The sequence below is a fragment of the Lucilia sericata genome, unplaced genomic scaffold (assembly GCF_015586225.1).
Source record: "Lucilia sericata isolate MDLA Ls3-8-SP2 unplaced genomic scaffold, ASM1558622v1 Contig001420F_arrow, whole genome shotgun sequence".
In the NCBI taxonomy this organism is placed as follows: Eukaryota; Metazoa; Arthropoda; class Insecta; order Diptera; family Calliphoridae; genus Lucilia; species Lucilia sericata.
The window spans coordinates 1-125,032 of record NW_023995353.1 but is presented as its reverse complement, the minus strand read 5'-3'; the positions used below and the strand labels follow the sequence as shown (position 1 = coordinate 125,032).

The window sequence follows — 125,032 nt, the reverse complement described above, 5'->3', positions numbered from 1 at the left end:
TCTATAGTCCAGACAATAGATCAATCTTTAGTTTAGACAATATATCAGCCTATAGTCCAGACTATAGATCAGTCTATAGCCCAGACTGTAAATTAATCATTAGTTCAGACTGTAGATCAATCTATAGTTCAGTCTGTAGTACAGAATATAAAGTATTCTGTAGTCAAGACTGAGGACCATTTTCTAGTCCAGTCTATAGTTCAGACTATGGATCACTTTATAGTCCAGTCGTCTGATTTAGTTTTTATAAAAGTATATTTAATGGAAAAAAGTTTTTTAAATTATTTAAAATTATTAAAACGTTTTCTTGGTAAATTCTTTTAACATAAATTTTGTGTTGTTGTTTTAAGCAGAAGTGAAATTTTTCGGGTTTTTTTTTCGTTTTTGTTGACCAAAAGAAATAACCATTAAGGCCAAATTTAAACCAAAATATCATATATGAAAATTATAAAAGAAATTTGTAAAAGTATTAAGAAATGTTGTGCATAAGTGTTTAAAAAAATACCAAAAAAAAGTTAACCAAAAATTTAAAGAAATATCTTTAAAAAAAAACAAGAATGGCGAATAATAATAATAATTATGATAACGAGGCCGATAATGATGGCTGCCGCCTGCGCGAATTACCACGACATAGACGCAGTATTTCTCAACTTATATACAATTTAGGTAAAAAATTATTTTAAGTTTTAAGTGAAATCATAAAGAATTTATTGAAAACAAGAATTTTTGTTATTTTATGCAATCCCGGGGTTCTGCTGGATATCTCGGGAAATTTTTGATATGGAGTTCTGATTTGAAACTAGATTTTCTTTGTTGTTTTTTGTTCCTACCTTGAAATACTTTTAAAGTTTTTTTGTTATAAAATTTTGCTCTCTTAACTTGTCTTTAAGTCAGCAGCAAGTTGTGATAAGAAAATGAGTGATAAATAAAGGGTGACAAAGAATATCAAGTTAACTTAGATAAGGTAAAATTCAGTTCAAGGACAAAGTACATAAAAAACAAAAAGAAAATAAAAAGAAAGAAATACATTTAACTGTTTGTTATGTTGTCGATTATGTTTTGACAGCTGCTGTCAGTTAACCAATAGTTGTAGGTAAATGACTATAATTGAGTCATTTTAATTAAATTCAGCTTAGCTGAATCAGTTTTTATAAAATAAATTTTAAAAAACTTAAGAATTTCGTTAAGATGCTTTAAAACAATTAACTCAAAAGTAATTCAGCTTAGCTGAATAGAATTTTTATGCTTGAATTATTAATAAATATTAATAATTTATTACAATCCAAGAGATATATTCAATAAAAATACAATTCAGCTCAGCTGAATAGAGTTTTTATGTTAGAATTATTAATAAAATTTACAAATTTGGTCAAATCTTAAATAAACATTTCAAATAAATGTTATTCAGCCTAGCTGAATTAAGCTACAATGCAATTTCGCTAATGCTTTATTAAAAAATTGCTTCAAAATACAATTCAGCTTAGCTGAATAGAGCTCTATTAATGGAATTATTAATAAATTTAAGGAATGTAGTAAACATTTTGGAAAAAAAATCGTAAAAACGTAATTCAGCTTAGCTGAATTGGGTTGTTAAAAGATAATTTGTAAATGTTTTAATCAATAATTATTTTTCAAATATAATTCGGCTAAGCTGTATAGAGTTTTTATGCTAGACTTATTAATAATTAGTAATGATATAAAGAAATTTTAGAGAAATATCTAAAATAAATACAATTCAGCTTAGCTGAATATAATTTTTATTAAAGAAATTTGCATAAATTTTAACAATTTAGATAATTTGATTTGCTGAAAATAAGACTAATGCTATTCAGCTTAGCTGAATAGAGTTTTTAAGCTAAAATTATTAATAAATAACACTAAATTAGGAAAATATTTAATAAAAAATATAATTCAGCTAAGCTGAATTGGCTCCTCCAATATAATAAACAGAAACCATTTTCAACGGTCCCTTCCTTAAAGAACCCAACCTTTAGTTGACCACTTTTAGGGTTATGGTTTAAATTATGTAAAAATTATATGTTCATAAACTCATGACCTTTTTACACAATTTAAACAAAAAGACTAATTTAGAAGGGGGTTTCAATTTTAAACAACAATTACATAAATACTTTATGGCCGGTGAGGTTTGGTGAGGCAATAGCAGTCAAATTAATAGACAAGACGACGGTTTAGTAAAATTTTACTCAGCTACACTTGAACTTGTAGATCATGAACGAATGTATTGTCTGACGAAATTGTTTAAACATTAACATGCTCAATTTTTAGTTTAACTTAAACAATTAAAATATTTTATTAATATTAAAGGTTGTTGTTTATTTTTTTGTTACAAAATACAGTCGCAAGTTGGCACCTCTCGACTGATAAGTCGAAACTATAGAATATTTGGTAAACGAAATTATAAAATATTCTGTGGTACAGATTACAGACTGTTTTGTAATGTAGATATAATACTATTATATAGTACAAACTATAGGCTATTCTATAGTGCAAACTATAGATCATTCTATAGTCCAGACTATAGACTATTCTATAGTCCAGACCAGAGACTATTCTATAGTCCAGACAATAGACTTTTCTATAGTCCAGACTATTCTATAGTCCAGACTACAGACTATTTTATAGTCCATACTATAGACTATTATATAGTTCAGACTATAGACATTCTATGGTCCAGACCATAGACTATTCTATAGTCCAGACTATAGACTATTCTATAGTTCAGACTATAGACTATTCTATAGTTCAGACTACAGACTATTCTATAGTTCCAGACTATAGACTATTCTATAGTCCAGACTATAGATTCTATAGTCCAGACTATAGACTATTCTATAGTCCAGACTATAGACTGTTCTATAGTCCAGACTATAGACTGTTCTATAGTCCAGACTATAGGCTACTCTATAGTCCAGACTATAGACTGTTCTATAGTCCAGACTATAGGCTACTCTATAGTCCAGACTATACACTATTCTATAGTCCAGACTATAGACTATTCTATAGCCCAGACTATAGGCTATTATATAGTCCAGACTATAGACTATTCTATAGCCAGACTATAGACTATTCTATAGACCAGACTATACACTATTCTATAGTCCAGACTATAGACTATTCTATAGTCCCAGACTATAGACTATTATATAGTCCAGACTATTGATAATTCTATAGTCCAGACTATAGTCCATACTATAGACTATTATATAGTTCAGACTATAGACTATTCTATGGTCCAGACCATAGACTATTCTATAGTCCAGACTATAGACTATTCTATAGTTCAGACTATAGACTATTCTATAGTTCAGACTAACAGACTATTCTATAGTTCAGACTATAGACTATTCTATAGTCCAGACTATAGACTATTCTATAGTCCAGACTATAGACTATTCTATAGTCCAGACTATAGACTATTGACTATTCTATAGTCCAGACTATAAACGATTCTATAGTCCAGACTATAAACGATTCTATAGTCCAGACTATAGACTGTTCTATAGTCCAGACTAGAGGCTATTCTATAGTCCAGACTGTACACTATTCTATAGTCCAGACGATAGACTATTCTATAGTCCACACTATAGAGTATTCTATAGTCCAGACTATAGAGTATTCTATAGTCCAGACTATAACTATTCTATAGTCCAGACTGTAGACTATTCTATAGTCCAGACTATAGACTGTTCTATAGTCCAGACTATAGACTATTCTATAGTCCAGACTATAGACTATTCTATAGTCCAGACTATAGACTATTCTATAGTCCAGACTATAGACTATTCTATAGTCCAGACTATAGACTATTCTATAGTCCAGACTATAGACTATTCTATAGTCCAGACTATAGACTATTCTATAGTCCAGACTATAGACTAATCTATAGTTCAGACCATAGACTAATCTATAGTCCAGACTATAGACTATTCTATAGTTCAGACTAGAGACTATTCTATAGTCCAGGCTATAGACTATTTTATACTCAAGACTATAGACTTTTCTATAGTCCAGACTATAGACTATTCTATAGTCCAGGATATAGACTATTTTATACTCAAGGCTATATATTATTCTATTGTCCAGACTATATATTAATCTATATTCTATACAGTAGACTTTCGAGACTGCAAGCTGTTTTGCAATCATATCTATAATTAGACTTATTTTTACGTTCGTGTATCGCTCGATAACATATTTCTAATCTAATTTATAGTTTATCATCAGAGTTATTAGTACTTGTACGAAGTATATTTGTATATTTGGGACACATGGCAGATGTTAATCAAAAAATAAATATAGTTATAACATATGTTGATAAATCTCTTGTTTTATTAAATATAAATTGAAAATTATTTATTACTTAACTACAAGCTACTACATGTTTTGTTGCATATCAGTCATATTAAAAGGGGTACAAGTGACAATGTTATGGGCCAACAACAGAATTCACATTGTCATTCGTCATCAGAATGTTTAACCACTAACGAGACCCTGATTATATTGTTAGATTATTAAATGATTAATTTGAAAATATTTTGGTTTGGTTTTAAGAGGCGAAAAAAATTACTATATAAAAGTTTGGAATATCGAATAGTTTATAATCGAAACAATAGAATAGGTCTATAATGTGGACCATAGAATAGTCTATAGTGTAGACTATAGATTAGTCTATACTCTGGACTATAGATTAGTCTATACTCTGGACTATAGAGTAATCTATAGTCTGGACTATAGAGTAGCCTATAGTCTGCACTATAGAGTAGCCTATAGTCTGGACTATAGAGTAGTCTATAGTCTGGACTATAGAGTAGCCTATAGTCTGGACTATAGAGTACCCTATAGTCTGGACTATAGAGTAGTCTATAGTCTGGACTATAGAGTAGTCTATAATCTGGACTATAGAGTAGTCTATAGTCTGGACTATAGAATAGTCTATAGTCTGGACTGTATATAGTCTATAGTCTGAACAATAGAATAGTCTATAGTCTGGACTGTATAATAGTCTATAGTCTGAACAATAGAATAGTCTATAGTCTGGACTATAGAATAGTCTATAGTCTGGACTATAGAATAGTCTATAGTCTGGACTATAGAATATTCTAAAATAGATGCTCTATAGTCTGGACTATAGAATGCTCTATATCTGGACTATAGAATAGTCTATATTCTGGACTATAGAATAGTCTATATTCCTGACTATAGAATAGTCTATAGTCTGGACTATAGAATAGTCTATAGTCTGGACTATAGAATAGTCTATAGTCTGGACTATAGAATAGTCTATAGTCTGGACTATAGAATAGTCTATAGTCTGGACTATAGAATAGTCTATAGTCTGGACTATAGAATAGTTTATAGTCTGGACTATAGAATAGTCTATATTCTGGACTATAGAATAGTCTATAGTCTGGACTATAGAATATTCAATAGTCTGGACTATATAATAGTCTATAGTGTGGACTATAGAATAGTCTATAGTCTGGACTGTAGAATAGTCTATAGTCTGGACTATAGAATAGTCTATAGTCTGGACTATAGAATAGTCTATAGTCTGGACTATAGAATAGTCTATAGTCTGGACTATAGAATAGTCTATAGTCTGGACTATAGAATAGTCTATAGTCTGGACTATAGAATAGTCTATAGTCTGGACTATAGACTATCTATAGTCCAGACTATAGAATAGTCTATAGTCTGGACTATAGAATAATCTATAGTCTGGACTATAGAATAGTCTATAGTCTGGACTATAGAATAGTCTATAGTCTGGACTATAGAATAGTCTATAGTCTGGACTATAGAATAGTCTATAGTCTGGACTATAGAATAGTCTATAGTCTGGACTATAGAATAGTCTATAGTCTGGACTATAGAATAGTCTATAGTCTGGACTATAGAATAGTCTATAGTCTGGACCATAGAATAGTCTATAGTCTGGACTATAGAATAGTCTATAGTCTGGACTATAGAATAGTCTATAGTCTGGACTATAGAATAGTCTATAGTCTGGACTATAGAATAGTCTATAGTCTGGACTATAGAATAGTCTATAGTCTGGACTATAGAATAGTCTATAGTGAGGACTATAGAATAGTCTTAGTCTGGACTATAGAATAGTCTATAGTCTGGACTATAGAATAGTCTATAGTCTGGACTATAGAATAGTCTATAGTGAGGACTATAGAATAGTCTTAGTCTGGACTATAGAATAGTCTATAGTCAGGACTATAGAATAGTCTATAGTCTGGACTATAGAATAATCTATAGTGTGAACTATAGAATAGTCTATAGTCTGGACTATAGAATAGTCTATAGTCTGGACTATAGAATAGTCTATAGTCTGGACTATAGAATAGTCTATAGACTGGGCTATAGAATAGTCTAGTCTATAGTGTGAACTATATAATAGCGTGGGCTATAGAATAGTCCTAGGGCTTAAGAATATTATACAGTCTATGGGTTGTTTATTCTTTGGTATTGAGTTTAGCTTGTTCCAATTAAAGATCTGATGAATTTTATCAAGAAATATAAGAATATCTATTGTGATTACAAACCTAAAGTAAGACGTTTATTAGGTATTTTTGTTCTACATTATATGTTTAATCATAGCAAAATAAAACCGCAAAAAAACTCTAAATTGTACTATAATGAAAAATAAAAGTACCGTGAGATTTTCTATCCAATATTTCTTTTCATCACCACAAATTATGACTCAATCGGAGCTAATATAATTCCGTCCTTATTGATATCAATATTTCATTACAAGTTTAACTTTCACTCAGTTAATACCACGGATTGGAATAATTTTAATATAAAAATGGAAAATTATTATAATATTGGGGCGGTAACACGTTTTTGGGCCCAGAGTCAAGTAGGTTTCAAGAATTTATTCATAATTTTAGTATTATAATTATAAATTGTATACAGATACAACTATACGAGGCCTTTGCAGAACGTGATATTATAAAATTTCGTGGCGCTTTAAAACATGGTGCAAATCCTTTAGCTAAATCACCCGAGCAGGACTTATGTGTCTTATTTCAGGCTTTGAAAAGCCCAGGTTGCTCAGCATTTGTAGAGGCCTGCATGCGCTGCTCGCATAAACCAACTAATGTGAGTAAAAGAGCGATTTAACTAGGAAATTGACTTAAAAAACATTTTATACTTGTTATTAGCTTACAGATTTCTATAAAAAGGGCCATAAATTATGCCTGCGATTTGGAAGATTCGGAAATTTTATTATCACTTTATAGCTCAAGCGATGTTAAGGCTAGACGTAAATATTTCAACTTATATGCCCTTAAAAGTTTGGCTAAAAAGCTTAACAATCAAAATGCCCCTGAAATACAAAAACGTATACGAACTGTTTTACTTTGGGGTATATCGGAAAATGTACCCGATCATAAAGAAATGACTGCTTTGCATTATGTGGTGGAAAATAATGATCTCAATGAGGATATAAAGCGAGAAATTGTTAAAATGTTTTTAGCACAAAGTAACATTGATATCGATACCTTTCGTGGGGGTGAATTAAGAAGAATATTAGAAAACAAATATTCTGATCTGATATTACCGAGAAGGATTAGTATATTTCAATCTTTAATGAATCGTTTAATAGCGGGTAATATGGATTTATTTAAACAACAGTATATAGATAATGTTAATAAGATTAACAATAATGAACAATTACAATTATTATTGGAATCCATAAAAGAAGAGGCACATAAAGCTTTTGATATAATACTAACCAAAGGCGTGAAATATAATGAAAAGGCCAATTTTTCCTCAACCCGCCTACCGGGCAAATCAGTAAAGTATAACACTTTGCCTCAGCTATTCAAAATGCCTGCCTTAAATTTTACACCTTTTCAATTTGCCTGTAATACTGGCAATGCCTATGCCTTGGAAAAACTTTTGCAAATACCCGATATAGAGATCGAGACCAATACCCTACAACAATTTATACAACTAATGATACATCGTGTTAAATCCTCGGTGGCGCTTTATCAAAACTATTGGGATTGTTTTCAACTATTATTGGATTCGCCAAAGATCGATATCAATTCCCTGGATCAACATAAACGTACCGCTCTTCATTATGCCATAGAATATCAAAAGGATGAATTGATAAAAGCTTTACTAAGAAAAGGAGCTTATATTAATGTGGGTAAGGGAGAACATGAGCTACCCCTTAATAGCCTAATGCCCTCTTTATTGGAAGAACATTTAGATGACTGCATAAGTTCCAATAATCTCAATATGGGTGAAAAAGAATATGAAATTAAAATAAGTTTTAAAAATTTCATAACTTCCCAGCAAAAAAGTGAAAAGAAATTGAAAGAAGTTTTAACGCCCCTCAAATGTATGGCCAAGTCCAAAGAACATTGTTACCTACTGCAACATCCAGTTATATCGAGTATTCTATATCTTAAATGGCAAAAAGTCTCTCAGATATTCTATATAAACTTCTTACTTAGTTTATTCTTTATCGTTTCCATTATAACCCATATAGTCTTGAACTTTCAAGGTTATAAGCAAGAAACAGCCTTAAGAATATCTTATATCTGTTGCTGGTTAGGTATTACTTATTTGATTCTCCGAGAATGTGTACAATTTATCGTAGCTCCCTGGAAGTATGTAAAGAAATCATTAACCAATTATTTGGAAATATTATTAATAATCTTCTCCATATTAATTTGTTACTATAATAATCGGGACCTGGAGGTGGCTTGTATTTTACTCTTGGCCTTTGAGTTGCTTTCATTGGTGGGTTCTCTGCCCATTGCCTCCATTTCTACTCACATGCTAATGCTAAAGGCTGTGTGTAGAAGTTTTGCCAAAAGTTTTATCTTTTACTCTATATTCTTATTCACCTTTACCCTGTGTTTCTATATAAAAAGTGAAGAGCAGGACCAGAACCATATAACAAAGAATGACAACAAAGAAGAGGAATTTAATAGATTCTCTAATCCATTTTTGGCCTTTTTCAAAACCATAGTTATGTTTATTGGCGAAATTGATGCCAGTAATTTGAATCTAAACTCCAGCTATAGTTGGCTACTATTTCTATCGTTCATTTTCTTTATGACCATCATATTATTCAATCTACTTAATGGTCTGGCGGTAAGTGATACCCAGGCCATTAGAAATCAAGCCGAATTGAATGGTGTTATTTGTCGCATCCAACTATTGTCCAGTTTTGAAAGTGTTGTCCTAAAACGTACCAAATATCTGGCCACCTTATTAAAACAACAACCATTTCGTTTTATATGTAAACTTTCTTCGCACTTTGTACCCGATTACGCAACCGATATTGAAGTTATCTTTTTGCCAAATGACAAAAATAAAATCTGTTATTCAGCTACGAAAACAGTAAAAAATCTTAATAAAATCCACGATAAAGACCATAATACAACTGTGATTCTAATGGAAAATAGTGAACAGCTTATTAAGGGTCCAAAGAAAAGCTGTCTGACAATTGATGAACATACCTCGGTGGAAGCGTTAAAAATTCTCAAGAAAAAATATGCTCAACATGAAAAATATCCATTACATATTATGAATGAGAAACTAAATATACTTTTACAAAAGTTTTCTTTACAAAATTAAGAAATTTTCTCATCTATTAATAAAGTTAGAAAATCTATATGCAAGTGGAATGTATTCAATCGATTTATTTTAGTTCAGTTCAAGTTCAGTTCTAGTTCAGTTCTAATTCTTGTTCATTTCTAGGACAGTTCTAGTTTAGTTCTAGTACAGTTCTAGTTCATTTCTAGTTCAGTCCTAGTTTAGTTCTAGTTCTGTTCTAGTTCAGCTCTAGTTCAGTTCTAGTTCAGTTCTAGTTCAGTTCTAGTTCAGTTCTAGTTCAGTTCTAGTTTAGTTCTAGTTCAGTTCTAGTTCAGTTCTAGTTCAGTTCTAGCTCAGTTCTAGTTCAGTTCTAGTTCAGTTCTAGTTCAGTTCTAGTTCAGTTCTAGTTCAGTTCTAGTTCAGTTCTAGTTCAGTTCTAGTTCAGTTCTAGGTCAGTTCTAGTTCAGTTCTAGTTCTAGTTCAGTTCTAGTTCAGTTCTAGTTCAGTTCTAGTTCAGTTCTAGTTCAGTTCTAGTTCAGTTCTAGTTCAGTTCTAGTTCTAGTTCAGTTCTAGTTCTAGTTCAGTTCTAGTTCTAGTTCAGTTCTAGTTCAGTTCTAGTTCTAGTTCAGTTAGTTCAGTTCTAGTTCAGTTCTAGTTCAGTTCTAGTTCAGTTCTAGTTCAGTTCTAGTTCAGTTCTAGTTCAGTTCTAGTTCAGTTCTAGTTCAGTTCTAGTTCAGTTCTAGTTCAGTTCTAGTTCAGTTCTAGTTCTAGTTCTAGTTCAGTTCTAGTTCAGTTCTAGTTCAGTTCTAGTTCAGTTCTAGTTCAGTTCTAGTTCAGTTCTAGTTCTAGTTCTAGTTCAGTTCTAGTTCAGTTCTAGTTCAGTTCTAGTTCAGTTCTAGTTCAGTTGTAGCTCAGTTGTAGTTCAGTTCTAGTTCAGTTGTAGTTCAGTTCTAGTTCAGTTCTAGTTCAGTTCCAGTTCAGTTCTAGTTCAGTTCTAGTTCAGTTCTAGTTCAGTTCTAGTTCAGTTCAGTTCTAGTTCAGTTCTAGTTCAGTTCTAGTTCAGTTCTAGTTCAGTTCTAGTTCAGTTCTAGTTCAGTTCTAGTTCAGTTTCTAGTTCAGTTCTAGTTCAGTTCTAGTTCAGTTCTAGTTCAGTTCTAGTTCAGTTCTAGTTCAGTTCTAGTACAGTTCTAGTGCAGTTCTAGTTCAGTTCTAGTTCGGTTCTAGTTCAGTTCTAGTTCAGTTCTAGTTCAGTTCTAGTTCAGTTCTAGTTCAGTTCTAGTTCAGTTCTAGTTCAGTTCTAGTTCTAGTTCAGTTCTAGTTCAGTTCTAGTTCAGTTCTAGTTCAGTTCTAGTTCAGTTCTAGTTCAGTTCTAGTTCAGTTCTAGTTCAGTTCTAGTTCAGTTCTAGTTCAGTTCTAGTTCAGTTCTAGTTCAGTTCTAGTTCAGTTCTAGTTCAGTTCTAGTTCAGTTCTAGTTCAGTTCTAGTTCAGTTCTAGTTCAGTTCTAGTTCAGTTCTAGTTCAGTTCAGTTCTAGTTCAGTTCTAGTTCAGTTCTAGTTCAGTTCTAGTTCAGTTCTAGTTCAGTTCTAGTTCAGTTCTAGTTCAGTTCTAGTTCAGTTCTAGTTCAGTTCTAGTTCAGTTCTAGTTCAGTTCTAGTCAGTTCTAGTTCAGTTCTAGTTCAGTTCTAGTTCAGTTCTAGTTCAGTTCTAGTCAGTTCTAGTTCAGTTCTAGTTCAATTCTAGTTCAGTTCCAGTTCAGTTCTAGTTCGATTTTAGTTCAGTTCGAATTCAGTTCTGGTCCTGAACTTGAACTGTACTACAACTAGAACGAAACAGTTAAGTCCTAGTTCAGTTATAGTTCATTTCTAGTACAGTTCCAGTTCAGGGCCATTTCTATTTTAATTTTAGTTCAGTTCTCGGTCAGTTCTAATTTAGTTCTATGATAGTTCTAGTTTAATTCTGTTACAGTTCTAGTGGAGCTCTTTAACTTGTTTTTTAGATATCATGTTTCAATAATATAACACAGAAAGTTATGACTCAAGTAATATTATTTTTATAGTAATACTTTATAGTCTATAGTTTAATATATATTGTAGTCTAGTTTATAGTCTAGTCTATAGAGTAGTCTTAAGTCCAGTCTATAGTTAGTCAATAGCCTAATCTTTTGAAACATTAACTATGGATTTAATTACTTTATTACGTTTTATTTATTTTAACAATATTATTTGCTTATAAATTTTTTAATTTTTAAATGACAACTTTTTTAAAATTAAATTAAGTTTCTCATCCCTAATGACTTTTTCATTCTTAGCAGATTTTCTCTTTAAAATGGCCAAAGCTCGTACAGACGTATGCTTATCCATGGTAGGGCATCTATTGGAGAGATAATGAAACCAGTTATGGAATGAAGAAGAAATAGTTTTATGACTGATAATTTTATTTTTATCATTGGGCCGAAAGATGACCTCAATATCGGTGGTGTAGTTAGGGACGAAATCAAAAGGATTATACATACAGCAAATGAATTCAGACCATTTGATGTAGACATTTTCAAGACCCGACAACAAGTTGCTGCGACAAATAACACCATTCAATTCGGCTTGATTACGAATGGCTTGGGTATCACTTACCGCCAGACCATTAAGAAGATTAAACAAAATAATGGTCATAAAGAAAATGAAGGATAGAAAAAGTAAACAATTAAAGCCCGAGTTGAGATTTAAATCTTCGGCATCAATCTCTCCAATAAACATGACAATCGTTTTGAAGAAGGCCAACAAAGGATCAGAAAATCTATTGACGGATTTTTTCTCCTTAGAGGCTTCATCACTTTTGATATAGAAACACAAAGTAAAAGTGAATAAGAAAATCGAGTAAAAGAGAAAACATTTGGCAAAACTTTTCGATACTGTTTTTAGCATTAGCATGTGAGTAGAAATGGAATCAATGGGCAGAGAACCCACTAAGGAAAGCAACTCAAAGGCTAAGAGTAAAATACAAGCCACCTCCAAGTCCCGATTTTTATAGTAACAAATTAATATGGAGAATATTATCAACAATATTTCCAAATAATTGGTAAACGACTTCAAATACTTACAGGGAGCTAATATAAATTGTAAACATTCCCTTAGAAGCAAATAAGTAATGCCCAAACAGCTACAGATGTAGGAAATATTTAAAGCAGTTCCATGCTTTGTCTCACTAAAGTTCAAGACTATATAAGCTATAATGGAGGCGATAAAGAACAAACTGAGTAGAAAGTTTATATAGAATATCTGAGAGACTTTTTGCCATTTAAGATGTAAAATACTAGATATAACTGGATGTTGCAGCAGATAGCAATGTTCTTTGGACTTGACCATACATTGGATGGGCGTTAAAACTTCTTTCAATTTCTTTTCACACCTTTGCTGGGAAGTTATAAAATTCTTAAAACTTATTTTTATTTCATAAGCTTTTTCGCCCAAATTAAGATTATTCGAGGTTATACAGTCATCCAAATGTTGTTCCAATAATGAGGGTTGTAGACTATTTAGAGGTAGCTCATGTTCACCCTTACCCACATTAATATAAGCTCCTTTTTTCAAAAGTATTTTTATCAATTCATCCTTTTGATATTCTATGGCATAATGAAGAGCGGTGCGTTTATGTTGATCTATAGAATTGATGTCGATCTTACCGGAATCCAATAACAATTGAAAACAATCCCAATAGTTCTGATAAAGTGAAACCGAAAATTTAACATGATATATCATTAAAGGTATAAATTGCTGTAAAGTATTGTCATCAATTCTTATATCAGGCATTTGTAAAAGTTTTTCCAAGGCATAAGTATTGCCCGATTTACAGGCCACCTGAAAGGCCGTAAAATTTGTCATAGGAATTTCGTAATGTTCAGACAATGAACTATTACCAGTATTGCTGTGAATATGAGCGTTTGAAAAATCTGCCTCTTTATTATAGTTGACGCCACTAGATAAGATTACCACAAAGGCTTTGTGGGCTTCTCGTATTATAGATTCCAATAATAATTCCCACTTTTCATTCTCGTTAATATTATTAAGATTATTCGTATACTGTTGTACAAATAAATCCAAATTTCCCGCTATTAAACGATTCTTTAAAGATTGAACTGTTGTTATCTTCATGGGCATTAACACATCAGGATATTTCCTTTCTAATATTCTTCTTAACTCACCCCCCCGAAAGGTATCAATATCGATGTTACTTTGAGACAAAAACATTTTAACGATTTTACGTCGTATGTCTTCATTTAGATTATTATTTATCACCACATAATGTAAAGGAGTCATTTCCTCCTGATCGGGTACATTTTGTGAAATGCCCCAATTCCAAGCCAAGCTGGTAAGGGCAAATAAAGTAAAATATTTACGTCTGATTTTAACATCACTTGAGCGATAAAGCGTTAATAAAAGTTCACAATCTTCCGAAGCGCATGCAAAATGTATAGCTTTTTTATAAAAATCGTTTAGCTAAAAAATATATTAAGCAAAAATCGTATCAAAAATCTTGTTTAAAACACTCCCCCCTCACTCACATTTGTTGGTTTATGCGAGCAACGCATGCAGGCCTCTACAAATAACGAACAACCAGACGTTTGCAAAGCCTTAAACAAGACACACACATCTTGCTCAGTAGGTATTGTTGCTAAAGGGTTAGCTCCTTGTTTTAAGGCGCTACGAAATTTGAAAATATCACGATTAATAAAGGCCTCATGTAGTTGAACCTGTTAGATGAAATCATTTGTTGTATTTTTATCGGTTTAAACACAATAAAATTTATAAATTTCTTGAACCCACCTGACTATGAGCCCAAAAACTTGTAACATCAGTAATATTGAAATAATTTTCCATATTATTTTCCGATAATTGATCACTGAGAAAGTGTTAAACTTGTACTATAATATTGAAATGTTTCTGCACAAACTTTTAATAAAAGTTTTTTTTTTTTTTTTTAATTTGCGGTCCGATTACTATAAAAATAATAATGCTTTATATTTAAAATTAATATATCTATATTACTTGAGTCATAACTTTCTGTTTTATTTTATTAAAACATGATAACTTTAAAACAAGTTAGAGAACTGCACTAGAACTGTAACTGAATTAAATCAGAACTAAACTGGAACTAGAATTGTCATAGAACTAAACTAGAACTGAACTAAAATTAAAATAGAATTGAACTGTAACTGAACTAGGACTGAACAATTCAGTCCTAGATCATAGACTAGAATATAGAATAGACTAGACTAGAGACTAGAAAATAGGATAGATTATAGACCAAACTATGCACTAAACTATAGAGTACACTAGACTATAAACTAGAATCTAGGCTAGACTATAGACTAAACTATAATCTATATTATAGACTAAACTATATACTAAACTATAGACTAGTTTATAGACTAGACTAGCCTACAGCCTATAGACTAAACTATAGACTAGTTTATAGACTAGACTATAGGCTAGACTATAGACTAGGTTATAAACTACACTATAGACTAGACTGTAGATTATATACTAGACTGGACTATAGACTGGACTATAGACTAGAATATAGACTAGACCATAAACTAGACTATAGACTAGTCTATAGACTAAACGATAGACTATACTATAGACTAAACGATAGACTAGACTATAGACCAGACTATAGACTAGACTTTAGACTAGACTAGACTATAAACTAGATTATAGACTGGTATATAGACTAAACGATAGACTAGACTATACCAGACTATAGACTAGACTTTCGACTAGACCATAGACTAGACTAAAGACTAGACTATAGACTAGACTATAGACTAGACTATAGACTAGACCATAGACTAGACTATAGACAGGACTATGGACTAGACTATAGACTAGACAATATACTAGACTATAGACTATACTATAGACTAGATTATAGACTAGACACTAGACTAGACTACACACTAAACGATAGACTAGACTATAGACTAGACTATAGACTAGACTATAGACTAGACTATAGACTAGACTATAGACTAGACTATAGACTAGACTATAGACTAGACTATAGACTAGACTATAGACTAGACTATAGACTAGACTATAGACTAGACTATAGACTAGACTATAGACTAGACTATAGACTAGACTATAGACTAGACTATAGACTAGACTATAGACTAGACTATAGACTAGACTATAGACTAGACTGTAGACTAGACTATAGACTAGACTATAGACTAGACTATAGACTAGACTATAGACTAGACTATAGACTAGACTATAGACTAGACTATAGACTAGACTATAGACTAGACTATAGACTAGACTATAGACTAGACTGTAGACTAGACGTAGACTAGACTATAGACTAGACTATAGACTAGACTATAGACTAGACTGTAGACTAGACTATAGACTAGATAGACTAGACTAGAGATAGACTGTAGACTAGACTATAGACTAGACTATAGACTAGACTATAGACTAGACTATAGACTAGACTATAGACTAGACTATAGACTAGACTATAGACTAGACTATAGACTAGACTATAGACTAGACTATAGACTAGACTAGACTAGACTATAGACTAGACTATAGACTAGACTATAGACTAGACTATAGACTAGACTATAGACACTATAGCTAGACTATAGACTAGACTATAGACTAGACTATAGACTAGACTATAGACTAGACTATAGACTAGACTATTAGACTAGACTATAGACTAGACTATAGACTAGACTATAGACTAGACTATAGACTAGACTATAGACTAGACTATAGACTAGACTATAGACTAGACTATAGACTAGACTATAGACTAGACTATATACTAGACTATAGACTAGACCTATAGATAGACTATAGACTAGACTATAGACTAGACTATAGACTAGACTATAGACTAGACTATAGACTAGACTATAGACTAGACTATAGACTAGACTATAGACCTAGACTATAGACTAGACTATAGACTAGACTATAGACTAGACTATAGACTAGACTATAGACTAGACTATAGACTAGACTAAGACTAGACTATAGACTAGACTATAGACTAGACTATAGACTAGGACTATGCGATGACTATAGACTAGACTATAGACTAGACTATAAGACTAGACTAACTATAACGAGACTATAGACTAGACTACTAGACTAGACTAGACTATACTAGACTATAGACTAGACATAGACTAGACTATAGACTAACTATAGACTGACTATAGACAGACTATAGACTAGACTAGACTATAGACTAGACTATAGACTAGACTATAGACTAGACTATAGACTAGACTATAGACTAGACTATAGACTAGACTATAGACTAGACTATAGACTAGACTAGACTAGACTATAGACTAGACTATAGACTAGACTATAGACTAGACTATAGACTAGACTATAGACTAGACTATAGACTAGGCTATAGACTAGGCTATAGACTAGACTATAGACTAGACTATAGACTAGACTATAGACTAGACTATAGACTAGACTAGACTAGACTAGACTAGACTATAGACTAGACTATAGACTAGACTATAGACTAGACTATAGACTAGGCTATAGACTAGGCTATAGACTAGACTATAGACTAGACTATAGACTAGACTATAGACTAGACTATAGACTAGACTATAGACTAGACTATAGACTAGACTATAGACTGGACTATAGACTAGACTATAGACTAGACTATAGACTGGACTATAGACTAGAATATAGGCTAGACTAGACTATAAACTGGACTATAGACTAGTCTATAGACTAAACGATAGACTAAACGATAAACTCGACTATAGACTAGACCATAGACTATACTATAGACTAGATTATATACTAGATTATAGCCTAGACTAGACACTAGATCAGACTATATACTAAACGATAGACTAGACTATAGACTAAACGATAGGATAGACTATAGACTAGACTTTAGACTAAACTATAGACTAGAATATAGACTAGACTAGTCTATAGAATATACTATAGACTATAGACTAGACTATAGACTATAGACTATAAAAAACACTAGACTATAGACTAAACTATAGACTATACTATAGACTAGACTATAGACCAAACTATAGACTAGACTATAGACCAAACTATAGACTAGACTATAGACCAAACTATAGACTAGACTATAGACTAGACTATAGACTAGACTATAGACTAGACTATAGACTAGACTATAGACTAGACTATAGACTAGACTATAGACTAGACTATAGACTAGACTATAGACTAGACTATAGACTAGACTATAGACTAGACTATAGACTAGACTATAGACTATACTATAGACTAGACTATAGACTAGATTATAGACTAGACTATAGACTAGACTATAGACTAGACTATAGACTAGACTATAGACTAGACTATAGACTAGACTATAGACTAGACTATAGACTAGACTATAGACTAGACTATAGACTAGACTATAGACTAGACTATAGACTATGGAATCTTTAAATTTTGCACGAGGCACTTTAACATCTATGTGAACATTTTGGAGGAAAAATTGGCGGACTAGCAATAGGGTCCGTGGTACCTCCCATATGAATTAAATAAAAAAATTCGTTTATCTGGAAACTATTAGAGGTAGAATCTTAAAATTAACATAAAAGTGAACATTTGGAAGTAAAATGTGCGGACATTCATTTGGGGTTCTTAAAACCTCTCATATGAATTAAATACAAAAAATTGTATATCTGAGAAACTATTAAATTTTGCGCTAACAACTCTGACATGTGAATATTTGCATCTAGAATCCTAAAATTTTGCACAAAGAATTTTCACATTCATGTGAACGTAGGAGATACCCCTATTGTGGACTATCAAAAGGGGCTATGGTACCTACCATATGGATTAAAATAAAAATACGTATAACTGGGAAACTAATAGAACTAGAATCTTCAAAAATCGTAAAGTGCGGTTTTTATTTATACTGTTTTTAGGGTAGCAGAGCACACTGGGTATAGCTAGTAGTTTTATAGCTGAATTCGCTTTTACGTTCGAAAATACATAAAATGAATTGTAGTTTATTTCAATTGATTAGATCGGAAATCGATCGATTTATGTTCGATCTTTGTAAAATTATATTTCATTACAATTTCAAAAACTCGCCATTTTCTTTCTATTCCAATAGATTATGATTTCAATGAACGTAATGAAGGCATAACAAATCAGGGATATCAGTACGATGAATTAAACTACAATTATATGTATGGACAATTTGATGCGACAACAGCAAGTGCTAATAATATGGCGGAGAATAATACACTGCAGCGTGCTGACGAGCGATCAATTGTCAAAACCCGAGAAACTTCTGAACACAATAGCACTGTGGATAGCATAAATAGTGTGGAGCAACATGATCATTCCGGTTGTTTGCCAGATTTCCAGTTTTCCATGATAGAAGCTGAATACGATGAAGGTTTGATAATACCCGATTCGTTAACCATACTATCGATAGGCGGTGATAAACCCGTATTAGTGGAACGTAAAGAAGGCACAGATGATGATGAATTCGATGAGGATGATGTGGAGTTGAGGCGTTTGACAGTGATACCTTTTACGCGTTTATATGGGCCCAGTATTAAATTTACCTCATTTCAACGCAAAGTCTTTATGCCGGGCATAGAGATACAAGTGCGTTTCATAGATACGGAAAGAAGTGTTACCACTCACTTGCTAAATCCGAATTTGTAAGTATAATTCTTTACACTAACTGGAAAACACCTAATATTTTTATTTATATTGCTTTTAGATACACCATTGAACTTACCCATGGTCCTTTTACCTGGACCATTAAAAGACGCTATAAACATTTCAGTTCCCTGCATCAACAGCTCAGCATTTTCCGCACTTCGCTCAATATACCCTTTCCCATACGCAGTCACAAGGAGAAACGTGCCACCATCAAAAATGCTGCTGCACTACAAATGGCCGATGAGAATCGTATTAAAGAATTGCAAAAATCTGCTAGCTTTAAAACTTCCTTATCAAATGGTCACTCTGTATCTTCGCGCACGGCAGGGCCGTCAAATATGCAGACAATGCAAAACATTAATATGGATCCTTTGAATACCGCGGAACGTGGTAGTAGGCGCAAGAAACGTAAAAAACGTAAATTACCCCGATTTCCCCAGAGACCAGAATCGCTGGTGACAGTAGAAGCTATGCCGGAACGTATTCAGCAATTAGAGGATTACTTATATAATTTGCTGAATATCAGTTTGTATCGAAATCATAATGAGACGGTGAGTAGAAAGACTGGATTAGAATTGATCTGGAAGAGAACTAGAAATGGAACAGAACTTAAACTGAACCAGAACTGAACTAGAACTGAACTAGAACTGAACTAGAACTGAACTAGAACTGAACTAGAACTGAACTAGAACTGAACTAGAACTGAACTAGAACTCAACTAGAACTGAACTAGAACTGAACTAGAACTGAACTAGAACTGAACTAGAACTGAACTAGAACTGAACTAGAACTGAACTAGAACTGAACTAGAACTGAACTAGAACTGAACTAGAACTGAACTAGAACTGAACTAGAACTGAACTAGAACTGAACTAGAACTGAACTAGAACTGAACTAGAACTGAACTAGAATTGAACTAGAACTGAACTAGAACTGAACTAGAATTGAACTAGAACTGAACTAGAACTGAACTAGAACTGAACTAGAACTGAACTAGAACTGAACTAGAACTGAACTAGAACTGAACTAGAACTGAACTAGAACTGAACTAGAACTGAACTAACTAGAACTGAACTAGAACTGAACTAGAACTGAACTAGAACTGAACTAGAACTGAACTAGAACTGAACTAGAACTGAACTGAACTAGAACTGAACTAGAACTGAACTAGAACTGAACTAGAACTGAACTAGAACTAGAACTGAACTAGAACTGAACTAGAACTGAACTAGAACTGAACTAGAACTGAACTAGAACTGAACTAGAACTGAACTAGAACTGAACTAGAACTGAACTAGAACTGAACTAGAACTGAACTAGAACTGAACTAGAACTGAACTAGAATTGAACTAGAACTGAACTAGAACTGAACTAGAACTGAACTAAACTGAACTAGAACTGAACTAGAACTGAACTAGAACTGAACTAGAACTGAACTAGAACTGAACTAGAACTGAACTAGAACTGAACTAGAACTGAACTAGAACTGAACTAGAACTGAACTAGAACTGAACTAGAACTGAACTAGAACTGAACTAAAACTGAACTTCGCTTTGCTTTTTTAGCTCAACTTTGTCGAAGTCTCCAACGTTTCCTTTGTCGATGGCCTGGGCATAAAGGGAAAAGAAGGCGCAATACTAAAACGTACCGGTTCGACACGACCCGGCCAGGCGGGCTGTAATTTCTTTGGTTGCTTTCAACAAAAATGCTGTGTGCGTTGCAATTACTTCTGTTCCGATGTTGTATGCGGCTCGTGGCGCAGTCGATGGTTTTTTGTGAAGGAAACTTGTTTCGGTTATATACGTCCTTCAGACGGTGTTATACGTGCTGTGATATTATTTGATATGGGTTTCGATGTCTCGACGGGTATCTATCAGACCGGCATGCGTAAGGGTCTGCAGATATTGACCAACAACCGACATATTGTATTAAAATGTTGGACACGAAGAAAATGTAAAGAATGGAATGATTATTTGAAACAAACTGCCAACACCACTGCCCGAGATTTCACCATGCCCAATCCACATAATTCTTATGCACCAGAGAGATCGGATATAACGGCTCAATGGTTTGTGGATGGTTCGTCGTATATGTCGGCGGTGGCCGATGCTTTAGAGGCTGCTACTGAGGAAATTTATATAACCGATTGGTGGTTGAGTCCGGAAATCTATATGAAAAGACCAGCGGTAGATGGTGACTATTGGCGTTTGGATAAGATATTGCTGAGAAAAGCTAAGGAGGGCGTAAAAGTGTTTGTTTTGCTCTTTAAGGAGGTGGAAATGGCTTTGGGCATTAATAGTTACTACAGCAAGCAGAGGCTAGTTAATTTGCATGAAAATATTAAGGTGAGTTTTCTGATTTACTGAGCAAAACGAAATTGTTTTAAAATATTTTGATCTACAGGTCATGCGTCATCCCGACCATGCCAAAGTGGGTGTCTTCTTTTGGGCTCATCATGAGAAAATTGTGGTGGTAGATCAAACATATGCCTTTTTGGGAGGAGTAGATTTGTGTTATGGTCGCTGGGATGATTATCGTCATCGTTTGACAGATCTGGGCAGTATAACCACCTCTTCTGCCTCGGGCAGCACACGACGTCCCGGCGGTTTCTTTAATCGTGAAGAAGTAGATTCCGCCTTTGGCTCCAGCAAATCTTCCCGCAATATTAACAATGAATTGCACAAAAGTGAACAGGAATTGGAGAGACTACAAACGGAGACCACTTCCAAAAATACCCTAGAACTTCCGATGCTTATACCCGGAGATAAACTAATGATACCTACCCCTTACACCAACAATGGCGATAATATCGATTTGGAAGGACTTAAACTAAATACCCCAGAAATGGAACGTAAAAATATGTTGAAAAATCTTAAGGACAATGCCATGAAAAAGGGCAAAGATCTTGTCAATCGTTTAACCGTAAATGAGGGTGACAAAACTCCCGAGATAATTAAAGATCCCAAACAGCTGGTATTTAGTATACCAGAAATTGAAGAGGGCCGCAAAGGTGGCTTTGAGGATCCCACTCCGTTTCAAACCCAAATACTCGACGACTATTATGGTCAGGCCAAGTACTGGTTCGGCAAAGACTATTCCAACTTCATCATGAAAGATTGGATGAATCTGGATGCGCCCTTTGTCGATATGATAGATCGTACTACCACACCCCGTATGCCTTGGCATGATGTGGCCATATGTGTGGTGGGAGCTGCAGCTCGCGATGTGGCCCGACATTTTATACAACGTTGGAATGCCATGAAATTGGAAAAGAGCCGGGAAAATCTCTCGTTTCCCTATTTAATACCAAAGAGTTATCAACAGATAAAACTAAATCCCAATATCACGTTAAAACGCACACATCGTGTTTCGTGTCAACTGCTGCGCAGTGTGTCTTCCTGGAGTTGTGGTTTCATCGAACAGGATTTAGTCGAACAGAGCATACATGATGCCTATATACAGACTATAACTAAAGCTCAGCATTATATCTATATAGAGAATCAATTTTTCATTACCATGCAGTTGGGTGCAGCGGCTAGTCTGGGTCAAGTGCGCAATCAAATTGGTGAGGCCCTGTTTAAACGGATAGTGAGGGCTCACAAGTGAGTTTTTTGGAAGGAACAACTGGTCCTTTTAATATTAACATTTATATTTTTCCTTTTTTTCCAGAGAACGCAAAACATTCCGAGTTTATGTGATAATGCCGCTTCTGCCTGGTTTTGAAGGTGATGTGGGCGGCAATAGTGGCATTGCTGTGCGAGCCATTACCCACTGGAATTATGCTTCAATTTCAAGGTGAGATTTTCTATCAAGAATTGTATTTGGTTTTAGTAGTTTAGTTGTAATTCAGTTCTAGTTCGGATCTAGTGCGGTTCAGTTCTAGTTAAGTTCTAGTTCAGTTCTAGTTCAGTTCTAGTTCAGTTCTAGTTCAGTTCTAGTTCAGTTCTAGTTCAGTTCTAGTTCAGTTCTAGTTCAGTTCTAGTTCAGTTCTAGTTAAGTTCTAGTTCAGTTCTAGTTCAGTTCTAGTTCAGTTCTAGTTCAGTTCTAGTTCAGTTCTAGTTCATTTCTAGTTCATTTCTAGTTCAGTTCCAATTCAGCTCTAGTTCAGTTCTAGTTCAGTTCGTTCAGTTCTAGTTCAGTTCTAGTTCAGTTCTAGTTCTTCTAGTTCAGTTCTAGTTCAGTTCTAGTTCAGTTCTAGTTCAGTTCTAGTTCAGTTCTAGTTCAGTTCTAGTTCAGTTCTAGTTCAGTTCTAGTTCAGTTCTAGTTCAGTTCTAGTTCAGTTCTAGTTCAGTTCTAGTTCAGTTCTAGTTCAGTTCTAGTTCAGTTCTAGTTCAGTTCTAGTTCAGTTCTAGTTCAGTTCTAGTTCAGTTCTAGTTCAGTTCTAGTTCAGTTCTAGTTCAGTTCTAGTTCAGTTCTAGTTCAGTTCTAGTTCAGTTCTAGTTCAGTTCTAGTTCAGTTCTAGTTCAGTTCTAGTTCAGTTCTAGTTCAGTTCTAGTTCAGTTCTAGTTCAGTTCTAGTTCAGTTCTAGTTCAGTTCTAGTTCAGTTCTAGTTCAGTTCTAGTTCAGTTCTAGTTCAGTTCTAGTTCAGTTCTAGTTCAGTTCTAGTTCAGTTCTAGTTCAGTTCTAGTTCAGTTCTAGTTCAGTTCTAGTTCAGTTCTAGTTCAGTTCTAGTTCAGTTCGAGTTCAGTTCTTGTTATGTTCCAGTTCTGTTCTGTTCTAGTCTAGTCTAGTTCTGTTCTAGTTCTTTTCTTTTTCCTTTCTATTTCAGTTCAGTTTCTTAGTTCTGTTCTCTAGTTCAGTTCTAGTTCAGTTCTAGTTCAGTTCTAGTTCAGTTCTAGTTTTTCTAGTTCTTTTCTAGTTCAGTTCTTCAGTTCAGCTCTAGTTCAGTTCTAGTGTTCTTCAGTTCAGTTTCTAGTTCAGTTCTAGTTCAGTTCTAGTTCAGTTCTAGTTCAGTTCTAGTTCAGTTCTAGTTCAGTTCTAGTTCAGTTCTAGTTCAGTTCTAGTTCAGTTCTAGTTCTAGTTCTAGTTCAGTTCTAGTTCAGTTCTAGTTCAGTTCTAGTTCTAGTTCAGTTCTAGTTCACTTCTAGTTCAGTTCTAGTTCAGTTCTAGTTCAGTTCTAGTTCAGTTCTAGTTCAGTTCTAGTTCAGTTCTAGTTCAGTTCTAGTTCAGTTCTAGTTCAGTTCTAGTTCAGTTCTAGTTCAGTTCTAGTTCAGTTCTAGTTCAGTTCTAGTTCAGTTCTAGTTCAGTTCTAGTTCAGTTCTAGTTCAGTTCTAGTTCAGTTCTAGTTCAGTTCTAGTTCAGTTCTAGTTCAGTTCTAGTTCAGTTCTAGTTCAGTTCTAGTTCTTGTACTGTTCTAGTTCTTGTTCTGTTCTAGTTCATTTCTAGTTAAGTTCTAGTTCAGTTGTTGTTTAGTTCTATTTCAGTTTTAGTTCTTGTTCAGTTTAGTTCAGTTGTAGTTTAAGCATTTAATCCCTGTATTTAATTACATTTCTCTTCCTTTTCACTTTTTACAGAGGCCGCTCAGCTATTTTAGTGCGACTGAAAGAAGTCGGCATTGAAAATCCAGGAGAATACATATCATTCCACGCATTGCGTACACATTCCCAATTAAATAATGTTCCTATTACCGAATTAATCTATGTACATTCCAAACTTCTTATAGCCGATGATCGTGTTGTCATTTGTGGTTCAGCCAATATCAATGATCGCTCAATGATAGGCAAACGGGATTCAGAAATTGCCGCCATTATAACAGACAATGAATTTGAAGATGGACGTATGAATGGTAAAAAGTATCCCAGTGGTGTTTTTGCCGGAAGATTGAGAAAATTTTTATTCAAAGAGCATTTAGGTGAGTTCTTTTCCGTTGAAATGATAAACAAGTATCGTAATAGAATATTTTTCGTTATCTAGGTTTACTCGATCCCGATGCTGAACGTATGCCTATCGATATAATCGATCCTGTGGTAGATCAATTCTGGAATGGCATGTGGAAACGTATTTCCACACGTAATACCGAAATTTACGATGAAGTTTTTAAATGTATACCAAATGATAAAGTGAAATCTTTTGCCAATTTAAGAAAATATCAAGAAGAAGAACCGCCTTTATTGAAAACCGATCCAGATATTGCCAGTAAACGTTTAATGAATATACAGGTAATGCTATTTATTTGTTAGTTTTTTAATAAAATAAAAACGTTTTTTTTCGTTTTCCAGGGTAATTTAGTTGATTTACCTTTGGAATTCCTTAACAAGGAAGTTCTTACCCCACCTGGTACCAGTAAGGAGGGTCTAATACCCACCTCCGTTTGGACTTAGTTTATATTATATTTTATTTAAGTTTAATTATAGACAAATTGTTATTATTAATTTATTTAATTTTAAGCTTTATCGTTGTTTGATAAATTTTATTTTGGTTTAATTAGTTGTTGTATATTTTATTATATAAATATTTAGATTTATTTAAAGATTTTGAAAAACATATTTTAAAGAGTGCTAAAAATCGAGTCACATAAAGTTTTTTTTTTTATAAATAAACCCTCGTGTTCCCCAGAATGTTTGTATTTTAAAGAAAAAGATATTTAAACAGTATTTGTTAAGTAGTGGACAAATGTAAATTGTAAATTTATAATATTTATAGGTAATAAATTATTAGAACATATTTTAAAGAAAATATATACTTTTTATTTGGAAACATACTTCATAATTATTATAATAGTAGTAGATACTATAAACTAATCTACAGCCTGGACTATAGACAAAACTATAAACTAATACATATAGGTATGGGTCTATGGAATAATCAATAGTCGAGATAATTAACCGGTCTATAGAATAAACTATAATCCAATTTATAGAATAATCTGTAATCCATTCTAATCTATAGTAGAAAGACAAGACTGATCTCATGTCGAGATTATACGCTAATTTCTAGTTTAGTCCAAGTTCAGTTCTAATTCAAAGCTATTTCAGTTCTGGTTCAGTTCCAGTTCGGTTCTAGTTAAGTTCTAGTTCAGTTCAAGTAAAGATCTAGTTCAGTTCATTTCTAGTTAAAGTTCTAGTTCAGTCTTAGTTCAGTTCCGGTTTAGTTCTAGTTCAGTTCTAGTTCAGTTCCAATTCAGTTCTAGTTCAATTCTAGTTCACTTCTATTTAATTTCTATTTCAGTTCTATTTCAGTTCTATTTCAATTCTAGTTCAGTTCTAGTTCAGTTCTAGTTCAGTTCTAGTTCAGTTCTAGTTCAGTTCTAGTTCAGTTCTAGTTCAGTTCTAGTTCAGTTCTGGTTCAGTTCTAGTTCAGTTCTAGTTCAGTTCTAGTTCAGTTCTAGTTCAGTTCTAGTTCAGTTCTAGTTCAGTTCTAGTTCAGTTCTAGTTCAGTTCTAGTTCAGTTCTAGTTCAGTTCTAGTTCAGTTCTAGTTCAGTTCTAGTTCAGTTCTGGTTCAGTTCTAGTTCAGTTCTAGTTCAGTTCTAGTTCAGTTCTAGTTCAATTCTAGTTCAATTCTAGTTCAGTTCTAGTTCAGTTCTAGTTCAGTTCTAGTTCAGTTCTAGTTCAGTTCTAGTTCAATTCTAGTTCATTTCTAGTTCAGTTCTAGTTCAGTTTTAGTTCAGTTTTAGTTCAGTTCTAGTTCAGTTCTAGTTCAGTTCTAGTTCTGTTCTATTTCAGTTCTAGTTCAACTCTAGTTCACTTCTATTGCAGTTCTATTTCAGTTATAGTTCAATTCTAGTTCAGTTCTAGTTCAGTTCTAGTTCAATTCTAGTTCAGTTCTAGTGCAGTTCTAGTTCTGTTCTAGTTCAGTTCTAGTGCAGTTCTAGTTCAGTTCTAGTTCAGTTCTAGTTCAGTTCTAGTTCAGTTCTAGTTCAGTTCTAGTTCAGTTCTAGTTCAGTTCTAGTTCAGTTCTAGTTCAGTTATAGTTCAGTTCTAGTTTAGTTCTAAATCAGTTCTAGTTCAGTTCTAGTTCAGTTCTAGTTCAGTTCTAGTTTAGTTCTAAATCAGTTCAGTTCTAGTTCAGTTCGGCTTTAGTTCTAATTAAATTCTAAACTTTAACGTTTTAATAAAACTTTACAAGAGAACCCTTTAAAATATTACTCTCCTTTTGCATTGGCAACCCTTCTGCATTAATATTTTAGTTCTTTCGCGGTCGCCACTAAAATCAGTCGTAGTAGTCTGTTGTGCGCATTTAATGCATAATTAAATTTAGTAAAAGTGTTTTAATTATTACAAAATCTATAAAATAATAATCGTTATAAAGTTATTTATGAAAATGTTAAAAAAAGTTAATAAAAGTGTGTTAAAATGTAGTTTTGAATAAAATAAATCAAAAAAAAAAATTAAGAAGAAAAAAAATCACAAAGTAAAATATGCAATTGTTTTTGTAATTAGCGGTGTTATGTGTTATTATTGTTGTTGCTATTATTTTCTTCCCAAAAGCCTCTTATACAAGTGTTTATGTGTTTGCATATGGGAATGTGTTGTTATTGGCAAAAAAAATCATGAGAAATGAGTAAAATCTTCATACCTAGTAAAAGCAGAGCAAAAAAAGTGTCAATTCCAATTCATTCATGAAGTAAATTTTGGGGGTTTGTTTACAAAAACAAATGCAACAAGTGTTTTTGTTTATGTTTGTTAATGCAGTGAGTGAGTGGTGTTAATATTTAATAGAGTTGTCTATTGTTTAAATAATGTAAATCGACAGGAATACGAAAAAAGGAAGAAATATAAAAGGTGTTTTAACGGTGAGTGTTTTATTTTGAATAATTTGCATACATATATTAATACATATACCCAGCCAGGCGTGGATCCACAGGGGGAAGAGGGAAATTTAGTTCAATTCTAGTTCAGTTCAGCTTAAGTTCTAGTTCAGTTCTAGTTAAATTCTAATTCAAAAGCTAAAACTTTAACGTTTTAATAAAACTTTACATACCTACCATCCTACAAAACAAATACCCTGATTAACAATAGAATCCTTTAAAAACTAAATACCCTTTAGCATTGGCAACCCTTCTGCATTATTATTTTAGTTCTTTCGCTGTCGCCACTAAAATCAGTCGTAGTAATCTGTTGTCCGCATTTAATTCATAATTAACTTTAGTAAAAGTCTTTCAATTACTACAAAATCTATAAAATAATAATCGTTATAAAGTTATTTATGAAAATTTTACAGAAAAGTTAATAAAAGTTTGTTAAAATGTAGTTTTGAGTAAAATAAATCAAGAAAAATTAAGAAGAAAAAAATCACAAAGTAAAATATGCAATTGTTTTTGTAGTTAGCGGTGTTTATGCGTTATTGTAGTTGTTGCTTTTATTATTTTTTAGGCAAAAGCCTCTTGTACAAGTGTTTGTATGTTTGCATTATGCAAAAATGGGAAAAGAAGAGCAAAATCTTTATAGTAAAAGCAGAGCAAGAAGAAAATTGTCAATTCCAATTCATTCATGAAGTATTTTTTGGCGGTTTGTTTACAAAAACAAATGCAACAAGTGTTTCTGTTTATGTTTGTTACTACTGCATTGAGTGCTGTTAATATTTAGTAGAGTTGTCTAGTGTTCAAATAATAAAAATCGGCAGGAATACGAAAAAGGATGAAATATTGAAGGTGTTTTAACGGTGAGTGTTTTATTTTGAATAATTTATATTAATTTGTAGTTATAGCCAGCGAATGTTAGAGGTGGTAGATCCTAATAAAACTTGTCGTGTGCTTTTATTCCCTATAAAACTTGAATATCAATCAATTTTATTTTTATATACCTAGTATGTACATATCAGGTGGTTACTATTTTTGTATATTTATAGAAGACATTTAAACTCCAGTCAATGGACTAGGGTTCAGTTTTAGTTCAGTTCTAGTTATAGTCTAGTTAAGTTCTTGTACAGTTGTAGTTCAGTTCTTGATCAGTTCTAGTTCAGTTCTAGTTCAATTCTAGTTCAGTTCTAGTGCAGTTCTAGTTCTGTTCTTGATCAGTTCTAGTTCAGTTCTAGTTCAGTTCTAATTCAGTTCTAGTTCAGTTCTAGTTCAGTTCTAATTCAGTTCTAGTTCAGTTCTAGTTCAGTTCTAGTTCAGTACTATTTCAGTTCTAGTTCAGTTCTAGTTCAGTTCTAGTTCAGTTCTAGTTTAGTTCTAGTTCAGTTCTAGTTCAGTTCTAGTTCAGTTCTAGTTCAGTTCTAGTTCAGTTCTAGTTCAGTTCTAGTTCAGTTCTAGTTCAGTTCTAGTTCAGTTCTAGTTCAGTTCTAGTTCAGTTCTAGTTCAGTTCTAGTTCAGTTCTAGTTCAGTTCTAGTTCAGTTCTAGTTCATTTCTAGTTCTTTTCTAGTTCAGTTCTAGTTCAGTCCCAGTTCAGTTCTAGTTCAGTTCTAGTTCAGTTCTAGTTCAGTTCTAGTTCAGTTCTAGTTCAGTTCTAGTTCAGTTCTAGTTCAGTTCTAATTCAGTTCTAGTTCAGTTCTAGTTCAGTTCTAGATCAGTTCTAGTTCAGTTTTAGTTCAGTTCTAGTTCAGTTCTAGTTCAATTCTAGTTCAGTTCTAGTTCAGTTCTAGTTCAGTTCTAGTTTAGTTCTAGTTCAGTTCTAGTTCAGTTCTAGTTCAGTTCAGTTCTAGTTCAGTTCTAGTTCAGTTCTAGTTCAGTTCTAGTTCAGTTCTAGTTCAGTTCTAGTTCAGTTCTAGTTCTAGTTCAGTTCTAGTTCAGTTCTAGTTCAGTTTTAGTTCAGTTCTAGTTCAGTTCTAGTTCAGTTCTAGTTCAGTTCTAGTTCAGTTCTAGTTCAGTTCTAGTTCAGTTCTAGTTCAGTTCTAGTTCAGTTCTAGTTCAGTTCTAGTTCAATTCTAGTTCAATTCTAGTTCAGTTCTAGTGCAGTTCTAGTTCTGTTCTAGTTCAGTTCTAGTTCAGTTCTAGTTCAGTTCTAGTTCAGTTCTAGTTCAGTTCTAGTTCAGTTCTAGTTCAGTTCTAGTTCAGTTCTAGTTCAGTTCTAGTTCAGTTCTAGTTCAGTTCTAGTTCTGTTCTAGTTCATTTCTAGTTAAGTTCTAGTTCAGTTCTAGTTCAGTTCTAGTTTAGTTCTATTTCAATTCTAGTTCAATTCTAGTTCAGTTCTATTTCAATTCTAGTTCAGTTCTAGTTCTAGTTCAGTTCTAGTTCAGTTCTAGTTCAGTTCTAGTTCAGTTCTAGTTCAGTTCTAGTTCAGTTCTAGTTCAGTTCTAGTTCAGTTCTAGTTCAGTTCTAGTTCAGTTCTAGTTCAGTTCTAGTTCAGTTCTAGTTCAGATCTAGTTCAGTTCTAGTTCAGTTCTAGATCAGTTCTAGTTCAGTTCTAGTTCAGTTCTAGTTCAGTTCTAGTTCAGTTCTAGTTCAGTTCTAGTTCAGATCTAGTTCAGTTCTAGTTCAGTTCTAGATCAGTTCTAGTTCAGTTCTAGTTCAGTTCTAGTTCAGTTCTAGTTCAGTTCTAGTTCAGTTCTAGTTCAGTTCTAGTTCAGTTCTAGTTCTAGTTCAGTTCTAGTTCAGTTCTAGTTCTAGTTCAGTTCTAGTTCAGTTCTAGTTCAGTTCTAGTTCAGTTCTAGTTCAGTTCTAGTTCAGTTCTAGTTCAGTTCTAGTTCAGTTCTAGTTCAGTTCTAGTTCAGATCTAGTTCAGTTCTAGTTCAGTTCTAGATCAGTTCTAGTTCAGTTCTAGTTCAGTTCTAGTTCAGTTCTAGTTCAGTTCTAGTTCAGTTCTAGTTCAGTTCTAGTTCAGTTCTAGTTCAGTTCTAGTTCAGTTCTAGTTCTAGTTCAGTTCTAGTTCAGTTCTAGTTCAGTTCTAGTTCAGTTCTAGTTCAGTTCTAGTTCAGTTCTAGTTCAGTTCTAGTTCAGTTCTAGTTCAGTTCTAGTTCAGTTCTAGTTCAGTTCTAGTTCAGTTCTAGTTCAGTTCTAGTTCAGTTCTAGTTCAGTTCTAGTTCAATTCTAGTTCAATTCTAGTTCAGTTCTAGTGCAGTTCTAGTTCTGTTCTAGTTCAGTTCTAGTTCAGTTCTAGTTCAGTTCTAGTTCAGTTCTAGTTCAGTTCTAGTTCAGTTCTAGTTCTGTTCTAGTTCTGTTCTAGTTCTGTTCTAGTTCAGTTCTAGTTCAGTTCTAGTTCAGTTCTAGTTCAGTTCTAGTTTAGTTCTATTTCAATTCTAGTTCAATTCTAGTTCAGTTCTATTTCAATTCTAGTTCAGTTCTAGTTCAGTTCTAGTTCAGTTCTAGTTCAGTTCTAGTTCAGATCTAGTTCAGTTCTAGTTCAGTTCTAGATCAGTTCTAGTTCAGTTCTAGTTCAGTTCTAGTTCAGTTCTAGTTTAGTTCTAGTGCAGTTCTAGTTCAGTTCTAGTTCAGTGCTAGTTCAGTTCTAGTTCAGTTCTAGTTCAGTTCTAGTTCAGTTCTAGTTCAGTTCTAGTTCAGTTCTAGTTCAGTTCTAGTTCAGTTCTAGTTCTAGTTCAGTTCTAGTTCGGCTCTAGTTTAGTTCTAGTTCAGTTCTTGTTCAGTTCTAGTTCAGTTCTATATATATTTATAGTCTTTGCCAAGACTTTACATAACACTGCCACAAAACAAATAACCTGATTAACAAGAGAATCCTTTAAAAATGAAATTCCCTTTTGCATTGGCAACCCTTCTGCATTAATATTTTAGTTTTTTCGCCGTCGCCACTAAAATCAGTCGTACTAATTTGTTGTCCGTGTTTCAGTGTTAATTAGATTTAGTTGAAGTGTTTTAATTGTTACAAAATCTATTAAAATATAATCGTTATAAAGTTATTTATGAAAATATTAAAAAAAGTTTATAAAAATTTAGTTTTTAATAAAGTAAATCAAGGAAAAATTAAAAAGAAAAATATCATAAAGTAACATATGCAATTGTTTTTGTAGTTAGCGGTGTTTATGCGTTATTGTTGTTGTTGCTATTATTTTCTCCCAAAAGCCTCTTATACAAGTGTTTGCATTATGCAAATGTGTTGTTATTGGCAAAAAAAAATATGAGAAAAGAAGAGACAAATCTTCATAGTAAAAGCATAGCAAGGAAAAAAGTGTCAATTCCAATTCATTCATGAAGTAATTTTTGGCGGTTTGTTTACAAAAACAAATGCAACAAGTGTTTCTGTTTATGTTTGTTAATGGATTGAGTGGTGTTGATATTTAGTAGAGTTGCCTATTGTATAAATAATGTAAATAAATCGGCAGGTATATGAAAAAAGGATAAAATATTGAAAGTGGTTTAAAGGTGAGTGTTTTTTTTTAATAATTTATAATTATTTGTAGTTATATGTACCTAGCAAACATCAGAGATAGTACATATATCCTAATTAAACTTGTTGAGTGCTTTTATTCCTTATAAAACGTGAATATCAATTAATTTTATTTCTATATGTATATCAGGTCGTTACTATTTTTATATACATACTAGCTATAGCCAGTGTGCTTCGCTACCCTTGACTAAATATTATTATTGTAAAAGTATATTATATATATGTAATATCCAAAAATTCCTATAAGAGAACTCTATAAATTTGATTTTATGTTTATTGTCTCAATATTACAGACAATTAATTAATTATGAAGAACGAAAAAGTACCAGGCAGTGACTTTTTATGGATTTTTATTAAATCATGTTTAATTTTCAACCAGAAATTCCTTGCATACAGATTTTTATACAATCCGGAAGCTGCGTGTCCAATTTTGTGTTTTTAGGTTCAATATTGTATTTAATTTTATGTTAATATATTCAATATTTTAGAAAACTCAAAAAGTACCAAAAGACCTAATTTAGTTAATTAATTTATTTATTCTCTACATGCTTAATTTCATGCTTCTAGGTTCAATTTTATAGAAAACTCAAAAAGTACCAGTTCAAAAACTAATTGTACCAAAAATAGTCCTTTGTGCTAGAGTTCCAAGTAATACCCCATTGAAATATTTTGTGTTACTAAATCTACCAAATTCTCCAATTTTATTAAAATTGGGTCAAGGAGTTTGAATAAAATCAAATTTCCCGTTTTTCCCCCTTTTGGTACTTTTTTTCTCCCTATTGAAGTAATAAACATTTGATTCCAAAAAGTTGCAATATCGAAGTGGGAGCTCATCATTAAGTATTAATTTACATGTACAAATCAATACATAGCATACAATGTTTTATGCAAAAAGTACTAAAAATAGGTACAATTTCCAAAAAGTACTAAATTCGTATTTTTATATCTTCGTTAAAAACCACTTAGCGGGTTTTTACGAAATGTTGCCGCTTTCGATGATAAAATATCATCAGATCTAGCGGTAAAACCGCCGTTTTGGCAACACTGGCCTGGCGACAATTATGATTGGTCAGTAGGGTTCTATAAATCGACTTTCGAATAATCGAACAATCGACTTTTTGTCGAAAAAAGTCGAAAAGTCGAAGTCGACTATTTTGTTCCAAAAAAGTCGATAACTCGACTATCGTCTGTGAAAAAAGTCGAAAAGTCGACTTTGTGAATAAAAGTCGAAAAAAGTCGAAAAGTCGATAAGTCGAAAAAAGTCGAGAAGTCGTAAAAAGTCGAAAAGTCGACTATTTATAAAATACTTATAGTCGAAAAGTCTAAAAGTCGACTTTTATTTAAATGAAAAAAGTCGAAAAATCCACTTTTCATAAAATGCAAAAAGTCGACTTTTAACTAAATGAAAAAAGTCGAAAAGTCGACTTTTCGTTTCAACTATAGAACCCTATTGGTCAGTTGTTGCAAGAGCAAAAAATAAGAAAAGAGAACATTTTGTACTCTCATATTCACTACAATACAGGCATGGAAAATGTTATTTTTTTAATGGTGTATTTTAATTAAATTAAAGTAATAGTTATAATTTGTATAATTCGTTTAGACTTCTTTACTTATATTAATTTAACAAATATTTAGATTTAAATTTGTTTCTTAATTAGTTAATACCTCATTTGTCAACTTTAGTTTTGAGATCGTTAGAGAATCGATTAAGGAATATATCCCTATATATTTCTTTCCGGGGTGCTTTCTATTGCACGCTGTGACCAACAAACTTTGACAACTTTACAAATCTAACGAAAATAAGGAAAAAGTTTTTATACAAAAATTTTTTTAAATATTCCGTGTGCACCAAAACAGTCAATAGTGATCGATAGAGAATCGACGGACGAATTGACTCCTGTATTGATTTCTTTCCGGGGTACTTTCTATTGCACGCTGTGAAGCAACAAACTTTGACAACTTCACAAATCTAACGAAAATAAGGAAAACGTTTCCAACATTTGAAAATTTAATAAATAAAGCATTGGCTTTTGTTATGGTTTGTTTTCTTTTGTTTACATTTGTTTTATGTAGTTTTAACACCTTTAAATACCTTTTTTGCAACTCTGAAAAAAAGTTTACCAAAAGTGAAAAAAGTTTGTTAATAAGTTTGTTTTCTTAATAGATATAAATACAAAAAAATCTATTCATATTTATACAGTCCATATTTAATATTATCCAATTCACATACCATTCTTGTATAAAATTAAGTAGTAATGGCAATATTTTGAATAATTAGTAAGGACACAAACCAAGATTTTCTTCTTAATAATATTATGTAACTGAATGTAGATGTTATTGTGGAAAAAGTAATCAAAAACTTTTTAGAACCGAACCGGAACTAAACTAGAGCTGTACGAGAACTGAACTAGAACTGAACTAGAACAGAACTAGAACTGAACTAGAACTGAACTAGAACTGAACTAGAACTGAACTAGAACTGAACTAGAACTGAACTAGAACTGAACTAGAACTGAACTAGAACTGAACTAGAACAGAACTGAACTAGAACTGAACTAGAACTGAACAAGAACTGAACTAGAACTGAACTAGAACTGAACTAGAACTGAACTAGAACTGAACTAGAACTGAACTAGAACTGAACTAGAACTGAACTAGAACTGAGCTAGAACTAAACTATAACTGAACTAGAACTGAACTAGAACTGAACTAGAACTGAACTAGAACTGAACTAGAACTGAACTAGAACTGAACTAGAACTGAACTAGAACTGAACTAGAACTGAACTAGAACTGAACTAGAACTGAACTAGAACTGAACTAGAACTGAACTGAACTAGAACTGAACTAGAACTGAACTAGAACTGAACTAGAACTGAACTAGAACTGAACTAGAACTAGAACTGAACTAGAACTGAACTAGAACTGAACTAGAACTGAACTAGAACTGAACTAGAACTGAACTAGAACTGAACTAGAACTGAACTAGAACTGAACTAGAACTGAACTAAAACTGAACTAGAACTGAACTTGAACTGAACTTGAACTGAACTAAAACTGAACTAGAACTGAACTTGAACTGAACTAAAACTGAACTAGAACTGAAATAGCACCGAACTAGAACTGAAATAGCACCGAACTAGAACTGAACTTGAACGATTTTTTGGGGACACAAGTCATAAATTTTCTGGCCACACTGACATCAACAAACATAATCAATTACTTGACACGCCCTGTAGTTTATATCAACACATTTAGCAAATACACCAACCTTACGTGTAAATAAACAAACCTTAGCATAGGCCACAACCACACACATAAATCTAAACAATTTGGAGCTCCACTAACAGAGCCACTGAGAAATAGCTTTTGTTTTACACGCAAACACACACACACACATCCCCATTCCATCAAGTGCAATTAAAGTACATACAACAATTTTTACAAGAACTTTTGTTTTTGCATTGTTGCAATTTTGTTGTTTTTGCTCTCTGTTTTTATGGCGAATAAATAAACAAAACAAACTACAAAAAGAAAAACCAACAACAAGAAGAACTTTGATAAAAGCAAATTGGCGCATGCAATGTGCATGTCTACCCCAACATTAATTTAAATGTTTAGTTCGTTGTCGTTTGTCGTTCGGAACGGAGTGGTCGTCATTTATTAAACGTCGTTAATATAAAATCGTGCATAGGTATTTTTTAAAAAAGCAAAAGAAGTGAAGTTAAAAAGCAACAAAAACTAATTTGTATGTTTAATTAACATAAACATGTAAATGCAAAGAAAAAGCAGCAAAATTTAATTATTTTCTTTAAAAAGAAAAAGCAAAAACTTAGCAAACTTTTCTTAAACAAAAAACCAAAAAACAAAATACACAAAGTAAAAGAAGTGTCAATAGAATGTACAAAAGAGAATCGCCTAAAAACAAACAAAACAAAAATGAAAAGTGAAAGAAGCAAGAATAAACATTTCTTCAAATAAGACAAATTGTTGGTAAAAGAGTTGTGTAAAGTGTGTGTGTGTGTGTGTTTGTGCAAATTTCGAAGTTATTTTTGCCACAATTGTCTTGTTTTCAAAAAGGATTGAATTCTTTTTATTTTACTAATTAACAAAAATAATTATTTTTTATAAAAAAGGATATTTTTATCAAAAATTAAAAGGTAAACTATAAAATTTGTTAATTCTTTTTTTTTTTTAATTATGTCTGGTTCTATACATACCTATACTGCTTAGATATGTATGTATAAACATATTTCTTATTTTATGTATACTTGTCACTACACTTTCTCGGTAAGGTTCATTGGTTTGTTTTAAAGTTTGTAACACAACTAGAACAGAACTAAAGCAGAATTGGACCAGAACTAGACATGAACTACAATTGAATTAGGTCTGAACTAGAACTGGATTAGAACTCAACAATATCTGATCTGAACTAGAACTGAACTAGAATTAAACAAGAACTGAACTAGAACTGAACTAGAATTGAACTAGAACTGAACTAGAACTGAACTAGAACTGAACTAGAACTGAACTACACCAGAACTAGAACAGAACTAGAACAGAACTAGGACCGAACTAGAACAGAACTAGAACAGAACTAGAACAGAACTAGAACAGAACTAGAACAGAACTAGAACAGAACTAGAACAGAACTAGAACAGAACAGAACTAGAACAGAACTAGAACAGAACCAGAACAGAACTAGAACAGAACTAGAACAGAACTAGAACAGAACTAGAACTTAACTAGAACCGAATTAGAACTGAACTAGGTCTGAACTAGAGCTGAACTAGAACTAAACTAGAACAGAACTAGAACTGTAGTAAAACTGAACTAGAACTGAACTAGAACTGAACTAGAACTGAACTAGAACTGAACTAGAACTAGAACAGAACTAGAACAGAACTAGAACAGAACTAGAACAGAACTAGAACAGAACTAGAACAGAACTAGAACAGAACTAGAACAGAACTAGAACAGAACTAGAACAGAACTAGAACAGAACTAGAACAGAACTAGAACAGAACTAGAACAGAACTAGAACAGAACTAAAACAGAACTAGAACAGAACTAGAACAGAACTAGAACAAGAACAGAACTAGAACTAGAACAGAACTAGAACAGAACAAGAACAGAACAAGAACAGAACAAGAACAGAACAAGAACAGAACAAGAACAGAACAAGAACAGAACAAGAACAGAACTTGAACAGAACTAGAACAGAACAAGAACAGAACTAGAACAGAACTAGAACAGAACTAGAACAGAACTAGAACAGAACTAGAACAGAACTAGAACAGAACTAGAACAGAACTAGAACAGAACTAGAACAGAACTAGAACAGAACTAGAACAGAACTAGAACAGAATTGGAACAGAACTAGAACAGAACTAGAACAGAACTAGAACAGAACTAGAACAGAACTAGAACAGAACTAGAACAGAACTAGAAGAGAACTAGAACAGAACTAGAACAGAACTAGAACAGAACTAGAACAGAACTAGAACAGAACTTGAACAGAACTAGAACAGAACTAGAACAGAACTTGAACAGAACTAGAACAGAACTAGAACAGAACTAGAACAGAACTAGAACAGAACTAGAACAGAACTAGAACAGAACTAGAACAGAACTAGAACAGAACTAGAACAGAACTAGAACAGAACTAGAACAGAACTAGAACAGAACTAGAACAGAACTAGAACAGAACTAGAACAGAACTAGAACAGAAGTAGAACAGAACTAGAACTGAACTAGAACTGAACTAGAACTGAACTAGAACTGAAATAGAACTGAACTATAACTGAACTAGAACTGAACTAGAACTGAACTGGAACTGAACTAGAACTGAACTAGAACAGAACTAGAACAAGAACAGAACTAGAACAGAACTAGAACAGAACTAGAAAAGAACTAGAACAGAACTAGAACAGAACTAGAACAGAACTAGAACAGAAGTAGAACAGAACTAGAACAGAACTAGATCAGAACTAGAACAGAACTAGAACAGAACTAGAACAGAACTAGAACAGAACTAGAACAGAATTAGAACAGAACTAGAACAGAACTAGAACAGAACTAGAACAGAACTAGAACAGAACTAGAACAGAACTAGAACAGAACTAGAACAGAACTAGAACAGAACTAGAACAGAACTAGAACAGAACTAGAACAGAACTAGAACAGAACTAGAACAGAACTAGAACAGAACTAGAACAGAACTAGAACAGAACTAGAACAGAACTAGAACAGAACTAGAACAGAACTAGAACAGAACTAGAACAGAACTAGAACGGAACTAGAACTGTTGTAGAACACAACATGAACTGTCAAACCTTAAACCAGTTTCATTTTCTAGGTCAAATTTGTTCAACCTAGTAGGGTACTAGCCACGGTCGTTGTTTGGCTTCAACAAAATTCCGGTTTTTCTTGTACCATTATTAGAATTTTTGTTGTTATTTTCGTTTTAGCCTTAAGGAAAGAAACCTGGCTGAATGATGTGTTTCTTTTTTCTTATTGTTTTCAAAAAAAAAAAAAACAACTACAACAATAAAAACCTTTGAAAATTTTAGCAATTTCAGTATACACCAGTGTTGCTCAAACACATACTACCATAGACTACCATAGTTTTATTTGTGTTGGTAAAGCAGCAGAGAACAGAATTCAATTCAAAATAAAAGTATACTAATAAAATGACTATAAACCAGAGGAGCGCAAGATTGCCATTACATAGCACGCGTGATAGGGTAAGAAAATTCTGCTGACGCTAAGTTGATACACATACACTATAGGTTTAATTCTTCTTCTTTTTATAATGAGCAATATCAGTTGGTTTGCTCTCAACTTAAAAAACTAAATCAAATCAGTTGCTGATCAGCACTTGTCAAAGTAAGTTCTGTACGCGACGTTTTTAAAATACACACAGAAATACAACAACAAAATTTTGAGAAAGCCGAATTAATGTAGGAGAACATGAGAGAACAGTTGTTAGTTTTTTATATATAGACTTTGATATACGCTGACTGTCAAAATCCATAATAAATATTTGACAGTAAGCATATGCTTTATAGTTTATAGCAGTGTTGCTCAAACACATACTACCATAGACTACCATAGTTTTATTTGTGTTGGTAAAGCAGCAGAGAACAGAATTCAATTCAAAATAAAAGTATACTAATAAAATGACTATAAACTATAAAGCATATGCTTACTGTCAAATATTTATTATGGATTTTGACAGTCAGCGTATATCAAAGTCTATATATAAAAAACTAACAACTGTTCTCTCATGTTCTCCTACATTAATTCGGCTTTCTCAAAATTTTGTTGTTGTATTTCTGTGTGTATTTTAAAAACGTCGCGTACAGAACTTACTTTGACAAGTGCTGATCAGCAACTGATTTGATTTAGTTTTTTAAGTTGAGAGCAAACCAACTGATATTGCTCATTATAAAAAGAAGAAGAATTAAACCTATAGTGTATGTGTATCAACTTAGCGTCAGCAGAATTTTCTTACCCTATCACGCGTGCTATGTAATGGCAATCTTGCGCTCCTCTGGTATACACACACATTGGCGTGTTAGTGTATGTTTTTGTTGCTGTTGCTATTTTATTACAATTCCATTTTGTTGCCGATTTTCTTTATGCTGCTACGGCAGCGGCTATTCTTGTGATTAGGTTGCAGCTAAAGACGGAAAAGACAAGTTCGATAGTGGGACCAAATAACGTGACAACCGTCTGACAGGCAAAATTGTCTGTCAGTGGGCAACATAAATTATATTGCTTTACTAACGAAAATAAACGGAAACGTAGAATTGCAAAAACATAACAATAAAAGTGAATAAAAAAAAAAAACAAAAATAGAGAAAAAACAAAGACAGGATACATAAAACGGAATGAAATGATAACAAAACAGAAACAAATAAATTGAGTATAAAATGAGAAAAATAAAACAATAGTGTGAGAATTGTTGGCAACAACTACTCTAGCAACATATAAAAACAACAACAGCAACAACAACAACAATCAGAAAACATTACAAAAACAACAATGTTTTTATTTTATTACACCGGTTAAGCATAATGAATAAAAAAAATCATGAAAAGATGAACGAAAATGTATAAGAAAAGTGAATTCAAAAGAGAGAAGTTAAGAAATATTGAGAGAGTTAGTTAGCAGGACTGCCAGATTTAAAAATCTGTAAGGAATTCATCTCTTTTTAATTGTCCAAATTCTAAATTGTTTATTAAAGTTATAGGAAGATTTCGATTGTTATATATGGCCCCGCATTTTCTACCGGCTCCCATTATAATTCTCTAGATTATTCACCCAATCTGGCAACTTTCCTGCAACATATTTTCATTGTTATGATTGTTGTTGTATGCCCCAAGTATTCTCTACAAAAGTAATTTTCACAATTACTGTTGTTGTTGTGTATTCTTACTTCTCTTCTTCATCTTATTCTTCTTTGACATTATGTACTTGCATAAAAACAAAATAAATAAATGACTTAAAACAAAGTAAAAACAAAATCAAAAATGAAAACAACAACAAAATTCTACTACATGTCATTGCTCTCTTATTGTTGCCTGCTTTTATTATTATTAGTATGTTGTATGATGGCAATTGAGAAAAATTGCTGGAGCCGCAGAGAATGCTAAGAGGTAAAGGGTACCACCTAGTTTTTTCAAATACATGGTTGTTTAAAGTGCATTTCTTGTAATTTTTTCAGGTTGACCAGACTTTAGACAACTATAAACTATAGTTTAGTCTTAAGACTACAATATAGTCCAGACTATTGACAATACTGTAGTCCAGTCTACAGACCATAGATCACACTATAGTTACAATCTAGTCTATAGTTTAGTCTAGATGATTATAGACATTAATCCGAACTATAGACGATACTGTTGTCCAAACTGTGGACAACTCTGTAGTATAGTCTATAGTCAAGTATATAGTCTAGTCTATAGTCTAGTCTAATCATAGTCTAGTCTATTATATATTCTAGTCTAGAGTCTAGTCCATAGTCTAGTCTATAGTCTAGTCTAGTCTAGTCTATAGTCTAGTCTAGTCTATAGTCTAGTCTATAGTCTAGTCTATAGTCTAGTCTATAGTCTAGTCTATAGTCTAGTCTATAGTCTAGTCTATATTCTAGTCTATAGTCTAGTCTATATTCTAGTCTATAGTCTAGTCTAGTCTCTAGTCTAGTCTCTAGTCTAGTCTATAGTGTAGTCTATAGTCTAGTCTATAGTCTAATCTATAGTCTATAGTCTAGTCTATAGTCTAGTCTATAGTCTAGTCTATAGTCTAGTCTATAGTCTAGTCTATAGTCTAGTCTATAGTCTAGTCTATAGTCTAGTCTATAGTCTAGTCTATAGTCTAGTCTATAGTCTAGTCTATAGTCTAGTCTATAGTCTAGTCTATAGTCTAGTCTAGTAGTCTATAGTCTAGTCTATAGTCTAGTCTATAGTCTAGTCTATAGTCTAGTCTATAGTCTAGCCTATAGTCTAGTCTATAGTCTAGCCTATAGTCTAGTCTATAGTCTAGTCTATAGTCTAGTCTATAGTCTAGTCTAGAGTCTAGTCTATAGTCTAGTCTATAGTCTAGTCTAGAGTCTAGTCTATAGTCTAATCTATAGTCTAGTCTATAGTCTAGTCTATAGTCTAGTCTATAGTCTAGTCTATAGTCTAGTCTATAGTCTAGTCTATAGTCTAGTCTATAGTCTAGTCTATAGTCTAGTCTATAGTCTAGTCTATAGTCTAGTCTATAGTCTAGTCTATAGTCTAGTCTATAGTCTAGTCTATAGTCTAGTCTATAGTCTAGTCTATAGTCTAGTCTATAGTCTAGTCTATAGTCTAGTCTATAGTCTAGTCTATAGTCTAGTCTATAGTCTAGTCTATAGTCTAGTCTATAGTCTAGTCTAGTCTAGTCTATAGTCTAGTCTATAGTCTAGTCTATAGTCTAGTCTATAGTCTAGTCTATAGTCTAGTCTATAGTCTAGTCTATAGTCTAGTCTATAGTCTAGTCTATAGTCTAGTCTATAGTCTAGTCTATAGTCTAGCCTATAGTCTAGTCTATAGTCTAGTCTATAGTCTAGTCTATAGTCTAGTCTATAGTCTAGTCTAAAGTGTAGTCTATAGTGAGGTCTATAATCTGGACTATAGGCTATAGACTACATTAAAAACCAGAGGGTACTAAAAAGGTACCATAGGCATTAAAAAGTACCATATTTAGCCAATGTAACACATGAGAATTTACTGCTCTTTAGCAGAGTTTGTTTAAAAAGTAATGAATACACATTTTTCCACTACTCTTTCATACAAACTCACACTTGCAACAACTACTAAAAATACACACAGTCTCAAAAAAAAAAGAATTACAGAAAAAGAAGAAACAAAAATAAAATACGAAATAAAAACAAAACAGCAATATAAAACTGAATATATTTAGCTGTTGGCCACCAACTGAATCCTACTATTGAATCATACAAGTTTATAGGTATGTTAAGTACTTTGTAATATTGTAATAACAACTACAACAACCTTAATAACAGAAGTAGCAGCAGCAGCAGCTGCTGCTATTACTGTCTACTTGAACAACAACTGCACTTACAACAAATACACATTGATCGAATATACAATATCAAACAACTTGTCATAATAATGTTGTAATATAAAAGCACGTGTTGACCAGTTACATGACTTTTTTTTTACTTATTTTCTTTCTGTTTTTTATTTATTTTGTATTTATTTATTGTAACTTGTTCACATCATATAGTGAGACAATTTACGTACATGTAATAAAAAAATACATAAACAATTTTGTAAAAAGTAATAAAAAGACAAATAAAATCGCTAAAACAAAAAACCAGTTAAGGTGGCAGTGTTGTAAGTATTATTGCACTTGGATGTTTTGTGTTCAAAAAAACATCTGTAGGTGTCAGAGGGTGTGATGATGTGTGAATCAATGATTTTTAAGATTAGTTAAATGACCCATAAAAAATTGGTTAAGAATACGGCAATAACTGGATTCAGGCATCCCTTCAAGATCTCTTTTTAGACTATAGACTAGACTATATACCAGACTAGACAATAGACTAAACTAAAAACTGGAATATAAGCTATACTGTAGACCGGAATATAGATAGACCAGACTATGAACTAGAATAAAGACTTGAACACAGACTATAGACCAGACTATAGACTATACTAACTATACTTGACTATAGACTAGACTATAGACTAGACTATAGACTAGACTAGACTATAGACTAGACTATAGCTAGACTATAGACTAGACTATAGACTAGACTATAGACTAGACTATAGACTAGACTATAGACTAGACTATAGACTAGACTATAGACTAGACTATAGACTAGACTATAGACTAGACTATAGACTAGACTATAGACTAGACTATAGACTAGACTATAGACTAGACTATAGACTAGACTATAGACTAGACTATAGACTAGACTATAGACTAGACTATAGACTAGACTAGACTAGACTATAGACTAGACTATAGACTAGACTAGACTAGACTAGACTAGACTAGACTAGACTATAGACTAGACTATAGACTAGACCTATAGACTAGACTATAGACTAGACTATAGACTAGACTATAGACTAGACTATAGACTAGACTATAGACTAGACTATAGACTAGACTATAGACTAGACTATAGACTAGACTATAGACTAGACTATAGACTAGACTATAGACTTAGACTATAGACTAGACTATAGACTAGACTATAGACTAGACTATAGACTAGACTATAGACTAGACTATAGACTAGACTATAGACTAGACTATAGACTAGACTATAGACTAGACTATAGACTAGACTATACTAGACTAGACTACTATAGACTAGACTATAGACTAGACTATAGACTAGACTATAGACTAGACTATAGACTAGACTATAGACTAGACTATAGACTAGACTATAGACTAGACTATAGACTAGACTATGGACTAGACTATAGACTAGACTATAGACTAGACTATAGACTAGACTATAGACTAGACTATAGACTAGACTATAGACTAGGCTATAGACTAGACTATAGACTATAGACTAGACTATAGACTAGACTATAGACTAGGCTATAGACTAGGCTATAGACTAGACTATAGACTAGGCTATAGACTAGACTATAGACTAGGCTATAGACTAGACTATAGACTAGGCTATAGACTAGACTATAGACTAGGCTATAGACTAGACATACTGTAGAGTAGACTAAGTCCAGTCTTTATAGTCCAGACTACATCCCATTTGTTAATTTCCTGATAACTTCACAACCTCTACGTGTGACTATTAGACCAAAGTCCACTAGAAAATAAGCCTCTCAAGATCAATCAACAGTAATGTATGAATAAAAACACATACACTCTCTTATCTGATTAAACATAAATTACATAGTAACAATTTACTTGCAAAATAAGCACCAACCTGTCCAGTTAAACTAATTTTCCTGTGATAAACGCATAAAGAAGGAAATTAATTTCCTGTCTTTAACTAAAAATTTTCTAATTAACCCTGATGGTGGAAAAAAACAAGGCTATTGTTGTTGTTCGATGGCATTTTAAGTACCATACAAAGTTGGAAAGATTAAAACTGAAAAACATACCTATTACACCAAAGAAACGGGACTTAGTTTTTATAGTAAAAATAAAAAAAATAGCACAGGAATTTACTTCCCATGTAGTTGTTGTTAACAATTGCAACTACAGTGCATGACTGAAAACATATTTGAAAAAAATAGTAGAAAGAAAAAACACGAAGTTTTCTCGGGTTCTAACGATAGTTAAGTACGTGTAAATGTACGAGTGAATACCTTTGCATTGCATTTGTTATTGCAGTTTGTCTTTTCTTTTTTTTATACATATTTCAATGATAAACGAACTGAGTATTGGGGAAACAAACTTAACTCTTGTTGTAGTTGTAGCTAAACAATAATTTTTCTCAGACAACAACAAAGTTTTGTTGGCCCCATACAAGTTTGCATGATGTTTACTTTGTTTTTGTTGTTTCGCAATACAGCAAAATAACACAAAAAAAAAGAATGCAAACTTTACACGTTAGTATAATGTTGTTGTTATTGTTCTTTGCAAAACAAAACAAACAAGAGAGCTCCAAAAACAAAACAAAAAAATATCCAAACAATAATACTCGTTCTAGCACGACTATTTAATATTTATATTGGAGTCGTGTAATTTCAACCACACTAACATGTGCTAAACATGCCCCAATATTTACACTCTCTCGCTCCCTCTATCAATCCCTCTGGTATTCTATTAAACCAGAGAGATATGTAAACTACTATAACAAAAAAATAAAAATCTTATTTACGATCGTAAAACGAATGAAAACAACAAAAAAATGCAAAAACATAAACACGAGGAATACTTTATTAAAAACGAACCACAGAGTTGGGGTCGAATAATTAGTAAAAAAATCTAGAGAATAGATTACTTGAAAGTCTAAACTACCGAATAGTCTGTAGTTTGGACTATACAATAGTCCATAGCCTGGACTATATATACTATAGACCATTCTATAGTCCAGACTCTATAGACTGGACTATAGAATAGTCCATAGTCAGGACTCTAGAATAGTACATAGTCTGGACTATAGAATAGTCCATAGTCTGGAGTATAGAATAGTATATAGTCTGGACTATAGAATAGTATATAGTCTAGACTATAGAATAGTCTATAGTCTAGACTATAGAATATTCCATAGTCCATAGTATGGACTATAGAATAGTCCATAGTTTGGACTATAGAATAGTCCATAGTTTGGACTATAGAATAGTCCATAGTCTGAACTATAGAATAGACCATAGTCTGGACTATAAAATAGTCCATAGTCTGGACTATAGAATAGTCTATAGTGTGGACTATAGAACAGTCTATAGTTTGGACTAAAGAATATGTAGTCTATAGTCCAGACTATAGATTATTATTATTCTATAGTCCAGACTATGGACTATTCTATAGTCCAGACTATAGACTAATCTATAGTCCAGACTTATGGACTATTCTATAGTCCAGACTATAGACTATTCTATAGTCCAGACTATAGACTATTCTATAGCCCTGACTATGGACTATAGAAGAATAGTCCATAGTCTGGACTACAAAATAGTCTATAACCTAGACCATAGAATATTCTATTATCTGGACTATAGAATAGTCTATAAGCTCGACTATAGAATAGTCTATAATCTGGATTATAGAACAGTCTATTATCTGGACTATAGAATAGTCTATAGTCTGGACTATAGAATAGTCTATACTCTGGACTATAGAATAGTCTATAGTCTGAACTATAGAATAGTCTATATTCTGGACTGTAGAATAGTCTATCGCGTGGACTGTAGAATTGTCTATAGTCTGGACTGTATAATAGTGCATAGTCTGGACTATAGAATAGTCTACAGTCTAGACTATAGAATATTCTATAGTCTTGATTCTGGACAGTAGAATAGTCTATAGTCTGGTCTATAGAATAGTTTATAGTCTGGATTATAGAATATTCTATAGTCTGGACTACAGAATAGCCCATAGTCTGGACTACAGAATAGTCCATAGTCTGGACTATAGAATAGTCCATAGTCTGGACTATAGAATAGTCCATAGTCTGGGCTATAGAATAGTCCATAGTCTGGGCTATAGAATAGTCCATAGTCTGGACTATAAAATAGTCCATAGTCTGGACTATAGAATAGTCCATAGTCTGGACTATAGAATAGTCTATAATCTGGTCTATAGAAAAGTCTATAATCTGGACTACTGTCTACTGTTTGGACTATAGAATAATCTATAGTCTGGACTATATAATAGTCTATAGACTGGACTATAGAATAGTCTATAGACTGGACTATGGAATAGTCTATAATCTGGACTATAGAATAGTCTATAGTCTGGACTATAGAATGTTTATAGTTTGGACTTTAGAATATTCTATTGTCTGGACTACGGAATAGTTTATGGACTATAGAATAGTCTATAGTCTGGACTACAGAATAGTCTATGTACTATAGAATAGTCTATAGTTTGGACCATAGAATAGTCTATAGTTTGGACTATAGAATAGTCTATAGTTTGGACTATATGACAGTCTAATTTAAAACTCCCGTGCCTGCTTAGCTAAGAGGCCAAAATCAACGAACTTGTAATCGTAAGCTTTTGGGGAGCAAACACGACCAATAACGAACAATGAAACGATGTTGAAAAGAAAAAAAAACAACAACTTTAAGTTGTTGTTGACTATCGGTTGTTTTGGTTTTGGTTTTGTTTTTTTTTTTATTTCTCTGGGCGAAAAGATACGAATACAAATTTATAAAAACAACTTGCTGCTGGTTGTTATTGCTGCTGCTGCAGAGATGGGGAGAACCAACAACAATATTTTTTATTTTGTTTGTTTTTTTTATTTCTCAGTAACAATAAAATTGCAAAAAAAAAAATATTTAGTCTTTGTTTAGCATTCGTGTCGCTAACTTATAAACTTTTTAAGAGTCGTGTTAGTTATTGCTAAAAGTTTGCACAGTGTAACGAAATGATAGATAATTTTTTGTTTTTGTTTGCGCGTAAACGTGTTTCTTTCTTCGTGTGTGAGTGTGTGTTTGTAGTGAATAGAATTAAACTACAATAAAACATAAAATGTGTAGAGAATTTTAAAATAAAGATTTAAATAAAAATATTTCGAAAAGATAAATATTTAATAAATCTACAACAACAACCAAAATATAAAACAAAAATTAAAGAATTTTAAAAATTAATTATTATGTGAAGGAAAAAATTAGAACAAAACAAATTGTAATTTAATTAAATAATTTATTTAATATTAAACAACAAAAAGGAAACACAAAAAAGCTGATAATTTAAAAAGTTATAATAAAGAAAATTTTAAATGAATCTTTTGTTAAAACAAAGAAAAATTAAGTGAGTTGAAATTTTGAAATTTATTAAATTTGTTATTAATAATTTTATAACAAATTGTGGTTAATTATAAGAATTCCTCTGTTGCCCCTCCCCTTTTATTTACTGATTTTTTTTTTCGTTTTGTGTTTAAGTGGTTTTCGATTTTTATCATGAAATTATGGTTGGTTAAACTTAAAATGCAATAAATTCTTAAATGACTAATGTTTCATTTTTTTTATGGTAGTCGTTGTTGTTGGTGTTGTTTGGCCAAACCAGAAGAAAAAAAACCTAACCAACGATTGTACCAACTAAACAACAGTAACTGCATAAGCAAACAACCAACACCACAACAGAACCCAACTCTAGAGCAACAAACTTTTTAAGCAAACAACTATTTAAGCAAACAGGAAAGAATACAAAGGTACTTTTATTCAGAGACGAAACCAAAAAGTACATTTTATAAAAACAGACTATATACATATAGTCTCAACTATATGATCGATCTCGACTACAGAATAATCTAAAGTATAGAACATACTATAGCCTGAGCTATAGAACAGAATAATCTAAAGTATAGAACATCCTATAGCCTGAGCTATAGAACAGAATATAGACTGTCTATATTTTGGATTATAGAATAGTATATAGTCTGGACTATAGAATAGTCTATAGTTTGGACTATAGAATAATCTATAGTATGGACTATAGAATAGTCTATAGAATTGTCTATAGTCTGTACTATAGAAAAGCCTATAGTCTGGAGTATAGAATATTCCATAATCTGGAGTATAGAACAGTCCATAGTCTGGAATATTGAATAGTCTATAGACTAGAATAGTATATAGTCTGGACTGTAGAATAGTCTGTAGACTAGACTATAGAATAGTCTATAGACTGTACTATAGAATAGTCTACAGACTGGACTATAGAATAGTCTATAGACTGGAATATAGAACAGTATATAGTCTGGACTGTAGAATAGTCTATAGATTGGACTAAAGAATAGTCTGTAGACTCGACTATAGAATAGTCTACAGACTGGATTATAGAATAATTTATAGACTGGACTATAGAATAGTATATAGACTGGACTATAGAATAGTATATAGACTGGACTATGGAATAGTCCAGACTGGACTATAGAATAGTCTGTAGACTGTACTATAGAATGGTCTACAGACTGGACTATAGAATAGTCTATAGACTGGACTATAGAATAGTTTATAGACTGGACTATAGAATAGTCTATAGACTGGAATATAGAACAGTATATAGTCTGGACTGTAGAATAGTCTATAGACTGGACTACAGAATAGTCTGTAGACTCGACTATAGAATAGTCTATAGACTGTACTATAGAATAGTCTACAGACTGGACTATAGAATAGTCTATAGACTGGACTATAGAATAGTCTATAAACTGGACTATAGAATAGTCTACAGTCTGGACTATGGAATAGTCTATAGTCTGGACTAATGAATAGTCTGAAGACCAGACTATAAAATAGTCTATACACTGGACTATAGAATAGTCTACAGACTGGACTATAGAACAGTCTATAGACTGGACTATAGATCTGTAGACTGGACTATAGAATAGTCTATAGACTTGACTATAGAATAGTCTATACTGGACTAAAGAATAGTACTGAACTATAGAATAGACTATAAACTGGACTATAGAATAGACTATAGAATAGTCTACAGTCTGGACTATAGAATAGTCTATACTGGACTATATAACAGTCTATACACTGGACTATAGAATAGTCTATAGAATAGACTTTAAACTGGACTATGGAATAGTCTATAGAGTGGACTATAGCATAGTCTATAGACTGGACTATAGAATAGACTATAAACTGGACTATAGAATAATCTAAAGTCTGTACTACAGAATAGTCTGTACTATCAAATAGTCTATACTCTGCACTATAGAATAGTCTGTAGTCTGAACTATAGAATAGTCTATAGTCTGGACTGTAGAATAGTCTATAGTATAGTCCTAAGTATTGAATAGACTGTAGTCTAGTCTGGACGATAGAATAGTCTATAGTGTAGTCTGGACTATAGAATAGTCAGTCTATAGTCTAGTCTGGACTATAGAATAATTTGTAGTCTGGACTATAGAATTGTCTATAATCCTGACTATAGAATAGTTTATAGTCTGCACTAGAGAATAGTCTATAGACTGTACTAGAGAATAGTCTATAGTCTTGACTATAGAATAATCTATAGTCTGGACTATAGAATAGTTTATAGTCTGGACTGTAGAATAGCCTATAGTCTGGACTATAGAATAGTCTGTAGTCTATAAAACTATAGAATAGTTTATAGTCTGGACTATAGAATAGTCTATAGTATAGTGTGGACTATAGAATATTATATAGTTTAAAGTCTAGACTCTTGAATAGTCTATAGTTTAGACTATAGAATAGTCTGTAGTTTAGACTATAGAATAGTCTATAGTTTAGACTATAGAATAGTCTATAGTTTAGACTATAGAATAGTCTATAGATTAGACTATAGAATAGTCTATAGTCTGGACTATTGAGTAGTCTATAGTCTGGACTATAGAATGTTCTATAGTCTGAACTATAGAATAGTGGATAGTGTGGACTATAGAATAGTGGATAAGTCTATAGTCTAAACTATTGAAATTTTTTTTTTTTTTAAACTTGTTAAAATATAAAGTTCCAAACATTTCCATTACTACAATTTGATATATTTTTCATACATTTCGCATACCTGAACCAGGCCCGCAAGCAACAATATTGTATTTGTTTGTTTTTTTTTTTTTTTTTGGTTTTGTAAAAAAAAGTATAAATTTTGCTGTTGTTCAAGAAAAAAAATTATTGCTGTGCATTTGAAACCGGTTACGAAACATTGTGTTGTTGCTGTGTTCAAAAGCAAGAAAAAAAACGCATAATTTCTATAAAGCAACAAACATAAATATCAGCAAAAGCAACAGCAACAAAAAAAAAAAAACTTAAATAACTTCACACACTCAAATGTTTGAAAAAAAAAAAAACTAAGAAAATAACACGAATGTTGATTATTTTGTTGCTATTGCTGCATTTTTTTTTCGGTATTACAATGAATGTTGCTGTTGGTGTTGTTGTTGCTTCGCTTCGCCGGAAATAAAAGCTGACGTTGCCACTAGTATACTAATGTTGTTGCTGTTGTTGTTACTTACGGCACGAAATGCACTTTAAGCGTGTTGACCTAATACTATATAATTTGTTGAATTTGTTGTAAGATTTTACTTTAAAATATAAGAATAAAGGAAAGATAATGAGTTAAATTTCATTAAAGAAAGGAAAAAAAGATAGAAAAAGAAAGATGAAGAAGAAAATGAACTTTGACATTATTAAAGCGCCCTCTATGTGATTTTTTAAACTTTGGCGCCCTCTATGAGTAATTTGAATAACTTTACTGTCAGTTTGTGAACGTTAAGATTGTATTTTATGATAGAACTAGGTTTTAGACAGATCGGCTCACTTTGTCTTGCCCCCTACGACCCCTTGAGGTTAAACTTAAGTCCCTTTATAACAAAATTTCTTTTAAAATTTGAAAAAAAAATATTTTTTAAGGAAAATTTGGAATAAAATTTATATTTTAATATAATTTTTTTTTTAATTTCAGATAAATCTCGACTATCAAGTTCCATGAAAACTAAATGCATAAAAATTTGGATATACAAATGAGTTTTTAATAAAAATTAAACAAAATTAGAAAAAAATCTAAGAAAAATACAGAAAATTAACAACAAATTCAAAGAGTTTTTGTGAAAAATGTGAAAATTTAATGAAATTTTTTAATAATTGTTTAAAAAAGTGAAAAGTGCTCAAAATTTTACCAAAAAAAGTGCTAAAATTTTACTTTCTAAAGAAAAAAACAAAATTATTTTTTATATAAAAATGTTTTGCAAAACAATAAATTAAGAAAAATTAAAAAAAAAAATCTTAAAAAAAAAATTCCTCTAACCACCTGCCCCCCACTCCAAATAAAAATGAGCTCTTCCCAGGAAATAAATAAAGAATCTAAAGAATCTTTAGACAATAGTGGACTCTCATTATTTGATCAATTAAAAAATAGTAAAGATCATAACAGTGTCAATAAGGTGGCAACTTTAAAAACATCTAAAACCTTAGAAGATATACCAAAGCATGAAATAATAGACAATACAGCAGAAAATTTTAATAAAATTCCTATAACAACTTCATCATCATCATCATCATTAGTGTCGGCCCTAGAAAAGCCTGAATTTTATCCACCTTCTTTGCCCGCCAGCCAGAGTTCATTATTGTCCTCTTGTGGTCTTGGTATTGTTGCGTCTAATAAACGTCATAACAGTCAAACAAATTTATTTAATTCCCGGGATTTTCAAACATTACCACAATCCCTTAAAAGATCTCAACAAAATGCAACAAAAAAGTCTGCTTTGTCGTCTTCATCAAAAGTTTTAGGAAATTTATTGTCTTCAACATCCTTAACATCATTATCGTCGTCAACATCATCATCAGCATCGTCGTCTTTATCATCTTTAGCAGCCGGAGTTGCAGCAGCTGCTCTTTTAAAACCTGCTTGTTTAGCTGGAGATCAAACGCATCTCCATCATAATCATCATCACCATCAGCATCATCTTCAACAACAACAACATAATAAAAAGAAACGTTGCACCGATCGTTATGATTCATCAGAATCTTCTGACAGGTAAGATTTACTTTCAGTTTTTGTTTATTTTCTAGAGTTTAAGTCTGAGAAGTTATTGTGTGAATTTGAAACAACAAAGAATCAAGAGCTACCAGGGTTGCCTTTAGTTCGGTTTTAGTTCTCATTCAGTTCTATTTCTACTTCATTTCTAGTTCAGTTTTGGTACACTTCTAGTTCAGTTGTAGTTCAGTTGTAGTTCAGTTGTAGTCCAGTTCTAGTTCAGTTCTAGTTCAGTTCTAGTTCAGTTCTAGTTCAGTTCTAGTTCAGTTTTACTACAGTTCTATTTCAGTTCTAGTTCAGTTGGTTCAGTTTTAGCAGTTATAGTTCAGTTGTAGTTCAGTTCTAGTTCAGTTCTAGTTCTGTTCTAGTTCAGTTCTAATTCAGTTCTAGTTCAGTTCTAGTTCAGTTCTAGTTCAGATCTAGTTCAGTTCTAGTTCAGTTCTAGTTCAGTTCTAGTTCAGTTCTAGTTCAGTTTTAGTTCAGTTCAGTTCTAGTTCTAGTTCTGTTCTGTTCTGTTCTGTTCTGTTCTAGTTCTGTTCTAGTTCAGTTCTGGTTCTGTTCTGGTTCTGTTCTAGTTCTGTTCTAGTTCTGTTCTAGTTCTGTTCTAGTTCTGTTCTAGTTCTGTTCTAGTTCTGTTCTAGTTCTGTTCTAGTTCTGTTCTAGTTCTGTTCTAGTTCTGTTCTAGTTCTGTTCTAGTTCGGTCCAAGTTAGTTCTAGCTCAGTTCTAGTTCAGTTCTAGTTCAGATCTATTTCAGTTCTAGTTTAGCTCTAGTTCTGTTTTACTACAGTTCTAGTTCTGTTCTAGTTCTGTTCTAGTTCTAGTTCTGTTCTAGTTCTGTTCTAGTTCTGTTCTAGTTCTGTTCTAGTTCTGTTCTAGTTCTATTCTAGTTCTGTTCTAGTTCTGTTCTAGTTCGGTCCAAGTTAGTTCTAGCTCAGTTCTAGTTTAGTTCTAGTTCAGATCTATTTCAGTTCTAGTTTAGCTCTAGTTCAGTTTTACAACAGTTCTAGTTCAGTTCTAGTTCAGTTCTAGTTCAGTTCTAGTTCTAGTTCAGTTCTAGTTCTAGTTCAGTTCTAGTTCTAGTTCAGTTCTAGTTCAGTTCTAGTTCTGGTTCTAGTTCTGGTTCAGTTCTAGTTCAGTTCTAGTTCAGTTCTAGTTCAGTTCTAGTTCTAGTTCTAGTTCAGTTCTAGTTCAGTTCTAGTTCAGTTCTAGTTCAGTTCTAGTTCTAGTTCAGTTCTAGTTCAGTTCTAGTTCAGTTCTAGTTCAGTTCTAGTTCAGTTCTAGTTCAGTTCTAGTTCAGTTCTAGTTCAGTTCTAGTTCAGTTCTAGTTCAGTTCTAGTTCAGTTCTAGTTCAGTTCTAGTTCAGTTCTAGTTCAGTTCTAGTTCAGTTCTAGTTCAGTTCTAGTTCAGTTCTAGTTCAGTTCTAGTTCAGTTCTAGTTCAGTTCTAGTTCAGTTCTAGTTCAGTTCTAGTTCAGTTCTAGTTCAGTTCTAGTTCAGTTCTAGTTCAGTTCTAGTTCAGTTCTAGTTCAGTTCTAGTTCAGTTCTAGTTCAGTTCTAGTTCAGTTCTAGTTCAGTTCTAGTTCAGTTCTAGTTCAGTTCTAGTTCAGTTCTAGTTCAGTTCTAGTTCAGTTCTAGTTCAGTTCTAGTTCAGTTCTAGTTCAGTTCTAGTTCAGTTCTAGTTCAGTTCTAGTTCAGTTCTAGTTCAGTTCTAGTTCAGTTCTAGTTCAGTTCTAGTTCAGTTCTAGTTCAGTTCTAGTTCAGTTCTAGTTCAGTTCTAGTTCAGTTCTAGTTCAGTTCTAGTTCAGTTCTAGTTCAGTTCTAGTTCAGTTCTAGTTCAGTTCTAGTTCAGTTCTAGTTCAGTTCTAGTTCAGTTCTAGTTCTGCTCTAGTTCTGTTCTAGTTCTGTTCTAATTTTGTTCTAGTTCTGTTTTAGTTATATCCTTTTTTTGTTCTAGTCCTGTTCTAGTTTTGTTCTAGTTTTATTTTTTTCTATTTCCAATTCAGTTATGGTTTAGTTCTGATTCAGTCCTGGTTTCAAATCCATTTCAGTGCTATACCTAGAATTTTGTTGCAGTCTAATGCGACATAGTTACTTTGCCCCTAATCTTTTATTTAGGGATTACATATGTATATTTCTTTTGTTTTCTTTTTTTTTTGTTCAAAGATTATTTTAATATTCTTTATGTTACAGCAAATTTTTTCTCTAATGAAACAAAACAAATAGAAAAATAATAATATATATGAGACATACATACATATAAAAAACATACATTCCCTCATAACAATGACACAGCCAATTTGGCAAGTATCGTAGACATTGAAGCGACAGTTCTGCTGTACAAATACACAATGTGTAGGCGTTGTTTAGCAATTGCTGCCGCTGCTACTACTACCGCTGCTGTTGTGTTTATTCTCTAAATAATAACAATGACAACAAGTATGAGTGTTGTTGGCTTGCCACTGCTATTGTTGTTGTTTTTGTAAAATGCATTTAGCAACAGCAGCAACTACAACTTTATTTAAATATTTAGAAAATAAACGAAAAATGTTAAATAGAATTGAAATGAACAAAATGCTTCCTCAATTTATTTTTAACAAGAAAGACGAACAGCAACACAAAAAAAAAAACAGCAAACATTTGTAATTACGAGTATTTTTATGTAAAACACTTAATAAAATATCTACACCCACACACTTGCAAATAAATTTACAAATAAAGACTTATATAGGCAGCCGGTAATGTTAATAGCAATCTATGACACCTCCACAGATCACTAAAATACTTCAACAAACGGCACACTAGTTACCAGCTAAACCAATGGTGTATTATAAAGTAATGTATGGCTTATTTTCTAACCTCAAATAACGCAGCTGTTTTTCATGTGGAAAACTCATAAATAAATTCATCTTTTGTAAAACAATACTCCCATGATCGGCTGGGTAAAGTCTGCTTTTTTCCACCAACTAACACTCACACTTTTCATTTTATTTTACTCACTTAATGGCTTAATAGTCATCAGAAAATTGCAATTTGTTACAGAAGAAAGAATGTAATAAAATTTGAAAATTTTATTAAATTTTAATTTACTTTTTTAAATGAAAAAATAAATTTAATAAAAATATTAACCAAGAGGGTCCTAATAGAAGTTTATGCAATATTAAACGTAAAAATTATTTATGGATAATAATCATTAAGGCAACTAATTAAAGAGACTAATGTTCTAGTTCGATTCTAGTTTCGTTCAAGTTCAGTTCTAGTTCAGTTTTAGTTCAGTTCTAGTTCAGTTCTAGTTCAGTTCTAGTTCAGTTCTAGTTCAGTTCTAGTTCAGTTCTAGTTCAGTTCTAGTTCAGTTCTAGTTCAGTTCTAGTTCAGTTCTAGTTCAGTTCTAGTTCAGTTCTAGTTCAGTTCTAGTTCAGTTCTAGTTCAGTTCTAGTTCAGTTCTAGTTCAGTTCTAGTTCAGTTCTAGTTGAGTTCTAGTTCAGTTCTAGTTCAGTTCTAGTTCAGTTTAGTTCAGTTCTAGTTCTGTTCTAGTTCAGTTCTAGTTCAGTTCTAGTTCTAGTTCAGTTCTAGTTCAGTTCTAGTTCAGTTCTAGTTCAGTTCTAGTTCAGTTCTAAGTTCTAGTTCAGTTCTAGTTCAGTTCTAGTTCAGTTCTAGTTCAGTTCTAGTTCAGTTCTAGTTCAGTTCTAGTTCAGTTCTAGTTCAGTTCTAGTTCAGTTCTAGTTCAGTTCTAGTTCAGTTCTAGTTCAGTTCTAGTTCAGTTCTAGTTCAGTTCTAGTTCAGTTCTAGTTCAGTTCTAGTTCAGTTCTAGTTCAGTTCTAGTTCAGTTCTAGTTCAGTTCTAGTTCAGTTCTAGTTCAGTTCTAGTTCAGTTCTAGTTCAGTTCTAGTTCAGTTCTAGTTCAGTTCTAGTTCAGTTCTAGTTCAGTTCTAGTTCAGTTCTAGTTCAGTTCTAGTTCAGTTCTAGTTCAGTTCTAGTTCAGTTCTAGTTCAGTTCTAGTTCAGTTCTAGTTCAGTTCTAGTTCAGTTCTAGTTCAGTTCTAGTTCAGTTCTAGTTCAGTTCTAGTTCAGTTCTAGTTCAGTTCTAGTTCAGTTCTAGTTCAGTTCTAGTTCAGTTCTAGTTCAGTTCTAGTTCAGTTCTAGTTCAGTTCTAGTTCAGTTCTAGTTCAGTTCTAGTTCAGTTCTAGTTTTTGTTCAGTTCTAATTCAGTTCTAGTTGAGTTCTAGTTCAGTTCTAGTTCAGTTCTAGTTCAGTTCTAGTTCAGTTCTAGTTCAGTTCTAGTTCAGTTCCAGTTCAGTTCTAGTTCAGTTCTAGTTCAGTTCTAGTTCAGTTCTAGTTCAGTTCTAGTTCTGTTCTAGTTCTGTTCTAGTTCAGTTTTGTTCTAGTTTAGTTCTAGTATATTTCTAGTTCTAATTCTGTTCTAGTTCATTACTAGTTCAGTTCTAGTTCAGTTCTATTTAAGTTCTATTTAAGTTCTAGTTCAGTTTTAGTTCCGTTCTAGTTCCGTTCTAGTTCCGTTCTAGTTTAGTTCTAGTATATTTCTAGTTCTAATTCTGTTCTAGTTCATTACTAGTTCAGTTATAGTTCAGTTCTATTTAAGTTCTATTTAAGTTCTAGTTCAGTTCTAGTTCAGTTTTAGTTCCGTTCTAGTTCCGTTCTAGTTTCGTTCTAGTTCCGTTCTAGTTCCGTTCTAGTTCCGTTCTAGTTTAGTTCTAGTATATTTCTAGTTCTAATTCTGTTCTAGTTCATTACTAGTTTAGTTCTAGTTCAGTTCTAGTTCAGTTCTAGTTCAGTTCGAGTTTAGTTCTAGTATATTTCTAGTTCTAATTCTGTTCTAGTTCATTACTAGTTTAGCTCTAGTTCAGTTCTAGTTTAGTTCTAGTTTAGTTCTAGTATATTTCTAGTTCTAATTCTGTTCTAGTTCATTACTAGTTCAGTTCTAGCTTAGTTCTAGTTTAGTTCTAGTATATATCTAGTTCAGTTCTAGTTCAATTCTATTTCTAGTTTAGTTTTAGTTCAGTTCTAGTCATTTCTAGTTCTATTTCAGTTTTAGTCAGTTCTAGTTCAGTTCTAGTTCAGTTCTAGTTCAGTTCTAGTTCAGTTCTAGTTCGGTTCTAGTTCAGTTCTAGTTCAGTTCTAGTTCAGTTCTAGTTCAGTTCTAGTTCAGTTCTAGTTCAGTTCTAGTTCAGTTCTAGTTCAGTTCTAGTTCAGTTCTAGTTCAGTTCTAGTTCAGTTCTAGTTCAGTTCTAGTTCAGTTCTAGTTCAGTTCTAGTTCAGTTCTAGTTCAGTTCTATTTTAATTCTAGTTCAGTTCTAGTTCAGTTCTAGTTCAGTTCTAGTTCAGTTCTAGTTCAGTTCTAGTTCAGTTCTAGTTCAGTTCTAGTTCAGTTCTAGTTCAGTTCTAGTTCAGTTCTAGTTCAGTTCTAGTTCAGTTCTAGGTCAGTTCTAGTTCAGTTCTACTTCAGTTCTACTTCAGTTCTACTTCATTACTAGTTCATTACTAGTTCATTACTAGTTAATTACAAGTTTAGTTCTAGTTCTAGTTCAGTTCTAGTTCAGTTCTAGTTCAGTTCTAGTTCAGTTCTAGTTCAGTTCTAGTTCAGTTCTAGTTCAGTTCTAGTTCAGTTCTAGTTCAGTTCTAGTTCTAGTTCGTTACTAGTTCAGTTCTAGTTCAGTTCTAGTTCATTACTAGTTCATTACTAGTTCATTACTAGTTCAGTTCTAGTTCAGTTCTAGTTCGGTTCTAGTTCAATTCTAGTTCAGTTCTAGTTCAGTTCTAGTTCAGTTCTAGTTCAGTTCTAGTTCAGTTCTAGTTCAGTTGAAGTTCAGTTCTAGTTCAGTTCTAGTTCAGTTCTAGTTCAGTTCTAGTTCAGTTCTAGTTCAGTTCTAGTTCAGTTCTAGTTCAGTTCTAGTTCAGTTCTAGTTCAGTTCTAGTTCAGTTCTAGTTCAGTTCTAGTTTAGTTCTAGTTCGTTCTAGTTCAGTTCTAGTTCAGTTCTAGTTCAGTTCTAGTTCAGTTCTAGTTCAGTTCTAGTTCAGTTCTAGTTCAGTTCTAGTTCAGTTTTAGTTCAGTTCTAATTCAGTTCTAGTTGAGTTCTAGTTCAGTTCTAGTTCAGTTCTAGTTCAGTTCTAGTTCAGTTCTAGTTCAGTTCCAGTTCAGTTCTAGTTCAGTTCTAGTTCAGTTCTAGTTCAGTTCTAGTTCAGTTCTAGTTCTGTTCTAGTTCTGTTCTAGTTCAGTTTTGTTCTAGTTTAGTTCTAGTATATTTCTAGTTCTAATTCTGTTCTAGTTCATTACTAGTTCAGTTCTAGTTCAGTTCTATTTAAGTTCTATTTAAGTTCTAGTTCAGTTTTAGTTCCGTTCTAGTTCCGTTCTAGTTTAGTTCTAGTATATTTCTAGTTCTAATTCTGTTCTAGTTCATTACTAGTTCAGTTATAGTTCAGTTCTATTTAAGTTCTATTTAAGTTCTAGTTCAGTTCTAGTTCAGTTTTAGTTCCGTTCTAGTTCCGTTCTAGTTCCGTTCTAGTTCCGTTCTAGTTCCGTTCTAGTTCCGTTCTAGTTTAGTTCTAGTATATTTCTAGTTCTAATTCTGTTCTAGTTCATTACTAGTTTAGTTCTAGTTCAGTTCTAGTTCAGTTCTAGTTCAGTTCGAGTTTAGTTCTAGTATATTTCTAGTTCTAATTCTGTTCTAGTTCATTACTAGTTTAGCTCTAGTTCAGTTCTAGTTTAGTTCTAGTTTAGTTCTAGTATATTTCTAGTTCTAATTCTGTTCTAGTTCATTACTAGTTCAGTTCTAGCTTAGTTCTAGTTTAGTTCTAGTATATATCTAGTTCAGTTCTAGTTCAATTCTATTTCTAGTTTAGTTTTAGTTCAGTTCTAGTCATTTCTAGTTCTATTTCAGTTTTAGTCAGTTCTAGTTCAGTTCTAGTTCAGTTCTAGTTCAGTTCTAGTTCAGTTCTAGTTCGGTTCTAGTTCAGTTCTAGTTCAGTTCTAGTTCAGTTCTAGTTCAGTTCTAGTTCAGTTCTAGTTCAGTTCTAGTTCAGTTCTAGTTCAGTTCTAGTTCAGTTCTAGTTCAGTTCTAGTTCAGTTCTAGTTCAGTTCTAGTTCAGTTCTAGTTCAGTTCTAGTTCAGTTCTAGTTCAGTTCTAGTTCAGTTCTAGTTCAGTTCTAGTTCAGTTCTAGTTCAGTTCTAGTTCAGTTCTAGTTCAGTTCTAGTTCAGTTCTAGTTCAGTTCTAGTTCAGTTCTAGTTCAGTTCTATTTTAATTCTAGTTCAGTTCTAGTTCAGTTCTAGTTCAGTTCTAGTTCAGTTCTAGTTCAGTTCTAGTTCAGTTCTAGTTCAGTTCTAGTTCAGTTCTAGTTCAGTTCTAGTTCAGTTCTAGGTCAGTTCTAGTTCAGTTCTACTTCAGTTCTACTTCAGTTCTACTTCATTACTAGTTCATTACTAGTTCATTACTAGTTAATTACAAGTTTAGTTCTAGTTTAGTTCTAGTTCAGTTCTAGTTCAGTTCTAGTTCAGTTCTAGTTCAGTTCTAGTTCAGTTCTAGTTCAGTTCTAGTTCAGTTCTAGTTCAGTTCTAGTTCAGTTCTAGTTCGTTACTAGTTCAGTTCTAGTTCAGTTCTAGTTCATTACTAGTTCATTACTAGTTCATTACTAGTTCAGTTCTAGTTCAGTTCTAGTTCGGTTCTAGTTCAATTCTAGTTCAGTTCTAGTTCAGTTCTAGTTCAGTTCTAGTTCAGTTCTAGTTCAGTTCTAGTTCAGTTCTAGTTCAGTTCTAGTTCAGTTCTAGTTAAGTTCTAGTTCAGTTGAAGTTCAGTTCTAGTTCAGTTCTAGTTCAGTTCTAGTTCAGTTCTAGTTCAGTTCTAGTTCAGTTCTAGTTCAGTTCTAGTTCAGTTCTAGTTCAGTTCTAGTTCAGTTCTAGTTCAGTTCTAGTTCAGTTCTAGTTCAGTTCTAGTTCAGTTCTAGTTCAGTTCTAGTTCAGTTCTAGTTCAGTTCTAGTTCAGTTCTAGTTCATTACTAGTTCAGTTCTAGTTCAATTATAGCTCAGTTCTAGTTCTTTTTAGCTTGTTCTAACTAAAATCTTGTAAGATCAATTAAAACATTTCGTATCTTGCGGGACTTTTCTTTGTGTATTTGTTTTTTTTGTTGTAATTTGCATTAGTAATTTGATTAATTGCCTTAAACTTTCTTTCTTTATCGATTGCTTTCTTCCCCACCTTTCCTTTCTCACATTTGCAATAAAACGAACAATTTGTTTAAATCTAATTATAAAATAAAACGTTTTATTTATTTTTTTTCTTTTTATACATCAAATCTAAATATCTTCCGGGTTTAATTGGCTTTTTTCACATTTTACTAGAGCATGTGTGTTTTCTTGACGTTTTTTTCTTCTCAGTTTTTGTTAAATTTATTTTTGTTTATTTGATTAAGAATTTGTTGTTGTTTTTGGTTTTTTGCGTTTGTTTTTCTAAGGCCATTGAACTGTATGTGTTGCTTTAATTTTTGTATAAATGTGTACGAGAAAATAAGTACAACAACACTAACAAAAATGTTCTTTTTAAAACGTCATCATGTGATTAACACAGTTGTTGCCATATAGGCCCAGTAAATCTAGGGGATTTGGATTTAAAACTGGATAAGTAATGGTCACATGAGCGGTAACAATACGACTAGTTATATTAACATTAATGTCAAGGACGCCAACAGATTCTTTAACATTTTTAAATAAAAATCTATATAAAGTTTGTATTAACTACATTATTGATTACCAAACGACACTAAAGTAACTAGTGGCATTAAGTTAGCTCTTGATAAAGTAAATAATTTTACAAAATATACATACATACATATATATGTACGTATAATAAATGTCCTGTACAAATTTGTAAATTTTTTTATCAAAATTACATTTTAGATTACCTAGTAATTCATAAGTTTTAACTGGCTACACACTAGGTTACTAGTAATCAGTAAAACAAACAATTGATTTCATTTTACAACCGCAAACGTAAAATCAAATAAGTTAAAAGTGCATCACAGGAGCTAATGGACACTACAAAAACTTTTGGGCAACCAGCCACCAATCAGCAGCAATGAGAGCAATACTACGGTAAATAATGAATAAATTCAATAACGTAAATACAAAAACAACAACATCAAAACTCTCACAATAAACAACGTTCGTTTATCGTTAAAATAAAAACACTTGAATGACAAAATACAATTGAGGCGGCAAACCACAAAAGGAAGAAGAATCTTGTTACGTATTTTGGAACTGAACTAGAACGGAACGAGAACAAAACTAGAGCAAAACTAGAACAGAATTATAACAAAACTAGAACAGAACTAGAACAGAACTACAACAGAATTAGAACAGAACTGGAACAGAACTAGAACAGAACGAGAACGGAACTAGAACAGAACTAGAAGAAAACTAGAACAGAAGTTAAACAGAACTAGAACAGAAGTTAACTAGAACAGAACTAGAACAGAACTAGAAGTAGTACAGAACTGGAAGTAGAACAGAACTAGAAGTAGAACAGAACTAGAACAGAGCTAGAACAGAACTAGAACAGAACTAGAACAGATCTAGAACAGAACTAGAACAGAACTAGAACAGAACTAGAACAGAACTAGAACAGAACTAGAACAGAACTAGAGCAGAACTAGAACAGTAGAACAGAACTAGAACAGAACTAGAACAGAACTAGAACAGAACTAGAACAGAACTAGAACAGAACTAGAACAGAACTAGAACAGAACTAGAACAGATCTAGAACAGAACTAGAACAGAACTAAAACAGAACTAGAACAGAACTAGAGCAGAACTAGAACAGAACGAGAACAGAACTAGAACTAGAACAGAACTAGAACAGATCTAGAAACAGATCTAGAACAGAACTAGAACAGAACTAGAACAGAACAGAACAGAACTAGAACAGAACTAGAACAGAACTAGAACAGAACTAGAACAGAACTAGAACAGAACTAGAACTAGAACAGAACTAGAACAGATCTAGAACAGAACTAGAACAGATCTAGAACAGACTAGAACTAGAACAGAACTAGAACAGAACTAGAACAGAACTAGAACAGAACTAGAACAGAACTAGAACTAGAACAGAACTAGAACAGAACTAGAACAGAACTAGAACAGAACTAGAACAGAACTAGAACAGAACTAGAACAGAACTAGAACAGAACTAGAACAGAACTAGAACAGAACTAGAACAGAACTAGAACAGAACTAGAACAGAACTAGAACAGAACTAGAACAGAACTAGAACAGAACTAGAACAGAACTAGAACAGAACTAGAACAGAACTAGAACAGAACTAGAACAGAACTAGAACAGAACTAGAACAGAACTAGAACTAGAACAGAACAGAACAGAACAGAACTAGAACAGAACTAGAACAGAACAGAACTAGAACAGAACTAGAACAGAACTAGAACAGAACTAGAACAGAACTAGAACAGAACTAGAACAGAACTAGAACAGAACTAGAACAGAACTAGAACAGAACTAGAACAGAATTAGAACAGAACTAGAACAGAACTAGAACAGAACTAGAACAGAACTAGAACAGAACTAGAACAGAACTAGAATAGAACAGAACTAGAATAGAACTAGAATAGAACTAGAATAGGACTAGAACTGAACTAGAACTGAACTAGAACTAGAACTGGACTAGAATAAAACTAGAATAGAAATAGAACTGAACTAGAACTGAACTAGAACAGAACTAGAACTAGAACTAGAACTAGAACTAGAACAGAACAGAACTAGAACTAGAACAGAACTAGAACAGAACTAGAACAGAACTAGAACAGAACTAGAACAGAACTAAAACAGAACTAGAACAGAACTAGAACAGAACTAGAACAGATCTAGAACAGATCTAGAACAGATCTAGAACAGAACTAGAACAGAACTAGAACAGAACAGAACTACAACAGAACTAGAACAGAACTAGAACAGAACTAGAACAGAACTAGAACAGAACTAGAACAGAACTAGAACGGAACTACAACAGAACTAGAATAGAACTAGAACAGAACTAGAACAGAACTAGAAACAAAACTAGAACAGAACTAAAACAGAACTTGAAGTTGAACAGAACTAGAACAGAACTAGAAGTAGAACAGAACTAGAGTAGAACTAGAACAGTACTAGAAGTAGAACAGAACTAGAACAGAACTAGAATAGAACTAGAACAGAACTAGAACTAGAATAGAACTAGAACTGAACTAGAACTGAACTTGATCTAAATTGCAACTGAACTAGATCTAAACTTGAACTGAACCGAGAGTTATTACAAAATCATTTAGCGGCAGGCTCAAACACTTTACACATTCCGATGTTTTAATTGTTTAGACAGGTTTTTCACACCTTGATTTAATATTCATTTCACGCTTGGGCACGAGCAACAAAAATGTGTTATAAAACTGAAATGAGAACACACACTAAACTGAGGTAATGAAAAAGTTAAACAAATATAATTAAGTGTTTTTTTTCTGAATCATTTCCTAATAATTTTTAGGGAAGTTTAAGTTGAAGTATTTTTTTTTTTCGCAAATTTAGCAAAAATGTTGTTTACTTTTAAAATTTGTTTGTTAATCTAAAAACTATTGTTATCGATATGTGAGCAATACTTTGACAGTTTAAATATTGAAAAAAAGTGACAGAAAGTAAGTAAATAGTTTTTTCAAGTTTTAATATCTACTTTATAAATTTATTATATAAAGAAAAGTGTCGTTTTAGTTTACCTAGGTAATCGAGAGTGTAATGGGTAAGCTAAGAGCTTAGAGGGACCATTCCTTTATAACTGCTTGGATCTTTTTATACCAAAGAATTTAGCTGCATAAAAGTAGTCTAAAAATATTTTCAAATACATACATAAGTTGTAAAATCCCTTAAAACAAGTTCATGTTTTCATCTCAGTATTACATTTAAGTACTTTTATTATGAATTCATATTTAGCTTTTTAAGCTTTTTATTTAACTAAAACTTTTCACTCTGTTTGCAGAAAAGTGTAGTATGTATTTTCTTTTCAAGTTAAGCACCACTTTTCCTCCCACTGCTCACTCCCTGACTGACAGAGTCTTTCTTTTCTGCCACTTGAAATTGTTAATTTTCTTTCTCATATTTTATTTTTCATTTTTATTATAAAAATGAATTTGTAGTCTTAAGCATGAATTTCATTTTAAGTACCACGTTTTTTTTTTTTGCAGGGGGGAGGGTACTTGTAAATAAGGCCTTTTAAGTTAGACTTTCTGAATTCCTTTAATTCTTTTTGTTTCTATGAAATGTTTTCATTTAGTTTTGTGTTTTCATTTTTGAAGAGCTTTCATTACACCTTACTACACCCTACCCTCTTCTAAGGACCATACTATAGACTCTTCTAAAGACCAGGCTATTCTATAGTCCAGAGTATAAACCATTCTATAGTCCAGACTATAAACCATTCTATAGTCCAGACTATAGACTATTCTATAGTCTATAGTCCAAACTATAGACTATTCTATAGTCCAGACTATAGACTATTCTTTAGTCCAAACTATAGACTATTCTATAGTCCAGACTATAGACTATTCTATAGTCCAGACTATAGACTATTCTATAGTCCAGACTATAGACTATTCTATAGTCCAGACTATAGACTATTCTATAGTCCAGACTATAGACTATTCTATAGTCCAGACTATAGACTATTCTATAGTCCAGACTATAGACTATTCTATAGTCCAGACTATAGACTATTCTATAGTCCAGACTATAGACTATTCTATAGTCCAGACTATAGACTATTCTATAGTCCAGACTATAGACTATTCTATAGTCCAGACTATAGACTATTCTATAGTCCAGACTATAGACTATTCTATAGTCCAGACTATAGACTATTCTATAGTCCAGACTATATACTATTCTATAGTCCAGACTATAGACTATTCTATAGTCCAGACTATAGACTATTCTATAGTCCAGACTATAGACTATTCTATAGTCCAGACTATAGACTATTCTATAGTCCAGACTATAGACTATTCTATAGCCCAGACTATAGACTATTCTATAGTCCAGACTATAGACTATTCTATAGTCCAGACTATAGACTATTCTATAGCCCAGACTATAACTATTCTATAGTCCAGACTATAGACTATTCTATAGTCCACACTATAGACTATTCTATAGTCAAGACTATAGACTATTCTATAGTCCAGACTATACACTATTCTTTAGTCCAGACTATAGACTATTCTATAGTCCAGACTATAGACTATTCTATAGTCCAGACTATAGACTATTCTATAGTCCAGACTATAGACTATTCTATAGTCCAGACTATAGACTATTCTATAGTCCAGACTATACACTATTCTTTAGTCCAGACTATAGACTATTCTATAGTCCAGACTATAGACTATTCTATAGTCCAGACTATAGACTATTCTATAGTCCAGACTATAGACTATTCTATAGTCCAGACTATAGACTATTCTATAGTCCAGACTATAGACTATTCTATAGTCCAGACTATACACTATTCTGTAGTCCAGACTATAGACTATAGTTCACTTGTTTCTGATTGTTGTTGGATAATCTTGCTTTTCAACTGTAATCTTCGCTTCTATCTATTCCACTCTAGCTTTAATGTAATTCAAATTTTTATTGCAATATTTTTATAAACTTTAAATTCATTTACCATTTACCACACTTCAACCTCTTTTTTCCACGTTGCTATTTTTTTATCATTAGATTTACCTAGAAAAGTTTTTGTTTTGTATAAAAAATACTAAACCAGCCAACCATTCATTCATTTATCTATCTCATCCTTAAAACTAACAACTAGAAACGATATAAACCAGCAATGAGAACATGAAGTAAAAAATTTGAAAAAAATACACTTTTACATTCTCATCCTAAACTTTGTATCTATTGCTAACATTGCTGTTGCAGCAGTTGCAACTATGTACATGAACATGACAACCTAAGCAGGGGACCAAACGACCGACCACTTGCAACAACACGCCAATGAATACAATGACCTCTTACTCATGACTGCTTGCCGGGGCTTTGAGATGTAGAACAGTAGAGGAAAGCGTAAAGTGGAAATGAAAAAATAGAAATGAGAGAAAATTAACTTTAATAATAAAAGTTTTCAACTTAAATTTGATTTTTTTTATTAAAAATAATGAATAGACTTTAGTCCAGAACATACACCTCTTTAGATTATAAACTGGACCATAGACTAAACTATAGACTAGACTGTACAACAGACTATAGACTAGACTACAGACTAGATTACAGACTGGACTATAAACTAGACTAGACTCTAGATTAGACTCTATACTAGACTATAGACTAGACTAGAGACTAGACTATAGACTAGACTATAGACTAGACTATAGACTAGACTATAGACTAGAATATAGACTAGACTATAGACTAGACTATAGACTAGACTATAGACTAGACTATAGACTAGACTATGGACTAGACTATAGACTAGATTATAGACTAGACTATAGACTAGACTATAGACTAGACTATAGACTAGACTATAGACTAGACTATAGACTAGACTATAGACTAGACTATAGACTAGACTAGACTATAGACTAGACTGTAGACTGGACTAGACTATAGACTGGACTAGACTATAGACTAGACTAGACTATAGACTAGACTATAGACTAGGCTATAGACTAGACTATAGACTAGACTATAGACTAGACTATAGACTATACTATAGACTAGACTATAGACTAGACTATAGACTAGACTATAGACTAGATTATAGACTAGACTAGACTATAGACTAGACTATAGACTAGACTATAGACTAGACTATAGACTAGACTATAGACTAGACTATAGACTAGACTATAGACTAGACTATAGACTAGACTATAGACTAGACTATAGACTAGACTGTAGACTAGACTGTAGACTGGACTAGACTATAGACTGGACTAGACTATAGACTAGACTAGACTGTAGACTAGACTGTAGACTGGACTAGACTATAGACTGGACTAGACTATAGACTAGACTATAGACTAGACTAGACTATAGACTAGACTATAGACTAGACTATAGACTAGACTATAGACTAGACTATAGACTAGACTATAGACTAGACTACAGACTGGACTATAGACTAGACTAGACTAGACTATAGACTAGACTATAGACTAGATTATAGACTAGACTATAGACTAGACTACAGACTAGACTATAGACTAGACTACAGACTAGACTATAGACTAGACTACAGACTAGACTATAGACTAGACTATAGACTAGACTATAGACCAGACTATAGACTAGACTATAGACTAGACTAGACTATACTATAGAATATACTATAGACTATATAGACTAGAATAGTCAATAGTCTGGACTATAGAATAGTCTATAGTGTGGACTATAGAATAGTCTATAGTCTGGACTATAGAATAGTCTATAGTGTGGACTATAGAATAGTCTATAGTCTGGACAATAGAATATTCTATAGTCTAGACTATAGAATAGTCTATAGTCTGGACTATAGAATAGTCTATAGTCTGGACTATAGAATAGTCTATAGTCTGGACTATAGAATAGTCTATAATCTGGACTATAGAATAGTCTATAATCTGGACTATAGAATAGTCTATAGTCTGGACTATAGAATAGTCTATAGTAGACTAGACTATAGACTAGTCTATAGTAGACTAGACTATAGACTAGACTATAGACTAGACTATAGACTAGACTATAGACTAGACTATAGACTAGACTATAGACTATACTATAGGCTATACTATAGACTATACTATGGACTATACTATAGACTAGACTATAGACTAGACTATAGACTAGACTATAGACTAGACTATAGACTAGACTATAGACTAGACTATAGACTAGACTATAGACTAGACTATAGACTAGACTATAGACTAGACTATAGACTAGACTATAGACTAGACTATAGACTAGACTATAGACTAGACTATAGACTAGACTATAGACTAGACTATAGACTAGACTATAGACTAGACTATAGGCGAGACTATAGGCTAGACTATAGACTATACTATAGACTATACCATAGACTATACCATTGACTATACCATAGACTATACTATAAACTATAATATAGACTATACTATAGACTAGACAAGTCTGTAGTATTCAGTCCAGTTGGTCTATAGTTCAGATTTTTCTCTTATGGATTTTTTTTTTTGCAATTTTCTTCAAGTGTAAACTCTAAAGAAAAACTTCTATATTTTCGAAAGAAAATACAAAAACTAATAAAACTTACAATTCCTGTTATTACATTATAACAATATGAAATGTGATATAAATCATCATGTGGGCGATTACACAATATCATAATCATCATAATAATACACACATTCATAAATTCATATATTCATTCAATATAAGCTCTTTTCTTTTTCTCTCTCTCTCTGTCGTAGAAACCTCTCTTAATATTTACTATCAAACAATTACATTACATTTGTGTAAACCACAATATGTAGTACAAGACTAAATAAAAGTTACACGACAGGGATGGAAAATAGATTAAAAAAAAACAGATTCCAAATAGTGAATATTTTCTTAGTATCAAACTTACCATCTCTGCAAAACAGTCTTTTATATAAATTAAGTTGCAAAGCAATGAACAAGATAAAAATAAAGGAAGAAAAAACTATAAAAAAATAATAATAAAAATAAATGAATAAGATTATTTTATGGACTGCAACATACATACCGACAAGAAAACATTGAGAATAATAATGGACAACAACAGAAACAAATACCATAACTGAATTGACAAGTTAATGTAACCAATAATCATAGGGACAAATATAAACATTTTCAGAAAAGTGAGGGTTTTATTTACACACGCAATTACATAAAATATCTTAAGAAAAAAACTTTAGAAACTTTTATATACTGTAGACTAAACTATAGCCCAGACTAAAGACCTAGCTATTCTATAGTCCTGACTATAGACTAGTCTATAGTCTTGAAAATAGACTAGTCCATAATCCAGACCATAGACTATTATATAGTCCAGACTATAGACTATTCTATAGTGCAGACTATAGGCTATTCTATAGTGCAGACTATAGATTATTCTATAGTCCAGACTATAGATTATAGTGCAGACTATAGCTATTCTATAGTCCAGACTATAGTCCAGACTATAGACTATTCTATAGTCCAGACTATAGACTATTCTATAGTCCAGACTATAGACTAGTGTATAGTCCAGACTATAGACTACTCTATAGTCCAGACCATAGGCTATTCTATAGTCCAGACCATAGGCTATTCTATAGTCCAGACTATAGACTATTCTATAGTCCAGACTATAGACTATTCTATAGTCCAGAATATAGACTATTCTATAGTCCAGACTATAGACTATTCTATAGTCCAGACTATAGATTATTCTATAGTCCAGACTATAGACTATTCTATAGTCCAGACTATAGATTATTCTATAGTCCAGACTAAAGATTATTCTATAGTCCAGACTATAGATTATTCTCTAGTCCAGACTATAGATTATTCTATAGTCAATACTATAGACTATTCTATAGTCCAGACTATAGACTATTCTATAGTCCAGAATATAGACTATTCTATAGTCCAGACTATAGACTATTCTATAGTCCAGACTATAGATTAGTCTATAGTCCAGACTATAGATTAGTCTATAGTCCAGACTATAGACTATTCTATAGTCCAGACTATAGATTATTCTATAGTCCAGACTATAGATTATTCTATAGTCCAGACTATAGATTATTCTATAGTCCAGACTATAGATTATTCTATAGTCCAGACTATAGATTATTCTATAGTCCATACTATAGACTATTCTATAGTCCAGACTATAGACTATTCTATAGTCGAAACTATAGACTATTCTATAGTCCACACTATAGACTATTCTATAGTCCACACTATAGACTATTCTGTGGTCCACACTATAGACTATTCTATAGTCCAGACTGTAGTTTGTTTAATAGTCCAGACTATAGTTTGTTCTATAGTCCAGACTATAGACTATTCCATAGCCCACACTATAGACTATTCTATAGTCCACACTATAGACTATTCTATAGTCCACACTATAGACTATTCTATAGTCTAGACTGTAGTTTGTTCTTTAGTCCAGAGTAGTTTGTTCTATAGTCCAGACTATAGTTTGTTCTATAGTCCAGGCTATAGTTTGTTCTATAGTCCAGATTATAGTTTGTTCTATAGTCCAGACTGTAGTTTCTTCTATAGTCCAGACTATAGTTTGCTCCATATTCCAGACTATTTTTATTTTATTCTACAGTATAGACTATAGTTTGTTCTATAATCCAGACTATAGACTTTTATATAGTCCAGACTATAGACTATTCAATAGTCCAGACTATAGACTATTCAATAGTCCAGACTATAGACTATTCTATAGTCCAGACTGTAGTTTGTTCTATAGTCCAGACTATAGTTTGTTCCTTAGTCCAGACTATAGTTTATTCTACAGTCTAGACTATAGTTTGTTCTATAGTCCAGACTATAGACTATTCTATAGTCCAGACTATAGACTATTCTATAGTCCAGACTATAGACTATTCTATAGTCCAGACTATAGACTATTCTATAGTCCAGACTATAGACTGTTCTATAGTCCAGACTATAGACTATTCTAGTCCAGACTATAGAGTATTCTATAGTCCAGACTATAGAGTATTCTATAGTCCAGACTATAGAGTATTCTATAGTCCAGACTATAGGCTATTCTATAGACCAGACTACAGACTATTCTATAGCGCAGACTATTCTGTAGTCCAGACTATAGACTATTCTATAGTCCACACTATAGACTATTCTATAGTCCAGAGTATAGAGTATTCTATAGTCCAGACTATAGACTATTCTATAGTCCAGACTATAGACTATTCTATAGTCCAGACTATAGCCTATTCTATAGTCTAGACTATAGACTATTCTATAGTCCAGACCATAGACTATTCTATAGTCCAGACAAGACTATTCTATAGTCCAGACTATAAACTATTCTATAGTCCAGATTATAGACTATTCTATAGTCCACACTATAGACTGTTCTATAGTCCAGACTATAGACTATTCTATAGTCCACACTATAGACTATTCTTTAGTCCAGACTATAGACTACTCTATGGTCCAGACTATAGACTACTCTATGGTCCAGACTATTGACTATTCTATAGTCCAGACTATGGTTTGTTCTATAGTCCAGACTATGGTTTGTTCTATAGTCAAGACTCTTAATACCCTCTTATTCACATTGTTTACATTTTTCTTAATGAACGATGTCATTGATTTAATCAATTTCTTTCTCTGAGTGTAAACAATTACTTTGCTCTGTTTATTTATTGTTGTTTTTTTACAATAAAATATTTATGATTGAGAAGTCAATAGCAAAAATTTAAACGAATAAAAAATACTCACATACAAGAGCAAAGTATTGAATATTTATCTCTATCCCCCCAAAAACAAACTAACAACAACAACTGCAACAAAATCAAATAAAAACAAAACCAAACATATCCATACATATAGAGAGTTATTGAATATGAATAGAGTAGTGTAAACTTGTAATCAGTACCATGGTCTTTGGGCCGGGGGGTGGTAGGTTGTTAACAAGGGGGGAAAACATAAAATAGAAGCTGTGTAAATAAAAAGCAAAGAGGGCGTGTATTTACTAGATTGAATTGAATGTACGATTTTCGATACTATTGCTGGGAGATTGAATGTTTGTGTGTATGTGTCTTTAAATGTTATTTGTTTTGTTTATTGTTTTCCTTTTTTTGTTTTGTTTTCTATACAAATGGCATTGGATCAATGGAGCACGCGATTTTCATTTTTATTTTATTTTCAATATTTTGCCATAAACATGAAACTAATCTAACAAAACAAGAAACTTAACGCCAAATTTATAAAAAATGCTATAAAAAAATCGTTGAAAAAATACAACAAAATGTTATAAAAACCTCAATCTCTAGGAAAATCTTTTTTTTGTAATATTTATGTGGGCAAGCGGGTTTTATTTTTAAATTATAACAAAACTGAATTGTGGTTTATTAAAAAAAAAATCACACCACGTGCAAAATTTAGTTTGATTTGTAGTTTTGACAGTTAAACTGACAGTTGTTATAATTAATTTAAAGCCATAAAAAGCACTAAATAAACTGAAAAAGTAAAACAAAATTGTAATAAAATGCTATGTTAAGAAAACCAACAAATATTTTATTTAATGCTTGAATAATTTTGAAAAAAAGGGGAAGTAATTTAAGATATTAAGCTAAAAATTGTAGACTGAACTATACTCTTGAACTGAACACTTGACTATCGTCAAGACAAAAGACTAAACTATAGTCCAGACTATAGACTAAAGTAAAATCTAGACTTTACGCTATTCTACAGTCCAGACTAACCTAAAGTCCAGATATTGATTAAGCTATAGTCCAGACTAAAGACTAGACAGTTCCGACTCTAGACTATAGCTCAGACTATAGATACCCAAATCTATAGGCTAAACTATAGTCCAGACTATAGACTATTCTCTAGTCCAGGCTACTCTAGTCCAGACTAGACTATTCTATAGTCCAGACTATAGACTATTCTATAGTCCAGACTATAGACTATTCTATAGTCCAGACTATAGACTATTCTATAGTCCAGACTATAAACTATTCTATAGTCCAGACTATAGACTATTCTATAGTCCAGACTATAGACTATTCTGTAGTCCAGAGTATAGACTATTCTATAGTCCAGACTATAGACTATTCTATAGTCCAGATTATAGACTATTCTATAGTCCAGACTATAGACTATTCTATAGTCCAGACTATAGACTATTCTCTAGTCCAGACTATAGACTATTCTCTAGTCCAGACTATAGACTATTCTCTAGTCCAGACTATAGACTATTCTATAGTCCAGACTATAGACTATTCTATAGTCCAGACTATAGACTATTCTATAGTCCAGACTATAGACTATTCTATAGTCCAGACTATAGACTATTCTATAGTCCAGACTATAGACTATTCTATAGTCCAGACTATAGACTATTCTAGTCCAGACTATAGACTATTCTATAGTCCAGACTATAGACTATTCTATAGTCCAGACTATAGACTATTCTATAGTCCAGACTATAGACTATTCTATAGTCCAGACTATAGACTATTCTATAGTCCAGACTATAGACTATTCTATAGTCCAGACTATAGACTATTCTATAGTCCAGACTATAGACTATTCTATAGTCCAGACTATAGACTATTCTATAGTCCAGACTATAGACTATTCTATAGTCCAGACTATAGACTATTCTATAGTCCAGACTATAGACTATTCTATAGTCCAGACTATAGACTATTCTATAGTCCAGACTATAGACTATTCTATAGTCCAGACTATAGACTATTCTATAGTCCAGACTATAGACTATTCTATAGTCCAGACTATAGACTATTCTATAGTCCAGACTATAGACTATTCTATAGTCCAGACTAGACTATTCTATAGTCCAGACTAGACTATGCTATAGTCCAGACTATAGACTATTCTATAGTCCAGACTATAGACTATTCTATAGTCCAGACTATAGACTATCTATAGTCCAGACTATAGACTATTCTATAGTCCAGACTATAGACTATTCTATAGTCCAGACTATAGACTATTCTATAGTCCAGACTATAGACTATTCTATAGTCCAGACTATAGACTATTCTATAGTCCAGACTATAGACTATTCTATAGTCCAGACTATAGACTATTCTATAGTCCAGACTATAGACTATTCTATAGTCCAGACTATAGACTATTCTATAGTCCAGACTATAGACTATTCTATAGGCCAGACTATAGACTATTTTATAGGCCAGACTATAGACTATTTTATAGTTCAGACTGTAGGCTATTCTATAGCCCAGACTATAGACTATTTTATAGTCCAGACTATAGACTATTCTATAGTCCAGACTATAGACTATTCTATAGTCCAGACTATAGACTATTCTATAGTCCAGACTATAGACTATTCTATAGTCCAGACTATAGACTATTCTATAGGCCAGACTATAGACTATTTTATAGGCCAGACTATAGACTATTTTATAGTTCAGACTGTAGGCTATTCTATAGCCCAGACTATAGACTATTTTATAGTCCAGACTATAGACTATTTTATAGTCCAGACTATAGACTATTCTATAGTCCAGACTATAGACTATTCTATAGTCCAGACTGTAGAATAGTCTATAGTCCAGACTATGGACTTACATATCTATAGTCCAGACTATAGACTATTCTACAGTTCAGAATATAGACAATTTTATAGTCCAGACTATAGACAATTCTATAGTCCCGACTATAGACTATTCTATAGTCCAGACTATAGACTATTCTATAGTCCAGACTACAGGCTATTATATAGCGCAGACTATTCTATAGGCCAGACTATAGACTATTCTATAATCCAGACTATAGACTATTCTATAGTCCAGACTATAGACTATTCTATAATCCAGACTATAGACTATTATATAGTCCAGACTATAGACTATTATATAGGCTATAAACTAGACTATGGACTGCTTTATAGTCCATACTATAAACTATATTCTTTAGTCCAGACTATATATTATTTCATAGTATAAGATAATACTAAAATCTCGTAATATGGACTATATAGCATTTATTAACCTTAGAATCCTTCCTTCTCTGGTATATGTAAACAAATATTTAATGTCTTAATTATGAACAAAAGGTCCTGTCTTCTTTCTTCAACTTTAAAAATAAAGAAGCTATATTTCCATATATACATATTTTCATTATTTTAATGAAAATTGTTTTGACACTTGTTTTGATAGCCAGGGGGAGTAGTGTGATGAATGAATTGACTTCTAGACTATAACTTTAACAAGACACGCAACAAAATTTCCGTCTTAAAAAAATACAAACAATTAACATACACTGGGGGAGTAAATCCAAAACCTACCACCAACCAGCTGAATATTTAGTAAATTTTTAATATATATTTTTTTAATTTTATTTAAACAATTAACGAGGAGTCTCTCTGTCAACGTTGTCGTTTTGAGATCAAATGTTAAAGATAAAATGTCACTTGTTGTTGCTGTTGTTATGACCGGTAATAGTTGTTAACAACATACAAGTCTGTTAACCGTTCATTGCAACGGACCACTCATAATTTGTCCCAAATTCACTTTTTAACCTATAATTTTGCTTGCTTTTTTCTTTTGGGGTGAATTTTTCATCAGTTTCAATGACCGATATGTCTGTCTTTCGGTTATCCTACATTTTCATGTCTAGCAGCCATTAAATATCACTGTCATTTGATTACTTGTCGTTCCCTAGGCCATTTCTGACTAAGGGAAGTAAGTGTGAGCATGTGAGTGTGACTTTGTTTATCTAGATAAAACATTTAACAAAATTACCATGTTCTATTTGACGGTAACGACGCCACAACAACAATATTTATGAAATTATGAAAAATAAATTTTAGCCCTACATATTATTAGTCTGGTTTTTTGTTATTATTGTTGTTATCATTTTGTTTGTTTGTTTTACTAAATAAAAATTATGCAAAATTGCAAAGGAGAACTGTTAGATGGGAATATTTCAAAAAAGGTTTACAAATAGTCATTTATATAAAGTATACGACGGAGTCGGGAATAGTCAGTAGTCGGGGCTATAGAATAGTCTATAGTCGGGACTATATATTAGTCTATAGTCAGGACTATAGAATAGTCAGTAGTCGGACTATATATAGTCTGGACTATAGAATAGTCTATAGTCGGGACTATAGAATAGTCTATAGTCGGGACTATAGAATAGTCTATAGTCGGGACTATAGAATAGTCTATAGTCGGGACTATAGATTAGTCTATAGTCGGGACTATAGAATAGTCAGTAGTCGGGGCTATAGAATAAATAGTCCATAGTCTTGACTATAGAATAGTCTATAGTCTGGACTATAGAATAGTCTATACTCTGCACTATAGAATATTCTATAGTCTATAGTATGGACTATAGAATAGTCTATAGTCTAGACTATAAATAATATAATAGTCTATAGTCTGCACTATAGAATATTCTATAGTCTATAGTATAGACAATAGAATAGTCTATAGTCTAGACTATAAATAATATAATAGTCTATAGTCTGGACTATAGAATAGTCTATAGTTTGGACTATGGAATAGTCTATAGTCTGGACTATGGAATAGTCTATAGTCTGGACTATAGAATAGTCTATAGTCTGGACTATAGAATAGTCTATAGTCTGGCCTATAGAATAGTCTATAGTTTGGCCTATAGAATAGTCTATAGTCTGGCCTATAGAATAGTCTATAGTCTGGACTATAGAATTGTCTATAGTCTGTACTATAGAATAGTCTATAGTCTGGACTATAGAATAGTCTATAGTCTAGACTATAAAATAGTCTATAGTCTGGACTATAGAATAGTCTATAGTCTGGACTATAGAATAGTCTATAGTCTTTTGTCTGGGCTGTAGAATAGTCTGCACTATAGAATAGTCTATAGTATGGATTATAGAATAGTCTATAGTCTAGACTATAAATAATATAATAGTCTATAGTCTGGACTATAGAATAGTCTATAGTTTGGACTATGGAATAGTCTATAGTCTGGACTATGGAATAGTCTATAGTCTGGACTATGGAATAGTCTATAGTCTGGACTATAGAATAGTCTATAGTCTGGACTATAGAATAGTCTATAGTCTGGACTATAGAATAGTCTGGACTATATAATAGTCTATAATCTGGCCTATAGAATAGTCTATAATCTGGCCTATAGAATAGTCTATAGTCTAGACTATAGAATAGTCTACACACTGGACTATAGAATAGTCTATAGTCTGAAATACAGAATAGTCTATTGTCTGGGCTGTAGAATAGTCTGCACTATAGAATAGTCTATAGTCTGGACTATAGAATTGTCTATAGTCTGAACTATAGAATAGTTTATAGTCTGAACTATAGAATATTCTATAGTCTATAGTATGGATTATAGAATAGTCTATAGTCTAGACTATAAATAATATAATAGTCTATAGTCTGGACTATAGAATAGTCTATAGTTTGGACTATGGAATAGTTTATAGTCTGGACTATAGAAAAGTCTATAGTCTGGACTATAGAAAAGTCTATAGTCTGGACTATAGAATAGTCTATAGTCTGGACTATAGAATAGTCTATAGTCTGGACTATAGAATAGTCTATAGTCTGGACTATAGAATAGTCTATAGTCTGGACTATAGAATAGTCTATAGTCTGGACTATAGAATAGTATATAGTCTGGACTATAGAATAGTCTATAGTCTGGCCTATAGAATAGTCTATAGTTTGGCCTATAGAATAGTCTATAGTCTGGCCTATAGAATAGTCTATAGTCTGGACTATAGAATAGTCTATAGTGTGGTCTATAGAATAGTCTATAGTCTGGCCTATAGAATAGTATATAGTCTGGACTATAGATTAGTCTATAGTCTGGACTATTGATTAGTCTATAGTCTGGACTATAGATTAGTCTATAGTCTGGACTATAGATCAGTCTATAGTCTGGACTATAGATTAGCATATAGTCTGGACTATAGAATAGTGTATAGTGTGGACTATAATTTGCACTATTGAGTAGAATACATTGAATAACTTTTCTATTATTGTAACATAGTTTTAATTAACACATTTTCTAACATTCTCTATTAGATAAAATATTTTAAATTGTTTATTTTTTTTACAGGTAAGTTAATTAAATAATTGCTTTATTTTGCCAACAAAACAAATTCCAGGTAATTACACTTTTAAACATTCTCCAGGAATTATATATATTTTTTGCACCAATTAAACAAAACTCACCTTACTCTGTTGCCAACCATTAACAATTTTCCTCAATTGTCATTCAATATGTGTATGTGACAATCCCTGCTAGCTGTCATAACATTTCTTTGTCACTATTTAAAATAGAATTATATTTGAATTTTTGATTAGCAGTTATTTATAATTAACCATAAATTGACAAACTACTTAATTTTAGTTTTTGTTTAGCAAAATGTAATTGTTTATACTTTAGTTGTATTAAACAAAATTCTATGAGAAATAAATCAATTAAATTAAAATTGTAGAAAAAAAAAATAGAATACAACACACTTACAAGGTAAATTACATGTGGGAATTGTTTAATAAAACATGAATTGTTGTAATAGACGGAGACGAAGACAATTAAATATTTATATAGTTTTATTTTCTAGAATAGATTAGTAATACTATAGAATAGAATGATATTTTGGTAGGACAACAGTGAAGGCAAAGAAAATAGCATTCTTTATACTACAATTAAGTCTGGGCTATATATAGTCTGGACTATAGGCTATAGTCTGGACTATAGTCTGGACTATAGTCTGGACTATAGTCTAGACTATATTCTATAGTCTATAGTCTGGACTATAGTCTATAGTCTGGACTATAGTCTATGGTCTGGACTATAGTCTATAGTCTGGACTATAGTCTATAGTCTGGACTATAGTCTATAGTCTGGACTATAGTCTATAGTCTGGACTATAGTCTATAGTCTGGACTATAGTCTATAGTCTGGACTATAGTCTATAGTCTGGACTATAGTTTATAGTCTGGACTATAGTTTATAGTCTGGACTATAGTTTATAGTCTGGACTATAGTCTATAGTCTGGACTATAGTCTACAGTCTGGACTATAGTCTACAGTCTGGACTATAGTCTAAAGTCTGGACTATAGTCTATAGTCTGGACTATAGTCTATAGTCTGGACTATAGTCTATAGTCTGGACTATAGGCTATATTCTGGATTATAGTATATAATCTGGACTATGGTCTGGACTATAGTCTATAGTCTGGACTATAGTCTATAGTCAGGGCTATAGTCTATAGTCTGGACTATAGTCTATAGTCTGGACCATAGTCTATAGTCTGGACTATAGTCTATAGTCTGGTTTAAAGTTTATAGTCTGAACCATAGTCCATAGTTTGGACTATAGTCTTAGTCATTCCTTTTGCATAACTATCATCACTTTCTGATTAGTTTTGTTTTGTCCAATATTAATTGAAAACTATTCACACAGTCATTCAATCGCGTCTTAAATGTTTTTTACTTTAGTTCAAAATGTTAAATAATTATTTTAAATTTTTTATAAATTACCTGATTGATTATGAAATCTTACTGAGAATTCTCTGCTGGCAATTGATTTTGCATGTAATTATTTAACACACTTAAGCAACAAAAACAACAATAACAAATAAAAATAATAATGCAGTTTTACTAACAAATTGTAATTGCATTTAGACGTACTTTTTTCAGTATTTATTTAATATTAATTAAATAGAAAATATACATACGTACACTAACACACACACACACACACTCAACAATAATAAATATTGCATAATGATGAGAAACAGAATGAATGAGTGATTAAATAAACAGAAAGTCTGTGATAGAGTGTTTAAAGAATTTATTAATTATTTAATAAGCTAAATAATTATATTAAGGGTATTCAAGGAATGTAATTGACAAAAGTCTGACAATAGTCTGGATTATAGACCAACTACGGTCTGGACTATATACTGACTAAAGACTGGATTATAGACCAACTACGGTCTGGATTATAGACCGACTACGGTCTGAACTATAAACTGACTATAGTCTGGACTGTAGACCGACTATAGTCTGGACTATAGACTGACTATAGTCTGGACTATAGACTGACTAAAGTATGGACTATAGACTGACTATAGACTGACTATAGTCTGGACTATAGACTGACTATAGTCTGGACTATAGACTGACTATAGTCTGGACTATAGACTGACTATAGTCTGGGCTATAGACTGAATATAGTTTGGACTATAGACCGGCTATAGTCTGGACTATAAACTGACTATTATCTGGACTATAGACTGAATATAGTCTGGACTATAGACTGACAATAGTCTAGATTATAGATTAACTATAGCCTGGACAATAGATTTACGGTTGTCATTGATTGATGATAGTCTGGACTATAGATTGACTATAGTCAGTACTATAGATTGGCTATAGTCCGGACTATAGTCTGACCAAAGTCTGGACTATATATTGATTATACTCAATATATTATGTGAACTATAGATAGACGATTATCTGGACTATGGACTGACTATATCCTGGACTATAGACTAACTATATTTTGGACTTCAGACTATCTATAGTGTGGAATATAAACTGACTATAGTTTGGATTATGGACTGACTATAGACTGACTATGGTCAGGACTATACACTAACTATAGTTTGGACTATAAGCTGAATATAGTTTGGACTATAGACTGACTATGGTCAGGACTATAGACTGACTATATTCTGGACTACATACTGACTATATTTTAGACTATATATTGTCTATAGTCTGGACTATAAACTGACTGCAGTCTGGAATGTATACTCACTACAATCTGCGCTACAGTTAGACGTTTGTCTGGACTATAGATTTTCTATAGTCTGGACTATAAACTGACTACAGTCTGGAGTGTAGTCTGACTATAGTCTGTTCAACTGACTGACTACAGTCTCGACTATATATTAACGATTGTCTGGACTATAGTCTTAAAAAAAGACGACTATAGTCTAGACTATAGACTGACTATTGGCTGGATTATAGGGAGACGGTTGTCTGGACAATATTTTGATTATAGACTGACCATCTATACTCTAGACTGAATATTGTCTGGACTATAGACTCACTATAGTCTGAACTATAGATTGACTATAGTTTGGACTAAAAACTGATTACATTCAGGACTATAGAGCGACTACAGTCTGGACTATAGACTTGCTTAGTCCGGTCTATAGACTGACTACAGTCAGGGTTATATTTATGAAGACTATTGTCTGGACTTTAGATTGCCGATTCTCTAGTCTATAGATTAACTATAGTCAGGTCTTTAAATTAACTATAGTCTGGACTATACATTGACTATAGTCTGTTCTATAGATTGAATATAATCTGGACTCTAAATTGACTATAATCTGGACGATAGGCAGACTATGGTCTATAGATTAACCATAGTCTGTACTATACATTGACTGTAGTCTGGACTATAAACCAACCATAGTCGGGACTATATACTGAATATTGTCTGGATATTCCGATCTATAGACTGACTATAATCTGAACTATACTTATACTGTAGTCTGGACGATAGACAGGTAATGGATTATAAATAGTAGTTTTTTCGCCTAACGCCTTAATTACAATTTAACGTTCCAAAATTCTAAAGAAAATTGTAATAAAAACAAAATAGAAAGTAAAATAAACAATCGCTTTGTAGGGAAAACTAAAAGAACCATGATGAAGGAGAAACACAAACACCTACAACATAAAATGAATAGAACAAACAAAGCACAAACAAGGATGGGAAAAGGGAGTAACAGTGAAAGCAGAAAAAACACATACATAAAAACAGCCTCCTTGTTAAAAGAATGAGGAGTAGTAAAACTGAAATGAATGGTTGCCAGGCAGGGATGGAAAACTTACAACAATTCTACTTTTTTACATTTAAGAATATGTAGTAGCAAATTAAATCCAATTTTACATCCCTGATATGGTGGTGGAACAGCCATGTTGCCACTTAAAATATGTTTTATACACAATGCCAACAACAACAACAAAAAGAATAACAACAGACCGAAACAGTTAGTTAGTCAAAAGTAAACACTTTTTTTGGAATAGACAGGCAAACAACCAACAGCAAAAACTCTTATATTAAATGAGTAGCAACAATAAAAAGGACTAATAATACATATAAAGGATGGAGGATAAACTAAAGAATATAAATAAAAAGAAAAGAAGCAACTGTTTTTGATGCTCAGTCCCTGTTTTCTAATAAAAAATTGGACTATTTAGGTAAATTTTAACTAAAATTAAAAACACAAAAGGATGAAGGAAGAAGTATAAAGAATTAACAAATCCTTATGGAATCTTTAGCAATTAGCCCACAGTGGGTGTATTAATTATATTTAACTAAAATTTTAATTAAATTTTAATTCAAAATGGACAAAAACTCTAATTCTTCTAATTAAATTTTAAAACATTTTTAAAATCTCTCTTTTACTTTCTTTCTCTGTCTGTTTTAACAACAATGTATACGAAACTGTCTGTTTATCTTTGTTGTTATTGGTGTATTTTTGTTTTTGTAAACTCCGCCCTTCTGGTTACTGGAGGTTGCTGCAGTTGTTGTTGCTGTTATAGTTGTGCCACTGACTCCACCTCTAAAAGCCGGGTAAACATTGTCGACACAGAGTTTTATACAATTTTCATATGAAAATTTACTTTTAGCCGTCGGCATTTTAATGTTTCTTTTCATCGGTTTTTTTTTTCTCTTCCGCTTACAGTGAGATGATTGTTATCAGTTAACCAGACTATAGTCAGTCTATAGTCCAGACTATAGTCAGTCTATAGTCCAAACTATAGTCAGTCTATAGTCCAGACTATAGTCAGTCTATAGTCCAGACTATAGTCATTCTATAGTCCAGACTACAGTCGGTCTATAGTCCAGACTATAGTCATTCTATAGTCCAGACTATAGTCAGTCTATAGTCCAGACTATAGTCAGTCTATAGTCCAGACTATAGTCAGTCTATAGTCCAGACTATAGTCAGTCTATAGTCCAGACTATAGTCAGTCTATAGTCCAGACTATAGTCAGTCTATAGTCCAGACTATAGTCAGTCTATAGTCCAGACTATAGTCAGTCTATAGTCCAGACTATAGTCAGTCTATAGTCCAGACTATAGTCAGTCTATAGTCCAGACTATAGTCAGTCTATAGTCCAGACTATGGTCAGTCTATAGTCTAGACTATAGTCAGTCAATAGTTCAGACTGCAGTCATACTATAGTCCAGACTATACTCATTTTATTGTTTTTCTATATTCAGACTATAGTCAGTCTATAGTCTAGACTATAAATAGTCTTAAGTCCAGAATACAGCCAGTCTATAGTCCAGACTACAGTCACACTATAGTCAGTCTATCGTCAGTCTATCGTCCATACTATAGTCAGTCTATAGTTCAGACTACAGTAATACTATAGTCCAGACTAAACTCATTCCATTATCTTTCTATAGTTCAGACTATAGTCATTCTTAAGTCCAGACTATAGTCATTCTTAAGTCCAGACTATAGTCAGTCTGTAGTCCAGACTATAGTCAGTCTATAGTCCAGACTATAGTCAGTCTATAGTCCAGGCTATAGTCAGTCTATAGTCCAGACTATAGTCAGTCTATAGTCCAGATTATAGTCAGTCTATAGTCCAGACTATAGTCAGTCTATAGTCCATAGTATAGTCAGTCTATAGTCCATAGTATAGTCAGTCTATAGTCCATAGTATAGTCAGTCTATAGTCCAGACTATAGTCAGTCTATAGTCCAGACTATAGTCAGCTATAGTCCAGATTATAGTCAGTCTATAGTCCAGACTATAGTCAGTCTATAGTCCATATTATAGTCAGTCTATAGTCCATAGTATAGTCAGTCTATAGTCCATAGTATAGTCAGTCTATAGTCAGTCTATAGTCCAGACTATAGTCAGTCTATAGTCCAGACTATAGTCAGTCTATAGTCCAGACTATAGTCAGTCTATAGTCCAGACTATAGTCAGTCTATAGTCCAGACTATAGTCAGTCTATAGTCCAGACTATAGTCAGTCTATAGTCCAGACTATAGTCAGTCTATAGTCCAGACTATAGTCAGTCTATAGTCCAGACTATAGTCAGTCTATAGTCCAGACTATAGTCAGTCTATAGTCCAGACTATAGTCAGTCTATAGTCCAGAATTTAGTCAGTCTATAGTCCAGACTATAGTCTTTCTATAGTCCAGACTATATTCTGTCAGTCTGTGGTCTATACTATAGTCAGTCTGTAGTCCAGACTATAGTCAGTCTATAGTCTAGACTATAGTCAGTCTGTAGTCCAGACTATAGTCAGTCTGTAGTCCAGACTATAGTCAGTCTGTAGTCCAGACTATAGTCAGTCTGTAGTCCAGACTATAGTCAGTCTGTAGTCCAGACTATAGTCAGTCTGTAGTCCAGACTATAGTCAGTCTGTAGTCTATACTATAGTCAGTCTGTAGTCCAGACTATAGTCAGTCTATAGTCTAGACTATAGTCAGTCTGTAGTCCAGACTATAGTCAATCATCAATTGCTTGTTTTTCAGTCTTTTCACTTTTATTTTTTAAAACATAATCTATTTAAAGGTTTAATAGTTCTTTCTTCTAAAAATATGATCTTTTTTTCTTTTGCTGATGTTATTATTGTTAAATTTTCGATTTCATTTAGAACAAGATCTAGCTACATACATAACTAATCATAATTCTGTTGCTTTGTCCAGTCAAGCAAACATTTCGTTTTAGTTTCACTAAAATTCGCTTGATTAAATGTCGTTCATTTTGATGACGATCATAATGAAGTTGTAGAAGACTATGATGTTGGTTGATGTTGGTCATGATGATGACAATGATGGTAATCTAAACATAATCAACTTAACCCAAAAATGTGTGAAATTCCCGGAATAATCTTGTATGAATTTGAAAAATAAAAACATAAAATGAGAGAAAAAAAAAATAAACGAGAAACACTTTAAAAGTTTTTGAACTTTCCAATGTCATAAGAGGTGTGTACAATATGACAATGATGTTATGAGAAATAAGTTACAGTTTTTGTTGTTATTGCTGTTGCTGATGATGATGATGTTGCTGCTGCTGTTGAAGATGACAAAGTTAAAATTGTGTAGAAATGTGGCCATTAAGAAGTGAAGGTTTATTTGGCTGATGATTTGAGATGATGAAGAGAAGAAGGATTTGGGGTAAAAACCCAGTAGGTTTTCTTTCTAAACAAAGCTTCTTAAGGTTTTTTTTGCTGTTGATACATGTCTAATGCAGTAAGAAGTTTTTTTTTTGTAGAATTTTAAAGTTTGATGTGGCCAAGTTAGAACTCTAAAGTCTACCTTAAGACGTCTTTTCTTATGTTTCAGGTTTTAGTTCCTTTTTTTCATTTTACTTTTTTTATTGGAAACAGTTGTTTTATTTCAGACTCTTTTGCTTCATCTTCAGTTTTTTTGCATTTTAAGTCCACAAAACAAAAAAATAAGCATAAAATAAGTTTATTATGTCTGCTTGATCTGCTGCTGATGCCTGACGTCTGGGTTCTTTAAAAAAAAGGTAAAACCTTAAATAAGCAGCAGCATCATTATCTTCTTCTTGTCTCCTGGAAGCTAAGAAAAAATGGCCATAACACGTAATACGTTTTTGTCTATGTTTGTGTGTAAAAAAAAACTGTCTGCCAGTAAATTTTGTATCTTTTTAAAGTACTTATGACTTGCTGGCTTTCAGTTTCTTTAGGTTTTTCTTGGAGTTTTACATTTTAAAGTTTTTATTATTGGTTGTTGTTTTTGTTTTAAGACTTAATGTTTCTCTAAAACAAAAAATCGGTTGTATCTAAAACACGTCTCAACAACATGTGAAGTTTTCGTAAAATTTTACTATATAGTTTTTGTATAAGAGTTGTTCTTGTAAAGTTTTTCAAAATAGAGTTTCTTGGGAAGTTTTCTATAACTAAGGGGAAGCATAGTCAGTATTAAAGCAAATCCTTTTGGGGTAGACAATACTCTCTACTAAAATCCTGACCATAGTCCACTATTGTCTAGACTATAGTCTAGGCTATAATCTAGGTGAAGTCTAAGCTATAATCCAGGCTGTAAACTAAGCTTTAGTCTAGGCCAAAGTCTAGGCTATAGTCCAGTCTATAGTAAAGGCTATAATCCAGCCTATAGTTCTATAATCCAGACTATAGTCTGTTCTATAGTCCAGACTAAAGTCTGTTCTATAGCACAGACTATAGTCTGTTCTATAGTCCAGACTATAGTCTGTTCTATTGTCCAGACAATAGTCTGTTCTATAGTCCAGACTATAGTCTGTTCTATAGTTCAGACTATAGTCTATTCTATAGTCCAGACTATAGTCTCTAATATAGTCCAGACTATATTCTGTTCTGTAGTCCAGACTATAGTCTTTTCTATAGGCCAGACTATAGTCTTTTCTATGGTCCAGACTGTAGTCTGTTTTATAGTAAAGACTATAGTCTGTTCTATAGTCCAGACTATAGTCTGTTCTATAGTCCAGACTAAAGTCTGTTCTATATTTCAGACTATAGTCTGTTCTATAGTCCAGACTATAGTCTGTTCTATAGTCCACTCTATAGTCTGTTCTATAGTTCAGACTATCGTATATTATATATTTCATACTATGCTCTATTCCATTCTTTAGTCCATTCTATGATCCATACTACAGACTGTTTTGTAGTCAAAACTATAGTCAGTTCTATGGTCCAGACTATAGTATATTCTACAGTTCTGACTATAGTCCTGACTATAGGTTATTCTATAGCCCAGACTATATATAGTCGATTCTATAGTCTAGACTATAGTCTATTTTATAGTCCAGACTATAGTCTATTCTATAGTTCAGAGTATAGTCTATTCTATAGTCCAGACTACAGTCTATTCTATAGTCCAGACTATAGTTTATTCTATATTCCAGACTATAGTCCAGCCGATAGTGTATTCCAAAGTCCAGACTATAGTATTTTCTATAGTCCTGACTATAGTCTGTTCTATAGTCCTGACTATAGTCTGTTCTATAGTCCTGACTATAGTCTGTTTTATAGTCCAGACTATAGTCTGTTCTATAGTCCAGACTATAGTCTGTTCTATAGTCCAGACTATAGTCTATTCTATAGTCCAGACTATAGTATATTCTATAGTCCAGACTATAGTCTATTCTATAGTTCAGAGTATAGTCTGTTCTATAGTCCAGTCTATAGTATATTCTATAGTCCAGACTACAGTCTATTCTACAGTCCAGACTATAGTTTATTCTATATTCCAGACTATAGTCCAGCCGATAGTGCATTCCAAAGTCCAGACTATAGTCTTTTCTATAGTCAGACTATAGTCTGGACTATAGAATATACTATAGAATAGACTATAGTCTGGACTATAGAATAGACTATAGTCTGGATTATAGAATAGACTATAGTCTGGACTATAGAATAGACTATAGTCAGGACTAGATTAGACTATAATCTGGACTATAGAATAGACTATAGTTTGGACTATAGTCTGTTCTATAGTCCAGACTATAGTCTGTTCTATAGTCCAGACTATAGTCTGTTCTATAGTCCAGACTATAGTCTGTTCTATAGTCCAGACTATAGTCTGTTCTATAGTCCAGACTATAGTCTGTTCTATAGTCCAGACTATAGTCTGTTCTATAGTCCAGACTATAGTCTGTTCTATAGTCCAGACTATAGTCTGTTCTATAGTCCAGACTATAGTCTGCTCTATAGTCCAGACTATAGTCTGCTCTATAGTCCAGACTATAGTCTGTTCTATAGTCCAGACTATAGTCTGTTCTATAGTCCAGGCTATAGTCTGTTCTATAGTCCAGACTATAGTCTGTTCTATAGTCCAGACTATAGTCTGTTCTATAGTCCAGACTATAGTCTGTTCTGTAGTCCAGACTATAGTCTGTTCTATAGTCCAGACTATAGTCTGTTCTATAGTCCAGACTATAGTCTGTTCTATAGTCCAGACTATAGTCTGTTCTATAGTCCAGACTATAGTCTGTTCTATAGTCCAGACTATAGTCCAGACTATAGTCTGTTCTATAGTCCAGACTATAGTCTGTTCTATAGTCCAGACTATAGTCTGTTCTATAGTCCAGACTATAGTCTGTTCTATAGTCCAGACTATAGTCTGTTCTATAGTCCAGACTATAGTCTGTTCTATAGTCCAGACTATAGTCTGTTCTATAGTCCAGACTATAGTCTGTTCTATAGTCCAGACTATAGTCTGTTCTATAGTCCAGACTATAGTCTGTTCTATAGTCCAGACTATAGTCTATTCTATAGTCCAGGCTATAGTCTATTCTATAGTCCAGACTATAGTCTATTCTATAGTCTATTCTATAGTCCAGACTATAGTCTATTCTATAGTCCAGACTATAGTGTATTCTATAGTCCAGACTATAGTCTATTCTATAGTCCAGACTATGGTCTATTCTATAGTCCAGACTATAATCTATTCTATAGTCCAGCCGATAGTGTATTCCAAAGTCCTGACTATAGTCTATTCTATAGTCAATTCTAAGGTCCAGACTATAGTATATTCTATAGTTCCGACTATACTCTATTCTATAGTCCAAATTATATTATGTTATATAGTTCATAGAGTATGCTATAGTCCAACCTATAGCTTAGGTTTTATTCCAGACTGTAGTCCATATTATACCCCAGACCATAGTCTATTCTATAATCCAGTTTGTAGTCTATCCAAATACACCTTTCATGTTCTGCTTTTTAAAGTTTCACAACTTTATTTGCTGCGACTTAATTTTGAAGAGAAATTCTTTAGAAAAAGGTATAATAAAATATGTAATGTAATACAAAGTTACAATTTTTGTTTCTGTATGTTTTTTTTTTTATTTAAACATTTACTCTGCTAAAACCTCAAGTTTATTTAAATAATGTTGAGATTTGTTTTTTGTAGCCCTGGGTTTTGTTTTTATATTTTTTGAAAGACTTGGCATCAACAGCTACTGCCTGGTGGTGGGTCGTAAATAATTACAAATTCTGTAGTTTTTCTTCTTACAATTTTATTTACATTTAAAAGTGTTTTTTGGCGACAATTTCTTAGAATTTTTAAAAAAAGATTATGTTTTTTTTTCAAATACAAACTTCTTTTTGTTACATATGAGTCTGAGAGACAGAAATTAACTATAATTTGTTGAAATTTGTAACATTTCGGCAAAAAGTGATATTGCTGGTGATCATGTTATGATCGTTACAGGGAGAATTCTTAATACTTGGAGTAACACATACTCATACTGGGTTATTATTATTTTACAAATTCGAAAATTGTTAATTTTTAAAGCAAGAATCAGCTGGTTAACGAGTGACTCGACTATATGTTTCTTTCTCTATCTCTCTCTCTCTCTTTGTCTTCATATTCCTCAAAACAGTGATAGCAGTTCCTAATATTCGTTTTAGTCTGATACTTACTTTACAACTTGTTTATTACTTTCCACTTTTATTTCTTGAAATATTTTTCTTTGTTTTTTTTTTTTTCATCACAATTGTCTTCCTAGTTTTCTTGGCATCTCTTTGGACTGGCAAAATAAAGCAAATTTTTCTTAAAGATTATTTTTTTATATTTTTTAAATTTCTTGAAAGTTGTCCATCTTATTTTACAATTTAGGAGTTCGTAGAAGTTAAAGTAAATATTTGTATCTTGTTGTTTCTTTAAACAGTTTTACAAGAAAGTTTAGTTTGATTTCTTTCAAGTTTCAAAAATTTTGTATAAAAACGATTTCAGAAGAATAGTTGGGAGTTTGGAAATAATAGAGACGAGAAAAGCCAAGAAGAAAGCTTATTAAAAGTTTACAGCACGTATTAAAAGTTGTGGGGACTCTTGATTGGAACTTTGGTAAGAGTTCTGCTAACTATCTATAGTCCAGATTATAGTATATCTATAGTCCACATTATAGTCTGTCTATAGCTTAAACTATAGTCTATCAATAGTCCAGAGTGTAGTCTCTCTATACTCGATATTATGGTATGTTTATAGTCCACACTATAGTCTATCTATAGTCCATACTACAGTCTTTTTATAGTCGACAATATAGTCAATCTATAGTCCACAATATAGTCCATCTATACTCCACACTATAGTCTATATATAGTCCACATTATAGTCTTTTTATAGTCCACACTATATACTATCTATAGTCTAGATTATAGTGTATATATAGTCCACTTTATAGTCTGTCTATTGTCTACGCTATATCTTTAGTCTAGACTATAGTCTATTTACAGTCCTGACTATAGTCTACCTACAATCCGTACTATATTAAATCCGTAGTACAGACTATAGTCCATCTATAGTCCCCACTATAGTCTATCTATAGTCCATACTATAGTCTATCTATAGTCCATCCATAGTCCTGATTATAGTCCAGATTGTAGTCTATCTAGAGTTCAGATTATAGTAAATCTATAGTCCACATTATAGTCTTTCTGTAGTTCCAATTATAGTCTATCAATAGTTCAGACTGAAGTCTATCTATACTCCATATTATAGTTTGTCTATAGTCCATACTATAGTCTATATATAGTCCATACTACACTCTATATTTAGTCGACAATATAGTCAATCTATAGTCCACAATATAGTCTACCTATAGTCCACACTATAGTCTATCTATAGTCCACACTATAGTATATCTCTAGTCCACACCATAGCCTATCCATAGCCCACACTATAGTCTATCTGCAGTCCACACTATAGTACATCTATAGTCCACAATATAGTCTATCTATAGTCCACATTATAGTCTTTCTATAGGCCATGCTACAGACTATCTATATTCCAGATTCTAGTATATCTATAGTCCACATTATAGTCTGTCTATAGTCCATGCTATAGTGTATCTCTAGTCTAGACTACAGTCTATTTACAGTCCTGACTATAGTCTATCTATAATCCGGACTATATTCAATCCGTAGTCCATCTACAGTCCGCACTATAGACTATCTATAGTCCAGAGTACAGTCAGGATTATAGTACATCTATAGTCCTGACTATAGTACATCTATAGTCCAGATTATAGGCTATCTAGAGATCAGATTATAGCATATCTATAGTCCACACTATGGTCTTTCTATAGTTCAAACTATAGTCTATCAATAGTCATTACTGTACTATATCTATACTCAATATTATGTTCTGTTTTTAGTCCAGTCTGTAGTATATTTATAGCCAGTCTATAGTCCGGATTATAGTCTTCCTAGGGTCCATATTATAGTCCATCTATAGTCCACACTATTGCATATCTGCAGTCTATCAATAGTCCAGACCATAGTATATTTATAGTCCACATTATAGTCGGCCTGTAATATATACTCAATTCGTAGTCCAATCCGTAGTCTATAGTCCAGGAAATAGTCTATGCTATAATCCAGACTTATTATCTTATATATAGTCCAGAATATAGTCTATCTGTAGTTTACACTATAGTCCATCTATAGCTCTGACAATAGTTTAGTATCACAAACTTTTACAAAAAGTACCAATTGCTAGTTTGTGATACTTACCCACCGGAAATTTCATAATAATTTCCATTTGATTAGATTTTTTATAAATTTTTTTCTTAATATTTCTTTTTACTTAACATAATATGTTGTTCATTTAAAAGCAATGTTGCTGACTTTACATTGTCAGCAATTAATTAACAATTCGCACAAGCATAGCAATCAGCAACAACAAAAACATTCTAAAGTTTGATTTTGATCGGATTTCTTTTTTGTCTCTTATAAACTTTGTATGATTTAAAATGAACATGCACCGACAAAATCCATAAAAAATGCTATAAAAAAAAAACACATACAGAAAAAAAAACAACATTAAAACAAGAATGTACACACCAGTTTATGTCTATAATTTGTTGAATGTTTTTTTAAGTTTTTTACTTCAATGTCTTCTTCTTTTTCTTTTTTGTAAAAAAAAATCACACAATTTTCAAATTGAATGTTATAAATGTTGCCAACTCTACTCTATTGGTGGTGTTGTAAAACAGCAACTGTAAATAGAGAAATAAACATAAAGAAGAAGAAAAAAAAAAACAATAAGAATGTGCGTGTTTTGTTTGCTCACCTCCCTATTCAACTCCTCTCTCTATCACTCTTTCTATTATCACACTGCATTTTTATTATTTGTATGCAAGAGTATTTGCAATAGCAGCAAAGTAATACGAGTAGACTCGTTTAAAATGTATAGGAAAAAAAAAAACAGCAATAACAACTTGCATAAATTATAAACATTAAAACACACATCCAACATAATATTTTCTACAAACATACAGACATACTGAACATACTTCATGTTTACAGCCCATAATCATACACTTATGTGAGCACAAAAATTGTTAGTGTTTTTGTTGTTGCTGTTTTTATTATTGCTGTTATTTATGCCTACGGCAAAGGAAGAAGCAGAAGAATAGTGTTGTATCAGATTTTTTTTCGTATTCGTTTTAAAACACTGCAAGAAATTGTGGAGAATTTTAATGTTTAGTCCAGATTATAGTCTATCTATAGTTTACATTATTGTCTATATATAGTCCAGACTATTATCTATCTATAGTCCAGACTGTAATCTAACTATAGTCCACCTATAGTTCAGACTATAGTTAATCTATAGTACAGACTTTAGTCTATCATAGTCCAGACTTAAGTCTCTCAATAGTACACACTTTAATATATCTATTCAGACTATAGTCCTGTCAATCTATAGTCCAGACTATAGTCTATCTATAGTCCAGATTATAGTCTATCTATAGTTCAGACTATAGTCCAGACTATAGTCTATCTATAGTCCACACCATAGTTTACCTGTCCAGACTATAGTCTATCTATAGTCCATCTATAGTTCAGACTATAGTTTAGCTATAGTCCGGACTAAAGTCTATCTATAGTCCAGACTATAGTTTACTATAGTCCAGACTATAGTTTACTATAGTCCAGACTATAGTTTACTATAGTCCAGACTATAGTTTACTATAGTCCAGACTATAGTTTACTATAGTCCAGACTATAGTCTATCTATAGTCCAGACTATAGTCTATCTATAGTCCAGACTATAGTCTATCTATAGTCCAGACTATAGTCTATCTATAGTCCAGACTATAGTCTATCTATAGTCCAGACTATAGTCTATCTATAGTCCAGACTATAGTCTATCTATAGTCCAGACTATAGTCTATCTATAGTCCAGACTATAGTCTATCTATAGTCCAGACTATAGTCTATCTATAGTCCAGACTATAGTTTATTTATAGTCCAGTATATAGTTTATCTATAGTCCAGTATATAGTTTATCTATAGTCCAGACTATAGTCTATCTATAGTCCAGACTATAGTCTATCTATAGTCCAGACTATAGTCTATCTATAGTCCAGACTATAGTCTATCTATAGTCCAGACTATAGTATATCTATAGTCCAGACTATAGTCTATACATAGTCCAGACTATAGTCTATTAATAGTCCAGACTATAGTCTATCTATAGTCCAGACTATAGTCTATCTATAATCCAGACTATAGTCCATCTATAGTCCAGACTATAGTCCATCTATAGTCCAGACTATAGCTTATCTATAGTCCAGACTATAGTCTAACTATAGTCCAAACTATAGTCTATCTACAGTCCAGACTATAGTCTATCTATAATCCAGACTATAGCCTTTCTGTATTCCAGACTATCTATAGTCCATAGTATAACCTATCTATAGTACAGACTCTAGGCGATCTATAGTCCAGAGAATAGCCTATCTATAGTCCAGACAATAGCCTATCTATAGTCCAGACTATAGCCTATCTATAGTCCAGACAATATCCTATCTATAGTCCAGACTATAGCCTATCTATAGTCCAGACTATAGTCTGTCTATAGTCCAGACTATAGTTTATATATAGCCCGGACTATAATTTATCTATAGCCTATCGCTAGTCCAGACTACAGTCTATCGCTAGTCCAGACTATAGTTTACCTATAGTTCAGACTATAGTTCAGACTACAGTTTATCTATAGTCCAGACTATAGTTTATCTATAGTCCAGACTATAGTTTATCTATAGTCCAGACTATAGTCTATCTATAGTCCAGACTATAGTCCATCTATAGTCCATACTACAATCTATCTATAGTCCAGACTATAGCTTATCTATAGTGCAGACTATAGCTTATCTACAGTGCAGACTATAGCTTATCTGTAGTGCAGACTATATCTTATCTATACTGCAGACCATAGTCTATCTATAGTCCAAACTATAGCCTATCTGTAGTCCAGGCTATAGCCTATCCATAGTCCATACTATAACCTATCTATAGTCCAGAGAATAGCCTATCTATAGTCCAGACTATAGCCTATCTATAGCTCAGACTATAGTCTGTCTATAGTCCAGACTATGGTCTATTTTTAGTCCAGACTACAGTATATCTATAGTCCAGACTATATACTATATGTAGTCCAGATTATAGTTTATTTATAGTCTGGACTATAGCCTATCTATAGTCCCGACTGTAGTCTATCTATAGTCCCGACTATAGTCTATCTATAGTCCCCACTATAGTCTATCTGTAGTCCCGACTATAGCCTATCCATAGACCAGAGTATTTTACAATAGTGCAGAGGAGTCTGTCGATAGTCTGTCCAGCCCAGGCAAGACTAAGCCAGAATACAGTATTTCTATAGTCCAGACCTACGTCGGTCTATAATCCAGACTTACAAATTACTGTAAAATAATTTGTTAAGTATACCTGGAGCTATTTTTCTAAGTGTACCTCCATACAACCATTACAAAAAAAATCTGAAAAAGGTATTTAAGCATGTTTGAAAGAAAAAACACAATAAAAACTCTGACAAGTTATTAAATAACAAAAAAATAAAATACAAAGGAAAAAAACCTAACAATTTTCATTAAAATTCATACACAGGTTTTTTTCCACCAATATAAATATTTCTCTTTTTTTCAAATTCTGAACCAACTTCTTATGTACTCGTACACAAACTCTATTAAGGTTCAAACAACCTGTTGCATTTAAAAAAAATATTAAATATTCTTAAAAAAAAAACAAAGAAAAGCACTCATAAAAGCGAAACAAATAATAATAAAAAATGTTAATAAAAATTAAACAATTTCAAACCCACTATTTATTTCAAAGAAACGAAACGAAAAAAAAACTTATAATTTATTAGAAAATTCCCTTAGGGCTGTTATGCATAAATTAAATAAAGTTAATTTTTTTCAGTTATAACAAAACTACAAAAAATACAAAAACTCATTCATAACGTTAAACTAAAACTTAACATAATTAGTATATAATTTATAGTTGAAAATAAAAAATAAAAAAATAAAATTAACCACGTTTTTCTTTTATTGCCACTACGTGGTATTTTAATAACTTAAATAACAATAGCTTTAAGTTTAAGCTACTAAGTTCAACTTCTAAACAGTTTATTTAGGGTTTTCTGAAACTAAATAGTATTTGAAAGAAATATGAAACTTCTTTAATAAAGTTATAGGAAATTGAATACGAAAACGAGTTATAATTGTGATTTTGAAAGCAGACATCGTGGCTGGGGCACTGTTGGATATAAATCAATTTAATTTATAGTCCATAGTCAATATTTTAGTTAGTATATAGCTTAGACTATAATTTATCTATAGACCAGACTAAAGTTTTTCTATAGACCAGATTATAGTCTATTTGTAGTCCAGGCTATAGTTAGTTTATAGTCCAGACTATAGTTATTATATAGTCCAGACTATAATAACTATAACTATAGTCCAGACTATAGTTAGTCTATAGTCCAGACTATAGTTAGTCTATAGTCCAGACTATAGATAGTCTATAGTCCAGACTATTGTTAATCTATATTCCAGACTATAGTTAGTCTATATTCCAAACTATAGTTAGTCTATAGTCCAGACTATACTTAGTCTATAGTTCAGACTATAGTTAGTCTATAGTCCAGATTATAGTTAGTTTATAGTCCAGACTATAGTTAGTCTATAGTCCAGGCTATAGTTAGTCTATAGTCCAGACTATAGTTAGTCTATAGTCCAGACTATAGATAGTCTATAGTCCAGACTTTAGTTAGTCTATAGTCCATACTATAGTTAGTCTATAGTCCATACTATAGTTAGTCTATAGTCCATACTATAGTTAGTCTATAGTTCAGACTATAGTTAGTCTATAGTCCAGACTATAGTTAGTCTATAGTCCAGACTATAGTTAGTCTATAGATCAGACTATAGTTAGTCTATAGATCAGACTATAGTTAGTCTATAGTTCACACTATAGTTAGTCTATAGTCCAGAATATAGTCCAGACTATAGTTAGTCTATAGTCCAGACTATAGTTAGTCTATAGTCCAGACTATAGTTAGTCTATAGTCCACACTATAGTTAGTCAATAGTTCAGACTATAGTTAGTCTATAGTCCAGACTATAGTTAGTCTATAGTTCAGACTATAGTTAGTCTATAGTCCAGACTATAGTTAGTCTATAGTCTAGACTATAGTTAGTCTATAGTCCAGACTATAGTTAGTCTACAGTCTAGACTATTGTTAGTCTATAGTGCAGACTATAGATAGTCGATAGTCCAGACTATAGTTAGTCTATAGTCCAGACTATAGTTAGTCTATAGTTCAGACTATAGTTAGTCTATAGTCCAGACTATAGTTAGTCTATAGTCCACACTATAGTTAGTCAATAGTTCAGACTATAGTTAGTCTATAGTCCAGACTATAGTTAGTCTATAGTTCAGACTATAGTTAGTCTATAGTCCAGACTATAGTTAGTCTATAGTCTAGACTATAGTTAGTCTATAGTCCAGACTATAGTTAGTCTACAGTCTAGACTATTGTTAGTCTATAGTGCAGACTATAGATAGTCGATAGTCCAGACTATAGTTAGTCTATAGTTCAGACTATAGTTAGTTTATTGTACAGACTATAGTTAGTCTCTAGTCCAGACTATAGTTAGTCTCCAGTCCAGACTATTGTTAGTCTATAGTCCAGACTATAGTTAGTCTATGGTCCAGACTATAGTTAGTCTATAGTCCAGACTATAGTTAGTCTATAGTCCAGACTATAGTTAGTCTATAGTCCAGACTATAGTTAGTCTATAGTTCAGACTATAGTTAGTCTATAGTCCAGACTATAGTTAGTCTATAGTCCAGACTATAGTTAGTCTATAGATCAGACTATAGTTAGTCTATAGATCAGACTATAGTCAGTCTATAGTCCACACTATAGTTAGTCTATAGTCCAGACTATAGTTAGTCTATAGTCCATACTATAGTTAGTCTATAGTCCATACTATAGTTAGTCTATAGTTCAGACTATAGTTAGTCTATAGTCCAGAATATAGTCCAGACTATAGTTAGTCTATAGTCCAAACTATAGTTAGTCTATGGTCCAGACTATAGTTAGTTTATTCTACAGACTATAGTTAGGCTATAGTCCAGACTATAGTTAGTCTATAGTTCAGACTATAGTTAGTCTATAGTCCAGACTATAGTTAGTCTATAGTCCACACTATAGTTAGTCAATAGTTCAGACTATAGTTAGTCAATAGTTCAGACTATAGTTAGTCTATAGTCCAGACTATAGTTAGTCTATAGTTCAGACAATAGTTAGTCTATAGTCCAGACTATAGTTAGTCTATAGGCCAGACTATAGTTAGTCTATAGTCCAGTATATAGTTAGTCTATAGTCTAGACTATTGTTAGTCTATAGTGCAGACTATAGTTAGTCGATAGTCCAGACTATAGTTCGTCTATAGTTCAGACTATAGTTAGTTTATTGTACAGACTATAGTTAGTCTCTAGTCCAGACTATTGTTAGTCTATAGTCCAGACTATAGTTAGTTTATTGTACAGACTATAGTTAGTCTATAGTCCATACTATAGTTAGTCTATAGTCCAGACTATAGTTAGTTTATTGTACAGACTATAGTTAGTCTATAGTCCAGTCTATAGTTAGTCTATAGTCCAGACTATAGTTAGTTTATTGTACAGACTATAGTTAGTCTATAGTCCAGACTATAGTTAGTCTAAAGTCCAGACTATAGTCAGTCTTTAGTCCAGACTATAGTCAGCCTATAGTCCAGACTATAGTTATCTATAGTACACATTATAGTTAGTTTTAGTCCACAGTTGAGTTAGTCTATATTCCTTCCCGTGTACCACAGGTTTACATTAATTATCTCAATTCTGATCCCATTTCATTCTAAATTTTTTTTATAAAAAGCATTTAAAATTTTAAATGTGCAATAATTTGATTTTTTTAATTCTTTTCTTTTACATAAATTTTTGCCATAAAATTAATTAAATTCACAGTTAATTAACAGTTACTTTAACAAGATTTCCATTTAATGATAAACGACCATAATAAAACAAATTGCAAAAAAAGCACAAAAAAGAAAATAAAAAAAAAATCTTACTTGTCTTTCACTCGAAAAACAAATTCTTATTGTATTTTAATTGAATGACTATAGAATACTATATATTTTTCGCTTTTTTTTACAATCAGGAAGTGAATTTCAAATGATTGTTAATTCGTATTCAACGACTTCTTTAGTCTATAGCTCGCCTCTCTTAAGTTTGTCCCAGATGGTTTAGAATGAATGACCAAACGTTTGTCTAACTGACATACTGACTGTTTTGTCTGTCTGTCTGCTGGTCTTTCTGTTGGGATATCTAGTGTTCAGGCTTTTCATCTTTAACTAAAAAGTTTGTTTCTAAGTTGTTTTTATTTTAGTAGGGGAACAAAGTTACTATATCGGTGTGTTAGAGTTTTTTTGAGTTAAAACCAACAAAAAAAAGTTAAGATTTTTATTAAAGAAACTTTAGCTTTATCTTTATCTTTAAACATCTAACGCTACGTTTTTGGTTTTTGTAACAGGTTTTCTAGTTTATTTTTATAATACGAAAAGAAAAAATAACATTTACGACTTGTTATCATTTTGAACTCCTAAACTCCCCTTCTAAGTATTAAAAGTTAGAAACAACTGTGTAGACTTTAACATGCACAATCAATTTTAAGACCACAAGAGGTTTAAAAGAATGAAATCAATAGGCAGACTATAGTCTTTGATATTGATTCAATGTAGTCTCAACTACCGAGTTTTATCTAACTTACAGATTGTTTTTATCGCGACTACAGGCTGACTATAGTCTGGACTATAGGCTAACTATAGTCTGGACTATAAGCTGACTATAGTCTGGACTATAGGCTGACTATAGTCTGAACTATAGGCTGACTATAGTCTGGACTACAGGCTGACTATAGTCTGGACTATAGGCTGAACTATAGGCTGACTATAGTCTGGACTATAGGCTGACTATAGTCTGGACTATAGACTGACTATAGTCTGGACTATAGGCTGACTACAGTCTGGACTATAGGCTGACTACAGTCTGGACTATAGGCTGACTATAGCCTGGACTATAGGCTGACTATAGTCTAGACTATAGGCTGACTATAGTCTGGACTATAGGCTGACTATAGTCTGGACTATAGGCTGACTATAGTCTGGACTATAGGCTGACTATAGTCTGGACTATAGGCTGACTATAGTCTGGACTATAGGCTGACTATCAACCAACGTCATCAACCAAACCACACACTATAGGCTGACTATAGTCTAGACTATAGGCTGACTATAGTCTAGACTATAGGCTTACTATAGTCTGGACTATAGGCTGACTATAGTCTGGACTATAGGCTTACTATAGTCTGGACTATAGGCTGACTATAGTCTGGACTATAGGCTGACTATAGTCTGGACTATAGGCTGACTATAGTCTGGACTATAGGCTGACTATAGTCTGGACTATAGGCTGGCTATAGTCTGGACTATAGGCTGACTAGTCTGGACTATAGACTGACTATAGTCTGGACTATAGACTGACTATAATCTGGACTATAGACTGACTATAGTCTGGACTATAGGCACATTATATTCTGGCCTATAGCCTAAAAACGTCGTCAACCACACCACTCCTTTAAATTTCTGACTAAACTTAAGTTTCTCACTAGTTCTTTGCACATTTCTATCACATTTTCATATCGTTCATATCACACATACATACATATAACACAGCGCAAAGTCGACGCCTAATACAATATCCATAGCATGTGTAAATGTGTGTTACTTTGACTATTACATCTATTAACTATACTATGCGTTCAATGTTAAAGAAACCCCCCTTTTTGTTCAAAACGTTTTCGACTTTGTTGTAACAACAATCTAAATAATATACTTTATTATTATCTTTTAGAAATCGTAACCAATCTTTGTTGGGCTTTTGATCTGATAGTTTCCTTTTCGTTTCGTGTTTTTTTGTGGTTTCTAGTATTTTCTTTAGTGACTTTAATTAAACGTGCCGAGCGGCAAAAGACTGAAAAGTAATCGGATAGAGGAAAAAAATTAGCTTGTAAGCTGCAGATTGTATGATAAGGTCTTGCAAATTATAGTCAACAAGAAATTGAATACAAAATTTTTAATGTCGGACATTTTCTATTAAAAGATTTCCCTGAAAATCTTATTCTTTTTGTGTAAAAAAGTGTATTAAGAAGATACTTTTTCATCTATCTATCTATTTTCTATCTATCTATCTATCTATCTATCTATCTATCTATCTATCTATCTATCTATCTATCTATCTATCTATCTATCTATCTATCTATCTATCTATCTATCTATCTATTTATCTATCTATCTATCTATCTATCTATCTATCTATCTATCTATCTATCTATCTATCTATCTATCTATCTATCTATCTATCTATCTATCTATCTATCTATCTATCTATCTATCTATCTATCTATCTATCTATCTATCTATCTATCTATCTATCTATCTATCTATCTATCTATCTATCTATCTATCTATCTATCTATCTATCTATCTGTCTATCTATCTGTCTATCTATCTGTCTATCTATCTGTCTATCTATCTATCTATCTTATCTATCTATCTATCTATCTATCTATCTATCTATCTATCTATCTATCTATCTATCTATCTATCTATCTATCTATCTATCTATCTATCTATCTATCTATCTATCTATCTATCTATCTATCTATCTATCTATCTATCTATCTATCTATCTATCTATCTATCTATCTATCTATCTATCTGTCTATCTGTCTATCTGTCTATCTGTCTATCTGTCTATCTGTCTATCTATCTATCTATCTATCTATCTATCTATCTATCTATCTATCTATCTATCTATCTATCTATCTATCTATCTATCTATCTATCTATCTATCTATCTATCTATCTATCTATCTATCTATCTATCTATCTATCTATCTATCTATCTATCTATCTATCTATCTATCTATCTATCTATCTATCTATCTATCTATCTATCTATCTATCTATCTATCTATCTATCTATCTATCTATCTATCTATCTATCTATCTATCTATCTATCTATCTATCTATCTATCTATCTATCTATCTATCTATCTATCTATCTATCTATCTATCTATCTATCTATCTATCTATCTATCTATCTATCTATCTATCTATCTATCTATCTATCTATCTATCTATCTATCTATCTATCTATCTATCTATCTATCTATCTATCTATCTATCTATCTATCTATCTATCTATCTATCTATCTATCTATCTATCTATCTATCTATCTATCTATCTATCTATCTATCTATCTATCTATCTATCTATCTATCTATCTATCTATCTATCTATCTTTCTATCTATCTATCTTTCTATCTATCTATCTTTCTATCTATCTACATATCTATCTGTCTATCTATTTTCGTAGAAGTGTAGCTCGTCAAGACTACCTCAATACAAGTTTAGTTTAGCCCTAACATTTCTCATAACAATTTATTTATATTTTTTTGTATTTCTTTCCATCCATTATCTAACACAATATTACTATGATAAACGTTTCTAAATATTTTTACTCATTTGCAAATAACACAAAAACAAATACACTACAAAATGAAAAAAAGAATTATTGTTTGTTTTATTTAGAAATTTGCATAATTTTAGCATTTTTTTCCACACTACAGACTACAAATAGACAGACAAGTAAACAAACACAAACACCAGCACACATAAACAAACCCTATAGCTTTATATACATTGCTTTTGTTTTTATTGTTATTTCATATAAACTACTCCCTCTCCCCCACATTCCTACTATCTACTCTCATTCTTCTTTCCCTGTATACTGCCCTGCAAACATTTCTTATCGAGGAAGTCACTCAGCAGTATCTTCCATGCGTTAAAGCAATCAAATTGTTTTCACATTTAATCGTCAAAGTATTAGTATTGATACCATCTTTCGAAAATAACTTTTTCTCGTAGAAGTGTCGCCTTCAGAACTCATGGTAGTGATTTTTTAAAAGACACTTAAACGTTTTTGAAACAACTATAAACTCCAAATGTTTGCTGGGATTTTACCTGTTTCGTTTTGATACTATCACAATAAATTTAAATTTAGTGTAGGTGAGTGTGCTTGTATATAAAATATACAGTATTCTGTTGTTTGTTGCTTTTATTTAAATACTAGAGAATATTTTGCAAGAGTAGCAAGAACTCCGATGGAGCAAGTGTGCAAAGGGGGTAAAGTGTATTCGATGATAACGTGATTCTATTTGTATGTTTAGATGTTTGATTCAGATTATTAAGCACTACTGTGCTATTTTTATACATAATACGAAATACTACAACAATTGAAGGTTATTGATTCTTTTTATTACCCAAACACAGCAACAACAACACTAATAAATAATTGCTTTATAATGTAAATGATAGAGCGAATCTTTGTGTGTTGATTTACAATGTTAGCGTTAAAGCGATCAATTTGCAAAAGTTTGTTGTTAACAAAGTTTTCTATAGAAATGAACCAGAACTGAACTACAACTAAACTAGAACTGAATTTAAACTGAACTAGAACTGAACTAGAACTGAACTGAACTAGAACTGAACTAGAACTGAACTAGAACTGAACTAACTGAACTAGAACTGAACTAGAACTGAACTAGAACTGAACTAGAACTGAACTAGAACTGAACTAGAACTGAACTAGAACTGAACTAGATCTAAACTAGAACTGATCTGGAACTGAACTAGACTGAACTAGAACTGACTGAACTGAACTAGAACTGAACTAGAACTGAACTAGAACTGAACTAGAACTGAACTAGAACTGAACTAGAACTGAACTAGAACTGAACTAGAACTGAACTAGAACTGAACTAGAACTGAACTAGAACTGAACTAGAACTGAACTAGAACTGAACTAGAACTGAACTAGAACTGAACTAGAACTGAACTAGAACTGAACTAGAACTGAACTAGAACTGAACTAGAACTGAACTAGAACTGAACTAGAACTGAACTAGAACTGAACTAGAACTGAACTAGAACTGAACTAGAACTGAACTAGAACTGAACTAGAACTGAACTAGAACTGAACTAGAACTAGAACTGAACTAGAACTGAACTAGAACTGAACTAGAACTGAACTAGAACTGAACTAGAACTGAACTATAACTAGAACTAGAACGAACTAGAACGAACTAGAACTGAACTAGAACTGAACTAGAACTGACTAGAACTGAACTAGAACTGAAGTAGAACTAGAACAGAACTTGAACAGCACTAGAACAGAACTAGAACAGAATTAAACAGAACTAGAACAGAACTAAAACTAGAACAGAACTAAAACTAGAACAGAACTAGAACAGAACTAGAACAGGACTAGAACAGATCTAGAACAGAACTAGAACAGGACTAGAACAGAACTAGAACAGAACTAGAACAGAACTAGATCTAGAACTGAACTAGAACAAACTAGAATGGAACTAGAACTGAACTAGAACTGAATTAGAACTGAATTAGAACTGAACTAGAACTGAACTAGAACTGAACTACAATTGAACTAGAGCTGAACTAGAACTGAACTAGAACTGAACTAGAACTGAACTAGAACTGAACTAGAACTGAACTAGAATTGAACTTGAACTGAACTAAAACTGAATTATAACTGAAGTAGACCTGAACTAGAACTGAACTAGAACTGAACTAGAACTGAACAAGAACTGAACTAGAACTGCACTAGAACTGAACTAGAACTGAACTAGAAATGAACTAGAAATGAACTAGAACTGAACTAGAACTAGAACTGAACTAGAACTAGAACTGAACTAGAACTGAACTAGAACTGAACTAGAATTGAACTTGAACTGAACTAAAACTGAATTATAACTGAAGTAGACCTGAACTAGAACTGAACTAGAACTGAACTAGAACTGAACTAGAACTGAACTAGAACTGAACTAGAACTGAACTAGAACTGAACAAGAACTGAACTAGAACTGCACTAGAACTGAACTAGAACTGAACTAGAAATGAACTAGAACTGAACTAGAACTAGAACTGAACTAGAACTGAACTAGAACTTAACTAGATCTAAACTAGAACTGATCTGGAACTGAACTAGAACTGAACTAGAACTGAACTAGAACTGAACTAGAACTGAACTAGAACTGAACTAGAACTGAACTAGAACTGAACTAGAACTGAACTAGAACTGAACTAGAACTGAACTAGAACTGAACTAGAACTGAACTAGAACTGAACTAGAACTGAACTAGAACTGAACTAGAACTGAACTAGAACTGAACTAGAACTGAACTAGAACTGAACTAGAACTGAACTAGAACTGAACTAGAACTGAACTAGAACTGAACTAGAACTGAACTAGAACTGAACTAGAACTGAACTAGAACTGAACTAGAACTGAACTAGAACTGAACCAGAACTGAACTAGAACTAGAACTGAACTAGAACTAGAACTGAACTAGAACTGAACTAGAACTAGAACTGAACTAGAACTGAACTAGAACTGAACTAGAACTGAACTAAAACTAAACTAGAACTGATCTAGAACTGAACTAACTAGATCTGAACTGGAACTGAACAAGAACTGATGGACGCTTGCTGCCTGCAGTTTTAATTGTGGTTTCAATTTTTGTGCTACCAGCCCTTAAAAAATGTGTTGCCACTTGTAGGTATGGCTCTCTCGTGTTAAAACACTATATTAAAACCGGTATTACACATACGTTTGCATACATATTTACACGACATACAATGTAAAACAAAAGTGTTCAATATTTTTGTATTGTTTTTGTTGTTTTAGCTGCTGCTTCTTCTTATTTTTATTGAGTATTCTTGTATTGAAAACAGTTCATTAGCACCTTGTGTTTTTTTTTTCGTTGAGTCTGCTATTATTAGCGGGTTATAGTTGTTGTTGTTCTTCTCTGTATATGATTGTAGTATAATTTTGTTGTTATAGTTTTCATTTCTTTTGTTTACTTTTTGTATTTGCTTGATTTGACTTGTTAGGTCTTTGGCTATATTTTGTTTTGTTTACTTAGGGATTTATTATTATTATAGTTCTGCAGAAAGGTAACATCGTCGCCGTCATTGTAATCGGTGTGTCTGCCTTGTGTTGTTGCTCTTTATTCACATCATTATGCAAATTTAATTTTATTGAAAGTGAGAATCATCATCAGCATAGTTTTTGTTTGGTTTTTTTTTTTTTTTTTTTTTTAAAGAAGCTTAATTTTTTTAAGTAAGTTATTGTTGGTGTTGCTTTAAACGTTTCTAAGCAGTATTAGTGGTTTCTGTAAGTCTTAAGTTGTAATAAAAATACAATGAAGGCGTTAAGGCGAGGGCGTTAAATAGTATAAATAGAAGGTGTAGTTTTTGAATAAAACTTAAATTTTGGAATAAATTTATCACAGATCAGTAGGTTTTAAGTCAAAATATTTAGTATAATTAATAAAATTTGTATAAAAAGTTTTAAATCTTTAGGAAGTTGAATTTATTTAAAGTTTAAAACTATTAATTTGAAACCGTTTTAATTCCACTGATTTCGAAATCCATTCCCCTAAAGATCGTTTATAAATTTATTTGTTCTTTAAAATGCAATAATAAAAATCTCTGCATTGCATTCAAGTCATAAATTTGTTTCTATTTTGTTTAAACAAGTGTTTATTTTTATTTATTTAAATGTTTATTATATTTATTTTTTATATTATTTTTTCGAATCTCATACATTTCAACTGAGAGACCCCCACACACAAGCGATCACGTTTTACGCGTCCATTCTTATTGCCTCCCAAACAAACGTGTATTGACAATTTAATAAATCTTTCCGTTCAACATAAAATGTCAACAATTTTAATGACTTGTTAAATAAATTTTTACAATAATAAAATATTCACAAAAAAAAATCTGAAAATGAACACACCACAAGACTTAACAAATATCTTTTTTAAGTGTGTAACATACACGATCTTGGCGGGAGTTATGAAATAAAGTTTTGTAGCAAGTGGAGGTAATTTCTTGAAAGTTCTAAAGTTCAGTGAACTTAAAATTTAAAGAAGAGGAAGTGTTTTTTAAAGATTAAGCTTTAAAAGATCGAAAGATAACTAGAACTGTACTAGCTCAGTTCTGATTCTATTTCTAGTTCTGTTTTAGTTCTGTTCTAGTTCTGTTCTAGTTATGTTCCAGTTCTGTTCTGGTTCAGTTGTAGTTCTGTTCTAGTTCTGTTCTAGTTATGTTCCAGTTCTGTTCTGGTTCAGTTCCAGTTCTATTCTAGTTCTGTTCTAGTTCTGTTCTAGTTCTGTTCTAGTTCTGTTCTAGTTCTGTTCTAGTTCTGTTCTAGTTCAGTTCTAGTTCAGTTCTAGTTCAGTTCTAGTTCAGTTCTAGTTCAGTTCTAGTTCAGTTCAGTTCTAGTTCAGTTCTAGTTCTGTTCTAGTTCAGTTCTGTTCTAGTTCTGGTCTAGTTCATTTCTATCAGTTCTAGTTCAATTCTAGTTCAGTTCTAGTTCAGTTCTAGTTCAGTTCTAGTTCAGTTCTAGTTCTAGTTCAGTTCTAGTTCAGTTCTAGTTCAGTTCTAGTTCAGTTCTAGCTCAGTTCTAGTTCAGTTCTAGTTCAGTTCTAGTTCAGTTGTAGTTCAGTTCTAGTTCAGTTCTAGTTCAGTTCTAGTTCAGTTCTAGTTCAGTTCTAGTTCAGTTCTAGTTCAGTTCTAGTTCAGTTCTAGTTCAGTTCTAGTTCAGTTCTAGTTCAGTTCTAGTTCAGTTCTAGTTCAGTTGTAGTTCAGTTGTAGTTCAGTTCTAGTTCAGTAGTAGTTCAGTTCTAGTTCAGTTCTAGTTCAGTTCTAGTTCAGTTCTAGTTCAGTTCTAGTTCAGTTCTAGTTCTGTTCTAGTTCTGTTCTAGTTCAGTTCTATCAGTTTTAGTTCAGTTCTAGTTCTGTTCTAGTTCTGTTTTAGTTCTGTTCTAGTTCTGTTCTAGTTCAGTTCTAGTTCAGCTCTAGTTCAGTTCTAGTTCAGTTCTAGTTCAGTTCTAGTTTAATTCTAGTTCTTTTCTAGTTCAGTTCTAGTTCAGTTCTATCAGTTCTAGTTCAGTTCTATCAGTTCTAGTTCAGTTCTAGTTCTAGTTCAGTTCTAGTTCAGTTCTAGTTCAGTTCTAGTTTAGTTCTATTTCAGTTCTAGTTCAGTTCAGTTCTAGTTCAGTTCTAGTTCAGTTCTAGTTCAGTTTTAGTTCAGTTATAGTTCAGTTATAGTTCAGTTTAGTTCAGTTCTAGTTCAGTTCTACTTCAGTTCTAGTTCAGTTATAGTTCAGTTATAGTTCAGTTATAGTTCAGTTCTAGTTCAGTTCTAGTTCAGTTCTAGTTCTGTTCTAGTTGTGGTTTAGTTCTGTTCTAGTTGAGGTTTAGTTCTGTTCTAGTTCAGTTCTAGTTCTATTCTAGTTCTGTTCTAGTTCTGTTCTACTTCTGTTCTAGTTCTGTTCTAGTTCTGTTCTAGTTCTGTTCTAGTTCTGTTCTAGTTCTGTTCTAGTTCTGTTCTAGTTCTGTTCTAGTTCTGTTCTAGTTCTGTTCTAGTTCTGTTCTAGTTCTGTTCTAGTTCTGTTCTAGTTCTGTTCTAGTTCTGTTCTGTTCTAGTTCTGTTCTAGTTCTGTTCTAGTTCTGTTCTAGTTCTGTTCTAGTTCTGTTCTAGTTCTGTTCTAGTTCTGTTCTAGTTCTGTTCTAGTTCTGTTCTAGTTCTGTTCTAGTTCTGTTCTAGTTCTGTTCTAGTTCTGTTCTAGTTCTGTTCTAGTTCTGTTCTAGTTCTGTTCTAGTTCTGTTCTAGTTCTGTTCTAGTTCTGTTCTAGTTCTGTTCTAGTTCTGTTCTAGTTCTGTTCTAGTTCTGTTCTAGTTCTGTTCTAGCCTGTTCTAGTTCTGTTCTAGTTCTGTTCTAGTTCTGTTCTAGTTCTGTTCTAGTTCTGTTCTAGTTCTGTTCTTGTTCTGTTCTAGTTCTGTTCTAGTTCTGTTCTAGTTCTGTTCTAGTTCTGTTCTAGTTCTGTTCTAGTTCTGTTCTAGTTCTGTTCTAGTTCTGTTCTAGTTCTGTTGTAGTTCTGTTGTAGTTCTGTTCTAGTTCTGTTCTAGTTCTGTTCTAGTTCAGTTCTAGTTCAGTTCTAATTTAGTTCTAATTTAGTTCTAGTTCAGTTCTAGTTCTGTTCTAGTTCTGTTCTAGTTCTGTTCTAGTTCTGTTCTAGTTCTGTTCTAGTTCTGTTCTAGTTCTGTTCTAGTTCTGTTCTAGTTCTGTTCTAGTTCTGTTCTAGTTCTGTTCTAGTTCTGTTCTAGTTCTGTTCTAGTTCTGTTCTAGTTCTGTTCTAGTTCTGTTCTAGTTCTGTTCTAGTTCTGTTCTAGTTCTGTTCTAGTTCTGTTCTAGTTCTGTTCTAGTTCTGTTCTAGTTCTGTTCTAGTTCTGTTCTAGTTCTGTTCTAGTTCTGTTCTAGTTCTGTTCTAGTTCTGTTCTAGTTCTGTTCTAGTTCTGTTCTAGTTCAGTTCTATCAGTTTTAGTTCAGTTCTAGTTCAGTGCTAGTGCAGTTCTAGTTCAGTTCTAGTTCAGTTCTAGTTTAGTTCTAGTTCAGTTCTAGTTCAGTTCTAGTTCAGTTCTAGTTCAGTTCTAGTTCAGTTCTAGTTCAGTTCTAGCTCAGTTCTAGTTCAGTTCTAGATCAGTTCTGGTTCAGTTCTGGTTCAGTTCTAGTTCAGTTCTTTTCCATACATTCCAACACAATTTCAAACGGATATTCTTAACACTTTCAAAACACCATTTCAAATTTGAAACAACATATTACAACAATCAATCAAAAAACACATTTTCCTAAAATATTAACAAAAAATCTTAAAATAATAAAAAACAAATTAAAATTTCAACTTCCACTATAACTTTAAAGAGTGTGTATGTTTGTGTGTAATCTTTAAAAACAAATTAAGTTAATTTATTAATGGCTCTAATGACATGAACATGAGCATAGAATGAAAATGGAAAATGAAATAGAAAAAGGGCTCTAGAGCGGCGGGTATATGTATCTTCTATCTCATGGTTGTCGTGGTTACACATTCTGTAACAAACTACATTGAACTAGTAACTCTAGCAGACCATACATTCATTACATACATCCATACTACTTACCAGCCAACAAGTCTTAAATCGTAAATAACTTTCAGAGATATATGATCGTCAGCTTTGTTTAGTATTGTACCCTTGGGGATATGTTTTTGTTACTTTTTTTTGTTTCGTCAGTTACATTTTAGTGCCACCGAGGGCTATTATTGAGCCATAGATTTCTGGAATGTATGGAGTTTGAGCATGTTTGGTATGTTAGTTTGATGGTCTTACGAACGTTTATTTGTGGGGGTTTAGAGATGTGTGTGATGTATGTGATGGCGGCGGACAATGTTATGGGATGTGAGAATTGCTTGTAAAGCATCAAAAAGACCACAAATAGACAAGGCTCGTAAAACATTATTTAACTCACCATTGGTAAGGTAGCGTCGCTTAATGTGTGTAATTTTCAAAGGGATTTCAGCAAAGGTGTCTTTAGGGGATTTTTGGAGATTTTTAGCTTCTAGTCGAGACTATAGACTGATCTATATTCTCGGTTATAGACTGATCTGTAGCTTCGACTATAGGCTGATCTATAGTCTCGACTATAGACTGATCTATAGTTTCGATTATAGACTGATCTATAGACTGATCTATTGTCTCGACTACAGACTGATCTATAGTCTCGACTATAGACTGATCCATAGTCTCGACTATAGACTGATCTATAGTCTCGACTATAGACTGATCTATAGTCTCGACTATAGACTGATCTATAGTCTCGACTATAGATTATCTATCTATAGTCTCGACTATAGACTGATCTATAGTCTCGATTATAGACTGATCTATAGTCTCGATTATAGACTGATCTATAGTCTGGACTAAAGACTGATCTATAGTTTCGACTATAGACTGATCTATAGTCTCGACTATAGACTGATCTATAGTCTCGACTATAGACTGATCTATAGTCTCGACTATAGACTGATCTATAGTCTCGACTATAGACTGATCTATAGTCTCGACTATAGACTGTTCTATAGTCTCGATTATAGACTGATCTATAGTCTGGACTAAAGACTGATCTATAGTTTCGACTATAGACTGATCTATAGTCTAGACTATAGACTGATCTATAGTCTAGACTATAGACTGATCTATAGTCTCGACTATAGACTGATCTATAGTCTCGACTATAGACTGATCTATAGTCTCGACTATGGACTGATCTATAGTCTCGACTACAGAGTGATCTATAGTCTCGACTATAGACTGATATATAGTCTCGACTATAGACTGATCTATAGTCTCGACTATACACTGATCTACAATCTCGACTATAGACTGATCTATAGTCTTGACTATATTGATCTATAGTCTCGACTATAGACTGATCTATAGTCTCGACTGTAGACTGATATATAGTCTCGACTATAGACTGATCAATAGTCTCCACTGTAGACTGATCTATAATCTCGACGGCTATAGTAGGGATTATTCAGTGATCTATAGTCCCGACTGTAGACTGATATAGACTGATTATAGTATCTCAAAGGGACAAATCTATGATTTCGAAAGTTTTGTGAGGCAGCTCTGCTTTGGCGTTGGTTTCGGCAAACCCTGTTTTGTTTTTAAATAGCCAAAGTATACATACTGGACGTCACATTGAAATGCAACTTAAACTCGGAAAAAAACCTTACTTTAAGGCGTTTTTTGTTTGTTTATTTGTTACTTTACTTGCCAACTTGGTAATTAGCCATAATTCATTGTTGTCTACATAGAAATTTTACTAAAAAGTTTACACAAGTTTTACCTAAGAATTTATATATTAAAAAGTATATAATAATTAAGTATATACTGTTAGTAAAAACATAAAAACATGTTAATGAATGATATCCGTTTTCGTTGAATGGATGCTATTGCTACTTAAAGACTATTTTCAAAACTTTTTAAAGGTGCTAAAGCATTTTATAGCCCACACTATAACCACACTATTAGGCTACCAGTTTTGATTTTCTTAACTTTAAATCTTTAAACCGATTTATACTTAATTGAATTCCATCAGTCGTGTTTCCTTAGTTTCTTTTTCTGTATTTGAAGTTATTTTAGCAAAACTTGTCTTTTTTTTCCTTTTCATTAATCCAATCATTTTATTGTATTGTTATGTCGTCTTTCTTTTTGGGGGAACTAGAGTAAATATCCTCTGCCAAAATATCTTCCTTTAGATGAATGGTGAGGAAAAGAAATCAATTTCCTTTTTTTTTTGGCTGCTTTTGTTCTTGTCAAGAATTGTCAACGAAATGTTGTAGCCATAATACGCAAACAACAAGAGTCATCAGCATTACAAAAAACTTTAATCAATAGTCACAAATTGTTTCGCTTCATTTGAAGGAAATGAACGTTTTTTTTCTGGTAAACAAATCTCTTTGGAAATGGTTTGGCAGGGAAAACAAATGATTGAGATTGAAAAGGAAACTCACTGAAAGATTAATCAAGTGACAGTGTTAAATTATGAACAAATATTAAGAATGCAATGATTTTATAGTGATATAACACGAATCTATAGCCAAGACTATAGACTAATCTATAGACCAGACTATAGACTAATCTATAGTCAAGACTATAGACTGATCTCTAGTCTAGACTATAGATTGATCTCTAGTCTAGACTATAGACTGATGTATAGTCAAGACTATAGCCTAATCTATAGTCAAGACTATAGACTAATCTATAGTCAAGACTATAGACTAATCTATAGTCAAAACTATATATAGACTGATCTAAAGTCAAGACTATAGACTGATCTATAGTCAGGACTATAGACTGATCTATAGTCAAGACTATAGACTGATCTATAGTCAAGACTATAGACTGATCTATAGTCAAGACTATAGACTGATCTATAGTCAAGACTATAGACTGATCTATAGTCAAGACTATAGACTGATATATAGTTATGACTATAGACTGATCTATAGTCAAGACTATAGACTGATCTATAGTCAAGACAATAGACTGATCTATAGTCAAGATTATAGACTGATCTATAGTCAAAACTATAGACTGATATATAGTCAAGACTATAGACCACGCTATAGTCAAGACCATAGACTAATCTATAGTCATGCATATAGACTTATCTATACTCAAGTCTATAGAATTATTAATAGTCAAGACTATAGCCTGAACTATCGTCAAGACTATAGACTGAACTATACTCAAGACTATGGACTGATCTTTACTCAAGACTATAGACTGATATATAGTCAAGACTATAGACTGATATATAGTCAAGACTATAGACTCATGTTTGACTATAAACTGATCTATAGTCAAGACTATGGACTCATCTATAGTCGAGACTATATTCTGATTTATAGTCAAGACTATAGACTGATCTATAGTCCAGACTATAGATTTATGGTCAAGACTATAGACTGATCTATAGTAAAGACTATAGACTGATCTATAGTAAAGACTATAGACTGATCTATAGTCAAGACTATAGACTGATCTATAGTCCAGACTATAGATTTATGGTCAAGACTATAGACTGATCTATAGTCATAGACCGATCTATAGTCATAGACCGATCTATAGTCAAGACTATAGACTGATCTATAGTTAAGACTATATACTGATCTATGGTCAAGCCTATAGACTGATCTATAGTAAAGACTACAGATTGATCTATAGTCACGACTATAGACTGATCTATAGTCAAGACCATAGACCGATCTATAGTCAAGACTATAGACTGATCTATAGTCAAGACTATAGACTGTTCTATAGTCCAGACTATAGATTTATGGTCAAGACTATAGACTGATCTATAGTCAAGACTATAGACTGATCTATAGTCAAGACTATAGACTGATCTATAGTCAAGACTATCGACTGATCTATAGTCCAGACTATAGATTTATGGTCAAGACTATAGACTAATCTATGGTCAAGACTATAGACTGATCTATAAAGACTATATACTGATCTATGGTCAAGACTATAGACTGATCTGTATGCAAGACTAGAGACTGATCTATAGTCAAGACTATAGACTGATCTATAGTCAAAACTATAGACTGATCTATAGTCAAGACTATAGACTGATCTATAGTTAAGACTATATATTGATCTTTGGTCAAGACCATAGTCTGGTCTATAGTCAAGAATATAGTCTAATCTATAGTCAAGTCTGTAGACAATAGACTGATCTATAGGCAAGACTATAGACTGATCTATGGTCATGACTATAGACTGATCTAAAGTCAAGTCTATAGACAGATTTATAGTCAAGACTATAGAACGATCTATAGTCAAGACTATGGTCTCGACTGAAGACTGTTCTATAGTCGCGGCTTCTGACTGACCTATACTCTGGACTACAGACTGATCTATAGACTTGACGCTATAATAATTATAGGAGAGATCTTGCGATATCTTACAATTTTGAACAGTTTTTAATAAATTTATTCTATATTCTTTACTAATTTAATATTTTATTCTGATTTCTTTACAGGTAAGCGATTAATCTTTATACATATCAAAATCAGGTAATTTTTATAAAAATGTTTCCAAATTAACACAGATCAATAGAAAGCCTCTATTTCAAATAAGCTGCTTTAAAGGAAAATTCGAAAACCCTCTTTAAAGTTTTATAAAACCAATTTAGTAAATTGAAATACTTTGCTTCTTTTAGATCTCAAAACATTTGCTTTCTTTAACAACTTTCTTTCCAATACTTTGCTATAAACCATTTTTACTTAATTTTTCAATTTCATATAATTTTTTCAAAAAAAAAGTTCGTCTCAATTACCAAACTTTATGCATTCACACCCATTTGATCCATTTTTTTTTTGATATTTTTCATTTTCAAAACGTATTAATACCACACACTCTTATTACATGTGAACCCCTCAATTTAAGCATGTCGTTGTTGTTATTTTTTTTCTGTTATTATTTCGAACAACTCGTTTTTGAAATTAATCACAAATTGAAAAATCTTTTTGCCCCAAAATGAAATGAAATCTACACACATGGCCACAGCAATACTAATACTACTCAGTATCTGTAACTGAAAACATTATAAGAAGGACGGACAAATGGACAGACAGACAGACAGAGGGACGGACGCACGCATGAAGGAATGAATGAATATAATGAACGAATGAGTGTTGAACTGCATCACAATGTTATCAAAACATGTGTATCTTTCTTTTTTTTTTCTTGGTTACAACAAGCAATGCGTTGGTCATCATCTACATCATCGTCATTTTCATGATTTCTCATCTTCAACATTGTCGACACATCGACATCATTCTCTTTACTCATCGATAAAACCATAACAAGAGCTACTTTTTTCAGAGACCAACAACAACAACAACAACTGCTGATTCTTTTATGCGAAACCAAACCCAATCAAAGTAGGGGTCCTACAATGAAATTAAGCAGCAACAGCAGCATACAAGATGATGAAGAAGTGCCAGAAAGATTAAAAAGAATTTTCTTTAATATTACATCAGCCATCAAGTGGGACAAGATAGAGGAAGGGGGTGTCAGGTGTAAGACTGCAGAAGTACGGGGCAGAATGTGATTTTGAAAGGCTTAAATATTTGTGTTTATAAAAATACTTGAAATACCACTGAGTGCTTTTTGGGGATTTTATTAAACCTTTAAGGGAAAAGAGATTTGCTGCCGCTGGGAGTTTAAGGAAGTGATTCTTGGTCTTAAAAAGGGAACCAGAAGGGAATTGGAACTGAACTAGAACCAGAATTTGAACAGAGCTAGAAAAGAACTAGAACAGAACTTGAACAGAACTTGAACTGAACTAGAACTGAACTAGAACTGAACTAGAACTGAACTAGAACTGAACTAGAACTGAACTAGAACTGAACTAGAACTGAACTAGAACTGAACTAGAACTGAACTAGAACTGAACTAGAACTGAACTAGAACTGAACTAGAACTGAACTAGAACTGAACTAGAACTGAACTAGAACTGAACTAGAACTGAACTAGAACTGAACTAGAACTGAACTAGAACTGAACTAGAACTGAACTAGAACTGAACTAGATCTGAACTAAAACTGAACTAGAACTGAACTAGAACTGAACTAGAACTGAACTGCAACTGAACTAGAACTGAAATGGAACAAAATTAGAACTGAACTACAACTGAACGTAGAACTAAACTAGAACAGAACTACAACTGAACTAGAACTGAACTGGAACTGAACTGGAACTGAACTAGAACTGAACTAGAACTGAACTAGAACTGAACTAGAACTGAACTAGAACTGAACTAGAACTGAACTAGAACTGAACTAGAACTAGAACTGAACTAGAACTGAACTAGAACTGAACTAGAACTGAACTAGAACTGAACTAGGACTGAACTAGAACTAGAACTGAACTAGAACTGAACTAGAACAGAACTAGAACAGAACTAAAACAGAACTAGAACAGAACTAGAACAGAACAAGAACAGAACTAGAACAGAACTAGAACAGAACTAGAACAGAACGAGAACAGAACGAGAACAGAACTAGAACAGAACTAGAACAGAACTAGAACTGGAACAGAACTGGAACAGAACTAGAACTGAACTAGAACTGAACTAGAACAGAACTAGAACTGAACTAGAACTGAACTAGAACTGAACTAGAACTGAACTAGAACTGAACTAGAATTGAACTAGAATTGAACTAGAACTGAACTAGAACTGAACTAGAACTGAACTAGAACTGAACTAGAACTGAACTAGAACTGAACTAGAACTGAACTAGAACTGAACTAGAACTGAACTAGAACTGAACTAGAACTGAACTAGAACTGAACTAGAACTGAACTAGAACTGAACTAGAACAGAACTAGAACAGAACTAGAACAGAACTAGCGCAGAACTAGAACAGAACTAGAACAGAACTAGAACTGAACTAGAATAGAACTAGAACAGAACAGAACTAGAACAGAACTAGAACAGAACTAGAACAGAACTAGAACAGAACTAGAACAGAACTAGAACAGAACTAGAACAGAACTAGAACAGAACTAGAACAGAACTAGAACAGAACTAGAACAGAACTAGAACAGAACTAGAACAGAACTAGAACAGAACTAGAACAGAACTAGAACAGAACTAGAACAGAACTAGAACAGAACTAGAACAGAACTAGAACAGAACTAGAACAGAACTAGAACAGAACTAGAACAGAACTAGAACAGAACTAGAACAGAACTAGAACAGAACTAGAACTAGAACAAAACTAGAAGAGAACTAGCACAGAACTAAACAGAACTAGAACTGAACTAGAACAAAACTAGAAGAGAACTAGCACAGAACTAAAACAGAACTAGAACTGAACTAGAACTGAACTAGAACTGAACTAGAACTGAACTAGAACTGAACTAGAACTGAACTAGAACTGAACTAGACTGAACTAGAACTGAACTAGAACTGAACTAGAACTGAACTAGAACTGAACTAAAACTGAACTAAAACTGAACTAGAACTGAACTAGAACTGAACTAGAACTGAACTAAAACTGAACTAGAACTGAACTAGAACTGAACTGCAAACTGAACTAGAACTGAAATGGAACAAAATTAGAACTGAACTACAACTGAACGTAGAACTAAACTAGAACAGAACTACAACTGAACTAGAACTGAACTAGAACTGAACTGGAACTGAACTGGAACTGAACTAGAACTGAACTAGAACTGAACTAGAACTGAACTAGAACTGAACTAGAACTGAACTAGAACTGAACTAGAACTGAACTAGAACTGAACTAGAACTGAACTAGAACTGAACTAGAACTGAACTAGAACTGAACTAGAACTGAACTAGAATTGAACTAGAACTGAACTAGAACGGAACTAGAACTGAACTAGAACTGAACTAGAACTGAACTAGAACTGAACTAGAACTGAACTAGAACTGAACTAGAACTGAACTAGAACTGAACTAGAACTGAACTAGAACTGAACTAGAACTGAACTAGAACCGAACTAGAACTGAACTAGAACAGAACTAGAACAGAACTAGAACAGAACTAGCGCAGAACAAGAACAGAACTAGAACTAGAACAGAACTAGAACAGAACTAGAACAGAACTAGAACAGAACTAGAACAGAACTAGAACATAACTAGAACAGAACTAGAACATAACTAGAACAGAACTAGAACTAGAACAGAACTAGAACAGAACTAGAACAGAACTAGAACAGAACTAGAACTGAACTAGAACTGAACTAGAACTGAACTAGAACTGAACTAGAACTGAACTAGAACTGAACTAGATCTGAACTAGAACTAGAACTGAACTAGAACTGAACCAGAACTGAAACTAAACTCGAATTGAACTAGGTCTTTATTAAATCTTCTATGAGTCCCTTTTGCCCATTTAAGGTTAATGTATACATTTTTTCATTTTCGTACACATGTTGCATTCGCAAAACCATGCTGATGAACTGGCACGAGTTCTCAAAACTTTGGCTTGCCGATGTGGTACTCGTTTAGGTAATCAGGCAATTTTAATGTATAAAACGCAAACATACATCAGAGAGACAAAATCGTCATCACCGTACAAATAAAACATGAGTGAGTGACTGCTGAGCCTACCAAACGACCAACCAGCAAAACTAATACTTGTCATTGACCTCACATTAAAGTAAATAAACACAGAAATGGAATGGGGGACCGACACTGCAATTAACATGCAATTCCCCCCTCATTTTGTTATAGTTACCGTGCCTTTAGAATGAACCCTTTTTGGATGAAATGAAACACTTAAAATGTTTCCCCTTCATTCAACTCGTTGCTGCACGAATAAAACTGAAAGAAGACTACAAGACGAATGAGTCTTGTTGATGCAATTGAAATTAAAATATGTGTGAGAGAATATTGAGGTTGAGGACTCTGTTAGTGCAACATGGCACAGGAGGGAAGAGATCGGATGAGAAACAACGTATCCAACTGTTCAAATATTACACTACTACTACTACTATTATCTTTTGGGGTTTGTCAGTCAGAGTTTGTTGTATACTTTAACATTGTCAGGTCTTCTTCGATTTGAAAAATATACACACATAGTCGTTTAATGCATTGACTGTCGGTCGCACTGGCCGTTAGTCGGTTTAAAAGTAATTCCATTTGTGTGTTTAACTACTAGCAGGTTCTTTATATGCCGTTGTCTGTCTTTCCATCTGTCCGTCGGTCCAACTGTCTGCCAGTCTTTGTGTATTTTATGGGTCTTTCTAAATTGCATGGTGCATGTTGAATGTGTAGTTTTATATTATTGTGAATTTCATTTGATTCTTTAGTTTGTCTCTTTTTTCATTTATTTTTTTTTTGTAGTTCTACTTGTCTGTCCGAAAGTATCTTTCCGTTGGTCGTCGTCGTCGTCGTCTTCTTTATCTGTCGTATTATGCAAGTGCATTCTCAATCCTATTGGAGTAAAATGTTGATTTACCCAAGTACTACGTTTCATTTTTTTTTTCAGTTGTGAGGAATGCACTAGAAATATTTCTTGATTTTCTTGCTGATAGAATCTACATTAGAAAAATTTAATTTGATTAAATGGTTTTTGAGAGGCTTAATTGAAGTGTTTGAGGATACACAAACTATATATAAGACTACAGTTTTTACTTTAGTGAGACTATAGTCTGGACTTTAGTGGGAATATAGCTTGGGCTACAGTGAAACTTCTGGACTGAACTAGAACTGAACTAGAACTGAACTAGAACTGAACTAGAACTGAACTAGAACTGAACTAGAACTGAACTAGAACTGAACTAGAACTGAACTAGAACTGAACTAGAACTAGAACTGAACTAGAACTGAACTAGAACTGAACTAGAACTGAACTAGAACTGAACTAGAACTGAACTAGAACTGAACTAGAACTGAACTGAACTAGAACTGAACTAGAACTGAGCTAGAACTGAACTAGAACTGAACTAGAACTGAACTAGAACTGAACTAGAACTGAACTAGAACTGAACTAGAACTGAACTAGAACTGAACTAGAACTGAACTAGAACTGAACTAAAACTGAACTAGAACTGAACTAGAACTGAACTAACTGAACTGAACTAGAACTGAACTAGAACTGAACTGAACTAGAACTGAACTAGAACTGAACTAGAACTGAACTAGAACAGAACTAGAACAGAACAGAACTAGAACAGAACTAGAACAGAACAGAACTAGAACAGAACAGAACAGAACTAGAACAGAACAGAACAGAACAGAACAGAACAGAACAGAACAGAACTAGAACAGAACAGAACAGAACAGAACAGAACTAGAACAGAACTATTACAGAACTATTACAGAACTAGAACAGAACTAGAACAGAACTAGAACAGAACAAGAACAGAACTAGAACAGAACTAGAACAGAACTAGAACAGAACTAAAACAGAACTAGAACAGAACTAGAACAGAACTAGAACAGAACTAGAACAGAACTAGAACAGAACTAGAACAGAACTAGAACTGAACTAGAACTGAACTAGAACAGAACTAGAACAGAAATAGAACAGAACTAGAACAGAACTAGAACAGAACTAGAACAGAACTAGAACAGAACTAGAACAGAACAGAACAGAACTAGAACAGTACTAAAACAGAACTAGAACAGACCTAGAACAGAACTAGAACAGAACTAGAAAAAACTAGAAAAAACTAGAACAGAACTAGAACAGAACTAGAACAGAACTAGAACAGAACTAGAACAGAACTAGAACAGAACTAGAACAGAACTAGAACAGAACTAGAACAGAACTAGAACAGAACTAGAACAGAACTATAGGAATAAACTGAACAATAGCGAGATTATAGTCTGAAAAATAGCAAGACTATGGTCTAGACTATAGTGAGTCTATAGTCTGGACTATGGTGACACTATAGTCTGGACCATAGTGAGACTGTAGTCTGGAATATAGTCTGTACTATAAGAAAAATATAGCCTTGACTATAGTGATATTATATTCTGAACTATTGTGGGATTGTAGTTTGGACTATAGTGGCACTATAGGCTTGACTATACTGTGGGCTCTAGTGAGTCTATAGTCTTGACTATAGTGAGAAAATAGTGTTGATATGTAAAAAATTTAGCACAAAGAAAAAATTTAAAAAAAAAACAAGTACCACCGACAGCAGGTACTTACTTTCAAGTATTTATAGAATAGAAGAAAATTCCTAAGACATTCGGTTGCTATGACTATAACCAACCAACAAAACCTAAAAAAAACCTTCATATAATAAACCTACAATCATAATTATCATAAATTTTTTAGTACATTATTATCACAAGAAAAGTACTTTCTGAAAAAATAAGTAAACAAAAGTCGTATGCAATGAACATAATAGGTTTCTTTGTTTACATTAACCAATAGGCCGGGGTAAAAGTAAAACTTTTAGTTGAATAAAGAATGAGTTAAAATAGCGGTGAACTCGTAGGTATAGGGAACCTTATCAAATGTAAATAATAACAAGTGATTACTGGCGTTTACTTTTTTCTTTCTTTTCATTCTTTTCTTTTGCTTTTTATTAAACAGTTTTTTCTAGGAAATTTTTCTTTAAATACGATGGAAAATCAGAATTTTTAACGAGGGTGGTTTAGAAAGTAGAAAAATTGTATATTCACCAAAGTAGCGAGTTAAAGAAGTTGCTGAAGAACTAGTCCGGTGACTGGTTCTTTAGGTATAGTTATAGGTAAAGTAGCGAGTTAAAGAAATTGCTGAAGAACTAGTCCGGTGACTGGTTCTTTGGGGATAGTTATAGGTTTAAGTTTTATTGCTTTAGGCGGTGAACTGTTATAATGGGTGGAAGTGGTTCTGGTTTACTGAAGTGGTCCTTCTCTAACAGACTTTAGCAGCCACTCATCGTATAAATAGTAAACAACCTACAAACACTGCTTTAGTAAATATTTAATGATATAATATTTTAAAATAAACATTAAACAAACTCATACTTTGTGTAAAAAAGATTTAAGAAAAAATTATATATTTTAATAAAAATAAAATCAAAGTGTTTTGCCACCCATGACGTTCCTACGTTCTTTGGCATTTATGAACTGCTTGTCGGACTGGTTGCCTGTATGGCTGTCTGCCTTCCCGCCTGTCTATTCAAGTATGAAAATAAACTGACAATGTGTCAACACCTTTTCATATGACACAGTCACAATAACGACACAACACAACTACAACAAAATATATGTGTCAAAGGCATAAACTTGTTGTTAAATTATTGTTTAAATATTTTGTTGCGGTTTAAATGTTTGTTTTATTTAATAACAAAATGAAAAAAAAAACGACAATTAAATTTATAATAAAAATACAAATAAAGACAATTTATTTAAATAAATAAAATGTGACAATAAAAAAAAACTATAGAAATTATAAACAAAATTTATTAATAATAAATGACAGAGAATTTGTCATGCTTATAGTAAATAATAGTTTGTTTGCAGGTTATGATTTCATTTTTAAAATTGAGGAAATAATCCAAAAGTAACTTGTAAAATACTCACACGTCGTTTACTAGACTATAGTCTCCCCATAGCCCAGACTACAGACTCACCATAGTCGTCACTATAGTCTCTGTATAGTTCACACTATGTCTCACTATAGTTCAGACTATAGTCTCACTATAGTCCAGACTATAGTCCAGACTATAGTCCAGATTATAATGTCACTATAGTCCAGATTATAGTGTCACTATAGTCCAGACTATAGCCTCATAGTGATATCACTATAGTCCATACTATAGTCCAGACTAGAGTCTCACTATAGTCCAGACTATTTTCTCACTATAGTCTCACTATAGACCAGACTATAGTCCAGAACATAATCTCACTATAGTCCAGACTGTAGTCTCACTATAGTCCAGATTAAAGTCGCACTATAGTTCAGACTGTAGACTCTATAGTCCAGACTATAGACTCTCTATAGTCCAGACCATTGACTCTCTATAGTACAGACTATAGACTCTCTATAGTCCAGACTAAAGTCGCACTATAGTCCAGACTATAGACTATCTATAGTCCAGACAATAGACTCTCTATGGTCCAGATTATAGACACTCAATAGTCCAGACTATAGACTGTCTATAGTCCAGACTATAGACTCTCTATAGTCCAGACTTTAGACTCTCTATAGTCCAGACTATAGACTCTCTATAGTCCAGACTATAGACTCTCTATAGTCCAGACTTTAGACTCTCTATAGTCCAGACTATAGACTCTCTATAGTCCAGACTATAGACTCTCTATAGTCCAGACTATAGACTCTCTATAGTCCAGACTATAGACTCTCTATAGTCCAGACTATAGACTCTCTATAGTCCAGACTTTAGACTCTCTATAGTCCAGACTATAGACTCTCTATAGTCCAGACTATAGACTCTCTATAGTCCAGACTATAGACTCTCTATAGTCCAGACTATAGACTCTCTATAGTCCAGACTATAGACTCTCTATAGTCCAGACTATAGACTCTCTATAGTACAGACTATAGACTCTCTACAGTCCAGACTACAGACTCTCTACAGTCCAGACTATGGACTCTCTATAGTCCAGACTATAGACTCTATATAGTCCAGACTATAGACTCTATATAGTCCAGACTATAGACACTCTATAGTCCAGACTATAGACTCTCTATAGTCCAGGCTATAGACTCTCTATAGTCCAGACTATAGACTCTCTATAGTCCAGACTATAGACTCTCTATACTCCAGACTATAGACTCTCTATAGTCCAGACTATAGACTCTCTATAGTCCAAACTATAGACTCTCTATAGTCTAGACTATAGACTCTATAGTCCAGGCTATAGACTCTCTATAGTCCAGACTATAGACTCTCTATAGTCCAGACTATAGACTCTCTAGAGTCCAGACTATAGACTCTCTATAGTCTAGACTATAGACTCTCTATAGTCCAGACTATAGTCTCACTATAGTCCAGACTAAAGTCTCACTATAGTCCAGACTATAGTCTCACTATAGTCCAAACTATAGTCTCACTATAATCCAGACTATAGTCTCAATATAGTCCAGACTATAGTCCAGACTATAGTCTCACTATAGTCCAGACTATAGTCACACTATAGTCCAGAATATAGTCTCACTATAGTCCAGACTATAGTCTCACTATAGTCCAGACTATAGTCTCACTATAGTCCAGACTATAGTCCAGACTATAGCCCAGACTATAGTCTCACTATAGTCCAGACTATAGTCTCACTATAGTCCAGACTATAGTCTCACTATAGTCCAGACTATAGTCTCACTATAGTCCAGACTATAGTCTCACTATAGTCCAGACTATAGAGTCACTATAGTCCAGACTATAGTCTCACTATAGTCCAGATTATAGTCTCACTATAGTCCAGACTATAGTCTCACTATAGTCCAGACTATAGTCTCACTATAGTCCAGACTATAGTCTCACTATAGTCCAGACTATAGTCTCACTATAGTGCAGACTATAGTCTTAATATAATTATGACTATAGTCTCGCTATAGTCCAAACTATGGTCTCACTATTGTCCAGACTATAGTCTCACTGTATTCCACTATATTGATATGATTTGGCTTTAACAATG

The 125,032-nt window shown here is 32.7% G+C and overlaps 3 protein-coding genes across 4 annotated transcripts; 2 read left to right on the top strand and 1 right to left on the bottom strand.

The window, feature by feature from the left end:
- The first annotated feature begins 493 nt into the window (after positions 1-493).
- On the top strand, positions 494-25,987 carry LOC119611315 (phospholipase D2-like). The gene is made up of 9 exons (XM_037966853.1): positions 494-666; positions 18,750-19,308; positions 19,371-19,863; positions 20,878-21,657; positions 21,716-22,914; positions 22,982-23,107; positions 24,826-25,163; positions 25,226-25,470; positions 25,531-25,987. The coding sequence occupies exons 1-9, from the start codon at positions 558-560 to the stop codon at positions 25,630-25,632; spliced, it is 3,951 nt and encodes a 1,316-aa protein (XP_037822781.1). The 5' UTR covers positions 494-557; the 3' UTR covers positions 25,633-25,987.
- LOC119611316 (transient receptor potential cation channel protein painless-like) lies at positions 11,805-14,506 on the bottom strand. Its single transcript, XM_037966854.1, has 3 exons — positions 14,405-14,506; positions 14,143-14,331; positions 11,805-14,077 (listed from the first exon to the last, which is right to left on the bottom strand). Exons 1-3 carry the CDS (start codon positions 14,456-14,458, stop codon positions 11,825-11,827), a joined length of 2,496 nt encoding a protein of 831 aa, XP_037822782.1. The 5' UTR covers positions 14,459-14,506; the 3' UTR covers positions 11,805-11,824.
- Positions 25,988-52,345: 26,358 nt separating the features above from the next.
- On the top strand, positions 52,346-115,047 carry LOC119611317 (vitellogenin-2-like). Of its 2 annotated transcripts, none has more exons than XM_037966856.1 (2): positions 52,346-53,194; positions 114,935-115,047. In XM_037966856.1, exons 1-2 carry the CDS (start codon positions 52,491-52,493, stop codon positions 114,936-114,938), a joined length of 708 nt encoding a protein of 235 aa, XP_037822784.1. In that variant the 5' UTR covers positions 52,346-52,490; the 3' UTR covers positions 114,939-115,047. The 2 variants fall into 2 exon arrangements, with proteins under 2 accessions (XP_037822784.1, XP_037822783.1); XM_037966855.1 differs by lacking the exon at positions 114,935-115,047 and adding an exon at positions 79,033-79,152.
- Positions 115,048-125,032: the final 9,985 nt, after the last annotated feature.

Coding starts and splice junctions, on each gene's coding strand:
- LOC119611315 (XM_037966853.1), top strand. CDS start 558: ATGGCGAATAATAATAATAATTATGATAACGAGGCCGATAATGATGGC. Junction 22,915..22,981: donor CGGATAGTGAGGGCTCACAA/GTGAGTTTTTTG, acceptor CTTTTTTTCCAG/AGAACGCAAAACATTCCGAG. Junction 25,164..25,225: donor TTTATTCAAAGAGCATTTAG/GTGAGTTCTTTT, acceptor TTCGTTATCTAG/GTTTACTCGATCCCGATGCT.
- LOC119611316 (XM_037966854.1), bottom strand. CDS start 14,458: ATGGAAAATTATTTCAATATTACTGATGTTACAAGTTTTTGGGCTCAT. Junction 14,332..14,404: donor GTTTTTGGGCTCATAGTCAG/GTGGGTTCAAGA, acceptor TTCATCTAACAG/GTTCAACTACATGAGGCCTT. Junction 14,078..14,142: donor GCTCGCATAAACCAACAAAT/GTGAGTGAGGGG, acceptor TATATTTTTTAG/CTAAACGATTTTTATAAAAA.
- LOC119611317 (XM_037966856.1), top strand. CDS start 52,491: ATGAGCTCTTCCCAGGAAATAAATAAAGAATCTAAAGAATCTTTAGAC.